This window comes from Myxocyprinus asiaticus, chromosome 11, assembly GCF_019703515.2.
Source record: "Myxocyprinus asiaticus isolate MX2 ecotype Aquarium Trade chromosome 11, UBuf_Myxa_2, whole genome shotgun sequence".
Lineage (NCBI taxonomy): Eukaryota > Metazoa > Chordata > Actinopteri > Cypriniformes > Catostomidae > Myxocyprinus > Myxocyprinus asiaticus.
Genome location: NC_059354.1, coordinates 31,681,525 through 31,825,703, shown reverse-complemented (window position 1 = coordinate 31,825,703; position 144,179 = coordinate 31,681,525). Strand labels below are relative to the sequence as shown.

The 144,179-nt window shown below is 39.3% G+C and overlaps 3 protein-coding genes and 1 pseudogene across 10 annotated transcripts; 2 read left to right on the top strand and 2 right to left on the bottom strand.

The window, feature by feature from the left end:
- Positions 1 to 46,766: 46,766 nt before the first annotated feature.
- LOC127447701 (TBC1 domain family member 4-like) lies at positions 46,767 to 90,673 on the bottom strand. Of its 7 annotated transcripts, XM_051709719.1 has the most exons (21): positions 90,231 to 90,673; positions 89,671 to 90,149; positions 81,747 to 82,358; positions 79,835 to 79,924; positions 78,956 to 79,060; positions 70,604 to 70,736; positions 70,424 to 70,515; positions 69,235 to 69,345; positions 68,152 to 68,271; positions 67,223 to 67,273; positions 66,933 to 66,962; positions 60,753 to 60,961; positions 58,035 to 58,186; positions 57,115 to 57,318; positions 54,896 to 55,057; positions 54,476 to 54,634; positions 53,065 to 53,309; positions 50,888 to 51,047; positions 50,519 to 50,688; positions 49,411 to 49,587; positions 46,767 to 48,400 (listed from the first exon to the last, which is right to left on the bottom strand). In XM_051709719.1, exons 2-21 carry the CDS (start codon positions 90,073 to 90,075, stop codon positions 48,170 to 48,172), a joined length of 3,618 nt encoding a protein of 1,205 aa, XP_051565679.1. In that variant the 5' UTR covers positions 90,076 to 90,149; positions 90,231 to 90,673; the 3' UTR covers positions 46,767 to 48,169. The 7 variants fall into 7 exon arrangements, with proteins under 7 accessions (XP_051565679.1, XP_051565678.1, XP_051565681.1 ...); XM_051709718.1 differs by having other exon boundaries at positions 89,671 to 90,673; XM_051709721.1 differs by having other exon boundaries at positions 60,753 to 60,958; positions 89,671 to 90,673.
- Positions 90,674 to 93,522: 2,849 nt separating this feature from the next.
- On the bottom strand, positions 93,523 to 93,796 carry LOC127447710 (COMM domain-containing protein 6-like; annotated as a pseudogene).
- Positions 93,797 to 95,899: 2,103 nt separating this feature from the next.
- On the top strand, positions 95,900 to 122,587 carry LOC127447702 (MORC family CW-type zinc finger protein 3-like). 2 transcript variants are annotated; one of them, XM_051709726.1, is made up of 19 exons: positions 95,900 to 95,983; positions 96,785 to 96,857; positions 111,061 to 111,193; positions 111,781 to 112,004; positions 112,292 to 112,448; positions 113,220 to 113,367; positions 113,529 to 113,660; positions 114,659 to 114,778; positions 114,858 to 114,955; positions 115,400 to 115,498; positions 115,601 to 115,729; positions 119,107 to 119,181; positions 119,352 to 119,394; positions 119,495 to 119,605; positions 119,713 to 119,773; positions 119,848 to 119,911; positions 120,025 to 121,171; positions 121,644 to 121,855; positions 121,977 to 122,587. In XM_051709726.1, the coding sequence occupies exons 1-19, from the start codon at positions 95,945 to 95,947 to the stop codon at positions 122,128 to 122,130; spliced, it is 3,219 nt and encodes a 1,072-aa protein (XP_051565686.1). In that variant the 5' UTR covers positions 95,900 to 95,944; the 3' UTR covers positions 122,131 to 122,587. The 2 variants fall into 2 exon arrangements, with proteins under 2 accessions (XP_051565686.1, XP_051565687.1); XM_051709727.1 differs by lacking the exons at positions 113,529 to 113,660; positions 114,659 to 114,778.
- A 2,906-nt stretch (positions 122,588 to 125,493) lies between these two features.
- On the top strand, positions 125,494 to 137,916 carry LOC127447704 (chromatin assembly factor 1 subunit B-like). Its single transcript, XM_051709731.1, has 14 exons — positions 125,494 to 125,611; positions 126,125 to 126,257; positions 126,351 to 126,483; positions 126,563 to 126,677; positions 126,792 to 126,895; positions 127,536 to 127,632; positions 127,845 to 127,929; positions 128,848 to 128,941; positions 129,091 to 129,160; positions 129,451 to 129,542; positions 129,638 to 129,797; positions 130,600 to 131,139; positions 134,228 to 134,316; positions 137,023 to 137,916. Exons 2-14 carry the CDS (start codon positions 126,132 to 126,134, stop codon positions 137,160 to 137,162), a joined length of 1,845 nt encoding a protein of 614 aa, XP_051565691.1. The 5' UTR covers positions 125,494 to 125,611; positions 126,125 to 126,131; the 3' UTR covers positions 137,163 to 137,916.
- The last annotated feature ends 6,263 nt before the right edge of the window (positions 137,917 to 144,179 follow it).

Genomic DNA, 144,179 nt, shown 5'->3' with positions numbered 1-144,179 from the left:
CTCCCACTGCAGAAATGGCAGAGAAGCACTGAAAGAAGCAGCTCAAGTGGAACAGCGTGGAACCGTGGTAAATGCACCAGTGGCGAAATGCAGATTTACAGCAGTACATATGTAAGACTGAAGATTCACACCCGCACCAACATCAGTGTTTCAATAACCCTTCACGGCAGGGTTCTATAAATGGTTAACGAACAATCCCACTGACACAAAATAGCTGTGAAAATACAAATGCTAGACCAAAAGAAAACCCCAATAGTCTGTGATAGATATTGCTGGAACGATCACGACTGTTCGCCGTGCCCACTGAATATGATTCTCTGACTCATTTTGCCCAGCGCTAATATTCAGAGCTAAGTCACTAGGAGATGCTCATAATTTCTCCCTCTCTGCATCAATGTGATTTTCTTTATCTGTCAAAGTGCAGCTTGCACATGGAATCTGCCCTCAGTACACAGCTGCTCCAGTGTGGGTAGAGAGTGGGCGAAGGTGCATGGCATCTGCCACAGTCCACCGCCCGAGGAGAAATAGCAACACTTCACATTCAAACTCACTTCTACCGCAGCCTTCACATCGTTAGGCACTGGATAGATTGAAAGTGAATACCATGTTTCAATGAATCATTTTCTTTGGCCAGGCTTTATTCTCCACCTTCGACATTTCCTTAAGGCACACATTCACAATGGTGAAGTGGAGGTGGATAATGGATCATAAAAGCTTCTACAGCATTTAGTTTGGATGAAATATTACATCTGCATTCATTGAGAAATTATATTTTTCAGATTTGTTTTTTATGATTGATTATTGCACTTTCCTATCAAGCCTCTTCAGACATTAAGTGAAATAGCTATCCCATCCTTTATTACAGTTACATATTAGAAATCAATATATAGGCTACTGTAGAAGATCATAGCTGAAATAAATAGCAGAAAATAATATTTTGCTTAACAACATTTTCTATGGCCCAGTAAAATGCTTCCAAAAATATATCGGTGATAAAGTGATCGACATTAAATGCTGCACCTATTTCTAGGTATTTTAAAAGGTCTCAAATTTCATTCTCTTGCAGAATTTTTAAAAGCTTCCTTTCTATTAATACATTTATTTTTATTAAAATTAGGAGGTCTTATGAGCTACAAACTGTCCCAATTTTAGTCTTTTTCATTAATTCATCAATTATGCTAAATTGCAATTAAGAATCAATATTTTTTTCTAAATGTACACAAAAATTCTATTGGTTTTTATTTACTGGATTGTTGTCAGTTGCAACATTTGCATAAAGGGACTTCATGTTTGCATCACTAGTGAATAATAAAGGTCAGGACTTGATGTTGCATGTTTTGATGTTCTTTTCTGACACAAATTAAAGGAATAGTTCACCCAAAAATAAGTTCATTATTCACTTACCCTGATGCCATCCTAGATGAGTATCTTTCTTCGGCAGAACACAAAAGAAGATTTTTAGAAGAAGATAGAGCTCTGTAAGATCCTTCTAATGCAAGTACATGGGTGCCAGCACTTTGACGGTCCAAAAGTCACATTTAGGTAGCATAAAAGTGATCCACGCGATTCCAGTCGATCAATGAATGTCTTCTGAAGCGAATCAATAGGTTTATGTAAGAAACAAGTCGATAATTAAAACGTTTTTAACTTTAAATCAGCACCTCCGTTCAGGGCTCTGATGCTGTTTGAAATGGTTGAACTCTTGTGTGACATTCGTTCCTCTGTTGTAAATAAGCACCGCTTCCGAATTCTCGCGCTTACGCGTAGCAGCTACATGATGCATCAACTGCTGGCAGGAAGTGCTTTTTAAAAGTTAATAACATTTTAATTATCGATTTATTTTTTACACAAACGTATCGATTTGCTTCAGAAGACATTCATTGATCAACTGGAGTCGTGTCTAAATGTGACTTTTGGACCATCAAAGTGCTGGCACCCGTTTAATTGCATTATAAGAACCTGACAGAGCTCTATCTTCTTCTAAAAATCTTTATTTTCGTTCTGCTGAGGAAAGAGTATAAGTGAATAATAAGAGAATTTTCATTTTTGGTTGAACTATTCCTTTAAATGTAATATTACGGCTAATGTAAAGGTAAATTAAATTATTATTGCTATATTTTGATCATGAGACAGTATTTAAAGTGAATCTTGAACATTCATGGTATATGGGTTGTCAAGATTACTTATCAGGACAAGTCAAATTGATATACAACAGCTGTTGTTTCAAAGCAGCTGTACATGGAACTATGGTATAACAGAAAATGAATGAATATGATGGCAATATTAGTTATTTATGTTTAAAGCTGTTAGTGGTTAAAATTAGTAAACTAAGTAAGCGTTGTGGGTCAATTGTTAAACAAAATGATTTTGTATGAACTGTTTTAGTGTTAAAGTCCTTGAAGTCATCCAGAAATACCTGAGGATATATACGTAGATGCATTGTCCTTTTGGCCGATGAAGGCTTTTGTTAGTGGTTAATAAATTTTCTTTGTAGTTCTTTTTTTTTTTTTTTAAGAGAGTGTTGTCCCTCTTTTGACCAAGTTGATATAGGTATCATTCAGTGAGGAGCATCGCAGTTTACTTATTTTTATAAGAATAAATAAACAAACACAACATGATCCCTCCATCTTTGAGGTTAAACTGAAATAATGAATGTAGTGAACACTCCTATCAATTTTACAGTCATCAACAAAGTTGTCTTGAATTAATTAAATGCACCATGTTTAGATTTACAAATATGAACCCTTAATTAAAATCCCAGTGACTCTTCAGTAAAGTTTTTTTTTATTTTTTTTATTAGGATACTCCCAGCAGTATCATACAATTTTCTGGCTTCCTCCTGCCAAAGCTCTCTCATAAACACACTTTCATTCTGACGTTCCGATATTCATATGAAAAATCTTCATTTACATCCGACAACTGTCAATTTACTCAAACCACAAGATTTATTGCCCCAATCCATGTGCAAGTCCTTGGCATCACAATAATCTGAGTTAGAACAAGTGTTCAAATAATGACATAGGAGATGTGTTGTAATGATTCAATATTCAAACAGAACAGCCGGAGATGTTTGCAACACAACATTCCATAAAATAAAACCTCAAACCTTTGCAGTCCAGTGTAATCCTTACAAATAATGGTGCTTACACACTAGAGAAAGCTCTGACAGAGCACTTCACTGATAGGAATGTGTAAGATGCTTTTTGAAATTGTGGAAAGAGCCGGGTTAGTTTGAAATCAATTGGGAATAGAGCAAATAAAATTTCCGAAAGCAACTGGAACCACCGGTCTGTAATTCGCATTGATCAACACATGCTTACGTCAGAGTGCATTGCTGCTAAAGAACATTTTCTCAACTTTTGGTCACATGTCAAAGCACAACTGGCAATTTTCCTGTACTTCCTGGCAACGTACCACCTCCAGTTAAATAAGTGTATTTGTAACATTCTCTGATGCAGCAGAAACTATATGTGTAGGTGGCCTATGAGGATTGTACTGTGATCCACCATCATGACAACACCAAACTAAGTTACTTTATTAGTATATCTATGTTAGGACAACATTTTGCAAAGGATCTGAAGACTGTAGATCAGGTCCAGTGTTATGTTTTTGTAACACTGAATATGTTTATTAAGACCGAATGAGAAGATTGGGTCTGAATCCTTGATTCTCAGGTGCACTACAATTATTGTTTATTGGCACTCAGTATGTTTTACCTTTCATTGCTTCAATGCCTGCCTCTATCATAGATTTCATGTTTACCTCTAATAAATATCAAGACAATAAATGCTTAAATAACTGGAAACACATTATTTACAATGGAGTTAATACTTGTAAAAAAATGTGTAATTACATATAAGCCTAATTATGTAAACTCCACAGGAGGTGCCTCAATAAATACATTTCAATGTACTTTAACAATAAAAATTGTAGTGTATATTCTGTATCCCCACAAGAACACAGTTTTAATTTAAATATATTGATGGAATAAATACTGGATGCACTGCTTAAATTTTTCAATCAGTTAATTAGACCCCAATTACTCTAAAGCTGTTTCTATAGTGATGGCGTGAGTTGAGAAACTAAATGATGGACTCAAGACAAACATTTCTGGATGTTGCTGCATTCCAGCAATTTACAGTATTTATATAATTAAATAAATAAAATTAGGAGAATACTGATTCGTTGAGCAAACCACCCTGCTGCCACTGATCATGCACAAAATTTCACTCAAAGAATGCCACTGGATAAATTGACTCCACACTTGTCAAGGCATCAATTATTCAGCGGCTGAGCCTTTCAGCACCACCATCATGTCTCTCTCATTTTATTTGGAGGAGAGAAGAGGCGAGCAATGCCGAGGCGAACCTGACGAAGTGCGGCGGAAAGTGGCAGAGACGCCTGTCTGATTGGAGCGAGAGGACTGCCCAAGTGTTCATTAAACCTCAAAAAAGTACATGCAGGCAAAGAGGACGATAACAAGACCCTTGAGCCACTCGTACCCGACACTCTCACACTTCTGGAAGCCAATAAATATTCTCCTGCTCTCCCTCTTGCACAAACAGGCATGTCAAATGCACCTAACGAGTCAGCAAAATATCCAATCCCTGTCCCTGCGGTGTGAGCCTGCTACTTTCATTTGTTCTATAATTTGGAACTCCTGCGAAGGATTAATAGACACAGAAACGTTGTTAGGGTTGAGAAACTTTCTTGTTATCCACCACTGACATCACCCACTAGCTGTTCCAAAACCTAGCGGGCAGCCTCACTATAGACACTATACATATAGATAGAAAACATATTGAATGCTGAAGTTGAATTTTCTAAAGTTTAAAATCTAAAAACTATTGTTTTCTCTGGCTGTCGTTCAGTCTCTCTGGCTGCAGCTTGCTAAATCGGCAGGTCCTTCTCAGACTCTATCTCGCACATGTTGGGTCTCACTCGGGTGGATTTGCTTTTGACAGTGGTTCAGAAAAAAATGTGAAAGTGAAAGTGAGTGAGCATTTTTGGGTGATGCGAAGAGATACGGCAGCTTGCTTGTATCTCTTGCACGCCCAGTTCACCACTTGTGGGTGAAGTCTCAGTTCCCTATCTGTCACTCACTCGATGTTGGGTCGATGTAGTGACACTAGGGGTCACTCTTGGGAGCCTGAAACACCTCTGGTCTTTGAAAAAAGGTCAATGAAAATTGTCGAGTGGTATTTGCATACCACTGCCCCGAACATTCGGGTATAAAAGGAGCTGGTATGCAACCACTCATTCAGATTTTCTCTTCGGAGCCGAACGGTCGATGTTCACTTCAGCAGCTTCTCTCCCCTCTGCACTGGTGCACTGCAGAGAATGTCCCTGGGCGCTTCGGCAGAAATAAAAGAGTATATTCTAAAAAAAGTGTATATTTCTCTAAAAGAGCGGCACACACGGAACGTCTTTTTAAAGACGCATCTTTTTAAAGATGCCTTTCCATTTGTGTGTTATTCCTGCAAGTCCACCAAGCCAAGGCACTAAAGGAACTGCACGAGGGTAGTTCCACCCCGGGATTGATGCAGGAGCTGCGCTTGGTGGCCGAATTCGCTCTCCGGGCGACGAAGGTCACGGCGCGGTCTCTCTGGCGGGCGATGTCCACCTTGGTGGTCCAGGAGCGCCACCTTTGGCTCAACCTGGTCTAGATGCGAGACGCCGACAAGGCACATCAACTGCCTCGAGTTGTTGGCAATTCTGCTCGCCCTGCAGAGGTTCCGGCCGTTGATTCAGGGCAAGAATGTGTTAGTTCAGACAGAAAACATGCCAATGGTGGCATACATCAACCGTCAAGGTGGTTTACGCTCCCGTTGTATGTCACAACTCGCCCGCCGTCTCCTCCTGCAGCAGACGTGCTGTCACGACAGGTTACCCTCAGGGGAGAGTGGAGACTCCACCTTCAAGTGGTCCAGCTGATTTGGAGTCGATTCGGGCAGGCACAGGTAGACCTGTTTGCTTCCCAAAAATCCTCCCACTACCCACTCTGGTACGCCCTGACCGAGGCACCTCTCGGTATAGACACGCTGGAACACAGCTGGCCCCCTGGACTACGCAAATATGCATTTCTCCCAGTGAGCATACTTGCACAGACCCTGTGCAAGGGTAGGTGCTCCGCATGTGTTGGTTCCCCATAGGTAACCCCATGCAATGTATATCTTCCGCTAATTCGTTTCCCTGTTGGTAAACTGCATCTTCCTTCCAGTCACCATGTTTGTAGAAACTCCTCCCCCATAGGGTAGGACCTACCATGGGACTTCTCCACATGACATACTTCCGACAAGGCTCGGCAAGACCATGTGACGTATTTCCACTCAAAATACCCCCCCCCCTCTGGGTGGGGTGTGGTCTCCGTGGTGTCTTCGCCTTGGGAGTGACACCCCCCCGACGTAGACCCGGTGGCCCCAGTCGGTTAACTCTTTTTTTGGGGAGAGAAAAAAAAAGAGAGGATAAGAGGCCACAACTGGGATAGCCTGTCTCTATCTTTTGGGCAGTCGACTTGTTCCCGAAGGGCCATTAAACACTCATAACAGCGTTGGGGGAGGTTACGCGTCGGTCTCGTGCTCTGGCTACGAGGCATACAGTGGTCTGCCCGTCACACACCGCCAGTTCACGTAACACAGTTCAGCCAGTTGTGGCGTTTCGTATATGGACCCCTAGTGTCACTACATCGACACAATGTCGAGTGAGTGACAGATAGGGAATGTCCTGGTTACTTGCGTAACCTCCGTTCTCTGATGGAGGGAACGAGACATTGTGTCCCTCCTGCCACAATGCTGGACTACCCGCTGAAATGGCCGGGACCTTGTCTCGGCTCCTCAGCACAAAACCTGAATGAGTGGTTGCATATCAGCTCCTTTTATACCCATATGTTCGGGGTTTTTTATTGGCCTTTTTTCAAAGACCAGAGGTGTTTCGGGCTCCCAAGAGTGACCCCTAGTGTCACTACATCGACACAACATCTCGTTCCCTCCATCAGGGAATGGAGGTTACGCAAGTAACCAGGACGTTCTCCGTACAGTCTACAATGTGCAGTTGAGTCAAGCGTGCACCTTCTGAAAATGTATATATACCATGTTTAGCCACAGAAAGTGGGGAAAACATATGTGAATTTTCGTCCATTGAACAAAGGTGCCTGGGTTGGTTCCTGGCAGGCATAACCATATGGAGTCTGTTAGGCTGAGTAGCCTCCCAGGAACAACTTGAGACACCTCCCATCGAGTGAAGTTTCAGGAATAAAAAAAAAAAAAAAAGACACGCAGACAATCCACGTCTTTGTGCGACTTTTGTAGCAGTCGTACTTTATATGCGTCGAATGCATCCAACTTTGAAAGGCTGAGTGCTCAAAGTGTGTGAGATGGAACAGCATGTGAAAAATACCCTAGCACAAAAATACATAGCACACAAGAACTTCGGGTAAAATATTCACATTGTTTACACTTAATTATTTTTATCTAAAATTTTCAGTATTGAATTAAATAAAAGTTTATTTATAATTGACATATCTCTCACCTCTTCTGCCAACTTCTTTTTTACTGTGATTGTCGCAATGCATTATAGGATTGCCATTGCCATGAAGGATACATGCAATGCTGCCTTGAATTTGGCAAAAGAATGTATCTTTGGAGGCAGCATAATTACTGTAAGTCATCCACCTTTTGGAACAGCCTTCATGTCAGGAGCGTGCTTATGATGCCTCCGTAGGCAGCTCACTAGTGTTTGGAACAGAGCAACTGCTGCAAATGGTTGTTCCTATACATTGCTGTGCTGGAACGCAAAATGTCTTGAATCACACTATGCCCTGAATTAAGGTGGAGTGAAGTCACCATGTTGCCTTAACTCTGGCAAGAAAACTCTACGGGGTGTGATATGAATAATTAAATTGTCCCCCGAGCCACTAATATGACTGCAGGGCTGTTGTCCAAACAGTTTGCCTCAGTGTTTGGGTGTACTCGACCTGGGGTATTCTTCAGAGCCCTCAGAAGAGCAGAGCAGCCACTGAAATTAAAGCTGTCTCACTGCGGTTAGTAAAATACTTGGACAATGAGAGCATGTGGTGGCCTTGACTCAAGGCAGTCTGGGTGAGCGATGGAACTGCCAAGCTCTGGAGGACAAAGAAGATGATCAGCAAGAAAACACACACTGACCTTTTTTAAATATAGGTGGAAGGATTTTGGAAAAACAATAAAATTGCTTCCACCAAACGCATTGATTTACTGAAGGTTGCGTTAACTAGGCAGCATTTTTGCTTGTTGTGTAACATGATTAATTATAAAGAATGTATATAAACAGAAGGCCATGATTGGTGAGCATGAATAGTGGCCCCATAAAGTACTTGGACACTTCTAGACAGTTAAAAACACTTGAATTTCATTGTGTAGATAGCAAAATATCAAACCAATGAAGTTTGAAGTATAAAATTATTGTTATTTGGTTTGATATTTTGTTATTTAATGCAATAGAATTCATGCATTCAAAAATGAACACAAAAGTATATTTTAGGTAGAATGTTAGGGACTGACAACCTCAATCACCATTAGGGATATGCAAGACAAGTATACTAGTCGACTAAACAGTACTGCTGCTGCTAGTCGGCACTGGTTGAATATTTTCTCCTCACTAAACTTTTCAACAATTTCTTTACACATTTACATTTTGCTTATGTTTTTATAAAGGCTACAATCAAATGAATGTCATGTTAATGTTACTTTTTTAAAATAACATAAACAATACAAATATTAAAATAGCAGAAATCGGGAGCGAATGTGTACAAAGCTCCTTTCATCTAAAATCTTGCATTTTTCTTCCCCCTTTCACTTGTGGCACATGCAGAAAAATGTCCTCTCGCAAGACGAGCAAAGCATGGGAATATATACACTTCAGTGGTGGTGGGGGGGGACGCTGATTTCCGAAACGTATGCAAGCCACTATTTATGCATGCATGCAACTTGCAACCATCTTTCACCAGAGCACACTGTCATGTTCATTTTACTCAACAAAAATGTATGATCTGACTGAGTTAGTAAATGGCTATTGTAGGCTAGGTATGCTGATTGTTTTTTATTTTTTTCAGTACCCTGTCATCAAAGAAGTGCTGACTGCTAAACTGGTTAAACTATCTTTTATTCTGTGACCAAATGTCATGCTTTAAGACAATGTATTATGTTTGCATTTCTCATAGCCCTATTTTTTTCTATTCTAGGTTTTTGTTTTTATCGTAACTTTTATTGGCTAACTTTCTTAATCAAAGAGCTGTCATATTTTGTAGAAGATAATAGGCAAATGCATATCGCAAAATGCATTCTACTTTGCATGTTAATTATTAGCAACAATGTGCTGACTGTTACAATAAGTTGGGCAACTTCTACTTGGTAAATTCCATTTAGAACAGACTATTAGGTTTGCTCTTCTTGATCCTGCACTGCCTATTCATTAAATTGTTTTCAGTAAATAGGCCTAAATTGGCTAATGTTGATTCAGTGAATGCTGTCACATTTTATAGGATAGCCTAATGTACAATGACAATAATGCAAGACAAGCACATTGCAAATATATGCCCCTTTTTCAGCAGCATTTTAGATTATATTTGTATACTGGAATAACAGCAAGTCTATCAAATAGATCGCATATTGACACAATGTGTTCTGACTGTTTTCTGAGGGTTTCTTACTTCTAGACTGGTCATCTAGTCAATTACAAAAATCTGTTTAAACGTCAGTGAAACTAGTCGTTGCGCACATCCCTAGTCACCATTCACTTTCTTTGCATCTTTTTTCCATACAATGAAAGTGAATGGTAACTGATGCTGACATTCTGCCTGCCATCTCCTTTTGTGTTCTGCAGAAGAAAGAAAGTAATATGAGTTTGGAATAACAAGAGGTTGAGTAAATGATGACAGTATTTATTTTTTGGTAAACTATCCATTTTAGTGTGGCATTAGTGTCTAAATACTTTGTGGACATGTTATCTCATGCAGTCATTTTATGACTACTAAACCACTGTGACATTAAATACAACTATGTTTTTTGTGTATTGTATATAATAATATAAAGGTTAGGTGATAAATTGACAAGCACGTGTAAGAACACAATACACATTGTGATGTCCAAATAGTTTTAGTCATCACATTGACATGATTTCAAATGTTATGAGAACAGCTGGCAGTCTCAGAGAATGTCTCTCGGTTATTTGGCTGCCATAAGACAGTCTGAAGTCTTTATTGGATTACATAACTCTTCTGACCTTCTGGCAAAGTTTAGAAGCTCAAGAAGTTCAAAAATACTATAAGCCCTCTGATTGGTGAGTAGATCTTAATCCCTGCCCACATTCCACAGTGCCTGCTCATTCTCAGAGAGCTTCCTATTTTTTCCTGGCTAACTGCACCATAAGCATATTCCAATATCAACATCACTACAATAAAACATTCAATTTCTGACTTACCTTACATGCTCTGAGGTTTCTGTTTATTTATAAATTAATTTCCTAAAGTTTTTCTTTCACCTTTTTTTCATGAATATGTTTGACTCATTTTAGGGGAAGGAATTTCAATAAAGTAGCCGACAAAACAAAGTCTGAAATCGATCTTGTTGTTTTAGCGTACCCAAATTTACTGGGAGCTTGAAATTCGTCTGTGTTGGAAAACAAAAGTCCCTCATATTTTCTGAGCTCTGCTGGCTCCTTGCAGAGAAGGGGATGGGTTTTATAAATCTCAGAGCCCATTTCCTTTTGAGTCCATAGGGGGGCCAGGCATCAGTGTAATTTGTGCCAAGACATTTGCATCGCTCGAGAACAGGGTACAGAGGCACAGATTTGGAACACTCCAGCATTAGGAATTTTGCGTAGTGCTGATTCCTATCAATGACCCACTTTAGTTCCCAAATGCTAATTTGTCCTTTGTTGCCACAAAGATGTTGTTTTTGTGTTACTGATTGTCAGAGGGGCCACTGGTTTTTAAGAGGAAAAAAGATAAAATAAGTATTTTGTCATAGTTTTCCACAGGTACTTCCATACCCTGTGCAAATGCACACAGCCTGAGGGATGTCTGCCTCTGATGTTCAGTAACAGATCATTAATGTAATATTACTGTAAAAGTGGAGAATTATTACATCACTTTGCTATCATATTATTAATTACATTTTTTGTCCTCTGTTCAAAAGAGTAAGGCATGGCTGTTCATTGGAGGTAACAGTTGCTAAGGCTTTGTGGTTAAAAAAAAAAAAAAAAAAAAAAAAAAAACACAGGTGATTTAGGGGAAATAGATTACAATCTCGCCTTATTTCACTTCATTTTTGACAGCATTTATTCATCTTTGTTAATGTTAGTTAATAAAAATACAGTTGAATATGTTGAAATTAACATTAAATAAGATTACTAAATGCTGTAAAAGTATTGTTCATTGTTAGTTTATGTTTACTAATATTGTTAACTAATGTTAAGAAATGGAAACTTATTGTAAAGTGTAACCAAAATATTAATGGTGCACCAATAGAGACCAAAGTTATTATTGTCTAAGATACTCTGGACTCTATAGATATGACTTGGGTCCCTACTTTTGTACATATGTGATTATTCTAGAGTTGCAACTAATGATTATTTTGATTTTCGAGTATTATTAAATTAACGTTTCAATCAATTAATCATTAAAAAAGTCCCATTTTATTTCCTGTATTTTGTTATTACATTTATTTATTTATTTATTTTAATGATTGTATGCTAAACCATGTATACAAAAAAGTTTTAAAGCTTTGAAGCTGCAGGACAATTTAAACCACTCAAACATAATTGACAACTGTCTTTATTCTATAAATGCCTTTATTCTATAAATATAAGAGACTAGTTAAGTTACTGTTCTTATAAAATGTTATTTCTTGCAATAAACTGTATGAAGGATTTCAATAACAGTAAAACCAAATTTGATACCCATCAACAAATGTTTATTAAACTGCAGTTTGTTGCAATGATTGTACTCCCTTTCTATGTTGAGATTTCACTGACAGGGATGCGTGTGCACGTACCTGCTCGCTCAGTGAAGTCTTTAAAATTTAACATTTGGCGATTATTTTCACTATCACATAACCTAACCCTGAATTTGATCAGTTTGTCTTTGCAGCAATAGATTTTTCTACCAGGTGAAAAATGTATTGTATTTTATGAATAATCAATTTTATCTAATTGCTTTAGAAGAAAACAGCACACCTCTCCACAATGTGCCACTCAATTTCAGGTATGATTATTTTCCATGGCACAAAATGAGTGACTTACTGGCAAAGTTAAAGGCCAGAAATATACTCTACGCAAGTACACAAATGCAGATGCGAATGCTTGGATAATGCATTGCAAGTGTGTGGTCCCGTTGTACATATTAACAGGATAGTTCACCCAAAAATGAAAATTCTCTCATAATTTACTCACCCTCATGCCGTCCAAGGTCTGTATGGCTGTCTTTCTTCAGCAGAACACAAACAAAGATTTTTGAATATTTCAGATCTGTAAGTCCATACAATGCAAATGAATGGGTGCCAACTTTATGAAGCTCCAAAAAGTACATATAGCCATCATAAAAATAATCCATATGATTCCACATGTCTAATTAATGACTTCTGAAGGGAAACACTAGGTTTGTGTAAGAAATATATCAATATTTAACAAATTTTTACAAAAAATGTTCACTTCCGGCCAGCTTGAGATTTGTACGTTGAAGAGGGTGGAGTTCAAAATGCCTCTCGCGTTACGTAAGCACCTAAGCCTCCTCTGCATAGAAATTCATATGTAGATTCCTTATTAGCAGTTGTTTCCATGGACCACAGTACTTTTTCGACACATAAGGAGTTTATGCAGCGGTCTGAGGAAGGAGCTCGGTCTGAGGCATCTCCTCCACTCACTCACTTGCATTCAAGCCGATTCAAACAGCTCTCCTTGTTCACCGTTCCAAGATGCCGACGCAGTTGGCATATTCAAACCAGCTGAATGAGGCGTCTATGTATGATTCTCTATGCTCCTCTGTTTTTTCATATTTCACCAGGGGTGTTGCCAGGGTGGGGCAAGGTAGCAGCGTTTTCGTCCTTCACCAAGGTGAAGTGGATATCGCTGAACCTGGGCGGACGCCTGGTAAACTGAATTGAATAGCGAGTCGGATGGTCCGGACCAGCCATCGCGACGGATTGGAAAGTGCAAGCCACGCATCCAAGTTCCGCACAAGGGGGACCAAAGGGACAACGTTGTCGACGTACCGGCAGGTGGGGCCTCGCAGCGGGGCAGAGCTCGAGGTGCCACGCAGTGCTGAGTCTAGGGACATCGAAGCACTTACCTGGCTCCTTGCGACCACCCCCGGACCAGCCTGGGACGGGGCAGGAAGAGGCCTGTCCTCGCAACCCGTGGAGACTGTCACATCGGGGGGCGGATATGTGCCACAGCTGGGCACGCAGGGGTGGGGAGACCACCGCTGGAGTGCCAGTTGTGCAAGGAAAAACCCATGGACGGTGGTTGTGATGATGACCATGCACACTGGGTATGTGACCCAGGGAAGGAGGAAACCGCTCTTTTGCTGAACTGCTGGGTACCGAAGCCGCTTGGGCATGCGGCGAAATCAAATAAAAAGGCAACAAAAGACTACTACCAGCTCCAGTGCAGTGGGTTTCACCGACCCTGGGTCGCCTGTCTCAGGGGCGCTTTGAAGACCTTCGTGGGTTCTTAGCAGCCGACCATGAGACGGGTGGCATCTGCTTCCTGCGGTGGGCTCCACGCCGGGGCCGGGCCGAAGGGGCGGGCTGCGGCGGAGCCGGTGCAGTCACTGCAGGGGGATGGCTTTGGTGACGAGCCGCGCCGGGGCAGGATATGCTGGATAGCCTCCGTCTGCTGCTTCACCCTCGAGAACTGCTGGGCAAAGTCCTCAACGGTGTCGCCGAATAGGCCAGCCTGGGAGATGGGGGCAGCAAGGAACCGTGTCTTGTCGGCCTCGCCCATCTCGACCAGGTTGAGCCAAAGGTGGCGCTCCTGGACCACTAATGTGGACATTGTCCACCCGAGAGACCGCTCTGTGACCTTCATTGCTCGGAGAGCGAGGTCGGTCGCTGAGCGCAGTTCCTGCATCAGATCTGGGGTGGAACTACCCTCATGCAGTTCTTTTAGCGCCTTGGCTTGGTGGACCTGCAGGAGAGCCATGGCGTGCAGGGCAGAGGCGGCTTGTCCAGCAGCGCTGTAGGCTTTGGCTGTCAGGGACGACGTGAACCTACAGGGCTTGGACGGGAGCTTTGAGTGTCTGCGCCAGGTGGTGGCGCTCTGCGGGCATAGGTGCACCACGAGTGCCTTATCCACCCTGGCCGCCCTGCCATCGTGGGTAGTGAGGGTGGGGGAACTGAGGAATCGGGCAGTAAAAGGTGCCTGCCACGATTTCGCCAGCTCCTCATGCACTTCCGGGAAGAAAGGCACTGGAGCGGGGCGTGGCTGCTTTGAGTGGCGCCGCGAGCCCAGGAGCCAATCATCGAGCCGCGAGGGTTCAGGGGAGAGCGGAGGGTTCCACTCTAGCCCGAAGCTCGCGGCCGCCCGGGAAAGCATGTCCGTCATCTCTGCATCAGCCTGTGACTGGGCAATCGACCCCGAAGGGGGGAGCCCAGCTGAGGCTTCTGCGTCCGACTGGACAAGCCCGCTCTCTGATGCTGCACTCGAGAGCTCATCAGCTTCGCAGGCTCTGAACAAGAGGTTGAACTCGCTGTGAGACGAGCCGGCGGACTCATCCAGAAACTCGGGGCAGACGAGCATGCTGGGGAATGGGAGGTCCACGGGGGGATACCCGGAGGAGGCAATCCCATTGGAGTCCCCAAATCGCCCCCAGTGCTAGCTGCGCTGGCCTCAAACCCATAGGTAGAAGGAATGAGGCGGGGAGCCGCTGGGGTGGCTTGCTTTCTGCAACATTGCCATGGTCATGTTCTCGCAGTGAGAATATGAACCATCCACGAACGCTGCCTCCGTGTGGGTCGCACCCAGACACGAAAGACAGCGATCATGACCGTCTGAAGTTGAGAGGTAACGACCACAACCAGGAATAACACACAATCGGAAAGGCATCTTTAAAAAGACGCGTCTTTAAAAAGACGTTCCGTGTGCCGCTCTTTTAGAGAAATATACTCTTTCAGAAAATATACTCTCTTTTTTTCTGCCGAAGTGCCCAGGGGCGTTTTCTGCAGTGCACCAGTGTAGAGGAGGGAGAAGCCACTGAAATGCGCCATCAGATCCAGCAGAGGTGAATGAACAGTCATGAGAATTCAGCTCAATGAGCATGACTGTTCGGCTCCGAAGAGAAAATCTGAATGAGTGGTTGCATACCAGCTCCTTTTATACCCGTACGTCCGGGGGAGTGGCATGCAAATACCACTCGCCGATTTTCATTGGCCTTTTATCAAAGACCAGAGGTGTTTCGGGCTCCCAAGAGTGACCCCTAGTGTCACTACATCGACACAACGTCAAGTGAGTGACAGATAGGGAACACTAATCACGACCACGAGAAAGCTACCCCATGTGACTCTACCCTCCCTAGCAACCGGGCCAATTTGGTTGCTTAGGAGACCTGGCTGGAGTCACTCAGCACGCCCTGGATTCGAACTCGCGACTAGTCAGCACCAATACTCGCTGAGTATATTGTAGAATGAATGCTTGCCAAATAAGAGCGATCTCTAATGAGTTGGGCTCAGGTGCATTCAATAAGGCAGAAAATCAGATCCAGATCAGGTTTCGTGATAATGTGGGAAATTGTGCTATATGAGTAACTTAACTTACACTTACATTTACACCAGCACATATAATCCACATGAAGCAGAACTGAAACTGGAGCTGGCAGGTCAAAAGATGCTAAACTAACGCTGAACTTCTACCTTATCTCCAGAAGTTGTTGGCTTGTTATTCGCTTGACATTCGGTTTCTCCTTCCCGCACTCTCTGGAGCTGACAATTTTACAATGATATCATTAGCACAATTAGGTTAAAGAATATATGATATATCATACAGGCATAAAACATTGAACTCAAATGGTCAACGCATGTTGTAGCTGGAGAATTATACCTAAAAATGCTCCGATGGGCTTTCATTAACTAGCAATTGTAAAATTCCACTTGGACACCAATGACGTTTTAGCACAGCGTGTGGACTTTTCAGACGAACTCTTATGAACCATAAGCGAATATTTAATAAATATTGAACTTAAATTAAACTTTACTGCACTAAATATTATTATGCAGTCATAATGCATTGATGTTTTGTTTAAATATTATTTGATTGGTCTATTTATTATGATGTGGGGTCACTGAACTCTCAGTGAGATGGAAAATGAGAATACCACTCTTACATTCTACCACTCCAATTTAGGGGGTCCACAGGGGGGCAAACAAGTACAATGTATGGTTGCCAACTCTTTGTGTGTAATTAGACGTAACCATAAATGGTCTGTGCTTTTCTTATACTAATCTTTAAAACTGTGGCACACGTGGGCAAGAATTTGCAAGCACAATTTTTCACAATTCAATCTTGTCTATTTTTATTTATTTTTTATTTTTATTTTTGCTTCTTAGATAGACATGCTCATGTGTGATTTTCTTCCCAGTGTGTGTTTTTGTGCGATTCTGTCAGTGTGTGACCTCCTAAGTCCTCGTGTCCTGCCACCACACCCCCCAGCTCTCAGTGCGTCTATTCCACCCTAGACAGGAGCCAAGTTGCCAGAGCTACACTACTCCCACCCATTAGCTGCAGGAATCCAACATAACCATGGTAACAAGTCTCTCACCCCAGGGGAGATGAGCAACAGAACTGAAAGACTCCATTCAATTTCCACATCCCCAGTCCACTAGGGCTGACAGCCTCTCATCGTCTGTGTTACAGTGGGTAGGGGTATGTGCTCATTAAAAAATATACACAAGTAGGCAGATACACACTCCCTTACATGCACTTCGCATTATCTCCAAATTAGATGCTATCCTTCCTTAACATTTGAATGCATGTATTGCATCTGCCCACTTAACCTGACAGAAGATAAACTGTGATTTAGGGCTGGATTTGTGTGCAAACTACCCCCATCATACATAGTCCATGAATGTAACCAATATTCAATATTTATCAATGACTATTCAGAGCACTGGAGGAGGGATCATGTCCCACAAAGTGTCTATGGTGGTTATGGTCATGGTAGTACATAATTTGTCTGTGTGGACCTCCTTTCCACCCTCAAGCTTTTGCTTTGGTGAGATTAATGGACTAAAAATCTGTGCTCCAAAAGACACTTGATCAATACTCTTATTCACCTTTGCAGCCCCTTCTTAATAATTCAGGTTTGTGTCCAAAGATTGCTGTGATGTACGGTGTCAATCACCAATTTATCATACAAACAGTAGATTCAATCACATTTATCAGTGTTATTTCAGTAATCAAACAAGCCTACAAATTGACAGAGAAGAATGAAATGTGGCCATCTAGTCTAAGCAGGTGCAATCAGCTCTGAAATACTGCGTTTTGAGTATTTAAATTCATTCATCAGTGTTGTAGTACTCAAGACTCAATTTTCATGGTCTTGGTCTTGTCATGGACATGAGCATTTGGACTCGGTCTTGACTTTGACTCAAACAGGTGTGGACTCAGACTTATCCCCGAGTCCAGCTGAGTCTCTTTTAAAAAAATGTCCTACCATAAAAGCTTTGACTTATCTGACAAATATTTCATGACTGACAATATCAGCAATAATGATGTGTCCCGTATTTCAGTCAGCTGCGCAGAATCAGAATCAGTGATGCCCGATTCATACATAAATCATTCTATTGAGTTGGTTCTTTTCAGCAAATTGGCCAAACAGTTTAGCAAAAAGGTCTGAATTGATTCGCTACTCAGTCCAATTTATTCCGACTGCTGTCTCACTGAAGAATTTGCAGCAGTATCTCACTCAGAAAACAGCATCGTGATTTTTCAGAAAATGGCAATTCACAAACCATTCATTAGATAAAGTGGATATTTAGTTACAGTCATTTGAAACAAAAGACTACTTTTTTGAGTATTAACTTTGAGTAATTCTGTTGGTGCTGTGTCATATTAATAAGGGGCTGTTCACACCAAATGTGCTATTGTGTCCATCCATGCTGTTTTTCAGTTGCTTTTCTATGTAAATGTGCTAAACGGACGTCTTTGATCGTTGTACCAGGCATTGCTGTGATTTTGGCATCTTGTGCAGGAATGCCACAATTTTTTGAAGTTCTTTGGTCAAGTTAAAACGAACATCAATTGTTAAAAACGTGTCTTGAGACATCTGTGTTCTGTTCTACTCAATCCATTTCACTGCATTTGTCTGAAGAACCTCTAAGTCTTTTAGAAATGCTTTAGCTATTAGATACATGAATACTACACATACTGAAGAAAATGTAAAAATACTTCTCTCAGTGTCATCAGAATTGAATGGTTTGGTGTTGTTTTTGCATAAAAAAACAAGGTTTCTGTGCGTACCCCGAGATGAAATCATGAAGACGGAGGTGAACGGAAATGTTTACTTGACTTACAATTAAAGGAACATTAGTGCAGCTGAGGTAATTGTAAACAAAATGAATGGAAATGTTTAGATTCATTTTGTGTAAACATTATCATATTGTATACATTATTGTTAGGATTTTAGGCACAGTAATACTGTATTTTGTATAGCAGAAATGTTTACTTGATTTGAATGGAATATAATAAAATAGAGAAACTGGTAGTTTGTATTGCCATGCAAAGCCACATAGGGGCTTTGCACCTTTGAGTTAAATGTTTGTTAACACTGACATTGTCATACAGTTGTTTTTACTTATCCAAGGATGTGGCATTTATTTCATTTTAATTCTCGACTGATAATATTTTTAACCAACAGAAGCAAATAATAAATTAGGTATATTTGATATAGGCTACCTGTATGAGCCTAGAGTAAATAGTTGTTTAAACTATACATTTAATACATTCATAAACAGTCTTGTCGCAGACTCTGCCTTTTCTGGTCTCGGACTCGACTCAACGCTGTTTACAACACTGTAATTCGTCATAGTCATTAGTTTTTGCACAAACATGCTTTCTTTCTATGTAAATTAGGATCATTATAGATTGCACTTTATTCACAAAAATCTGTGCTATTTGCATGGCATATTTAACATCAAGCTATTACTGCCTGAGAAAAATGTGGAATTTTTATTTAAAAGAGAAGTTTGTGTACATTTTCTATTGATCATGGCAGCAGTAATTAATCAGATGATTACCAAATGATGGAATAGGGTGTTATAACCTGGCATATATCAAGATGTGTGGTGTTAAGCACACTTTCAGAATGTTAAAGAAATTATTCAGGTATCTGGATCACAGAAGTGGAGTGATGCTGTACAGTCTGGGCAGAGTGAGCTAGATTGTGGTGGTCTGATGCATTCTCCACTACTGACACTCAGAACTGGCCTGCAGTTTCTGAATTGGGCTGTGCAAATTGTATTAAAGGTGCAATATGTAACAATTTCCATGTAATATTTGCCTTTTTTTTTTTTTTTTTGCCAATGTGTGAACAGCTTGTAACACAACTTAAACAATGAGCCCTTCCCAAACTTCCTAGGTTGCCTATTAAAGCCTGTAGACTGATTTTCATGCGAAAGGAGTGTGTTGGTTTTGCCGGGAAAATCCAAAGGATGTGATGTTTGTGCACGCTCCCGAGAGCCTTGCCTCAGTAATAGCTTCTCTTCCGCTATTCAACAGCGACAACAAATTGCAATACTTGGTAACGTTATCTTAGAGATGGAATCCAGCAAACGTCCGGCTCCCAGCACAACGCCGACTCAAAGTAAGCCAAAAAAAAAAAAAAAAAAACATTTATCTGCTGAGTCCCATAAGGCTAAGCAGAATTTTGATCGTGGTTGAGCGACAACTAGAGTGAACATCGGTAGGGCATTTGATTCCTGGAGGGACCTTCGTTTGGTTTTGGGGATCAAAACCAACCCTGAATTGGCGTTCTTCTTATTGGACAGGTAAGCTTACATAACTGCAAAGCATGTGAAATATAGTGCCATAAGGATTGATCTGTGTAATTTTAGTTAACTTGATCTTGCCTGCTAATGCTGACGAATTGCAAGCTACCTTGCTTCGTAACTTCAAATAATTTCAACGATCTTCTCTTTATACTAAAAGTCAAGTATACAGGATAAATTTAAGCAAATATGCTGGTTTCTTGATCGTAGTACAACATATGACATACAAAATGTACAATAGTGCAACATAGCGCAGTGCAACAGTAAACTGTTTGGTATAGTTCAGTAGTATGTAGCTGTATGTGTGTATCAGTATGCTATGTTAGCTGATAAGTAGTTTTAGTTTAGTCTCAAAGTTAGTAGTAAAACAATCGTAACTGTGTAATTTTAATTATGTTACCTCATCTGTCAGCATGATGCCAGTGAATCACGTTCAGTCTCTTTGTACGTTACGTCATTGTTTTGATGGATGCTTGCTCACTCACATGCCTCTGGAGTGTGTGCACGAGCGTGAGCACGAGCAACAGGTAGCTAGCTACAGTTCACTTAACGGCCACAGGTGTCATTAATAACAAGGTTTCTGAATCTTACATACTGCACTTTAAGCACAGATCTTGTGGCCGCATTTTTTTCGTTGCCTGATTTGCATAATTCCTTTAGTGAATTGGATGCTAAACCAGCACAGAGAGCAAATACAATTAAACAGAGCTTTTACTGGCTGCAATTCATTCAAAGTGAGTTCTCTTCTCAATTTATTTCTATTCGACCATACCAAAACGATCTGAAAATCTATGACTATTTAATTCATTTCATTTTAAAAAGACACATGCCTGTGCGCTACGCTACTTTTATGGCTCTATGAAGTAAAGCAGGAAGTTCAGCACTTGTTGCGCAAAGCACCAAAGTCTAATAAAAAACTTTTTTTTTTAAAGTAAAACATAGCAATATATCACAGTTTTGAATCACATAAAAACAGTAATATTATTGTATCGTGACCCAGATAACAATATAATATTGTAACACCAGGCCCCTGCTGATTCACACCCCTAAAACCAATCTTCTTTGGATAAATTTTTCTGTATAATCTATGGTTATTAATCCATAGTTTATGGTTATGCAGTTAGTCACCAAAATATCTAGATACCCCATCTTCTCCTTCATGCTATGATAGCATTGTGGCACCAGCTTCAAATATACCTCGATGAATCCGGGCTGATGAGCTCCAGGAAAGGTTAATGAAGCACAATGGGAAATCAGCCCTTCTCAACTAATGCTGTGAAGAGGCTGAAGGAGTTCTCTCTGGGTGGACTGGGAGAGAGCTGCTACAGGTTCTCTCCAATGAGCAATGAAGTAGCAGTGCCCACACTGCCTGAATCAAAGCCCAAAGCCCTCTATATCTTAGTAACTAAACTTTTACTTTAGGACAAACTAGTGAAATTAGGACTAGAAAAACATGGACTAGACTGAGGTTGTACCATTTTCCAAAACTCCCTTCTGGAAGACCAGCATACTGTAGCCGGTCACTAGCATATGTTGCCTTTTGGATGCCAGCACTGTTTGCTGGTGTGCTACTTAACTAGACTTCCTTGTAGGGCTGGGTATTAATACAAATTTCACATTTTTATTCTGATTCACAAGCTGTTGATTCGATTTGATTTGATTCTGATTCATTTGGGTGCATTGCTGTTATAATGTCCATTATACTGTATATGAAATACTGCCGCTCCCTATACGCATATTACGCTGTCTGTGTAGGGCACCAACTCCCTAGTGCGGTACCACCTTACCCTAGGAGGGCACCAGAAACTCCACCGGCTGCCCTTACACGTTATTCAAGGACATGGTAGCAGTCACGGAACACAGACTATCGCCTCACGCTTGCCCTGTGCCTCACAACTTTCGCACCGTCCTCACATTCCATCATCACAAGTACAAGTAAGAACTCAAGTGCAAGTAACAACAAGTGCTAAAAAAGTACTGTCTCTTTAAGAATAGCGGCAGTTCCACAAGCATTTGCTAGTAATAGCTGGTTTAAGCTGGTCTTATAAAATAGTCTAGCCTGGCCAAGATGGTCTGGCTCGTTTCCTAAAGTCCCAAAACCCCTTGAAAACCTGCCAAAAGGGGACCAACTAAGACCAGCAATGCATTTTTTTTTTTTTTTCATCAAGGCAGGCTGGGCCAGTATGGAAATTCATGCTGGTGTAAGATGGTCTTTTCAGAAGTTTGTAATGTTGTTAAGATTGTTGAGTGAAATGCTCTGATTGGCTGTTACTCTTTACAGACCTGTGTTTTGATTGCACACTATCAGGTTATTGATTTTATAACCTTTTTTTCTGAGAAGCACCATTCAAAGCCCCACAATGCACCTCTCAGTTGTCCCTGTTATAAATAGTGCTTGATGACACTGGCTCCTCCTTCAGACATAGGAAGTCACTGGTCCGAAGGGAGAGAGAGGGAGAGAGCTAGAGAAAGATAAAGAGAGGGAGGATAGAGCAAACACATGGGCTAGCCTGATGCCTGAAACCTAAGTGAGCCCAACCATTACGCCTCACTGCTTGCTCTAGTAATCTCATCTGGAGAGAATGAACTTCCTTTACATTTACATTGTATTCATACATCTTGCGGGTGTTTTTATTCAAAGCAATTTACAGTATACTCATGGTACACATTTTATGGTATATGTATTATTATGTGTATTATTATTATGTTTACTATTATAATTAGTTTTATTACGGTATATGTGCTCCCTGGTAATCAAACCCACAACTTCCTTTGCTCTACCAGTTGAGCTGCAGAAACACTATAACAACGCAGCTTCCAACCTCAATGACCTAATGGCCTCAGAGAACTCCTAAAGTGTAATATATGAGGTATTTGTGTGTGTATGAGAGAGAGGGCGTCACATAGAATATGACAAGAGTCACAAGAGGGTAGAGTTGGTGAGTTGTGGCCAGAATGTGCAGGGTGGAGGCTGTTTGTTATTAGTTAGAAGGGTGTGAGTCAGTGTTTTAAGATGTTGGTGAGTTGTGAAGTTAATCGAGGGTGTGCCGCCCATGCTTGCACTCCTTTAAACTGTTGATTACTAAGTAAAGCTCATGTATTTTTGTGTCCTCACAAACAATGTTGAACTTTGCTTTCCAACAGCCTGGACACTCAAAAGACTTGCTCACATCTGTGCACTTTAAAAACAAGTTTTTACACTTTTTCTCCCATGGCAAATTTAATTCCCAGATATGCAGTGATGAGCAACACTGTATCAACAGTGGCTGGGTCCACTTGGGCCCACTTGGACAGGAACAGAGTAGAAAAACAAATATTTGACGGCAGCCATTCGCCCATCCAAAGGCACATAAGAGCAGCCCCCAGTCAAATGTTTGCTTTGCTGGTGAAGAGTGCCTCCACTCATCACACTGATTTCACTGAGGTCATCACAGACGTCAGAAGAGTGTGGTTTAAGCCAGTTCTCTCTCTGCCCACCGCAACACCGCTGAGGATGTGTCTATGATGTCAGTGTAGCTTCACACCCATTACGCCCCTCATTGATAGCCCAAGTCCCCAGAGTTGACCTCCTCCCTCAAAAGGTTGTTACAACAAAGGTTTCTCAAAGAAAATGGAACTCTCTCTGTTATTGTCCATCTATGTAAACAATGAGTCTAATGATCTGATTTGGGGAAATGATAATTTGATTAAAATGGGAGTTGATAGAATATTCCATGTCTTCTAAAATTGTCTTGTGAGATCAGGTCACATTTGTCATGAGTTCTTACCTCAGCTAGAAAATTTTATTTTCATTAGGATGAAGTCATAAAGGTTATTGTTGATGTCAGTGTAAACAGCACGTGTTGCCAAGCCAACATGTATCAGACGTTTTGGTCCATAAACCAAAATGAGATTTATTACTGATAGAATTACTGTAATTTATTTTTGCACTACTTATAACCAGGCGCAGACATAATCTGCATATTCTGCACAGATTTTGAGTGGAAGTATGGAGAAAGGATTTACAGTAAATATGGTAAAATGAGCTAAACGAGTTAAGAGTACTACACACTTATTTGTAGCTAAAGCATAGTATAATAAATGAATGCACAAAGGATGGAAGATATGTACAAACTTCGGAATAATTGGCATTAAAATGGTTAATTCAAAATCTTAATTCCAATTCCATGTAGTTTAATACAGCGCAACAGTTTGGTTCCAGAAGTAAAAATTCCATTCATTTTTTTCCATATGGAGAATTGATTTTTAACAATAACTAACTCTTAAACAGCAAGTTTGTTTAAGACCACAACATGAGGTGGGATTATTATTTCTCCCTTTTGAGTGGTAACACAGGATGGATTTTAAGAAGTGTGCATGTGGTTCATCATCGGTGAGGATTCCCACGACATGTGTGTTTCCTGTCTGGGGTTTCGCCATGCGGAGGCCGCATTGGAGAGTTCGGATTGCCTGCAGTGTGATTTGAAGGACGTCAGGATGCTCTGCAAAAGGCTTGCCTCCTTTGGAAGCGATTCAGTCAAGCCGCGTGATCATGCTGTCCACGTGTCTGCCAGCGCTGTGTGACTTGTGGGAGGCCGGCGTGGATGCCGAGGAGATGGGAGCTGAGCAGCAGGCCAACCTTCGGTGCTCTCTGTCACTCTCCCTGGATTCAGCTCCACGTTTTCCCATGGAGTTTACACGCAGGCATTTGCGTCCTAGCCCAGAGGCCCGCACAGCGGTTTCCTTCGGCACTGAGGATGAAGAGGCCATGTCTATGGCCCCGGAGGATTCCGAGGATTTCGTTGGAGGCCAGGCTAAGGCTTGCCTCCAAGCGGTCGGATTTCCAGGCCCTCTGTAACTTATTCGGAGTTGCTGGAGGTTATTATACGTGCAGTAGAGAAACTGCACCTGGACTGGCCAGATGAAACGCAGTCGGAGGATCGTAAATCCATCTTGGATGACAGTTTTTTAGCGGGCTAATGCGCAACTACACCTCATAGGCCACTCCCTTTTTCCCCGGACCTCCATTGGGAGATTTTGAAGTCCTGGGATCAAACTTACTCGGCCAGGATTACAAACCAATCGGCCTCAGAGTTTTCTAATGTGTGTCAACCACAGATATACTTCTGTCCCGGCGATGGAGGAGACGCTGGCGGCCCATCTCTCTCCTTTTTCAGTGGCCACATGGAAGTCAAGGCCTACTCTTCCCTCGAAGCTGTGCAGGAAGACTTCGTCCTTGTTGAACAAGGCCTACCTGGCTTCAGGTCAAGCGGTTTCAGCTTTGCACACACTGGCAGTTTTGCAAGACTACCAAGCCCATTTTATGAGGGATTTAGATGAGGGAGCTGGGCTGGATGCTGAGGCCATCATGGAACTACACCGGCCTTCTGATTTGGCACTAAGAGCTACCAAACACACTGTTGGTCGGAATATGGCGGGCCTCGTGGTGGTGGAATACCATCTGTGACTTACGCTCACAGATATTCGTGACAAGGACAAGGCCTTCCTAATGAACGCCCCTGTGTCACAATCTGGTCTGATCGGTGATGCAGTCCAGACGGTGGTGGAAAAATTCTGTGCTGCAAAAAAGCAGACTGCCCCATTCCAGCAGATGCTTCCTTGCAGAGAGAATGAAAAGCCCACTGCAGCTCCGGTGTGCTCAAATTCGGCATCTTCGCAACATCCCACCAGAGAGCCACATAAGGCGCCGGACACTAATTTTGCACCCTCTCGGAGGGAATAGGGTCCTTGTGCATTCCCGCCATCACAGGCACGTCTGTGTAGGCATTTGGATGTTGGCTCAGCCCCTTTTAAATGGCATGTAGGACACCAGAAGCAAGCCTGATGGACTTGTGGTAAAACGAAGGGTGAGTCACCAGTCAGTGAACAAAACTGGACCGTACAAACATATCTGTTTCTCTCCTGTTTGCCCTTTGGACAGAATCAGGTTAGCCGTTGTACATGCCTCGAACGCCCGACATCCAGAATATGGTTCAGTTTCACCCTTCAGCTTGTGCTGGGCAGCAAACATTAAAAAACTGCATCCTGAATTCAGCCTCTGTCTCCACAACCAAAGGTCTCAAGACATGCATAACAGAATTTGATGTCCATCATGCACAAATGTACACAAAAAACAGTGAACATATGCACCACATGTTGTCCCCCCCTCCCTAAAGAATGCTGGTGTGGTTGTGGCAAACCAGTTTTCTCAAATAAACATACGCCCCAATGTTCACACACTCTTCCCCATTCAAAATACCAGGGACAATGTTTATTCTGTAGGTGTCTCTGCTGTAAATGCATTTCAGGGCGCTCGTAATTTTTGCCTGAATACAATAAAGGCAGAATCATTATTAAATCCCATTCAACCAGCCACAGTAGTAGAGGCGTGAAGGCCCCCCCTCCGCTGTGCCACTGGATGTGGGGTAGTCGCTAGAAGTAAGCCATGCACACCATCAAGTGGTTATATGTCGCACTACAGGCGAGAGCCATGCATTAATTCCTCTGTCTGCCCGTCTAGTGGCTAGGCAGCAGTTGCAGGGCATTTCAAACTAGGTACTTCGAACAATAAAGCATGGTTATGTTATTCAATTCAGACAGGCTCCGCCAGTATTCAATAGGATTGTTCCGACAGATGTTTCTGTTCAGGAAATTCACTCTCTCTTAGAAAAAGGGGCAATAGCTGCTTTGAGACATCACACAGGTCACATAAACTACAACACATAGAGACTGTATCACCTAGATATCACATAGAGAAAAAAAAAATAAGATAAACTTATAAAAGGTAGGGCTACTAAACATTAGATCTCTTTCAACCAAAACTCTAATTGTAAATGAAATTATTACAGATCATAGATTTGATGCACTCTGTTTGACTGAAAGGTGTTGCTACAATATACAGTAAAGTTTTCGGTGTTACTCAGAGGACAGGATATACAACCCCTGGCAAAAATGATGGAATCATCACATTTATAGGATCTTCACTCAGCTTTTTTACTTCATAGCAAATAAACAAATCACAGATATGAAACAAAACAATTTTTGTTTAATAACTGAACATTCTGGCTTCGTGAAACATCCCTCAAACAAATTAAATTATATTATTTTAATTAATGACATATTTTTTTCCAGATCAAATAGAGGAAAAAATTATGGAATCACTCAACATTGAGGAAAAAATTATGGAATCACCTTGTAATTTGCATTTCTAAAACAAATACTGGCACAAGTCTAAAAATGCAAATTAGTTTGCAGTTAAAAGAGAGTGCTTACAGACCTTAACAAGCTGTTGGACTTGGCTAAATGAAAGGAAACATGGCCCCAACAAGAGAGTTGTCAATTGAAACAATGGAAAGGATTATAAAACTCCTTCAAGAAGGAAATCTAACACAGAGTGTGGCAAAAGAAGTTGGTTGTTCCCAGTCAGATGTGTCTAAAATTTGGTGCAAGTATAAACAAAATGGGAAGGTTATAAAAGGAAAACATATGGGTAGACCAAGGAAGCCGTCAAAGCATCAGGATAGAAAACTCAAAGCAGTTTGCCTTGAAAATAGAAAATGCACAACAAAACAAATGAAAAACAAATGGGCGGAAACAGGAGTCAATATTTGTGACAGAACTGTAAGAAATCGGCTGAATTTAATGGGATTTACATATAGAAAAGCCAAATGAAAACCAGCACTAACACCTCAACAGAAGAAAACAAGGCTACACTGGGCTAAAGAGAAGCAATCATGGAGTGTGGATGATTGGATGAAAGTGATATTCAGTGATGATACACGACTCTGCATTGGCCAAGGTGATGATGCTGGAACTTTTGTCTGGTGCCATTCTAATGAAACATATAAAGATGACTGCCTGAAGAAAACAATCAAATTTACCCAGTCATTTATGATATTGGGTCACATGTCAGGTAAAGGACCAGGGGAGATGGCAATCATTACCTCAACAGTCAATGCATAGGTGTACGCTGAAATTTTGGACACTTTTCTCATTCCATCGATAGAAAATAGGTTTGGTGATGATGAAGTCATTTTTCAGTATGATAATGCATCTTGCCACAGAGCAAAGAATGTTAAAGCTTTTCTTCAGGAAAGGTATATCAACTCAATGACATGGTCAGCAAACAGTCCGGATCTTATTACAATTGAAAAAGTATGGTGGAAATTGAAAAAATTGGTTCATGACAAGGCTCCATTCCGCAAAGCTGATCTGTAAACCGCTATTAAAGCATCACTAAGTACAAGACACCACCCCCTCGCTCTGCAGAGAATCAACAAATGGCTAATGACCTGAATGTGTTTTACTGCATGTTTGAAAAGCCTAGTCTCACGCCCCTCCCCCGCTCTGATCTTCACTTCACACACACACCAACACCTCCTGGAACCCCCATCCTCCCCCTCCTGCTACTCAACCTGCACTTATGGTCTGTGAGGAGGATGTGTGCCGGGTCTTCAAGAAACAGAAGACTAGGAAAGCTTCAGGCCCAGATGGTGTTTCACCTGCCTGTCTGAAAGTCTGCACTGACCAACTGTCCCCCATCTTCACACAGATCTTCAATAGATCACTGGAACAGTGTGAAGTTCATGCTGCTTCAAACCTCCACCATCATTCCGGTCCCCCCCAAAAAAAACAAAATCACAGGACTTAATGACTACAGACCTATCACTCTCACATCTGTGGCCATGAAGTCATTTGAAAGACTGGTTTTGGCCTACCTGAAGGACATCACTGGACCCCTGCTAGACCCCCTTCAGTTTGCTTATCGGTCTGTGGATGATGCTGTCAACATGGGACTGCATTATATCCTGCAACACCTCGAAAGACCTGGGACTTATGCAAGGATCCTATTTGTGGACTTCAGTTCAGCCTTCAATACCATCATGCCTGATCTCTCAACCAAACTGACCCAGCTCTCCGTGCCCACCCCAATCTGTCGATGGATCACCAGCTTTCTGACAGATAGGTAGCAGCTAGTGAGACTGGGGAAACTCACATCTGGGGAAACTCACACCCTCACTATTAGCACTGGTGTTCCTCAGGGATGCATTCTCTCTCTACTGCTCTTCTCCCTGTACATGAATGACTGCACTGCAAAGGACCCCTCTGTCAAGCTCCTGAAGTTTGCAGATGACACCACAGTCATCAGCCTCATCAGCGATGGTGATGAGTCTGCATACAGATGGGAGGTTGAACAACTAACTGTCTGGTGCGGTCACAACAACCTTGAGCTGAACACGCACAAAACAGTGGTGATTATAGTGGACTTCAGGAGAAATCACCCAGCACTGTGGTAGCATTGGAGTAATTCAGGTTCCTGGGCTCTACCATCTCTCAGGACCTGAAGTGGGACACCCATATAGAGTCCATTGTGAAGAAGGCTCAGCAGAGTCTATACTTTTTTTGACAGCTGAGGAAGTTCCACCTGCCACAGGAGCTGCTGGCACAGTTCTACTCGGCCGTCATTGAGTCTGTCCTGTGTACATTTATAACTGTCTGGTTTGGAAACTACAACGGACAGTCAGGACTGCTGAGAGGATTATTGGTGCCCCCCTGCCCACCTTCCAAGACCTGTATGTCTCCAGAGTGAGGAAATGTGCAGGTAGAATCACTCTGGACCCCACACACCCTGCCCACTCCCTCTTTGAACTGTTGCCCTCTGGCCGGCGCTGCAGAGCACTGAGCACCAGGACATCCAGGCACAAAAACAGTTTTTACCCTCAGGCCATTTTCCACATGAACAATTAAACTGCCTTCAGGACTCCCCCATAGTGCAATAATTTAAATAAATATCTCAAGTACTGTACATACTATGTAAATTCACATATTTAATTCAATTACTGTACATACCCCTACCTTGCACATACATTACCACTTGCACATGTACATACACCATTCTATGTTATATGTTCTATTATTTGTATGTCTATTAATACTCTTGTTTTATATTCTGTCTCACTGTAATGTTCCGTGTGCACTTGTTTTCACTTGTGTAAGTGAGAACACTTGGCAATAAAGCTCATTTTGATTCAGAATAAAGCTCATTCTAGATTTAATTCTGTCATATGGAGTTGATTTTGATACTATATACATTCTGCCGCAGAGCGATGACATCTCAGATCATTACCTCATCTCTTGTAAACTGTGATCAGCTAATGTTACTCAATCTTCACCATGCTATTGTTCAGGAAGAACTATTCTTTCACCACTAAAGATAGCTTCACTAATAATCTTCCAGATTTATCTCATATACTCAGCAAGCTAAAAAGACTAGAAGAGCTTGAAGTAATAACAGAAAATATAAATACAGTCTTCTCCAACTCTCTTGATATTGTTGCCCCACTTCGATTAAAAAAAATTAAAGAAAAAAGCCCTGCACCATGGTACAATGATCACACTCATGCTCTCAAGAGAGCAGCTCGGAAAATGGAGCGCAAGTTGAAGAATAAAAAAATAGAGGTATTTTGCGGTGCATGGAAGGATAGTGTCTGTAGCTACAGACAGGCACTAAAAGCTGCCAGGTCAGCATATTTTAGCAAACTCAGAGAAAATAACCATAACAATCCTAGGTGTTTATTCAGTACTGTGGCTAAATTGGTTAGGAATAAAGCCTTGACTGAACCATATATTCCATCGCAGCACAATAGTAATGACTTTGTGAATTTCTTTACTGATAAAATTTAAATCATCAGAAATAAAATTGGAATTATGCAATCGTCTCTCAAGAGTACCTCAGAAAACAGTGTCTTACAATTTTCCTCACGAGAAACTTCGATCCTTCACTGTCATAGGTCATGAAGAGCTAACAAAACGTATCAAAACATCAAAAGCCACAACATGTATGTTAGATTCAGTACCAACTAAGCTCTTAAAACAGGTATTCCCTGTAATCTCAGAACCTCTCCTTAATATTATTAACTCCTCACTCTGTTCGGGATGCAGACACACTCACTCAGTTTAAGTCTAGACTAAAGACTCATCTATTTAGCCAGGTATACACCTAATTTATCCATCAACTCACAATTAGGCTGCTTAAGATAGGTCTGCCGGAACCAGAAACATTTATCATGATGTATAACGCTGCAAAAAACTGAATGGCATCTATGCTAATATTATTCTATTTGTTTCCCTGTCTCAACCTCGGGATTCATTTCCCGAGGTTACCAGAGCCAGCCAGATCCAGCTCCATTCCTGCTTGGTGTCGGACTCCACTACATGTCTCTGAGTGATGACGACTAAATGCAGCCAGTGCCAGCCAGACATCAAGCTATTACAATGGACTTCAGGTGATGAACTGATGCCAACTCCAACCATAAGACATGGGATACTTCATATGCCACTGCCTGAACCTTGGACTTAGGATAGTCATTAATCTTACAGTTCGTACAAAATTTTGTTTGAACACTGGCCCTTAACACTTACTTTGTTTACTAATTTTAAACCATGACTTACAATGCACACAAATAACTAATATTAGGCATTATATTCATGCTGTTTAGCCAGAGGGAACTGACCCCCACAGAGTGTCTGGTTTCTCCCAAGGTTATTTTTCTCCATTAACCAGCATCTTATGGAGTTTTGTGTTCCTTGCCACAGTTGCCTTCGGCTTGCTCACTGAAATTCTAAATAAAATTATTATTTCTTTTATTATTTCTTTTATTAATTATAACTCTGCTGCCATGTAAACGGACCCGCCTTCTGATGTCGGGCGTTCCATTGGGACAGGTGTATCATGCAAGGTGATAACCACAGACACCTCCTCCACGGGCTGGGGCACTGTACACAAAGGTTGTCCAGCCTATGGAGTCTGGACGGGCCAGCGGCAATATTGGCACATAAACTGGCTGGAGAAACTGAGGCTGGCACATCGCATTCTTCTGTAGGCACGGGACAATGTACTGTCTCTACGAGCCATACATCTTCTGGGCCGGTTGAACTTGGGGGCGGATCTCCTGTCCAAACAGGGTCTGACACCCAGAGAGTGGACATTACATCCTCAGATTATGGAACAAATCTGGAGAAGGTTCGGCAGCGCGGAAGTGGACCTGTTCGCTTCGAGCGAGACATCGCACTGTACCCTCTGGTTTTCCCTCTCACCCTTGGCACCACTGGGCATCCATGCGCTGGTGCATCAGTTGTGAGAGCACGTCTTTATGCATTTCCACCGATCAGTCTGCTACGCAGTTCTGCAGAGGGTTTGGGAAGATTGGGTTCGGCTTCTGTTAGTGGCATCGTATTGGTCATCTCAAGTATGGTTTTCGACTCTGGTCTCTCTCCTGGAAAAGGCGCCTTGGGAGATTACAGTCAGAGCAAGCATGTTGTCTCAGGCACGGGGCAGCATTTGTCACCCCCGGCCGGACTTGTGGAAGTTAAGGGTATGGCCCTTCAATGGGGCACTCTTTTAAATGATGGGTTATCCCCCGGTGTGGTTGATACCATTCTAAATGCTAGAGCTCCATCATTGAGGAGGCTATATCCGTTTAATAGGTGTATTTTTGCTTCTTGGTGTGCAGCACGAAGTGAAAATGGCTCCACCCCTCGAGCCTCTCATGGCTCCACCCCCCACGGACTTTGCCCTGTTCCCATGCCCCTCGCCCTTTCTCGCCACGCCCCATGCCTCAAGACACCCCCCCCCCCCAAGCTCCCTACAGAACTTTGGAACTTTGTAATGTTTTTTGTGTTTTGTTCTTGTGTTGGGGTGTCGGAAGCTGCCCCTTAGTGGGGGGGATATGTCATGTGATTTCATGTTTTCCCTCCATGTTCATGTGTCATGTTTTCATTGGTTTATTGTTTAATTAGCTTGTTATCAGTTCTGTTTGTTCATTGGTTTATGTTCCCCCATGTCCATGTATTTAAGCCTCATGTTTTCCATTGTGTCTTGGTCAAGTATTGAATGTAACTTTGTAGTCAAGCCATGTTAAGTCAGGTCTAGTCAAGTCGTTTATGTTTGTTTTGTTTAGTCATCACATTTGGATTACTGCACTTGTAAATAATCTGCACTTGGGTTCTCTACACTTCGTCTTCTTCATTGCCATTGCCAGCAGCCTTCGTTACACCAACAAAGTAAGCCATCTTTGAGGAAATATTGTGAAACCAGAAACCACTAGAGTGACTAGATCTTTAAGAGTCATCAGATAGTTGTTTTTTGACAACTCCTCATGTGAGACCTCAAAAAGTGAAGACAACCCATCAAGATTTGCAGTGTCTTCTGTCTCAGAGATAACAGAAACATTAACATTATCAGGTTCATAAGACTGTGCTACTGTACACTGGCATTGTCAGCACAATCACTCTCTGACTTCAGATGAGACACATCAGGATTTCCATTCTCAACAGAGCAGCTAGGCACATCTCAAGACTCTGATTTACCTGCATCAACAGTAGAAAAGGTGTCACTGAGAGAAACTTAATTTACCTAATCTTAATCCATTTTCTTTGCTTCGGATTGAGTGAATGCACAAGCAGAAAATAAGTCAGGACATTTTTTAGTGCATTCATCAAATTCATCAGATGTTTTTGCTACAGGAACAACTATAGGTGGAGTCACAACGTTACTCTTGCCCCAACCATTTCCCCCAGCTAAATCATAGCACAAAAAATAAACGTAACACCAGACACTGGGAGCATTGAACGAACACCAACCACAACATAACCAGACTCCAGCCCTGAGAAGAGATGGATTTGGTGCAAAGGCACTTACACAAACCCCATCTACAACCCCCTGACCATAACATGTGTTCCAGTGGCAGTTCCATCAGAAAAGGGCAAGACACCCTCCAACAAGAAAGACTATGCAGCCCCAGTATCCCAGAGTATGTGTACAGGCACAACATCCTCAGAACCATGCAAAGACACCATTCCCATAGCTAGGAAAGGTGCGTAGTCAGTTTGACAATTTAAGTGTTCCAGATCAGACTTACCATGAGCAGATGAATTCTGAATTTGTGAAAGACAGCTACTATCAGACCGTACTGCAGTAACTTCCTTCTTTTTAATAACAAGCCACTTAACTTTTGTTTGTAGTTAAAAAGTATTTAAATAATGATCTTTTCTGCACCAAAAGCGATCATGTTGCATTAGAACTTAATTTAACACCTGAATTCGTATGGAAGACGTTTATGCTGTCTGTCTGTGATTTTTGGAGCTTCAAAAGTCGGATCACCATCCACTTGCATTTTAAGGACCTACTGAGCTGAGATATTTTTCTATATTTCTTCAAATGTGTTCAGCAGAAGAGAGAAAGTCATACACATCCGGGATACAATGAGAGTGAGTAAATGATGAGAGATTTTTCATTTTTGAGTGAACTAACGCTTTAACACTCTTTTGTACACCCATCTTTACAGTAGTATCAGTGTCATCATAAAATACAATATACAATTTAAAAATATAAAATACAAAGTCATTGATAACACCTTTTAAAGTAACATTAGTTAAGGTTTTACTTGTAGTCTTGTGCATCTCATATTTAAATGTACCTATAAACGCCTGCCCCAGCAGTGTGGCCGGTGTCTGAATGTTTGCATCAGTATACCATTGCTCAGCTCTTTCAAATTTATTTTAGGCTCTGAGCGAAGAATGAAGAAGAACTTCACTCTCAGTATGACAGGGCCTTTAGGCAGCTTCCTAACTGAAATTAAACCTCATAAGCACACTCCTCATAGGTGGGAACTCTTTTTTTTTTTTATTGGTACTTTTCAGTACTGAATGAAATGTTGACTCTGTCCATAATCTTTACAGTGTTTTCTGGGATAACCTAATAATCCAGGAAGGACATATGCAATATTCCCTTAAAATTTGGCTGAATTGAACCATCTTAGAACTCAGCATAATGTTGCTGCCTACCTGCCATGATGCCTTAAAATAATGTATAGGTAGGCAGGTCTCCAAGTTTTAGAATAGAGACATGTACCGAGAATCATATCTGAGAGAAATGAATCTGAGCTGGGTTTAGATCATGAGTGATTAATGTTTTGATCTAGTTCCCATTAATTGACTACATTGACTTTACAATTTATGGAATTTTACCAAAATAAAACAAAAATTGTCCATTCTGTGGCCATTAAACTGTTGGCTTTGTCTTCAGAGAATAATAAGATACAAGCAAACGGCTAAAAGCAGCATTTTTTGGAGATTGGAGATGTGATACATGATGGCAAAGACAGCACTAGCTGGGAGGGGGGTGTAAGAGTTGAGCTATGCTAAGGATGTATGGCACCTCCCTCTATCTCATTGTCCCTCCTGGACCAAGCTGTGCTTTGTTCCTCTCCCAAAGGGGAAGGAGATTAATTCAGTGCTGGATCAGGTAAACCCAGTGATTTTCCCGGGGATGTTGCAGCTGGTCTTTTGGGATTAGCTGCACGCTTGCTCGGCAGCTGGGGGATGAAAGTGGAAGTGTGGCTTGCAAATGGCCTCCAGGCAGGAAAGGAGACTTGACAGTTACACTAGGACAAACACTGATTGCATTCAAAAATACATTGTCTGCTGTGATACATATCAAGGAGGATTTCTCTTTGTGTTGGAGCGTCTGTCTCCTACTTTTAAAAAGTACTGTGAAATATAGCACAGTAGTCCACAATTTTTAAATGGTGAGCAGCTATTCTCTATGTATATTAACAATGTATATCTCTCTGAACCAACAGGTCCATAGCTATATGAAAAGACTAGATATTTCATTACCATAGTCCAGTGGTTCTAAACTGGTTTTGTTGCAGGACCTAGATTTTACATTGGAATTGGAGTGATGAGCCTACATTTACTTATCATACAAAGTAAACAAAAATGTCATTTGTATCAAACATTGAAATGTATTACTATTTATTATGTGTATTAAGCCAATAATTCAACACACACACACTAATAATGCAAACTATGCTTATCCTCATTGCAATTGAACCTGTATTTAACCATTTATTTTACCTTCATCATTGGATAGCAGGACACTGGAGTCGGAGTAGATTGAATGAGGAAGGGGGACAGACTTGCTTTGCTCTCATGGCCAAATGCAGTACACCTGCAACTCCTTAGCACCAGCCCCCTGCAGCTGTCTGGAGCACACCTCTGTCACCTGGCCTCTGTATACATTTCCCAAACACAGCACTACCACTGAATCCTCAAATTATCAGACTGCAGCAGAGCCACCACTCTTATGTGTGGATTTAATATTTTAATACACATTAATTTAATGTAGACACATTCATCTTAATTGGGTATTAGGAGCAACATTTAGCCTTAAGATTTATTGTGAAAATGAGCCCTGGTCAAATATCCAAAAGTCAGGTTCATATCTTACAAGGCGTGATGACGTGATTCATTAGCTATCGCCTTTGTGACCATGAACAAAGCACTTAACTGATGGTAGCTCCAGGGACTCTCCCTGTAACTTAAAGGAATAGTTTACCCAAAAATGTAAAGTCTGTCATTATTTACATCATTTACTTGTTCCAAACTGTTATGACTTTATGACTTCTCGGTCCCCTTCAGCTTATCGAGGCCCCCTTCATCATATCACGGCCCACTTTGGCATATCGCAGCCCTATTTCGCTGCCAGCACACCTGGAAAAGTCCCGGTTCTCCCGATGGCCAGTCTGCCTATGTCAACAGTATAGTCCCGAGTGATGGTATTAATAAACAAGAGAGTGATCCACCAGACTGTCTGTACAGAATGAGTGTGTAATAGTAGCCAGCTGGTAGGTAGCTGTGCAGTGTGTAAACCTCACTCCCCTGGCCTCAAGAGGTGCAGTTGTGACTGACGCTAGAGGCTGTAGCCTTTAGCCTCCTCATTGGTGCACCCGCCTCCCATGCCGGAGATGCCGGATCAAATCCCACTCAGAGCGGGTCAAGCAGGACTGGTTACAGTGGTGCCGTAACCCAGATGAGAGTGAGGATTAGGGGGGTGAGTGTAATGGTAGCCAGCTGGTAGGTTGCTGTGCAGTGTGTAAACCTCACTCCCCTTAAACCTCACAGCCCCTAGCGACTGACGCTAGAGGCTGTAGCCTTTAGCCTATTCGTTAGCGTGCCCACCTCCCATGCCGGAGACACCGGTTCGAATCCCGCTCAGAGCGGGTCGAGCAGGACTGGTTACAAGTGCAAGTGGAAAGATAAAATGTCCAAAATAGAGGTCCCTGCTTGAGTCATGAAACAAACAGCTACTACCTGCAGCTCTCACGCATAAGCGACGCCACATAGAACACAACGACGTGGCAAAATTCATTTGAATTTGATACAAGAATGTCCATTATAGGGATGTGTGTATTATGAAATGGAAAAAAAAAAAAGATTAAAAGTAACAAAACAGAAGATAACAAACATATTCAGTGTAAAGCAACAGCATTTGGTAAACAAATTTTCAGTATACAGGATGATGGGTGTCAGTATAGATTCCAAAAGTAGTACTGGAATGGGACGAGTAAGAGTCAGCTAAAATCTTACTTAGTGCACCTTTAAAACGTTCCATAATCACCTGAACCAGAGAACCCAATCTGGGAATCTGTATACTCACACAAACTAGTCCCTCACAAAGTAGTTTGATGCCTAGCATTCCATCACCCTTTGACAGAAGCCACTATATTGTGCATCACTATGGATGGGAGGATGGATATGTTATTAAACAAAAAGCACTGATAAGGTTGTGCAGAGAGAGTGCTCTGTGCGGCAATCCCCCTCTGACTTCTACGCTCCATCCAGGCATTTCCCTTGGACAGGAAACACCCTCACCAGGGAACACGTACGGAAAGCTGCCTTTTGTTTAGAGAAAGTGTTAAGCACCGTGACAATGCTCCAAGAGTGGTATTTTTGCATTCTCTGGCCATCAAAAGGAGGTTTATCGAAACCAAGGGTGGGTAATGCACTGTCTCCATCTCTCAGCTGGTCTGACGTCTAGTCTAATGACTCGTTGTCCACTCCCTGCAGGAAAATTGGGCTTAACTTCCCATCTATCTTTAAAACTACATATCACCATTTTCTGTGCCAAAAATCATGATTCTTCTACATCTGGTTAATATAACTGTGAAAGGAATGACACTCTTTTGCATAAGCTTTGGGAATATATTAGGCAGCACACGATCAGCCAAGACTTAACAACACTTTTAATGCTACATGATATTAATGCGGAGACATATGAAATACATTAACACCAACAGTTTTAGCTGCTCTACGGAACTTTAGGCTTTCTATCGACATCTGTGGTTGAAACCTAAAATTGCAAGCAACTCGTGGAGGAACGTTTTATGTCAGTTGTGTTTCGACACTGCTCATCTGCGCAGATGAATCTTATGGTTTGAAGTTACCTGGACTTTGCCTGCAAAACCGGATCATAATGTGCTATTTTCACATTTATTGAATCTGCTAAAAGGGCAATAGAAAGTGATACAACAACTAGTGCATTTCTGTGATTAGTGTAAAAGAAATAAGAAAACATTGGCACACACACACTTAGGGAACCTCAAAACTGCAGCAATGTTATAAAATACTCAGAAGTCATGAATATTAAAGCAATATCACACAAGCAAGAGTGCTGTATGGCCCTACATCAGCACGGCTGTGAACTAGCCACAGGCAATCACAGCCGTGCTGATGTAGGGCCATACAACATGATTGCAAGTGTGATATTGATTTATATAACATTTCAAAGGACAGGTAAATACAAAAATGAGGAAAAACTAAGGACTGTCACTAAAAAAAATTAAAAAAAATAATAATTTGCGCACTTCTTTCTTACGCCACAGATCAGGATCTGCCGTTGCTAGTTCAAAAGATGCACTCAAGCCTCCATTACTTATTCAAAAATGTAAATTCAGAAATAGTAACAATGACTTGGGCTGTTTCTAATAAGTTATTGGAGAAACAAGGATATGTGTGAGTTTGAGAGAGAGAGAAAGAGAGCAAGCGACTGAGCTTGTGCGACTATCTGAGTCTGTCGCGACTCCCAAGCAGTAGTGTAGTGTTAGTCAGCTTGCTGAAGATAATGGGAACTCTGGTCAAATACATCCTATTTTCTCTTGTGTAAATATAGCCGTCCGAAGGGGGGTTTCCCATGAGTATTTTGCGGTAGCTGGTGCGCAAGAGCCATTACAAACCATTCTCTCCTCCACCATGTTGATTACATCTCACAATGCGGAAACTTCGGTAAAAGGTAAGTGCCTTGATTATGTTTTTGATTATTCCATCTGTTGTGTTTCTCAGCTGTGATAAGCCTTAATGCAGAAGCTGTTAGTTTAACTGTATTTCCCAGCAGTGATGCCTAATTTTAAGTCTGGTCAATTAGAAAAAGAACAGTACAACTCTGCAAACTCATTCATGTCTGTAGCAAAAACAATGCAGGGCAAATTACTTGCTGACGTTTAATACTTTGGGTTAGGGGTTTAGATCAAATCCCTATCCCCAAGTATAAGCAATAAGAAAAGTGATGCTCTCCTTAGCATGCACCAGCAACAAAAATTATTGATGGAGAGTGAGGTATAAAAACTCAATTTTAATGAAGTATGAAGGACTGACAGATCAGGCAAATCCAGTACATCTTGCAAAGATTATCATGAGACACTGTCAGCACACTACACTCAATTTCACTGGTGACCAAACAACCAAATTCATTAGATTAATTGCAAAAGCAGCAGTGGAACTCATCTGAAATGGATATGGAAACATAACAGTAATGATGAACAAGTTTTGGCACATTTAAGTATGACAAAATGTGATTATAATGTATTAATCAGAGCTGTGATCATTTGTTTTGTCTTTTTCTGTATAAAAATACAGTATCTTATTCCGTGATAACACTAAGCAAGAATACTAAATTGGATAAAGTAACCTTGTTCTTAATTTTGCATTTTTATTTTAAATCTTTTTGCCTGTATCCTTCCTACACACTCTCACTGTGAAATCGTAAGGATTCACACGACTTTTCTAAATTTGGCTAATTCATAAACATTCCTACGACTTTCACTACAGCCAATTACATCACTGGACATCGTTTCAATCTAATACGTGAAAATTACTTGCTTCTGTCACACACAACAGCTTCCTATCATGTTTATACACTCTACTGATCGGTTAGGTTTAGATAAGGGGTTCGGGTAAGGGCATTATATTAATAAGCGTGTCCTTGGGGTCACGTGACGCCATGCAAGGAGTGGACGTGTGAGCGATGGGCTCTGCACACTTTGCTGAATTTTCGATTATTTTCATGTTATAATCTGGTGAAATTTGATACACCCAGTTACACATTTGCCCTTTGTTGCAAAACATGGCAAAGAAGTCAAAATCCTCGGGCTCTGGAGACATTAAAAGACACTTATGTGTTCAGGATGAAAGCCCCGACAGGCCTACAGACCGGGGACTCGATTTGGATGGCGCAGCGGGAGAGGAGATCCAGCATCAGTTGTCCAACATGTCGGTGATGTTGACGAAGATTCTTGCTGACTTGGAGGATCTCGCTGTAATACGTCGATCGATTACGGCGATGGAAACAAAATTCTCTGAGTTAGCTACAAGAGTGACTGATGTTGAAAAACGAATCGATTTTCTGGAATCTTCGGAGAGGGGATTAACCGCTAATCCACCCGTGACCAAAGTTGATTTGGAACATCTCCTTGACACGATTGAAGATCTTGAGAATAGAAGCCGCAGGAATAACGTTCGAATTGTTGGAATTCCTGAGCATAAGGAGGGCAGAGATATGGTGAAATTCCTAGACGAGTTCTTCCCGAGTCTGCTCGACATAACAGGCCACAAGCTGGAAATCGAGCGAGCTCACAGAGCACCAGCTTGTAGATCTGCTGAGGGAGATAGGCCCTGATCGATTCTGGCCAGATTTCTGAGATCATCCGATAAAGATCTTGTGTTGTGCCAGGCGAGGAGCAAAGGGAAGCTTTCTTGGAAGAACCATAATATTTTCTTGTTCCCGGACTTTGCGAGTTCGACAAGAGAGAAACGCAATCGGTTCAAGGAATGCAAGAAACTCTTACATCAGAAAAAGATCTCGTTTGCTCTAATGTTTCCTGCCAAACTGAGAATAGAAACGAAGGTCGGTCGCAAAGTATTCACATGTCCAAATCTGGCAATGTCTTTCATAGAATCAATGACTGAGTAAACCATTGGATGTTTCTCATGTGAGTGGGCCTGACTCGCTGTACTAACTCGAGGAAGCTGGGCAACATTTTGGGTGTTTTGCGTTGGCTCCGCCGTGCGTCTGGAGCTTGTTTTGTGAATAACACTTTCCTTAAAGAAACTTTTGCATTTAAGTTCCCAGACAGATTGAGAGTGGACACTATGGATGACCGCAAAATATCTACATGCTCACACAAAGGATGTCTTTTATAAAGCTGACGGATTGTGTAAGTCATGGTATATACTTTTATGCAGCCTCTGAGTGAATTGACTTGATCATCTGGGGAACCGGGATGCCGGTTTTGTTTCTTTTTGTATTGGTTCCGCCTAGCGGCTGGAGCTTGTTCTATTGAATAACACTCCTTTGGAAAAGCTGTTGATTCATCTGTTCGTTCTTCGTGCTTATTCCTCCTGCTGGCTGTGGTTTGTTTTGTTGATTTTTTTTTTTTTACGAGACATTGGAATGATTACGTCATCCGTTGAACTCATAACAGCTGGCTCACTGAACATTCGTTTGTCTGTCCAAGGAATCTGATCGGTTTTATATCAGCTGGAATTTGTTTGGTGGAAGATCACACCTTTGAGACTTTGAGAATCTACACATTCTTTGTGTTCATTCTTCCTATTGACTGGGTTTATTTCACAAAGTATTTTCTGTTATGTATTTAAATTGAGCAATCCGATGGCAAAGTTGTCATGGGGACTCGAGGGCGTTCATGGACCTTTTGAGTTTAGAGGGATTGTCACCAGTTGGCGATGTCATGCGCTGGGTTAATGCGCACATTTTTCTTTTTTCTGTTTGTTTTGTTTGGGGGGATGTTCGGGGATTCATTGTTTCACTAATGAGGAATGTGGTCTTCATAATTTTGTTTTTGGCACACAATTTTTATTTTCTATTATATCAATATGTCAGTTGTTAATATGAGTGTACTATCTCTCTCCGCATGGAATGTGAATGGGTTGGGGCACCCCATAAAAAGAAGGAAGCTTATTTCTTTTCTTAAACGTAAGAAATATGATATTGTGTTTCTTCAAGAAACACATCTTTCCCCGCAGGAAGCTGAAAAATTTGGGAAGATATGGGGTGGACATGCTTTCTATTGTGCTGGCACAAGTAAGAGCAAGGGAGTCATTATATTGATTAATAAACATTTACAATTCAAATATATCAAACAGATTAAAGATAAATTAGGAAGAGTAATTATTGTTTTATCTGAAATTCAAGGGCAAAGGTTGATTTTGGCTAATATTTATGCACCTAACGCTGATGATCAGGGCTTTTTTATAGATCTTGAAGGGATGTTGCAAACTGCTGGCACCCCTCATGATATAATATTTGGAGGAGACTTCAATCTTTTGATGGATTCAGTCCTTGATCATAGTGAAGCAAAAGTGTGTAAGCCCCCTAGAACAACACTGACACTTCACAGGATGTGTAACAATCTTGGTCTTTTGGATATTTGGAGACTTTTGAACCCATCTGGTAGGGACTATACATTTTTTTCATCAGTCCATAAGATTTATTCTAGAATAGATTTTTTTTTTATATATATATCCAAATCCCTAATTTCATCTGTTGTTGACTGCTCAATTGGAAACATTTTAGTCTCAGATCATGCCCTGGTGAATTTAGAGGTGATGCCACATATAGGGAAAAAGAAATCATATAGTTGGCTCCTTAATGTATCCCTTCTGCAAAATCCTGATTTCCAACAAATGTTAAAGACTGAAATCAATGTTTATATGGAGACCAGCTGGTCCTCAATATCCTCTGTGGGCGTGGCTTGGGAGGCACTTAAAGCGGTTTTTAGGGGCCAGATCATAAAGTATGCCTCATTCTCAAAAAATCCAAAGCACGAGAACTCGTGGAGTTGGAAGGAAATATTAAAAGTGCAGAGGTAGAACTGAAGTGCCGTATGTCAGCTGATGGCCTCAGAGAATTGACCTGATTGAAATATAGATATAATACTATTTTGTCGCGGAAAGTGGAGTTTTGGTTATTCAGGGCAAGACAGTCATACTTTTGAGTCGGGTGACAAAGCAGAGAGAGTCTTTTTCTACCATTCCTTCAGTGAAATCTGCTGGTGGTGAAATATTTACCTCAGCCATTGATATTAATAATGCCTTTAAAGAGTTCTATATTGATCTTTATACTTCCATATCTTCGTCTACTGATGAAGATATTAGAAACTTTGTGGAACCATTAGATCTTCCTAAACTGATGATTGAGCAAAAAAACTCTCTTGATTCTGTGATAACCTTGGAGGAGCTTGACGAGGTAATTAAGTCCCTACCTACTAGCAAGGCTCTGGGGCCAGATGGTTTTGCCGCAGAATTCTTTAGATCCTATGCTACAGAACTGGCTCCACTTTTGTTAGAAGTTTATACTGAATCATTGAAGAATGGAAAGCTTCCTCCAACCATGACACAAGCCCGGATCAGTCTGATTCTTAAAAAGGACAAAGATCCAAGTGAGTGTAAAAGTTACCATCCAATTTCCCTAATCCAATTAGTTGTAAAAATATTGTCAAAAATTTTGGCTAATCGATTAAATTATGACATCTCATACATATAGATCAGGTGGGGTTTATTCGGGGCCGCAGCTCTTCTGATAACATCAGGCGTTTTATCAATATCATGTGGTCAGTAGCGAATGATCAATCTCCAATCGATGCCATTTCACTTGATGCTGAAAAGGCGTTTGATATGGTAGAATGGGATTATCTTTTTAAGATTTTGGAAATGTATGGGTTCGGGAGTAAATTTATTGGTTGGATTAGGTTACTTTATAGACACCCTGTAGCGACAGTACAAACAAATGGATTAATCTCAGATTATTTTACTTTGAATAGGTTGCCCTCTTTCCCCTTTATTGTTCTGTCTTGCCCTGGAACCGTTAGCAGCTGCGATAAGAAAGGAGGATGATTTTCCAGGGGTGGTGGCGGGAGGTGTGCCGCATAAGCTTCTGCTTTACGCAGATGATATTTTGTTATTTGTCTCTGAGCCTACTTGATCTTTGCCTTGCCTCCACAGAATTATTAATTCCTTTTCCAAGTTCTCAGGATACAAAGTCAATTGGGCTAAATCCGAAGCTTTGGCTTTGACAGCGTACTGCCCAGTAACGGCTTTTAAGCTGGGCGCCTTCTAGTGGCCCAAACAGGGCATTAAGTATTTGGGGATTTTATTCCCAGCAAATTTGTCTGATTTAGTTAGTGTTAATTTTGACCCTTTAATAAAAAGGTTTTCGAGCGATGTCAGCAGGTGGGCTTCATTACATTTATCGATGATTGGGAAGGTTAATGTTATTAAAATGAATTCTATTCCAAAATTTATCTACCTGCTACAATCTCACCCTGTAGATGTCCCCCTCTCTTATTTCAAGGAATTTGATAGCATAGCGAAGTCCTTCATTTGAAATATTAAATGTCCCAGATTGCATTTTAATAAGTTACATAGGCCGATAGCCAAAGGAGGGCTAGGCCTACCCAAGATTTTGTTTTATTACTATGCATTCAGTCTCAGACATTTGGCTCATTGGTCACTTCCACCTTCCAAAGGCCCCTCCCTGGTTTGTTATTGAACAGGCAGTTCTTGCCCCTATTTCGCCATTACAAAGCATCTCTATCAAACTAATCGGAAAAGTTAAGTTACACCCCGTTATTTCGCATTTACACTCGGTATGGACTAAAGTGTCCAGATTGTTTAAATTGGACACTTATTTAAATGCTGCCTCGGGCATATGGCAGAACCCAAGACTATGTATTGGCAAGTCTCCTTTCTGCTGGCCGGAGTGGATTGTGAGGGGGGTTGCTACACTCTGTGACCTATATGAAGGTGGTGTGTTGAGATCATTTGAAAACTTGGTCCAACATTTTGGGATCCCCAGACCTCAGTTTTATAGGTATATACAACTGCGCCACCTGCTTTGCACTATTTTTGGGAGTAGCACACATCCCCCTAAGGAGGCAGATGCTTTGGGAGAGGTGATTGCGGCTTTTGGAAAAGGTCATGAGGCATCAGTGTACTACTCCCTGTTAATTCAGAGTATGGGGGACGGAGCCTTAACTTCTCTCAAAAGAGTATGGGAGAAAGATTTCAACTTGGCATTGGAGGAAGGAGTGTGGGCTAAGATTCTTAAAAACGTTAAGTCTGCATCTAGTGATGCAAGGGTGCGTCTTATACAATTCAAAGTTTTGCATAGATTTTATTGGACCCCCTCTAGACTGTATAGGCTTGGTCTTAAAGACACACCCACCTGCTGGAGATGCCAATCGGAGGATGGAGACATGGCCCATGCTTTTTAGTGGTGTGTCGAGATCCAAAAATTCTGGTCGAAGGTTCAGAATTTTGTGTGCGACGTGGTGGGCACTCAGGTTTCATTTTGCCCCAGAATTTGTGTTCTGGGCGATGGGGCGGTCATCGATGTGGGGGATGGCCATATAGGGAACTGGGTTCTGACATGTGTGATGATCGCCAGGCAGGTTATTTTGAGGGGTTGGAGTTCAGCTGGTGCGCCCCCATATCCGGAGTGGTGCACGGAGGTGGGGAGGGTGGCAGCTTATGAGGAGGTGTCATCTAGAAGACGGGGTGGCTTGGATAAGTTTGTTCGGAAATGGGGCAGGTATTTGGAGTTTTTGGAGGGCTCTTGGGTGGGGTGTGGAGAGAGTAGTGTATTATACACTATTTTGTATAATACAACTTTGGACTTTTGCCATCTTACAGATTGTGATTCATTAAACTGACAAAAAACTAAACAAAACAAAAACAAAAAACAGGCAAGTTCTGATCAGTCCAGACAAAACATTTGAAGATAGAAAGCTTCTTAACCAACAAGTGTTCAAGTAGATATTCCTGCTTTAATTGCACTTTCACATGGTTAGATAAGTAACCAATACAGTTTGATTCATCTTCATATGTACAATCTGATTTGGCCACCATCTTTTAAACAGGTGGTTTAACTCAATGTCTCACCCATCATTTCCAGAAGCTGCTCTTGCACTGTTTGTAGAATTAGACTAGGACCAATTTAACTAGCATCAAATCAAATGTGTTATAAAATATTCATGAAAAAATAAAAAATTAAATGCACTGTAAAAACAATTTGCCAAAAGTTTTAGGATTACTATAGCATCATAAATTCAGACAGACTGTTACTGTTATAACAGGCTGAACACACTGCAAACATTATGTCCTAAATTAGTATTTTACATTTATTTAAGCATTAGGTGGAAACTTTTATCTTAAGCGACTTGCAGTTCATCCAAAGTATAATTTATTATTTATTAGTTTGTGTGCTACCTTGTGAATCAAACCCATAATTAGTATTTTTGTCTTGTTTTCCAGTAGAAATATCATTGGCAGATTTTTTTTTTGTTTAAATTTTTTTTTTTAGCCTAAAGTTCACTAAATTTTGTCATATTTCTCTGGAAACAAGAGAAGTTGACAAGATATTAAGTCTTGTTTCCAGAGAAATATGACAAATTTAGTGAACTTTAGGCTAAAAAAAAAAATTTAAACAAAAAAGAAATCTGCCAATGGGGTTTTTGTTTTTCTTGCTCCACTGGCAAACAGTTTTGTTGTTGTTGTTTGAAGCCTAATTTTCACAAAATTAGAATCTAAGAATGTTTAGATATTTTTATTGTAAAACAAGACAAAAATAATAGTTAAGAATTGTTTTTTTTTTTTTTTTTTTTTTTTTTTTGCAGCATGGCATAGCTAGCGCCATGCTCTTCCAATTGAACAACAGAAACTTAATTTTTGTCTTGTTTTCTAGTAAAAATATTTTAACATCCTTAACAAACTACATTTACATGAGAAGCAACACATTATAAAATATTAAGATTTATTTTCAGATAATATATCTTTAAATACATTTTAACTCAATTGGCAAATAGCTTTTTCTTGTTTTAAGCTTTAACCTTGCTGAATTTTATTCGATTTTGTATTAGATAGCGGACATTTTGCAACAATAAACTTAATTCATACATTTTTATAATCATGCAATTTTGCTTCTTAAGTACATTTATTTTTTAGTATGTCTAGATATTTTTACTAAAAAACAAGACAAAATTACTGATCAGTTGACTTCTTTGCACTGCAACTCTTCAAGACACAGGAATATTATGACATAAGCCGTGACCCCTAAACTCTTATATAACACTACAAACATATTTGTGTATATGTCAAGTGCAGTTTCTGGTGTGACACAAAAGACAAATTATAATTTGGAAGGAAAATCAAACAATGTTTTTTGTATGATTGGCAGAATTAAGGCAACCATTTGAAAGACGCATACATCTTTGCCATCTTTATGGTAAAGTATAATACACCGCATTCTTAGGCACACTTTTGCATTCCACCCAGAATACTGTGCAATAAGGAAGGTGACAGTGTAAAGACATGTTACTCTTCATGTCTTCAGACAGTGATATGTCTGAAGCCCATTTCGAAACAGGCGATCCAGAGCTCCAAATCGAGGAGTCTCGGCAGCAGGACCATTTGAAAAAAGGAAATCCAGCAGCAGATGGTGCACCTCCTGCACTTTAGGTGAAGCACTTTAAGCAAAAGACCGACCTGGTAAATATTTGGTTTCCTCAATTGAGTCAGTGTCCAACCCTTGTGGAGTGTTGGGTAAAAAGAACCTTCACAGTGAACAACTCTCTGGTTGTCCACGTGTAGTAGACATTAATGCATCAAGCCTTATACACCAACAAGTCATGCTGCTCTTTGGAAAGAAAATACTTTTGTATTGTTTTCAAGTACTCTGAACAATGTGGCAGCAAAGTGTCCTCTATTTCAAACATTCCCAACTCTCAAACAAAGGAAACGATTCAATTAGGCAATAAAGAGTGAAGCACTTTGGGGAAGTAAATGAGGAAGCAGCAGACATTCTTATTTGGGTGCGGTGATGCTTATCACTCTACACCTGGCCTACAAGCATGTAGTGAAATGTAAAAGGCATCAACCCTGTTGCACTGTCTTCTACATAAAGCTGTTGACTCAATCTCTCAGGATTCAAGCACCACAGTCAGGGGAGGGGGTTGTGCCCTTTCGTCAGAAATGTGCTGGTCAGTTCAAGGCTTTTTACTAGCTGCTTTGGCTTTTCTGTTAGTGCTGGACTTCAGTTGTGTCATCTCCACATCAGCCACGGCTTCCAGGGGCAAACTGCTACGCATGCGCTCGATGGTCTTCTGGTAGGAAGCTTTCTCCTGCTCAAGAGAACGGATCATGTGTTTCATCTTGCTCTCACGTGACAGGAAGCTTTCCACGCTGCTCTCCAAGGTCTGAACCTTCAAACGAGCCACCTATTAATAAAAAGCCAAACATGAGTATCGTGTAATGAACAGTGTCAGCAATGTACTTATTAACGGGAGAGGTTTTTCCACCATTTTCATTTGACACTTTTCATCAAACACACCTCATATTAGCAACAGATTCAACAAAACTTGCCTCTGAGATAGCTAATACAATTCCAGACGGCTACAGGTCATTAAAGTGTCTGTAGAGGCATTAAAACCATTGCTAGATAGAAATCAAATGTTAGAAAACAGATTTTTTTTAATTTTTTATTTCATATGAGGCATTTTTGCCTAAATACTAAAAACCATTTTAGTATTCTAGGGTAAACTGAGAGGTGTATCTGTAAAGATTTCAGGTTTCAGGCTGTATGACTTTTCTCAGGAGAGGGAAATGCAAATTTGTACTGTGCTGGCAATGAACGCATAAAACACTTCCCTGTTTTTCAAGCCACTACGTTATGTGTTTTGGTTTTGTGAGAAAATTCCACATTTTGCTTTCAATTTAATCATGTAGCATAGTGAAGAACTGGACAGAAAAGTGAAGAGACACAATGCAGGTTGAATTTGAACCTGTACCCTCTGAGCACAAGACTGTTTCATGCATTTACACGGTAACACTCTAAAATAAGGTTACATTTGTTAACATTAATGACGTTATTTAACATGAATGAATTTTACACCTTACTTATTAATCTTGGTTAATGCTATTTGGAACAAATACTAATACTTTTTTAATGTTAAGTTATATGTGCTTAAATTAGTTAATGCATTAAGAACTAACATGAACTAACAATGAACAATTATTTTTTTATAATTAACATTAAGATTAATAAATACTGTAAACATATATTGTTCATTGTTAGTTCATAATACCAAATGCATATACTAATGTTAATAAATGTTACATTATAAAGTGATATCATATGCACTACCCACTGTGCCACTGCTCTGATGAGAATATACAAAGTTTATCCAACAACAAATAATCTAAACAAATGTGAGGAGGCATCACTGACCTGCAGTTTCTCCAGTAAGTCCATGTTCTGTTTCTTGAGCTGGGCATTGGCTTTCTCCAACTTGTCTAGTCTATCAGATTCCTCTGATGGTGGAGGAGCATTTGCCAGCTCATCCTGCAGGACATGGTACTCCACCTCATATGCATGCAGCTGCTTTGAGATGTCCATCTCGATAGCCTGACAAACAATATTTCACACAGACAGTTATTATCAGCTAACAAGACACAGGTTTGTTTAGAGTTAAAGTTACAAGTTTTCCCAAATCAGATTACAACATAATGTGGGTGCACAGTGTAAACTGAACAGTAGACTGTTTACAATTGGTTGTTCTTCTACAAATTGTAAGCACAATTATGTGTCATGGACCTGAGCGGGAAACAGTGGAGGGTGACACTGATTCATGAATAAAAAGATGAAATAGTGGCAGTGTTCTCACTAGTGTGTACTTGCACGTACACGTTGCCTAGCAAAAAAAGATATCTAACTAAAAATAAATAAAAACTATTAATATATGCAATTTCTTCCACTCACTGAATTTTCAGGTTTTGTTCAACATCAACAATTAAAGGTTCTTTATTCTACACACCTATGGTTTTGAAAATCAAGACAAGTGGCAACATCTAGTGGTCAAATAAAGTGCATTCCAATCTAAGTGGGCTGTTTGGCCATTTTCAGAATGGAACACTAGCGTACTGCAACTGCACAGTATACACTGTGTGCAGCATTTGAATAAACAGCAAGTAAAACAGTATTTAGTATGCAACAAACATTTCTGAACAGTAGTTTGCTACATTGCTGTCACGTGACCTCACGTTGTTAAATTCAGACAGTGGCACTGAGTTCATCTCAGGAATCACATTTTTATTTTGCATTTTTAATCCAATTGTGTGTAAAAAAATATCTTAACTATCACTGGACAGATAATACAGTAATAATTTAGTAACAGCCAAACACAGAAATTATTTTTAATGATGAGTGTTTATACCTGTAACAATGTCAAAAATGTGTCAGTATTGCATTTGAAGTCTAAATTGTTCTGTGTATGTGTGTCAGTTGGATTCTTTTCTCACAAATCCCCACCTATTGGTTTATTCTGGTTTAAATTTACCTTGGTTATTGTCTCTTCCATTTGGCTGTGAGTGAGGGTGGGAATGGTAGATTTAAGGTAGTCCACAATGGTTTCAAAGCCGTCACACTCCAGTATCTCTCCCTCGTGGCTGCTCAGCAAACACAAGGCCACCTTAAAAATCACCTCTGTGCCTTGGACAAACAGGAGGTCTACCACACATGCACAGGAGAGTTAACAACAACACAATGGCCACAATAACTTATCAAAAACTTAACACAACAACTGACATGTATACTGTATGTGGATTTAAACACAGCCCCAGCCAAACACAACAAGATTTTGAGGTATATTTACTACATTCATTCTGGCCTGTTTTAGTGTTACGGAGTTAAGTAGGAAGTGAAATACCAAATATACGGGCAACAAAGCCGAGCGGGAACTGAGAGGCAAAGAGAGTGAGAAACCAGGGCGCGGCGTACAGGCTGGGGCAGATCTCGTGCTCCTCCAGGTGTGTGTACAGGTTACGGTGATAGTCGTGCAGCAGTCGGGACAGCTGGTACATCTGGATCTACACAGAGAGAACAGAAAGAGAAAACAGTCCTCACACTAGAGGAGTGAACTTTAAACAGGCTGAACGGGGACTAGCTAAGACAGTCTCTCTCTCTCTCTTTCTCAGAGGGATTAAACATTTGCATATCTGATGATGTATAACCACAGACAGCTGAGGAGGAAACACTAACTATGAACAGTGTGCAAGAGGTGGTGACAGTTGTGTTTGCATTTCACTTGTGTGAATGCGATTGTGTGTGTGGGACATTCCAATGAGGGGAGTTCAAGTTTATTAAGAATATGTTAAGGGAATATGCCCTCTTAAGTTTAGCATACCCTCTTAAGTATTGAGTTTAGCATGACCAGAACTATGATGTGATAATAAATTAATTTAAACATTTGCTGATTTAGTTGTTACAACACAAAATTGAAAGCCACTCAGGGTAAGATGACCACCTATGTGTGGCATGAAGCCCCTGGGGTAACCTTGTCCAGCTGTCATCTGATTTTTGGAGTATGATGTATAATGTACATCGATATTATTCATAACATCTTTTTTAAGTTTCATTAATGTAAAATCGTAAATCAAATAATATATTCAAAAGTCTGCAACCTTAATAATTAATTCTAATCTAATCTAATTACATTTAAAGGCACATTCTGGGTGCAATACATGTTAAGCTCATTTGACAGCATTTGTTGCATAATGTTGATTACCAAAAAATAAAAAATAAATAAATAATAATACATATATACATATATATATATATATATATATATACATATATATATACATATACATATATATATATATATATATATATATATATATATATATATATATATATATATATATATATTAAAAATAAATAATAAAAATTACAATTTGCCCCTCTTTTTAAAAAAAAAATAAATAAAAAATTGCAGTTACAGTGAGGTACTTACAATGGAAGTGATTAGGGCCAATCCGTAAAAAAAAAAAAAAAAAAAAAAAAAAAACTCAGTTTCAAAAGTATAGCCACAAGACTATACTGTGTAGTTACATAAAATTTTGCAACTTTGTTGCCATAACAATGTAACATCATAAGCCCTACAACCCTAAAATGACTATTTAAACAATATTACAGTTAAAATAATACACAAGTTTTAACAGAAGAATGAATGTAACTGCTTTTATTAAAACATTTCTGCCTTTAAACCCTCCAAATATTTGGCACCATTTACTTTCATTGTAAGTGCCTCACTGTTACCTCCATTTTTGCTTTCTTTAAAGAAAGAGAAAGACCAGAGGAAATTCATTTTTGTGGTAATCAACATTATACTACAAATGCTGTCAATTGAGCTTAATTTGTATTTAACCTGGAATATTCCAATAAAGAGATGTCTCTTTATATTTTAAACATTTCAAATGCATGAAGGTATACATTAACTAAAATTAAAGCACTTATTTTTGTTTGATATTATCTCTTAAAGGTGCACACCAAGTAACTTTATGTTTATGTTACCTTGCCAGTACGACAGTACTTTTGGACTTGGATATTGATACCTAACTGTTGTGGAAGTTTTCATCTACCGATGCAATTGCAGAAATTCCCTATTCACAACCATATTTGACGCCCATGATTAATTTGTTTAATAATTATAAAACTGGTCATGTGATCTCAGCATGGCAGATACTGAGAGGTGACCTACTCCATGTAAAATAAAACAGCTTTTTAAGGACACTAATATGACTGGAGACTTCATTTCCTTTGAGTGTACATCAATTTAAACAAACTTTTCTATTCATTTCTTTAGGTGTAAAACTTCAAGTGGGCCAATAATCTAATTTTTAATGGCACAGGGAACACAAAGTAATTCATAAAAATGTTAAGTTCTACCAATTAGGAAACGCTGTGCCTTTATCATTCTGTTAAACTTTACAAAAACTAGTCCTACAACATTTAACAATAGGCACATTAAGACAAGAAAACATACAATACCAGTTCCAAAAGAAAAACACGAGCTAATGAAAACACACTCTCACATACACACACCTGCAGAGAGATCATGTCGGGACAGTATTGCCGTCTGATGCCTAGGTCATACATGAGCAACTTGAGGGTGTCAAAAGCCTGTTCTTCACTCATATGCAACAGCAGCAAACCAGCTACAAAACTGATGCCCTGGCAGTAGCCCACCTCTGTGTCCAACAGGGAGTATGCCTTCAGTATATTATACAGAGACAGCTGCCCAGCACCAAGCTGAGTGCTGAAATACTGGTGTGTGGGGAACGTCCGGCCTGGGGAAAAAAATTATTTCATTGATGTGCTGCATCAAAAATATAGCAATATATCTTTAAAAAAAATGTTTTCATGTTTTTCTTTTAAACACATTTTTGCCTTTAAGAGCAAATAATCCCTAAATATGATATTTAAATATGGCAAGTCAACTATAAGCACTATACTAAGTACTATCTAGTGCAGAAACTATGGGTGGTTGGCAGTGATTTTATACTGTAATAATTCTTATTAGAAAGTACAGAAATAAGAGGATATTCACATCTTTTGTTACCACTAATATCTCCAGTTTATAAAGCGGCAATTCAAGTTACTCTTTGTAAAAAATAAAGTTATTAAGTTGGTCATAGTGGACTGATTGCTCCTTAAAAAGGCCAATGAGACATACAGTACAGTAAAATGCAAAAGTCTTAGGCACATTATAGATGTTTCACAAAAACATTTGTCTTAAGATGGTAATTTTGTATATTCCGTAAGAATGTGAATCACTAAAAAAGAGAGGAGAAAGGGAAAAGGACTTAAATATGTATCTGTTTCTCACCCACACCTATCATATCACTTCATAAGATATGGAAGTAACCACCAGAGTTGTCTGGAATACTTTTATGTTGCCCTTATATGGATTTTGAAGCTTCAAAATTTTGACACCCATTCACATTGTATGGACCTATAGAGCTGAAATATTCTTCTAAAAATCTCAGTTTGTGTTCAGCAGATGAAAAAAGTCATACACATCTGGGATGGCATGAGGGTGAGTAAATGATGAGAGAATTTTCATTTTTGGTTGAACTAACCCTTTAAGTCAGTCTGGGATTACATGAAGAGACAGAAGCAATTGAGATAGACTAAATACACAGAACTGTGGCAAGATCTCCAAGATGCTTGGAACAACATATCTGCCAACAACTTTGAAAAACTGTGCACAGTACTGTGCATATTTTTGAAAACATTCTTACTGTACAACATTTTTCAAAACTGCCAAAAACCTTTGCACAGAACTGTTTGTGTTTAGCAGACATTTTTATCCAAATCAATCTAACACTGCATTCTATGCATACATTTTATCACTATGTGTGTTCCCTGGGAATTGAACCCATGACCTTGGAGTTGCTAGTGCCTTGACATGAGCCAAAGCAACATGTGAAATATACTTGGGTTGGATACAGACCGAGATCGACCAGGATGGCGTGCTGCTGTGCTGTAAGCTGCTTGAGCAGATCCTGATAAGGCGTATCTGGAGGCTGCTGCCGCTGCGGCAGACGGTGACGCAGACGGTACTGCTGGGAGAGCAGGAGCCAAACCTCCCCTCGCCGACTTTTAGGGACACCTACAGCACAAACACGCACAGAGTAAACAGAATGAGGAAAATCATGTTAGTATTAGTGGTGGTTAGTGGATAGGAATTAAGATATGATTTCAATCAGTACATCAAAGATCAAAAACATCACAAGCAGGCTTTGATGTACAGTAATGGTCAGACGTAATTTAAACATATAACGATCAAAATTCAATGTTATTAACTCACACATATGATATTGTTAAATAAATCACTTCAGTTCAGACAGATGGGTTGTTTTTGAGTTTTTACCCTGGCAGACAGCATTGTGGATCTCATCCTTGTCCCACTGTATTTTAGTACGGCAGGGACTGCTCAACTTCCTGTCCCACAAGGCCTGCACCTCTTTTAAGCACTGACACAATTCCTGGTAGTCCAGCTTCATCTTACGGATGTGCAGTTCATCACGGCTGGCTGCGGGGTGAGAAAACAGACACACACTAAGCACTGCTCAGCTTTAATTTTTATTTATAATGACTAACGTTAGGACAGCTGAAAAATCTAAAATCATTTTTACATGCAAAGTGACATTCAGAGAGTCAAATGGATGAGCCAGAGGTATATTATTCCATGGTTTAAAATATGGCGTGTCCCCTTTAACCATACCAAATCATTAAAATGCATTTGTACCATGCCAAGGTAAAGCATACAAGAACATCTTAGCAGCTGAACAAGATAAAGATGCTCTGCTAGACTCTAGGCTGATGCAACGGTGCAAAAGATGTCCTCGACAGGATGCATTTTTATCCTAAAAGCTGACAAGACATTCAAGACACACCAATGCAAAGAAGATCATTTCTAAAGAGAGCTGAAGTTCACTTATTTCTTTATATTGCAGCAAGTTTTTCAGTGCTTGAGAACATCTTAAGCTCAGAGTACTTATCTGTGTCATGCTGGTTTGTAAACTACATTGAAGCCAAACTACATTGAAGCCAAGCTAGGTGGCTATATTATCTTACCTTCTGCTCAGATATATTTATTCAGTTTGGTCGACACCACAGCCCACAAACAGACAGAAAAAATAAAAAATAGAGGAAAAGAACAGATGAAGAGACTTAGATTTTTGGGGATAGTTCCAGACACCTTTCACTTTCATTGATTGGGAAAAAAAGATGCAATGAAACTGAATGGTGACTGAGATCAACATAGTGCTTAACATCTCCTTTTGTGTTCCACTGTAGGGGTTTGGAACAACATGAGGTTGAGTAAATACACTTCCATCAGAATTTCCATCTTGGGTGAACGATGCCTATGATATGATTTAACCAACAGAGGGCAATATTTCACAAAGTTTTGCTCTTCTGAAATAAACTTGAGCCAATACGCAACATTAACCTTTCATAATGTGTAAAAGAGCTGGAAAAACTGGTATTGAAGTATTTCTGAACAACCAGAGCCAGCTGTAGCCCAGAGGTCACTGAACATCATATCCAGACATTCCAATCTATATATAACTTTGTCCTAGTATGTAAAACAGAAGCAAAGGCACTTGCCTCTCTAAAAATAAGGCCAGGGCAGAAACAACAGTGTAATCAGAGAGACGGGAGGCAATAAACGCTTTCCTTTGACTGTTCCATGATCGCTTGACTAATACAGCATACTGTATTGAAAGAAATAGCTCATCCAAAAATCAAAAATCTGTCATTATTTCCTCTCCTCATGTCATTTTTAAAACCCATATGACTTTCTTTCTTACGTGGGACACAAAGGACATTTTGCAGAATCTATTTTCCACAAAACAAAAGCATATAGTGACCAAAAAAACCCAAAAAAAAAACACACAATAAAAGTACTCCATATGACTAGTGTTCTACATTTAAAAGTCTTTTCAATGCATACAATATAATTTTATTCGTTATTCAATGAAAATCTTCAAATTTTCACTAAAATTTAAAAACGAATCTCTTTTCACTAGCTTATAATCAATCCTAGATATATTGTGATGTTTAATGTACTTTGTATTTTATTTAGTCTTGAATAGCTATTTTTATACTGTATACTTTTATATTTTTATATTGTAATCATTGCTGTACAGCACATTGGTCAACTGCTGTTGTTTTTAATTGTGCTTTATAAATAATCTGACATTAACATTGAGTGACAAATCTTCGCCTCTGTCATAGCTCTCAAATCTCGTATTCAGAGCCTTCTTCAGAAGTCTTGGAATAGAGCACACACAAGTCATATGGATTACTTTTATGGTCCTTTTTGGAACTTGACTGCCTTCATTGTATTGGAAAGTGCTACATATATGACATTCTTCAAAAAACAAATTATGTTATGCTCAATGAAAGAAAGAAAATTCATACAGGTTTAAACGATATCTGGGTGAGTAAATGATGACAGAATTTTCATTTTTAGGTGAACTAAACCTTTACGTGGGCCATTACAGTAATGAGGGAATACAAAGAGAAGGGAGGTTGGATAATGACAGAGGAAGAACAAAGGGAGAAATGTGTAGAAACACCAACCCTCCAGGCGCTGATTCTCCTTCTCCATGTGGATGAGCAGAATCTGTTGGTGGATGGCTTTCTTCCACAGGGCCCTGTAGTCAGCTGAGGAGCGCCGGCCACTCTCTCCACCAAAGCCCTGCTCTGGGGACAGGGGGCTGGCATTAGGATCCTGGTCCAAAGACCGAGGAGACAGTGGCAGCAGCTCCCGGCTGTCCATGTGGTCTGAAAAACAGCAGACAGTGTTGAAGACTTATGTTCAGATGGAATGGAGAATGAAGTGGTTTTGTGGATGTTATATTGTGCATTTCCCTTACAAAATAAATAAATAAATAAATAAAATGCTGCGTCTGTACCATGATATACTAATACTATCATATGGTAATATAAAAGTACTTTGACATACAGTGGCCTCAAAAAGTATTTGGACACTTAAGCCACTTTTAGCCATTTTTCCACAATGTGACAACCAGAAAGTGTTCAAATACTAGTACATTTATAGTTTTAGCATAAAAAATGGAACAAACTTCACTTGAAAAGTATCCTTGTACTACCTTTGCTTAAAATAAATGGCTCTTGGTTTGGTATTTGAATGTCAAATACAATGACCACCACAATATGTGTGTGGCCACCACAATATGATTACCATATTCATATATCATGTTATGTTACATGATGCTCCATGCCATTTTTTATAGTAAGTGTCCATAAAACCATGATATTACTGCAGTTAGTTTCAGGGTGGGTTTTCTTCTTGAATCTCACTAAAAAAGCTCATTACCAGGAAGCAGAATTAGTACTGTGCTATTAAGCTTACAGAACAATGATTTATCCTGCAGTGTTTACTATAAATAAGACAGGTGGGAGGACAGGGTGTAATGTCACACCTGTATGCATGTTTTTTTCTGTGTGTACGTGCATGTGTGCACATATATACCCACCTACATTCTGCATAGATGCTGAGGGTTTGTTCATGGGTGACGCCACCCTCAGGAAAATCTTCTGACGCCAGGAAACTCTGCGTGGATGTACCACGGTTAAAGAATCAGTGCTACAAGCTGACAGAGACCTCTTCCTGCCCTCCCCATTACCACTAGAGACAAACAAAATAAAATGCACTCCTTCAAATAAGGTTTTTAGACATTATACATATTATGCCCTCAGTTTAGATGGACAAGCCTGTTTTAACCCCAGATATAAACTGATAATTACAACATGCATATAACATGTTCATTCAGTAATACATCTAATAAAAAGCTTGTAAGCAATTAAGAAGCAGTTTAAAGGGTCACAAGAGATGTTAATTGGTTGCATGCATAAACTGAAGAAAACACAGTTCACCTGTTTTGAGAAAAAGAGAAAGCGATTAGGCAGTGGTCGGAAGTAAATAAGAACTTCAGAATAAGGAACAGTCGAAAAATGCATACATGAACTATGGACACAGATCATATATTTTCAGGTCTTTTCACTATCTACCAATCAATGTGACAACACTGAACAAGACCCCTTTCTCCTGAATAAAGTGGCACATATTTCAAAGCAACAATGTTTTACAGTTTCTGAAGAAAATGTGAGTGGTGCTTGCCCATGCAAAGTTCACCGCCACAATGCAAAGGCTGGTTACAAGGGAATTTGCTATGCACTTACTAAGGTGCTCTGAACATTTTTAAGTGTAATGCTATGCAATTGATAGAGTGTTCTGGGTGGTTGCTTACTGACCCAAGTCAGAGCTAACCCACAATCTTCTATGATATTCTAGTCCCTTATGGCTGTGGTCCCTCATTTAATGCAAGTCAATGGCTGCGTCTGAAACCAGGAAATTGCTGCCTCCGGAGGCTGCATACAGAGATAGGAAGGGACCAAGGCACATCCAAATCCAGCTTCATCCGATCGATGTTTGAAAGCAGCATACGAAATCCTACAATCCTGTGCATGCGGATCCACAGTGTTTGAGCTGAAGAAAGAAAATGGTGGCCGAAGTGGCAGTTGCTAGCCAATTTGTGTATAAATGTACGTTTGGGTATTTATTATTTTTTCAACTTTTTCCAACTTTTATTTCATTTCAAGTGAGAAAGTAGTACAGTATGTGCGGGTTGGTTAGCAAGAAAGTAGTATAGTAGGGGTGGGTTGGTTAGCGAGAATGTAGTATTTTAGGAGCGGGTTGGTTAGCGAGAAAGTAGTATTGTAGGGACGGGTTGGTTAGCGAGAAAGTAGTATAATGGGGGGGGGGGGTTGGTTAGCGAGAAAGTAGTATTGTAGGGGCCGGTTGGTTAGCGAGAAGTAGTATAGTAGGGGCGGGTTGGTTAGCGAGAATGTAGTATTGTAGGGGCGGGTTGGTTAGCGAGAAAGTAGGTATTGTAGGGGCGGGTTGGTTAGCGAGAAATTAATATAGTGGGGCGGGTTGGTTAACGAGAAAGTTAAGACTCCCGCTGTCCGACAGGGAGGCCAGTGAGCTGAGGGAGCCCTGGTAAAATCTTTTCAGGAAAGTGGGGGTGTGGAAGAAAGAGGGGAGACTGAAGGAGGTCTCACTCTCAGAGACGTAGTGTGCTCTCAAAATACCAACAGGGCTGAGGGAGCCAAAACAAAAAAGGTCCACAAAAAATACGTTACTTTACAGAGGTCTAGACACTGCCGTGGAACCAAAATCTAGAACGCACGAGCGCTCCTGAGCAGGATGAAAGATTCTTCCATGCGAGTATTAGTTGTTCACTTTCCCATGAAACCGTGGGATTTTTCAAGATTTTGTTTAAAAGTAAAAACTCCCAAGATTATATGAGTTGTCAGAAAAGTAGTGCATTACAAATGTTATCTATATTTTGTTTTTTAATATTCAGTTCAAAAAGATAATTTCAAATACACAATATTCTTTAGTTATAGTAAAAATTTCAGTCTACAAAACTCAAAGTACAATACCCAACTATTTTCCTTTTCAGTTTATTCTCAACAACACCAACAAAAAACCTCTTTAAGAACTATAGCATCAAATAAGCATTATATCCACGTTAGTCAATTGTGGTTTTAGTAATTGTATAAATTGTTTGAATTAGTGTTAAACCAAAAATAAACACCAAAATGTATTGTTCTCTATTGACAATGTTAGAATGCATGCTCAATTCAGTAAATGCATGTTTTGAACTTTTTTGTGTGTTTTTTACGATTTTATGATTTCTTTCAGACCCCATGAAATCACTCGATGAATGCAGTGTTCTTTTCTGTGATGACATATTGAAACAGTAAGATTGGGTGGGACATATCAAAGGGCTTATCCTTTTTTTTTATTAGCAAATAAGCTTTAGTCAGTCATGAACCATGATTTGCTACTTGCTAATAGGTTGCAGATGTCATTAGGGGGAGGGAGCAAGATAAGTCATCAATATACTTTTGTTGACTTTAAGCAGCACACTAGCATATAGATGGCCTCAAAGCTTAAAAAAAAAAAAAAAAAAAAAAAAAAAAAAAAAAAACATTTAATGGAGTAAAAGCCACAAAACTCAGATTTTGATTTCATGGGGTCTTTTATAAACAAACAACCTTTTCTAACATAATAAGCTATTTTCAGCACATTAACTGGCCGTCTGTGCAGAGGCATCACATGACTGCTGAAAAACAGGAGGGAAGATATTTTTTCACAGAAGAGCATACAGAAAGTGATGCATTACCTGCTCTGTAGCAGCTCTGGGGCCAAAGACTGTTGCCTGTGCAGTGGAGCCTTACAGCCCTGGGACGAAACCTCAGTGAAGGAGATCTTCTTCTTGAGGGGCGGGTGGCTGAAGGTGTGTGCCCTGCGACGGAACTGCGGGGCATCTGGATCGTCCTCAGCGTAACTGGGTGGAGTCCCAGGTGGGGAATCACCAGGTGAGTCGCCCTGCTGGGTGAGCAGAGAATGAATTCAGAATAGATCAGTGATGAGATGGACCAATCAGGAAGCTGATGGTCATGTCCAGTGAGGGAAGTGGACAGGTTTGAAATTTGTGTGAGCAGAGGGAGAAAGAGCATTGTGCAGCCGTTGCTGGTTTCCTGGCCCTGCTGTGGACTGACTAACAGGAGAGCATGAGTTCAGGAACTGCTGTAGCAAAGGGACAGGAAGCAGAGTGAGGAAGAGAGCCAGAGAGAGACTCTTCCTAAAGCCTGCATGGTAAACACCAGCCAAAAACCTCCATTGTGCTGCAGTCCACCTCCAATGGCTCATGTGTGTCTGATGTGTCACAGGCCATTAACCTACAATAGATCTGGCGTCAAGTCAAGTTTTTGGTTTGTCTGAAACTTGAAGGTTGTGCTTGCATATCTCGCTAGATTGCTCACTACAGAAAATTTCTGTCTGGGATAGATTCCTTTGCTGGTGCCAAGTGTGGATCTGAATGTGGGTTTTGACTTGACTGTTGATAAACTGAGTTGAATGGATTACAAATGGGCTGTTTTTTAGTAGCAGTCTGCCGATAATGGATTTGTAGTAGCTGATGCTGGTATGTAGAGAGCAGGGTGGCCAATGGATGATACAATGTCTGTATATAGTGGAGACTGGGGCTAGTTGTCGCACTTTTTACTCCAGTGAATATTTCTCAGGTTAGGACCCAATTTTTTGTGTGTTTATCCCCTATATTGATGAAGCCACATCGTCTAAAAAGAGTCTGGGGCCAAATGAAATTTGAGTGCCCAATACATCCAACATAAACTCTGAACCTTCTACCAAAATTCTTGGATCTTAACCACCACCAAAAAACATGGGTTGTGTCTCCATCTTCTGATCAGCATGGCCAGCAGGTGGGTGTGTCTTTAAGACCAAGCCTATACAATCTAGAGGGGGTCCAATAGAATCGATGTAAAATCTTAAATTGCATAAGGCTCACCCTTGCATCTCTAGATGCAGACTTGACATTTTTTAGAATCCTAGCCCACACTCCCTCCTCCAATACCAAGTTTAAATCTTTCTCCCATAATCTCTTGACAGAAGTTAAAGCTCCGTCCCTCAGACTCTGAATTAGCAGGGAGTAATACTATAGAGATCAAGATATAATTCTTTAAAAGCATTATTAATATCGATGGCTGAGGTAAATATTTCACCACCAGCAGATTTCACTGAGGGAATGGTAGAAAAAGACTCTCTCTGTTTTATATATCTAGCCAGAAGTTTTCCTGCATTGTCCCCCGACTCAAAGTATAACTGCCTTGCCCTGAATAGCCCAAACTCCACCTTCCATGACAAAATAGTATTTTATCTGTATTTCAATTGGGTCAATTCTCTGAGGCCATCAGACGACATTCTGCGCTTCAGCTCTGCCTCTGCAATTTTAATATTCCCTTCCTACTCCACAAGTTCTTGTGCTTTGGATTTTTTGGTGAATGAGGTATACTGTATGATCTGGCCCCTAAGAACCGCCTTAAGTGCCTCCCAAGCCACGCCCACAAAGGATACTGAGGACCAGTTGGTCTCCATATAAACATTGATTTCAGCCTTTAACATTTGTTGGAATTCAGGATTTTGCAAAAGCGATACATTAAAGCACCAACTATATGATTTCCTTTTCTCCATATGTGGCAACACCTCTAAACTCACCAGGGCATGATCTGAGACTAAAATGTTTCCCATTGAGCAATCAACAACAGATGAAATGAGGGACTTAGATATATATATATATATATATATATAAATATATCTATTCTAGAATAAATCTTATGGACTGATGAAAAAAATTGATAGTCCCTACCAGATGGGTTCAAAAGTCTCCAAATATCTGTAAGACCAAGATTTTTACACATCCTGTGAAGCATCAATGTTGCTCTAGGGGGCTTACACACATTTGCTTCACTATCATCAAGGACTGAGTCCATCAAAAGATTAAAGACTCCTCCCAATATTATATCATGAGGGGTACCAGCAGCTTGCAACATCCCTTCAAGATCTATAAAAAAGCCCTGATCATTAACATAAGGTGCGTAAATATTAGCTAAAATAAGACTCTGCCCCTGAATTTCTGCTAAAACAATAATGACTCTTCCTAATTTATCTTTAATCTGTTTAAGACATTTGAATTGTAGATGCTTACTTATCAGTGTAATGAATCCCTTGCTCTTACTTGAGCAAGCACTAAAGAAAACATGTCCACCCCATATCTTCCCAAATTTTTCAGCTTCCTGAGGGGAAAGATGTGTTTCTTGAAGAAACACTATATCATATTTCTTACGCTTAAGAGAAATAACCTTCCTTTTTATGGGGTGCTCCAATCCATTTACATTCTATGTGGAGAGAGACAATCCACTCATATAAACATTTGACATTTTCATATAATAGAAAAAATAGATTGTGTCAAAAACAAAATTATAAAGACCACATTCCAACATTAGTGCAATAATCAAACCCCAAACTTCCCCCCGAACCAACTAACTAACAGAAAAAAGAAAAACATGCGTATTAACCCCGCGCAAGACAGTGCCAACTGGCGTCCATCCCTCTAAACTCAAACAGTCCATGTACGCCTACGAGAGCCCCCGCGACAGCTTTGCCGTCGGATTGCTCAAGTCCGGTGTTTCTATACAAATTTTGTGAGACAGAATTACACAACAAAAGATAATCTATAAAAACAAACTCCAGACAATAGGTGGAATAAACACAAATAATGTGTAGATTCATCCACATAACTGTCCCGAAGGTGTGTTCCTCCACAAAACAAACTCCAGCCACTAGGCAGAATCAGCAAAAAAAAAAAAAAAAAAAAAACCTGCTCCGTTTCCTCAGACAGTCAAGTGAATGTTCAGTGAGCCGGCCCATTTGGCTGCTAAATGAGTGCAACAAATTACCTAATCTCTCCAATGACTTGTAAGAAATACTCCACAAAACAAACTCGAGCCAATAGGAGGCATAAGCACAAAGAATGTGCAGATTCATCCACACAACTGTCCTGAAGGTGTGTTACTTCACAAAACAAACTCCAGCAGCAAGGCGGAACAGCACAAAAAGAAATGAAAAAGGCGCTCAGTTTCCTCGGACAGTCAAGTGAATGTTCAGTGAGTCGGTCCACTCGGCTGCAACATGAGTACCACAAAATAACTTACTCCATTGACTTTATGAAGGACATCGCTTTCTGGGGACATTAATATTTTACAGCCATCCTTAGCATCTATTCTCAATTTGGCCGGGAACATCAGTGCAAAAGCAACCTTCCGCTGATGTAAGAGTTTCTTGCATTCCTTGAATCGATCATGTTTCTCTCGTCGAATTCGCAAAATCTGGGAACAAGAAAATGCTGTGGTTCTTCCAAGAAAGCCTTCCTTTACTCCTCGCCTCGCGTAACACGAGATCTTTATCGGATGATCTCAGAAATTTGGCCAGAATTGATCAGGGCCTGTCTCCCTCAGCAGATCGCCAAGCCAGAACCCTGTGAGCTCGCTCGATTTCCAGCTTATGGCCTGTTATGTCGAGCAGACTCGGAATTTCAGACTCGGAATTTCACCATATCCTGACCTTCTTCGGCCTAAGGAATTGAAACAATATGGACGTTATTCTGCGGCTACGGTTCTCCAAGTCCTCCAACTTCTCCCAGACACACTCCAAATCCACCTTATTCACTAACGGATTAGCAGATAATTCCCTCTCCGATGACTCCAGATAATCAATCCGTTTCTCGACATCCCCACTCTTGTAACCATCTCAGTGAATTTTGTCTCCATGGCAGTGATCGATCGATGTATTACAGCAAGATCCTCCAAGTCAGCAATGACCTACGTCAGCATTGCCGACATGTTCAACATTTCTCGCCAAACTTCCCGCACTTCCCTGACCAAATCGGCTCCCTGGCTCATGGCCTGCTGCTCGGGGGTGTCAGCTTGAGCACGTAAGTGTCTTTTAATGTCTCCAGAGCCCGAGGATTTTGAATTCTTTGACATATTGTCATATTACCTAGAACAGTTATGGAACAGAGTGAATCGAATCTCACCGGTTTATGACATTAATATTAGTATTAAAATTAGCAAAGTATGCAGAGCTCCCGTTCACATGTCCGAACCACGCATTGCGTCCATGTTCCCCCCTGGCAGTGTACTTTAAAAATGTACTGTACTTTTCAGAACTCAAAACTTGCTCCTCAGTGCAAAAAGAGCATTTGTTGAAACCAAGCTGCCAAAAGGACTCGCTCTACTTCTTCCACATTATGATGTCACAGGATGCTTCTTAATCGGAAGGCTGTGGCTCTGTCCTTCTTAGACCAGTCCATCTGAGGCTGTAGGCTAGGTTCCTACATGTACTGTAAGTGCGCATGGCTACATCATAATGTTTTCCTCCTCCGGGGTCATGCCGCAAAGACTTTGAAGAGAGAACAAGCAGCTTCGAAGATGACAGATATGGAAATTGTGCTGATCCTCAACAAATTCTTAGTAGATATGGAGGAAGACACCAGGACAGTGCAATAGCACGCAGGATGACTCGTTTTCTGCAATTTTTTGTTAATAAATTGGGACATTTGCAAGGGATTATGGGTGATTGAAGGCCACGAATGATGTACTTGATGCATCCTCCAAAATATGGCGAACGAAGGCTGTGAAACGAGGCGGTCTTCCAAGGGTCCTCACAATTGAGATGGCCCTCGACAGTCCTTGATGACATGGCAGCTGAGATATCCAGCCTAACTAGGATGCAACCTTCTGATTCAGAAGACTGACACTGTGGTAGACATTTGCATCTGACCACCTCAACAACACATCAATGTCTAATTTACCTTATCACTTCAGTAGCCCTCCTTAGTGGCGGTGAGCAGTGAGATGGCAAGGAGAGAGCAGGTCAGTCAAGAGCCAAGAGCTAATCATAACAGTGGGCATATACAAGTCTTAAAGGAGCAGTAGCAAAAAAACCGAGCGTTTCCGACAGAGGGTTAAATGAGGGTGGAAAATGATGATGTTTTACAAATATATTACTATTTTTTTTGTGGAAAAACTTAACTAATATTATTAATGAACCTCGGGGAACATATTAAAATGATTTAAAAAACAAAAGGCAGTAATGACCTGTTTAAGTGTGTTTAATTTGGTATTTTTACTGGCAAGCAAGACAAAAATTCTGATTGAGAAAATATTTTTTTTCTTGTATTGTTTTTTCTTTATTTTTATTTTTTTATACAGCTAAAAGGAAAATGCATTAACAGCATCTTTCAAATGCCTTAATCTCTTTTAATCACAAAATTATGCCTTTTCAAGACAACCCATATAATTGCTCAAATCTATATGTGCCACACCCCAAAATGTATTGAGACTTGAGCTACACCAAAATGTGTCACTCCATTAAATAATGTATTTTGACACACTGGTTCTCAAATTTAGTGTAACATGTCCATAGTTAAAATGATTAACTACACCTGCGGTTACTCTGCTAGCACACCTGTTTGAACTTCAGAGAAACTCACTTCATACATCCACTTCAAAAGCACTTTGAAACCTGTTAGCTAAAAGAAACTGCAAAAATGGCTCAAAAAAGAGAAGTTAGTTCTGAGAAAAAGCCTAAAATAATTTTTTCTTGTTTTTTTTTTTTTTTTTTTGCAGATGCCTCTTGGTATGTTATTTTGTTAACTAATGCAATTAATTCATACATTTCTAAGTATATCTCTCAAGTATCCAAACACCTTTTGGGGCCACTGTTTTGTCAGACCTGATTGACAGTCCATTCAGAACAATGAGGAGAGCCATGAGCAAGCAATTGTGAGATTATGACAGGGTAGAGTTGCAGTTTGTTAGCACAAGAGGAGCAGTGACATGCTCACATTGAAAGTGACTCTGAGGCCATGTGAGCACCCTGTGGAAAGGAAGAGCCAAGTGATTTGTGTTCCACAGAGAAATGTCCAGAGGCCCATACTTACCAACACACACACCTCACATTTCACACCCCACTGAGAAAGTGAGAGAGGGGTGGACAGGGTCAATCAAAGCCCACAGCTCAGTTTAAATCAAACGACTCATGCTTATGCTGAAAAACATGTAACATATTATTACGTAACACTGGTATTATTTTCAGCATGGGGTGGTAACTGACAGCATAGAGACATGATTCTTGGCAGGGGGAGAGCAGGCGTTCTTAGAATGAGCTGCGGTTTAAGTGACAGATCCTGGTATTCACACGTGTTGTGTGCTGTACAAGGGGGATACTCACTCGGTCAAAGCTTCCCCTGCTGCCCAGATGCATACGCATTCGGTTGGCCCCCTGGGGAAGACAAAGTAAACAACAAAATTAAAATGAAAGGCTGCTCAAATATCAGGATTATCAATTGTGCACACTTTAAAGGAAGAGTTTTCCTACATTAGTTAATGCAAAAATGACAACTTTGTCATTGTATAGTCGGCCTCATGTTATTTCAAACCCTAATAACATGGAACATAAAAGAAGAAATTATAAAGACTTTTCATGCTGATATTGTTCATATGATGAAAGCATAGAGTGACCATGGTTGTCATGCTTCAAAAAAGGACAAAATAGCACCATAAAAGAAGACCATATGATTTGTGTGCTACGTTACAAGTATTTTAAACTCATACAATAGCATTTTTGTTTGTTTATTTATTTTTTTCACCCCAATTTGGCATGCCCAATTCCCAATGCGCTCTAAGTCCTCATAGTGGCGTAGTGACTCGCTTCAATCCGGGTGGCAGAGGATGAATCTCAGTTGCCTCCGTGTCTGAGACAGTCAGTCCGTGCATCTTATCACGTGGCTTGTTGAGCGTACTACTGTGGAGACGTAGCGCGTGTGGAGGCCCACGCAATTCTCCGCGGCATCCACAAACAACTCACCACGTGCCCCACCAAGAGCGAGAACCACACATTATAGCGACCACGAGGAGGTTACCCCATGTGACTCTACCCTCCCTAGCAACCGGACCAATTTGGTTGCTTAGGAGACCTGGCTGGAGTCACTCAGCACACCCTGGATTCGAACTCGCAACTCCAGGGGTGGTAGTCAGCGTCAATGCTCTCTGAGCTACCCCAGGCCCCAATCAAAGGCATTATTTATTGGGATGTGGTAAATGGGTCAATCCCCATTCAAAGACCAATAATACACAGGCAGATGACATACACACACACACCCGTGAGATGATGTTCTCCAGGGAGCTTGTCAGAGAACTCTTAGCTTTGTTCTTCAACATGTCCAGTTTGTTAAGGCCTGCACTGTTTTCAGAGGTCAAGGCACCGGAAGAAGAATTCTGCTTTAACACACAAGTATAAAAGCAGTGAATGAGTGAGAATTAAATGTGCTGTATTTCAGAGAAATCAGTAGAATGTCTGTTCTGCGATATGCACTTAAAGGAACATCGAGCTTAAAGGAAAAGTTCACCAAAAGAATTAAAAAAAGATTGTTTTTTCACCCTCATATTTTTTCAAACTCGTATGACTTAATTTCTTCTGTGGAACGCAATAGGTGAAATTCTGAAGAGTGTACTGATCATGCTTTTCCAAACAATTACCAAGAATGGGGATTAGAAAGCTTTCAAGCTTCAAAAAGGAGGCAAAAACACCATAAATTATCATAAATGGTGCATATGACTCATGCGCTCTATTCCAAGTCTTCTAAAGTCAAACAACAGCTCTGTATGGCGAACAGAATGAAATTTAAGTTACTCACTGAAAATCCTGACCTTCACTCTAGCTCTCCATTGTGCATTAAAGAGAGCTCAAAGCAATGTGCAATTTGTGAACAAAACATTCTTTTTGAGCCTGATCTTATCAATGAATCAGTTCAATGAACTCTAACCCTAACCCTAAGGTTCACAAACCAGACTGAAACTCAATGATATGGTCGCAGCGGTTCTTGAGTTAAAAGCTCACTTGAGGAAAGATTATCAGTCAATAACAACTTACATTTTTGTCTTTTTATCCTACAAAGCTATTGCATGATTTCAAAAAGGAAGACTTGAAATATAGCGCATGAGTTGTATGGACTAATTTTATGATACTTTCATGGTGCTTTTGTGATCTTTTTGATGCTTACAATCTCCAGTCACCATTTGTTGTAATTACATGAAAAAGAGCGACTACTACATTTTTCAAAATTTCTTAAATTCTGTTTGGAACAATATGAGGGTGAGTAAACGATGACAGAACTTCATTTTTGAACAAATGTTCCTCGAACTCACAGATTTTGTTTATGTGTGTTTGTGTGTTTATGCTACCCGTGGAGCTTCTCCTATATGAACGTGAGATTTCTGCTTGGTCTCACACAACTGTCGGAGATGAAGAATCACAAGCTCGTTTTCTTCCTGGTCTGATGTTGGCTTCATTTTCTAATGCATCAAAAAAATATAGGTTAAATACAAAATAAACTATTGAATTTGAATGATAAAGTGCTGTTCAAAAGTCCACTTCTGAAAATACTTCTATATATTTTTTTTTAATTCTTAATTTTTTCCAAATTAAATTTTTCAAATTTCATTATCAGTTATATTCATTATAATTTCATTATATCTTTAATCTTTATTTAAAAAAAAAAAAAAATTTAATTATTTCTCATTGAAGGGATAGTTCACCCAAAAAGAAAATTCTCTCATGATTTACTCACCCTCATGCCATCCCAGATGTGTATGACTTTCTTTCTTCTGCAGAACACAAATTAAGATTTTTAGAAGGATATTTCAGCTCTGTAGGTCCTCACAATGCAAGAGAATGGGTGGCACATTTTGAAACTCAAAAATCCACATAGAGGGAGCATAAAAGTAACCAATATGACTCGAGTGGTTAAATCTATGTGTTCAGACACAATATGATAGGTGTGGGTGAGAAACAGATCAATATTTAAGTAATTTTTTTCATAAATTCTCCTCCCTGCCAATTAGAGGGCGATATGCAAGAAGGATATGAATCGCAAAAACAGAAGGAGATAAGAAAGTGAAAGTAAAGTGGAAACTGACTGACCAAGGAAGAGAATTTATAGTAAAAAATGACTTTTTTTATCTGTTTCTCACCCACACCTTTCAAATCACTTAAGAATATATGGATTTAACCACCAGAGTAGTCTGGAGTACTTTTATGTTGCCCTTATGTGGATTTTGGAGCTTCAAATAAGTGAATGGCACCCATTCACCTATATTGTATGGACTTAAAGAGCTGTGAAATACTTCTAAAAAATTTCGATTGTGTTTAGCAGAAGATAGAAAGTCATTCACATCTGGGTTGGCATGAGGATGAGTAAATGAGAGAATTTTAATTTTGGGGTGAACCAACCCTTTAATTTTACAGATTTTTAAAATCCTACAATTTTGTATATTTGCAGGTTTAAATTATAATTTTTGGAACCATAGAAATCTGCATAATTTGGAAGGCACTGTATACAATATTTAGTTAATTTGCTCCTAAAGTGCCTACCTGCACACTCTCGAAAACATTGACCTGCTCGTTGTCACTCAGTTGGGACAGGTACTTCTGAATTGCTAGTTTTGCCCTGGGAGGATACAAGCCTGGGACATTGAGAAAGAAACAGACTTGAATGTAAAACTGGGGTGAGTACAGTACACTGAGTGAGCTGCAGGAAGCTGGTGGCTGTACCTTCAATCCTCTCGCACAGTTTGTGTAGGTCGTGCATTGGACAAGCCTCGCACAGTTTGATTTGGTTCTTAGAGCTCTGTAGTGTTGCTGCCGTGCTGAAGGCTTGTTTCAGGGTGAGCATCACTTCATCCACCTAAGAAAAGAATTTTCAGACAAACAAACAATGTTGGGACTCAAAAAAAAAAAAAAAAAAAAAAAATCACTTTAGTGTTTACTTGATCTGTAAATTTGTCTAAAACTATTACATTTCTTGGCAGATGAACTTCTGGTTACATGTTTTTTAAATGATTCCTGTGGGTTAAGATCGCTCCATTTAAAAATGTTTTTTTTTTTATGGATTGTTACACCATGTCCCTTTTTATCCTTGTGCACGCCATGCAGAAGATACTGGGTTTACTGACTTTACATGGTCATTACATGAGTTGAAAGATTGGAATACGTTCGGGAATGGCATGCTACCCATACTACTCCTGCCATATCTGTCTATGGCAGAAATAGTATGAGTAGCATGGTAGTATGCCATTCCGCACTCGGCCACTTACGGTAACTATGAAGATGATACAATGGCAGCTGTGCATTTGGATATGTTGCAACTGCTTCAGGTTTTTCAAGCATTTATTTTGCCACTGTCAAACATGAAGGACAGCGATGGGATTCCCTCATATTTAAGTTTTTTTGCAGAAATAATAAAAAAATTGCAAGCTACCGCAAATAATGCAGATTGGTTGAATTTGAAAGAATTCTTGCGATCGCAAAATCCTGGAGGGACTGGTTATTTCTCTCCTGTATGGCAGGGGATGAAACGTAACACAGAGTCTCCTGACCCAAAAGTAACGAAGATATTACATTTCTTACAAGGAGGGGCATAGCAGTCATTTTAAAAGTGTATGGTGTTGGGGACAGCTGTCAGTAGGTGGCTTGCACAACACTTACAGTGCAGTATTAATATATTACAATTTATATTAATATATACATATTATTTACTTTTAATATTTGTAGTATTTTGAAGTATTGCAAAATAATTGCAAAATTAGCTGCGAAAATAAAGGGCATCTTGTGGAGCACTTGCTTCTGTTTCACTCGACAATACAAGACTGAGTACAAGCTGGTCCTGAATTAATAATTTAATCAATTACAATAATGAAAACTGTGCATGTGCACAATTTTATTTTTAACTCTGTGCTTGTGCATTGTGGGATTTAAATGTATCCGAGTGACTCAAGTGTTTTGACTATGTTCATCAAAATTAGTTCAGATCCATTTAATGATTCAGTGACCATTTCTGGTGATGCCAGAAGGTGGTGACAAACGAGTGTCATGTGTGAAATGAGTTAGTCACTGAATCAACGATCAAAAGAAAATTGTAATCCTTTAAAATTTGTATGTCTACAGACCTACAAAGAGAAATTAATAGAGGTTTTAAGCATTATAAGAACAAAGCAAATCTATCATTTCCCTACAGTTTGTGAGCTGCTGAGAATGACTTAAATAGTCTTATAATAATTATGAGTTTCAATAACATCTGTACGTTTTCATGAATAAAAAAGCCTGGTCACCCACATCCCCCACGGCTGCTACTCCCTTGCTTAAAAGACCAACACTTTGCACAGATGACATACATGACCAGTAGACCCATGTATTAGTACAAAGAACAATAGAACTCTTCACAGAAAAACATTAAATACAATCAATAAATACAGAACATTTACAATTAGGAGTAATTTACAATGAGCTAGACATATGGGAAAGTGGTACCCACATCTTACTCTTAGTGGTACTGTTGTGCAAGTTGCACATCTGCAAATATTGGAGTGATGCAGGCTTTACATTGTGAGGTTGCAGCAAGTTCTCTTGTGCAAAAGACAGGCAGAATACATATGGATTGTAGAGGCAAGAGATGTGCATATAAAAAAGTGTATATATATATGTATTAAGTAGTAATGTATAGACAGTATACACAAGCACATTTGGAAATATTATGAAATTGTATAAATATATATATATATACAGTGGTGTGAAAAAGTGTTTGCCCCCTTCCTGATTTCTTATTTTTTTGCATGTTTGTCACACTTAGATGTTTCAGATCATCAAACAAGTTTAAATATTAGTCAAAGATAACACAAGTAAACACAAAATGCATTTTTTAAATGAAGGTTGTTATTATTAAGGGAAAACAAAATCCAAACCTACATGGCCCTGTGTGAAAAAGTGATTGCCCCCTAAACCTAATAACTGGTTGGGCCACCCTTAGCAGCAACAACTGCAATCAAGCGTTTGCGATAACTTGCAATGAGTCTTTTACAGCGCTGTGGAGGAATTTTGGCCCACTCAACTTTGCAGAATTGTTGTAATTCAGCCACATTGGAGGGTTTTCGAGCATGAACTGCCTTTTTAAGGTCATGCCACAGCATCGCAATAGGATTCAGGTCAGGACTTTGACTAGGCCACTCCAAAGTCTTCATTTTGTTTTTCTTCAGCCATTCAGAGGTGGACTAGCTGGTGTGTTTTGGATCATTGTCCTGCTGCAGAACCCAAGTTCGCTTCAGCTTGAGGTCACGAACAGATGGCCGGACATTCTCCTTCAGGATTTTTTGGTAGACAGCAGAATTCATGGTTCCATTTATCACAGCAAGTCTTCCAGGTCCTGAAGCAGCAAAACAGCCCCAGACCATCACACTACCACCACCATAATATACTGTTGGTATGATGTTCTTTTTCTGAAATGCGGTGTTACTTTTACGCCAGATGTAATGGGACACACACCTTCCAAAAAGTTCAACTTTTGTCTCGTCAGTCCACAGAGTATTTTCCCAAAAGTCTTGGGGATCATCAAGATGTTTTCTGGCAAAAATGAGACAAGCCTTAATGTTCTTTTTGCTCAGCAGTGGTTTTCGTCTTGGAACTCTGCCATGCAGGCCATTTTTGCCCAGTCTCTTTCTTATGGTGGAGTCATGAACACTGACCTTAACTGAGGCAAGTGAGGCCTGCAGTTCTTTGGATGTTGTTGTGGGGTCTTTTGTGACCTCTTGGATGAGTTGTCGCTGCGCTCTTGGGGTAATTTTGTTCGGCCGGCCACTCCTGGGAAGGTTCACCACTGTTCCGTGTTTTCACCATTTGTGGATAATGGCTCTCACTGTGGTTCTCTGGAGTCCCAAAGCTTTAGAAATGGCTTTATAACCTTTTCCAGACTGATAGATCTCAATTACTTTCTTTCTCATTTGTTCCTGAATTTCTTTGGATCTCGGCATGATGTCTAGCTTTTGAAGATCTTTTGGTCTACTTCACTTTGTCAGGCAGGTCCTATTTAAGCGATTTCTTGTTTGAGAACAGGTGTGGCAGTAATCAGGCCTGGGTGTGGCTAGAGAAATTGAACTCAGGTGTGATAAACCACAGTTAAGTTATGTTTTAACAGGTGGGGCAAACACTTTTTCACACAGGGCCATGTAGGTTTGGATTTTGTTTTCCCTTAATAATAACAACCTTCATTTAAAAACTGCATTTTGTGTTTACTTGTGTTATCTTTGACTAATATTTAAACTTGTTTGATGATCTGAAACATTTAAATGTGACAAACATGCAAAAAAATAAGAAATCAGGAAGGGGGCAAACACTTTTTCACACCACTGTATATATATATATATATATATATATATATATATATATATATATATATATATATATATATATATATATTTATACCACGGGTCTGCTGAATGCTTGATTCTGATTGGTTTACGAACGTTCTAAGGTGTGCAATTCTTTTTTCAAGTAAACGCACAGCTATGAAGTAGTTCCAGGTCTTGACCGCATAACGGTCCATCACTTCACCAAATTATAGCAGTTATTTAGTTATTTCAAAGAGCCCTACAGGCTACCACAACAAAATAACCAATTAAAACAAAGACATTGGTTAAAGTAAATCGGTTAAGAACATCAAACAATGTCTAAAATATCCTACATTTATTTCAATTTCGGTTAAAAAAGAGCCCTCGCACTCCCTCGTCTCCCCCGCACTTACACACGCTAACACACACGCACACGCACACACGCACACATTGAGGCTGTGTCTCGTTTGGAAGGATGTGTCCTCCGGAGGTCACTGTCAGCCACATACGTCATCGAGGTTGTCTCGTTTCAGAAAAGCGAGTAGGACACTTCGAATGCGACCTTCTTTCATGGGAATTCAGAGGATGCATGAGGTGTATCCTTCGTGGGCACTCATAACCCACAATTCTTTGCTTCAACAGAAATGTAAAAAAAAATGACGCCAATTTTCCCATAAATATGATGTTCAAACGCAAGGAATGTTAATTCCCAAGTTGAAGTACCTCAGTAGATGGGTGCAGAGTATATAATATGTATAATTATATTAATATATAATTAAAATAAAGTATTAGACTAAAAGAACACCTGTAAAATATATTATACTTTACATCATTATAACTCTCCAAAAATGTACCTCATACATTCCCTTCCAGAGGGACTTTGTTCCCTTCTCACTCAAAGCGCTCGTGCTTGTTAAAGAGTGACATGCTGTCATAGCAACCATGTTACATTCCGATTCCGTTTGTCCTACGAAGGCAGTCTCATTTAAACAAGGCTTGTTTAAAGAAGGACACTCGGTATACTGCAGCCTTCAAAGGACGTGTCCTACCTAGCATGCAGCCTTCCAAACGAGACACTCTGAAACTCGAGTCGCGACCAACAAATAGAGCCGCACCCCCGCAACTTGATCAATACAACAATTTCTATTATCCAAAATAACTTTTAATGTTTCAATGTATTTCGCCCTAATCAGCCTGCTCCCCCTCCCCCTCTCTCACACAGACTCCCACACACGTGGACACACATTATATGCATTACACACTCTCTTAAGGTCCAAACATACTCGTGAGAGAAAAACAGAGTCGTCATGTCAGCGCACTCCTGCATCTCAGTGGGGATGAAAAAAGTTACGTTTACAACGGGAATATGGCGACACACATCTTGCCGATTTTGAAGCGATGTTACTTCTGACGAGAGCTGCAACAAAAAAAGGTAATCCCAAAAGCGAGATCTCTCATTTTCTGAGTTTCTCTCTTTCAATCCCTCAAATACAAACTCACACACAAACTCCAACACACGCAAAAATGCACTACCTCATTACTTCAGTCCTTGAGTAAAGCCTCGCTATCCTCCGTTGCTAGTTCTAAAGTAACGTTTTCGAATTAGCAACGAAGGCTCGGACTGTATTAAAGCAAGACGCTTAATTCATGGCGAAATAAAGTAGTTCCTCTCATAAGAGCGTTTTAGGGACTAAAACCAGAACATTTCTTGAGATAAAACCATGAACGATGTCTTAAGGTGTGGTAACCGTGGTATAATTGGAATAATTGACTCCGGCCCGTTAAATTGTTGAAAAATATTGCACACCCGAGGTGTAACGGTCAATCAGATTGACGTCATTACCACCTCGGGTGTGCATTATTTTTCAACAATTCAATGGTCCCTCATCAATCATTCCACTCCTATAAATAGTAAATCCAGAGAAACTGATAATTTTGCAGTGGTCTCTTAATTATTTCCAGAGTTATATCCAAATGTTTATGTGTATATATATATTTGTGACGAGGAGGGCGTGTCCGGGCCGTGAGGATGTACGCCCGGTGCTGAGTTGCCTAATCAGCGGGAGATAAGTGAAGAGCTGGGGACACCAGAGTGAGAGAGAGAGAGAGAGACACGCAGCTGCTCTGTGTGTTTTATGTTGCTGTGTTTACAGTTTGATGTTGTGTTGTAATTAAAGTTCACTGAATGTGGATTCTGTTCCTGCATCCTCCTTTCCCGAACTGTTACACTGGTGCCAAGAAGGAAGGGCACGCTGTCCGGGAGAACTCGCCGGAACTCGCCAGGGGGTGGAGGAGTGGCTGAGGACAGCCAGGGGGCGGAGGAGCGGCTGAGGACTGGGTGGGTGCCCGCGGGAGCCGAAGAAGAGTGTTTTCTTTCCTCCCTCTCTCTCTCTCTCTCTCTCTCTCTCTCTCTCTCTCAGACTCTCCCGCTTGATCTTTCTCTCAGATTCTCAGGAGGCAGGGAAGACCATCGTGTGGCGGAACGGCCGGAAGGGCAGCGTCTCCCCTCCAGAGATGGGGGGGGAGTGATGGCCTGAATCAATGGTGGTGGAGTGTGATGAGGAGGAGGGCATGGCTGGGCCGTGAGGATGCATGCCTTGCACTGAGTTGCCTAATCAGTGGGAGGGAGAAAAGGGAAGAGCCGGGGACGCCAGAGAGAGAGAGATAGAGAGAGAATGAATTCAATTTGCTAGGGAGCATAAAGATTGGCCTGTGGAGCAATAGAAAAAGGTCATGTGGTCTGATGAGTCCAGATTTGCCCTATTCCAAAGCGATGGGCACATCAGGGTAAGAAGGGAAGCGCATGAAGCGATGTACCCATCATCCATAGTGCCCAGTGTACAAGCCTCTGGCGGCAGTTTTATGATCTGGGGTTGCTTCAATTGGTCAGGTCTACTCTCAGCAACGTTATGCGGCAATAAAATGAAGTCAGCTGACGAGAATGCCAAAATTCATCAGGCTCAAATTGTGAAAGAGTGGTTCAGGTAGCATGAGGAATCATTTTAACACCACCACCACAGAGTCCTGACTTTAACCCCATTTAAAGTGTTTAGGATGTGCCGGAGAAGACTTTACGGAGTTGTTCGACTCTCCCATCATCACTATAAGATCTCAGCCAAAAATGTATGCAACTCTGGATGGAAATAAAATTGTGACATTGCATAAGGTTGTCGAAACAATGCCATGACGAATGAGTGCCGTAATCAAAGCTAAAGGCTGTCCAATGAAATATTAGAATATGCAACTTTTTTTTGGCCAGGCATTGTATGTAAATTAGGCTCATTGTAAGTTGTGCTTCATTCACATAAATTGTCCGGCGCAATTTACATCTCGCTATAACAGCCAAATGAAACAAGGCAGTAAACTAAATTTAGTTTAAAAGAGATGTTTGTGTACATTTATTATCAATTATTTCAGCAGTAATTCATCAAATAATGATCAATTGATGGAGAAGAGCGATAACCTGTCAAGTATCCAGATGTGCGGTGCAGTTGAGCACACTTTCGACATGTTAAAGAGATGACACGTGTGTCTAGATCACAATAGTGGATTAATGCTGTTCAGTCCTGGCAAAGTGTGTCATATCAAGGTGGTCAGCTGCGTCCTCCGCTGTATAGCACTCAGAATAGGCCTGCAAGAACAGTATTGCGTGTGCAATTTGCATTCATCGTAGATTTTGCTAGCGTGTTTGTGCTGTTGCCTGATCTGCATAATTCCTTTAGTGAATGGGGTGCTAAACCAGCACAGAGAGAGCGTGCTAATAAATAGTGCATTTACCGGGCACAATTCAACCTTATTGAGTATCCGTGGTTTTCCGAAAATAAATACTTTTAAGTTGTTTAATGATTTCCGCAACGTATTTAACGTTTTTAGAATTTAACCACTTTTTAAGCACCTCTTAGTAAAAAAATGCTATTTTCAAGGTTTTCAAGGTCTTAAATTAAAAAAAGCCAAATTCAAGTACTTCAAGCACTTCATGCACCTTGTACGAACCCTGTCTAATGGAACCTTAGACATTATTTGTTTATTGTGTGCAAAAACACTTGTCTAATCCTATTCATCCTCAGTGTGGCATTAAAGGGATAATTCACCCAAAAATGAAAATTCTCTCATTATTTACTCACCCTTATGATATCCCAGGTGTGTTTGACTTTATTTCTTCAGAACACATTTGAAGAAAAATTTCTTAGCTCAGTAGGTCCTTAAAATGCAAGTGAATGGCGATTTCTCTTTTGAAGGTCCAAAAATCACAGACAGTCAGCATAAACGTCAACAATATTTCAGTACTTTTTAACTATAATCCAATGCTTTAGGATAGGGTGGAGTCCAAGCATGATTTAGTGTTTAAAAAAAGTACTTAAATATTGAACTTTTTTGCACCAAAAGCGATCGTGTCACTTGAAGACACTAATTTAACAGCTGGTGTCGTATGGATGAAGTTTATGCTGACTGTCTGTGATTTTTGGACCGTCAAACAAGAAATTGCCATTCACTTGCATTTTAAGAACCTACTGAGCTAAGACATTTTTCTATTTTTCTTCAAATGTGTTCTGGTGAAAAAAGAAAGTCATTCACACCTGGGATATCATAAGGGTGAGTAAATAATTAGAGAATTTTCATTTTTGGGTGAACCATCCCTTTAAATGGGTAGGCACATGATAGTCAAGGCCATTCTTTCCACTGTACCTTATGATAAATAATTGTTGTGTGTGGTGAGAACAGGTGATGCAGGCCACTCAGGACTCACCAAAGACTCACTAGCGCACTGGAACACATAACACACATACTGGCTTGAGCCCGACTCTTCCACATCACGACAAATAAAGCCAAAGTGATCTGTCTGTTTAACTCCCTGTGGGCATAAAGAAAAGTGGTCAATGAATTTAAATAACTTTATAGTGTCTTGCAATAACTGCATTTAATAACTGCAATGTCACACAACTTAGAGTAACATAAAAATTCACTTTGTAAAATGGAAAGCTCTAGTTCTGAAATCTGGTTGGATAAGCAATGTTCAAAACTGATACACTTGTGACTGAACATCTATAATAATACACAAAGTTGCTATGATGCTTGGCAACTGTAAACTGCCAAATAATGTAGATCATTAACCTAAATGTAGGCTGAGGGATAGTTTTGGCGATTATTATTGGTAATAAATCTAATGTTTTTTACGAAGATAATAATCCACTCGAGGCTGCATGTTAGTGTAGTTTTAACATGGTTAAAATAACTGATGCTTTGCATTGTCTAAAAGCACCTCATGCTAAATTCATGGTAAATCAGGCTTTGAGTGGCTTATTATTATTGTATTCATTTTATTGCTGTTGTATACAGATCACAATATACATGTGAAAAACATGCACATTTCCGTACTTTACAAACTGTATATAAGATAGTGTTTGAAAGGTTTTCTTTTGTTTGTTTTTGTTTTTAAATGTCAAAATACTTAAAATATCTGAATCTGTTTATCAAAACAAATCTGGTCTGGTACAAGACATCACGTTGCTATGAGCATGAGCTGCTTTGAAAAGCATTATGTGACATATGGTGACATTAAAGATGTGGAATTGGATTATTCCTTACACCTAACCAACCTACAGGACTACACTTGGCACACACAGACCTGTGAACAGGATGAGATGTCCTTAAAATTCTTCTCCAGAACCACAGTTTTGCTGTCAGGACTGATGAGATTCACTTCAAACCGACCAACCTGCACAACAGAGAAGTTTCATTGCACATTTTGCTTATGGAGAAGGAAGCAGCAGAAAAAAAAAAAAGATAATTATCTCATGACTCAGGCCAGGGTTGTTTTTGAGAGCTGCATTTGCATCAAAACAACCATAACTTATATTACCAAGGTCACAAAGGCAGCAAGTTATTTCTTAAACAAATGTCCTTAGCAACAGCTCTCCTTGAAAACGGTTTAAAGGAAAATGCCCCATGCCTGACTGCATGACTTTCATGCATGCTAATTACTAAGATTTAGTGTTTGTTTGTTTTTTTGCATGCATAGGCCTGCTTTCCCCATTAAAGGTGCACTCAGTAACTTTTTGCTCATTAAAATATTTTCTTCTAAAGAAATGAATAGCAACTCAAACATATTGTATGTATAAAAATCATGAGCACTCACATTAGATGAAGACTTCAGTCATACTAGTAACCTTATAAAAGCTGTTTTATTCTACATGGGGGTCCCATGATTGGGGCAGCCATGTTAGGATCACATGACCAGCTGAATACTATCTGTTTAATCCCAGAGACCGCCCTGTTAGTGGACACTTTTCACACAAGTTAATTATGGCTGACTGTGAATAGTGAATTTCTACAATGGGATCAGTAAATGAAAACAGTTGTGTTTTAATAATGCTGCATCCACACCACTAGTTGTCAGTTAGAGTCCAAAATGACATACTTAAATTACTGAGTGCAACTTTAAAGGTCATTTTAAAAGTTGTACATATAAAGAAATTAAAAGTACTTTTGGCAAATATGTTTAAAATCATGTACACTCAAATGAGATATCTGTAGCCTAATAAAAGTTTTATTTTAAATAACATGATCACACAAATTTTACTCACTTTATCTCGGCTACCACCCTATTATGGGACACTTCTTGCAGAATAAAAGAATCATAGCTGACAGTGAACACAATTTTACACTGTAAGTAACTGAAAACTGCTTTTGTGTGAGGCAGCATCCACACCACTAGGTGTCAGTATGTTCAAGGTGTCAGTAAGTTCAAGACAACATACTGGCAAGCCCGACATAATTTCTTTTTTACTGAGGGCACCTTCAAATTAATGAGATCACAGCATGAAACCGAAAGCATGTGTATCCACATGTAGGACCTGGAAGTAAATGTCTGCAGTCCCGTGGTACACGATTAGATTTCTTGTGCCATGGGATTAAATTTCCGAGTTGAAGGTGGGAGCGGGCAGTACTTCTATAAGTTGTGGGCAGGAGTGGGCAGTCAAATAATAGCCAATAAAAATGTGTTGTGGATATCTTTTTTAAATTATTCTATTAATGAATGCAAAAAACAATAATTATTATTTTATTTTACTATTAATTTATTTTTTATAACAATAAACTGAAAATACAACTTAAATTCTCCAATCCTTTTTTAAAGCAGGCTATACAGGAATTCAGTGGGGCTTTAGGAGAATAGCAGAGCAAAGCATAGGCACCCTGTGTCATCAAAGGACGTGAAACTGGGTCCAATGGGAAAATGGTCAATTTAGTGTTAAGAAACCAACCTCAGCCAAGTCAGATGGGCATCATTTTCACACAACATCTGATAAAAGCAATAACAGAAAAATAAAATGTTCTTTGTGTAAATTTGGCTATTTGTATGGCTTTTGCTCTATGTGAACAAAAAAAATGCGGGAACAGGAGCAGTCGGAAGAAAATCATTGCGACATAGAGCGGGTTAACATAGATCAAAATTTAGCGGGAAAAGGTGGGTGCAGGATAGAAACTTGCAGGAACAGGATGGAAAAAACAGTCCTACGCAAAACAGCAGAACAGCGTACCTGGAACAGCATTGTACGATTTTTGTCGGCATCTGACGGCTGCACGTTATTGGGTGCGCTAGCATGTCTCCTACGAGTCGACCCCTTGCCTGCTGCCTCTCTGGACCTTTTCTGCAGGTTACTAGCCAGGCTATTACAGCGTGTACGGAATTCCTGCTCCCCGAACCCTGAATCCTCCAAGATGCATTCAGGAAAGGCCCCTCGAAGGCTACCCACACTGGAAGCGCTCATCAAGTCCAGTTTCCCATTGCCCACCTCATGCAGCTCCTCCTCAATCAAGCTGGGCTTGGGTTGGGGTTCGTCAACTTCAGAGAGGGAGGAACTCAGAGGGTCGTCCCCCAAGATGAAATCCACAGGGGTCTCGGTAGAGCTACGCTGGCCATTAAGGAGTCGCAGGCGTTTGCGTTCAATCTCATGCTGACGGAATTTGTCGAAACAGTCGTCGATCAGTGTGGAGGGGGCTTTCTTGCAGTTGACTGTCACTTTTCCACAGTAAAGCACCTCAAACTTCTGAGAGTTGTAGAAAGACTCGTCAGTCTCTTGCTTGGGCTTGCTTTCCTCTTTAAGAGCAGCCTTGGACACCTGTCTAATGCTGCTTATAACCTCAGGCACCTGGGGAAGAGGGTAAGGTCATCAATAGAAATACTAAATGAGCACTGTAGGGCAAACAAGGACACGGCTTCCATTTAAAAACACTCAGTTATTATGTTAAACTTTTGCAGGGAGAAATGAAGGTTGCATAACTAACTAGGTTTAGCCCCTGAGGAGAAATTTAGGAGCCAATAACACAAAAACCAAGCGAACAGACATGAGAAAAGAAATGGCTAAGCAACCTGAGCGTACATTAAAGAGGCCAAATTGATAGAATTCAGAGAGGCCTACACTCTGCTGCTTTATACTACATTACAGACCATTTTGAATGAAACCTGACCAGCTATGAAAGGCAGATCTATAATTATATATAAAAGAACATTTATCTGAACATTAGCAGGACATTTTTTGAAACTAGGTAGTTATGTGTTCAAAACTGGTATATTAGCTGGTTCATAAAGTATGATATGCCTGATAAATCATGACTAAAAAGCTTAAGGCAACGATGACTGAAAAACTAAATGCTTCAGTTGCAGAAATCTTGCTCCATTGTCTCGTATGGAGAATTTCTGCCACATTACTCTGGATCAAGTGTGTACGGGGTTATGGAAAGGATAAGAAAAAACGATTTACATTAGCAAGACATGACTTGTTGAGAAAAAGTAAAAAAGTCTGGTGACAGAACTGGTTCAGGTGCCAACAAGACTAAAAGGTCTTCTTACAAAATGGAGGGGGAAGACTGAAAAGAAGGGCCACAGACATTAAACAGACACCAGTCCAGTTCAGACTAGACTGGAAGAGCACACCTGACTGGCTTGTTCTACTTTACTACCATAAGCCATCTGTGAGACTCAATTCTGAGCTCATAGTAAATCCCTGGAGCTATGACCAAGGATCATAACAACAACAAACACAAGTAAAGAAAAAAAAGAATGTTACTCTAACAAGATTCTGTTACAGCAAATCTGCGGTTTCAGTTTTATCAAGGTGATATTTCATCTCTGACACACCACTCTCTGTGATATATTAGCACAGCGGCTTTCAACCTTGGCATCGCACAGAGATGCAGACGGCATTTCGGAAGACTTCTATGAACTACTGTATATATTATTCATGGTGTATTTCTGCATAATTTCAGACCTATATTAAAAATATACAGCTTTGAGATTAAAATGTTACATAAAATGTAACATGCTACAACATGATTCAAACACAAAGGTGAACTCAAATCAGCTAACAAGTCTGCATGTTCTATGCATGCCTGGATACATTTTAGTTGTCTGCTAAATTTAAATACACAGAAGTGTCACTGAGCGCCCTCTGCTAGTAACACTAGCACTTATTTGTGCAGAACAGGATTCAGTGCACATTATTTTGAAACCTAAACCATGCGGTGCAGTCAAAAAAGTTTTAGAACCCCTGCATTAGCATTTTGTACAGTGCACAGAGTAAAAAGCAGTGGCGTGAGAAAGAATTCAGTCAATGTTTAAAAAGTATGCCAGGAACGAAAGCCTTGTAATGGCCACGGAGTGCTGGCAGCATAAAAATATGACGTGTCATAGCAAGGTCAAATGAGTTACTTGTTCAAGACAGTAATAGAGAATAAGCCAAAAATAACCCCAGGCTGTGCACACTTCTCTATCTTTTCCAAAGATAAGCATGGGTCTGTTTGACCAATGTGCTGAAACCCATGAAAACATTCAGAGAGGCAAACATCTGACATACAGATTTCCCTAGCCACTGACAAAAAGATAAATAAATATTTGATCGCAAAACAATCATCTTTCTACATGGGCTCTTGAGCAGATGTTGTGCCCGTTGCTTTTATATGTGGTGCCTGCTAAAGTAGTATCACTATTGTTATTGCTCATACTTTGGGATGAACAAACCCCTAACCCTTAGAATTAAACTCTGGTCCCCAGAGAGGAATGATCCCTCAAATTAGTTGTTTTGACTTGGACCAGCAAGCAACCATCTATCTCACTAGTAACCATCGAGAACACCCTAGCGAACGCATAGCAATGCCCTGGCAACAACATTGTGCTGTCACCTTTTGCACGGGTAAGCACTGGTTTATAGCAGTTTATACTTGGAATAGTGCAATTATTGCAGAAATTCCATGAGGGAGCCAGGACTAAAAATACAGAAAACAAAGACTGCCATGGTGTACTGCACGTTGCCGGTTTGTTTAATGCAAACATGTCATTTAAAACCCAAGGCTAACTGGTGGAAAATCACAGTGCAGCCGGGAGAAAAGGCTCCTTGAGATTAGGAAGGAAAGCAAACACAATCGTTCATGCAACCTCCTCTCCTGAATAGGGCTGACTTTGTGCAAACAGCAGAAAGGCTGTGGCTGCTTGTTTACAACTGACTAAATTTCCCTGGAATACTAACAGATATCCAACAAGTTTCTAACCTCCTAGTTTAACCAGCCTAAATAGTCAGCAAAAGGTACTTTAAAATGCACAGTAACACTCCAGCGTGAAATCCAGGATGTTTTTCAGCATTGTTCTGTGGTCATATGGCGACTGTACAGGTACAAAAAAAACAAAAACAAGCTACTGCCCAAAACATTACAACTTTGACGACCTTGCCAGAGAGTGTTTAAATGGTTATGAATTATTCAGTTGCAAAGTGATGCCAGACACCCATTCAGTCTAATAAATTATTTGCACTGAAACAAACACATAAGAAGGAAAGTAGACTCGTGGATGAGGGTGTAAATTACAAACACTTATAGTGGATTTTCATTTAATATTAGTGCCTCCCTCCTGCACATTTGTTGGTAGAAAGTAGAAAGCTCCATGTTGTTGCATTAGATGACAAAACATGAAACCCAAGTCATACCTTGAAAAACACGATACTAGACTTTTACTTTGAACTTAACTTTTTTTTAGCCATTTTTCCTATTATGTTTAACATCACTGAGTGCATTTACATGCATTGGGAACTGGGCATGCCAAATTGGGGAGAAAATCCCCCCCAAAAATAAGCTGATTTTTGGGAGTTATCAGAGTGTTGGTGTGCATGTAATTGGGCTCACTGTCATTTTTTGTGGATGTATAATATCTGTTCCCCTCACATTCACACAGGTGCCCTAGCAGAGTAACCCCAGCTGTTATTCGTCACATTACCTATGTACATGTTCCACTTTCCACAAGTTTTGTCTTCATTTTGAACATTTGTTTTTTAATAATTAAAACTTATTTTAAAATTTTAAAATTGTGCTTGTGCTATCTATCTTTCAAATAAATGCCACTTGGGTTGTATGTTGTAATCTCAGGCAATGACACTCAAACATTTTTAAGTGTGGCTTCAGTGTTCAAATACATTTTGTGGCCTATGTATGACTGAAGCTTTGTAAAAGTCACAGAGTGGAAACCAGAGATCTGATACCAACTGAGCACAATTAAATCTCTTTGAAATAGGCATCACAGCAGTGGGAATGTGGGATGCTAAATTGTTTAAACTGATTATTTTACACCTGTTCTCTCAGGAAACTTAACACAGAGAGCTGTGCTGAAAAGTTCCTTCTTTTCACTAAAATCTGGAAAAAAGCAGACAAGGTGAACCAGAGACAACACTTTTGTGTTTCATTTAGGAAATCTGTCTTAAAATCTGTATAATTATTTTTTCTAATTCTTTACAAGCACAACGAATGATCAATGAACAATTAGTTCTGAGTTAGATTTTAATAAATTAGTTGGTGTTTTATGGGTGAAGCCAATTGTGTACGCATGCTTTTTAAAGTTTTGCTGAAAAAGTAGAAAACAACTGGAGACTAATTGGAAGATTTTGCATTCTTGTTGATATAGTTTCACCACCATCCTGAGCTCATGAGAGGGATGATGTAAGCTCATTGGTAAGGTCACGCGTCACGTGGAGGAGGAGTCAGGAAGTGCATCATTGTTTACGTTGGTTTTTTGTATTATTATTATTTGGAATTTTTTATTTTATTTTTTTATTGTTTTGGACTGTTTTGGTTTGTGAACGGCACAAGTTTCTCTTGTAAACAATGACGTGCTTCCTGACTCCTCCTCCACGTGACACGTGACCTTACCAATGAGCTTACGTCATCCCTCTCATAAGCTCACATCACAGAGATGTACAGAAGCAAACATTTGTAGTTAAAAAGTATATAAGTATTGTTTTGTTTCTAAAAATAATCAATCGTTTGCATTCAGAAGAACTTTATTTGTCGACTGGAGTCGTGTGGATTATTTTGATGCACCCTAAATATGCATTTTGGACCGTCAAAAAATGGAGGACATTCACTTGCATTGTTTAGAGGAGGAAGCCTGAAATGAAATCCTAAAAGTCTTAAATTCTGTTTTGATGAAGAAAGAAACTCAGATACATCTTGGATGGCCTGAGGGAGAGTAAATTATCAGCAAATTCACTTTTGGGTGAACTATTCCTTTAACAAGGCTTCATTCAGTGTCTGGGATGCACATAAGCGGTTTTGTGCTGCTCTTATTGGAGCATTTCGTGTTTCATACTTTTCTTAATTTGGTTGTATTGTGGGATAAGAGGTTATAGTTATATTAGTTATTTAATAGTTGAATATCTGTTAGTTATGCAGTTATATAGCTGTGCTTAGCATCCATGTGTGCTTCTGTAACATCTGATTGGGTAACATGGGCATATAATGCAGCCTAATTATACATGGGTTCCTTAACACTGACTAGTCAACTAATAGCTCAGACAATGCACAGACTGGTCGATTAGTAGTTTTAAATTGGTAGTTTTACACATCCCTACCAAATTCTGTATTACAGGGTGAAACAAATGTCATTTTGCACCCTGGTGCAAATAGTGTCAGATACTATTTGCACCCATATTTAAATAGTAGCATACAGTATGGGCATCACTGCAGTGCGTTTATTGTGTTTATTTAGAGTCCTAAAGACACTACATTAACCTCTACCCCTAAACCTAACCTTAGAAAAAAATAACCTTGGTTTTACTACAGTACCCATGGTTTCATGCGGGAACGAGTGCGATTGACAGATCAAACCCTTTTCTGCACTCCTCAACATTCGCTGTGACCAAATCACTGCGATAAAATTAAATTTATATTAATTTTTATATATTATTTTAAGTAGTATTAAAGGAAATATTGAGAGTGGAAACAGGAAATCAAATGGGAAAAAGAGTGGGACAAAAGGTGGATTCGAACCACAGTCACTAGGACAACAGTACATATTCACACACTGCCTTTGCACCACATGCCACTGCAGCTACACCTATTTGTTAGTTTATCGTATATTTTACACTGGGGTGCAAATAGACACTCCGTTAAATATTTAGGTTAACTACCCTTTTAAATGACACATTATAATTTTGGTCATCCTCTCTTAAGTATCACTTGGCTCTCTCTACATAATGGCATGGCATGAATCAGTGTGCCAGAAAGTAATGGGTGCTATGGGTGCTAATTATGTGTGCCAGAAAGACCAACTACAATGTATTCAGGACAGCTGGACAAGGTGGAACACTGTACCATATTCTGAAACTCTAACTTAGAGGTCACTCCTTTAAACACATGTGGGTTATATCCTGTGCAACATTGCTTTTGCTTCATACTTTAATGCTCCAAGCCTCAAAACAAATAGCCTCATTGTATTTTGCAGAAACAATTAACAAAATGCATCTGTGGGACCTCAACCATTTCCTTAGTCCAGCGTAGCTTTTTCCTTTCAGATAATAGCTGACAACAACATCAAATATTGCATCTTATGTTTTTCTTCCATTTCTATTAGTACCATCAGACTGAGTGCATGCTTTAGAGTGCACATAGTATATCATTATGAAGGGATGTATAACCTTACTTTGTTGCCCTTGCACTTGGTGGGCTATTCTATATTGAAGTGCAATATAAATAACAAACCGGTGGGTTCCCCCACATCATAAAAAGTTGCAGAATGTCCCTCCACCTGGCATCTGGAAAACTTTGGTTGAGCTACATTAGGACTAGGATATATTCATGCCAAAACACCAGCGTTATCAAGCTCTGAACACTAAAATGGTAGATATAGTGTACGGTACCAGTTGGAAATAAGTAGCCATCTTAAGGCGTGAGTGAAGACACATTCCTTTTAGTCTATCTAGCACGTGGTGCTATCCAGCAAGTTTTTCTGGCATTACACAAGACGCCATTGTGCATATGTTGCCTCTGGAGCTCCAAATGCACTTTTAGCACACCCAAAATTAGGAAGACATTCAAGACAAACTTTCCCTACCTTACATACACTGTTTGCTGGAGTCCACTTACATTTACCTTTGAGAATGGCACAGAAACTAATGCACATTCCACTTCAGCAAAGTGCAAATAATGTGGCAAATGCAAACGTATTCAGGAGCTTGACAATTTGGTGATGTAAAAAAAAATTCTTTATGCGTATACATTACATGATTCATGTTGTGTATAATCACAGGGAAATAAAACAGCACTGAAATGCACAGAGAAACAAAGAATTATGCTTGCAAATTATGCCAAGTGCCTTCACTTCCTGGTATATTTCTGTCCATATAGCCATGAGCAAAGCAACAAAGTGCCTCAAATACAGCTCTATAGCAGACTAACGTTAGGGTTACATTACAACTAATGTCTAATCAATATGATGAAACCGTAAACATAGATGTTGCTGCAGTGCATCATACTGTTGTTTTAAGGCATCAGATCAGTGAGCTCTGGGAGATGGGTGGAGGATTTTTACATTCTTAGTGAGCATTGTCTAGCAAATCTGATTATTCCTTTCTCAGTGTGTCAGGAGAGATCTGACCAACCTTTAAATGATGCCCTGTAAATCGAATTCCTCTGGCACAACAGTGCCCTACATACTGGCATTTGTCCAACTGACAAAGACCTGCGGACCAGACGTCATTGAACACTGTGAATTATAACTATCTCTGGGTGTAAAACACGAGGGAAGTGACATAGGAATGGAGTAGATTTTGCAATTGTATGAACACATGCATATGTGCAATGTACCCCATCATGTGAACATCTAAAAATAGTAAAGAATAAAATGAACAATAATTTTGTAATGACAGAAAATTCATATACACTTTTAAACTAGCATGGCATATTTAAAATATATATTTTATGTAGGCTACAAAGCATATTTCAGTTACTAAATGTGCCCAGCAACAGGGATGCTGTAGCCTAGTGGTTAAACAATCTGAGCTCGCAACAAATAGGTTGAAGGTTCAAACTCCCAAATGGGTTAATGCATAAACTATCACCATTTATTTTTTCCTTGGTCAAGACACTTAACCTCAAGTTATTCCCAATATTAAGTGGGGGGAAACATGACAGTAGCGTACATACCTGGTTTGGATCACATGCCTTGAACACATGGCATGCCATCTCAGACTCAGGGTTCTCAGGTTGACTTCTGATAAGGTAGGCAAAATATGAGAGGTCATTACTATTGTGGATGAACCTAGATATAAACTGTGCTTTATGCTCGAATATTAACACAGACGAGTTGCGGCTACTTGCAGGCACGCATCGGATCAGAGGAGGTGAGAGGCACAGCTGCACTTCTCTGGCCTGTGCGGGACCAGACTCGTTCTTCTCACTTTTCCTCCGGATCTCAGCTACCAGCCAAGGCAGCATGGGCAGAGTGGTCCGTCTGTCCAGAGATGACCAGCCCATGTACCAGAGTCCAAGTTTCTTCTCTGCATTTGGATTAGTATCATTATTATTCCCTTTGCCATCCTGTCCCTCCATCTCTCCAAAGGCTCCGGGGACAAAGACTTCAGATACAGTGCTGTTTTATGCAAGCAACCTTTATTCCTCTATGCCTAAATAAATACAATCGTCAGTATTATGTAAAAACAGCTCTCAAATATCTCCTCGCGCTGTATGTTACAAGTAACACTCACTCTTTATTGAAAAGTGCGCGAGGATCATGCGACTTTGGACAGCATAAATACAATAATAATGGGTTTTAAGATGCAGCGAAGGTTTTAGTGTTTATTCCAAGGACAGAGATCATTGTTTAGCGAAAAAAACATCCATTCAAAGGGTCTGATGGCTTGAATAATCCATAAATTAAGTTAACCGTGTCGCGTGAGAGTGTACACACAACAGCGGCTTGAAGGAAGCGCGTGCAAGATCTCTGCTCTCCCAAAACCTCGGACGGGCGGCACTGCGGACAAACGCCTCCTGCATGAAGTTGCGATACAGCTGAAGTCCTTCAAAGTCGTCTCACGTCACTTTTAGGTCGCTGTTGTGTCATTTACAGCGTTGTAGGACAGAGCGCTGTTGTTCCAGGAGGAGTGGCCGTAGCAGCCATATGAGAAGCGTTCACTTGAGCTCCTGAGCGTACTCGTTTGTGTGTGCGCGCAAGTATGGATCTCTGGCTCCCCTTTGTCTTCAGGAAACACACGGCACTGACCAAGTTTAGGAGAGCCATTTAAAGGTGCACTCAGTGATTTTTTTCCTCATTAAAAAACTTTTACTCCAAAATAAATTAATTGTAATTTTGAAACACATGTATAAAATTAAGGGCACCCACTTGAGATGAAAACTCCAGTCATAAGTAGTAACCTTATAAAAGCTGTTTTATTCTACATGCAGAGGGTCCCTTCATGAGGGCTGCCATGTTAAGATCACATGACTAGTTGAAAACTACTCCCTTAATCGAAGTAACCGCCCTGTTATTGGACACTTTTACTCATGGATTAAATTAATCATGGCTGACTGTGAACTGTGAATTTCAACAATAGCATCTATAACTGAAAACTATTGTGTTTGAATGATGCTGCATCCACACCACTAGGTGTCAGTTTAAGTCCATGATAACACAAACAAAAAGTTACAGAGTGCAACTTCAAAGCTGAAGTATGTAATTTTTGCATTACTAGTGCCACCAAACGGAAAACAGTTTTCTGAATACGCCTAAGCCTTAAGCATAAGGGACAACTTGGCATATTTAGCATTTACAGATGAAAAGAGCCGTCCCACTCACAGTTCTCCATCGTTCTTTTAAATCCAGTGTTTTGAACGTAACGTCTCCTCAGATTCAGGTATTATGGGATAGAAAAGTGTCCAGCAGATCCGCACTTCAGAATCTCGGCAGCAGTAATAGTAGGTCATCTGGGTATTTGTCCCTTACTGTTATGAATACTGAGGATTTGGACATTCTAATTCATTGGCATGCTGTCTTTGGCATATATAGTAGGGAAGTATGGATATTCGGACGCAGTGTTTGCTTTTGACCACAGTAAAATTGAATTACCTTTATTTTTCCCTCGCATTGTTAAACACTTTAGAGCAGTAAACATATAGTTTACAGAATATTGCATATACAGGAAATACATAGGTAGGATGAAAGGGTGGATAAAAGATTCCCTTTCTTGCATGCTTTGCTTGTGTTTCACATAGCCTAATCAGTAGCATGTAGCCATACTTCCATAAATCTAGAGCAGCTATGTTAGAGGGAGACCAATATAAATCAACGAACACTCAAATTTGCACTCAGTCTAGAGACTTTACTGAGAGCAAAGCATTCTTCACAGTTCTAATAACAGTTAAATTGAGTGAGGCCCAGGGTGTGTTCAGATACCAGTAAAATATATATGTGACAATTTTGAGCCATTCATTTTATATTATTATGATTAAATTTATAGAATAATGATAGCGCAATAAGAATATTTAGCGCTGTTACATAATTATAATTTGTATGTGCAACGGCGTAAATTCAATACACTTTACATAGGCTACGTGCTGGCACGTTTTGTTAGTTTGGTAAATACATGAACCGTTCTTTCGAACAAAAACCCCAGAATTTGCTCAACAGCGCCCTCTGCTGCCTTTCAAAGCTATATATTGTGCTGTACTAACTTTAGAATGATCAATTTAATGACTTATTTTTTGTATCATACATTTTTAGAAATTTATGTTATAATTTCACACATTTAATTTAAATTTTTAAGCAATACTTTTTATTGAATTTATTGTCATGGCATTTCTATCACACAAATTCCTGTTAAGAACCCCATTTTTAATTGAATTGCTGAATTTATCAAGTTTAGAGCAATAAGGCCAAATGAGGACCCAATAAAGAATTTAGATATTTTTCAGTAACAACAATGGATACTGCTGAGCTATTTGTTGAGTTGATTATATTACAAATTTTTTATTTTATTTTTCTGCTCTGGGTCTGCTCTTGTAATAAGATGCTTTATATACATTAAGAAGCTCCACTCCCAAAAATTTCAAAAAAAAAAAAAGAAAAAAAGCACTGAGGTCATTAATAAAAATCTGTCAATGATAAATGTACGTTTTTGACAATCCAGAGTGGTAAAAACAAAAACAAAACAAAAAACACAGGAAATCTAACATTATTTGTTTTAATAATAAAACAAAAATTGTCGCCTTTTAGCTTCTGTAACAGGGTGAAATCGGTTATCAGACTTCTTTATTATTCACTGCTCATAGTATTAATGCAATATGGTAAACAAGAATAATAATAATGTGTTAGATTAGTGCAAAGTGGAGTCAGTTGTTCAAGCAATATTCCGGGTTCAATGCAAGTTAAGCTCAATCAACAGCATTTGTGGCATAATACTGATTATCACAAAAAATTATTTTGACTTGTCCATCCTTTTCTTTAAAAAAAGCAAAAATCTGGGTTACAGTGAGGCATTTACAATGGAAGTGAATGGAGGCCAACTCTTGAACATTAAAATACTCACTGTTTCAAAAGTTTAGCCACAAGACACAAACAATATGCATGTAAACACTATTTTAGTGTGATAAAGCACTTACTATCCTTTTCTGTTTAAAATTATAGCCAGTTTTACAACTTTGTTGCCATGTTGACGATGTTATGTCAAAAAACCCTAAAACGACTGTAAAATTTACAATTTAAACAACTTTACAGCTCAAATAATACATGAGTTTTAACAGAAGAATTAATGAAAGTGCTTTTATAAAATTATAAGCTTCACATTTCTGGCTTTAAACCCTCCAAAAATTGGCCACATTCACTTAAGTGCCTCATTGTTTTTTTTTAAGAAAAGGAGGGATGGTCGAGTCAAAATACAATTTTGTGGTAATCAACTTTATGTCACAAATGCTGTCAACTGAGCTTAACTTGTACTGAACCCGGAATATTCCTTTAAGGAATGTTCACAATCATTGCTGCAAAAACAACATGGAGAAAACATATTAAACAGTCTATAAAACAGAGGCTATTTCTTTGAAATGTCTGTTGTAGTTCTGGGGGACAAAATAACAGACAGAGAATTATTAATGACAGTAGTTCACACACTCCAGATGGTTTGAAATTAAATTTGTGAAATGCATACTAACAAATGTAGAACTGCTGAAATGTCAGCTCAAAAGATTTATGAGATATCTCCCCTGAAGGGTCTGCCATTTTCAGCTAAACAGAGATGAATGGGGAGTTGAGGGATCGGCAGGTATCAGAGCTCACTGCCATTCCAATCTTCCAATGCATATCTACATGCTAAGAATGAAGGAGATTTATTGTCAAAACATAGTTCAACCTCAACCTAAGAATTCATAATAGTGGTGGACCAATTCTGGTTTTTCATTGAATACTAATATCTAGAGAGCAAGGAGCAAGCACCCCCAGATCATCACCGATCCTCCACCAAATTTCACAGTGGGTGCGAGACACTATGGCTTAGAGGCCTCTCCAGGTCTCCGTCTAACCATTAGATGACCAGGTGGAGGATCGGTGATGATCTGGGGGTGCCTCAGCAAGGCTGGAATTGGGTAGATTCATCTTTGTGAAGGATGCATGAATCAAGCCACGTACAAGGTTATCCTGGAAGCAAACTTATTTCCTTCTGCTCTGACAATGTTCCCCAACTCTGAGGATTGTTTTTTTTTCCCAGCAGGACAATGCTCCATGCCACACAAGGTGTGGATGGAGGACCACCGGATCAAGACCCTGTCATGGCCAGCCCAATCTCCAGACCTGAACCCCACTGAAAACCTCTGGAATGTGATCAAGAGGAAGATGGATGGCCACAAGCCATCAAACAAAGTCGAGGTGCTTGAATTTTTGCACCAGTGGTGGCATTAAGTCACCCAACGGCAATGTGAAAGACTGGTAGAGAGCATGGCAAGACACATGAAAGCTGTGATTGAAAATCAGTGTTTATTCCACCAAATATTGATTTCTGAACTCTTCCTAAGTTAAAACATTAGTATTGTGTTGTTTAAAAATTAATATGTACTTGTTTTCTTGCATTATTTGAGGTCTGAAAACACTGCATCTTTTTTATTATTTTGACCAGTTGTCATTTTCTGCAAATAAATGCTCTAAATTACAATATTATTTGGAATTTGGAAGAAATGTTGTCAGTACTTTATAGAATAAAACAAAAATGTTCATTTTAATCAAACACATACCTATAAATAGTAAATCCAGAGAAAAGAATAATTTTGCAGTGGTCTATTAATTTTTCCAGAGCTGTATTTATTGAAGGTGAATTTTGACTGTCTTGCCTGTTTCTTTAAATTTGCATGCATGCAGAAAGAAATGCAACATAGCAAAATAACTCCATTATTAACATCTCGGTCTATGAAACTTTTATATGCATTCAACAGTATGTTAGAGAAACAAGTTTTAGAAGTGTTGTTTTAAACATCGATAGATTACATTGGCCCTGTTCTGTTAATAATTTACTCCTTAAGCCACATCTGAAACTACGCACTTCCTGACCGGAAGTAATCAATTCTAGACGGACTTTCAAAATAATAGTTCGACTGCCAGTCGCGTGCGGAATTAAAATGGCCTTTTAGTGTTATAAAGAAATAATTCAACGAAACAATCCTGCAGTTAAATCTACGAGGTTATTCAGTGTGCATACAGGAGCGTGATCAGATGTAAAGAAGTAAATTTCTTATTAAGCGCATCACATTTTAAAGAAACATGATTTATGGTTTTTATATACAGTATAAATCAAATCAGTTCATTAATTCTGAATGGTCAGCAATATCTTTATGTGTACAGATTTCATGAAGGTCATGTTCTGGTGTGTTCTTAAATTTACCTCATCAATAATTATGTATATTTATTTACATTTAAAACTAGTGTTAAAACGAGTCCTCACAATAATTGATCAAAACATACTAATTCTACACAAAGAATGTGGATAGAAAGGTTTAAAGTCACAAATAAAGATTTAGTCCAAAGGTTTACCCATGGACCATGGTTGGTGTGGTAGTGGCGTAGTGGGCTAAAGCACATAACTGGTAATCAGAAGGTTGCTGGTTCAACCCCCACAGCCATTCACCATTGTGTCCTTGAGCAAGGCACTTAACTCCAGGTTGCTCCAGGGGGATTGTCCCTGCACTGTAAGACGCTTTGGATAAAAGCGTCTGCCAAATGCGTAAATGTAAATTTAGTTAAAGAATTAAAATTAATGCAAAAAGTATGTAAAATAAATTTACAAACAAATAATTCAAATGAATTAAATCTTAACTTTTACATTTTAGGTGCACTATTTAATCCTTTTTATGATCCTTTATTTTGAATATCACATCTAGGCTGTCTGGTCACCTCCCCGGATGTTTGGAAGATTTGGATGACTGCGGGGCGTTCATCATAATAAGGATGGCGGTTCAAATGCAGAGTGGAATCCCGCTCAGTGCGGTATGTATGTTTTGTACACTTTTTATTACAACTCGAAATGTGTAATTAACGCATGGAAGCAGGCACAATGATTCAATGCATGTTAATAGATGACATATTGAAAAAGTTACATAATGGTTGTCCGCACTGTTATCATTATCAATGACAGGTTAATAGGTAATATTGTATGTCATCTGAAAATATCCACGTTTGTTCATAACAATGAACAGTAAATAGTTTCGCAAGTGTGGGGAAAAAATGGTAACGTGATCATGTTATGGAATGCTTGTGATATGATTTGTGAAACTGCGACGTTGTGTCCTGACATCAATTCTCATTAATGGAGCTTAACTTTCAGTTTCGTTTCTGCGTTGAAAGGATTTAAGGCTGCGGTCACAGTGTGATGTATGTAATCTATGAATTTATCAGTTATAGTCATGCAAAGCAGCACGACACTGTCTATATCACGGTTAAGGGGTGTAAATCACTGGAAGAATCACTGTAACCTTCGGCCTCTTTCTTTTGTTAAACGTTTATTAACGTTCAGTAAATATCTATTATTATTTTATTTCTTTTAATCCCGAGCTATCCGTTTTATAATGTAAACTATACTGTGTTCTTAACGATAAACACGATCAAAGTTGATTTAAAGGTTGAAAAGAATTCCAAAGTTGAAATTCATAAATCTAAATAGAATTTAGAGTCTTTCAAAACACCAGGTTAAGTATACATGCGGTTTTTGAAGTTAGCCAAAATGGGAGAGATGGCCCTATAGTTTCCATACTGCTGTAACCGTTGCCCTGTATCTTTTCCTTTGTTTAGCTTAATCCAAAGTACCTTCACACCAACTCTACTAGCCACACCTGGCCCTTCAGTGCCATAGCAGAGCTAATAGGTGAGTCATATTTATTCTGCAGCGAATATTTGAAATGTTCCTTTAATTGATAACTTGCTATGGATATACATCCTAATTTCACACCTGAAACTTGTTCTTGCCAGTATTTCCAATGCCTGATGCAATTTGAAGAGTTATGAATTAATTTCAAAAACTATGGGAATTTAAAGCTTTCAGAAAGTAATTTGGTTCTTAAACAGTGCCATCTGCAGAGACCTCCTTTGAAGTGAAGTGATTCTTTGTTCCATGTTTGTCTAACCCTCAGAATTAAGCTTTGTTTACACCGCACACAAATCCGATTTGGTTTTCAAATCGATCTTTAGGTACAGACTGTCTGTTCTGTCATTTTGCAATAGATAAATACTTATATTCATACATACATATTATATATTATACTTATATATACTTCAACAACATTATTTTAGAATAAAATATAGCATATAATACCAATGCCATGCTATTATTATTATTATCATAATGATAATTTTACATCATTCAAATGGAGGCTAAAAAGTAGACAAGCACAGAAGAGAAGCTTCTTATTCAACAAGAAGCATTTCTGAGGATGTACTGAATTATGGTGACACACATGACAATTCATCTGTAGTCCCAATGTTATTGAAACCTGAAATGGTCTGAGATCATATGCAGTGTTCACATAGACGACTCTGTCCATGCAAGTTGTTCCCTGATGTCTAACAGAGAAGAAATGGTGAGAACTTGCCATTCGCACATTCCGCGAGACACGCTTGCGCTGCGTCTTTTTGTCTAATGTTCAAGTTCAAGTTTTATTGGTCACATACATAACCATACACAGTACGACATGTAGTGAAATTCTTGGTACGACTTTTCTCCCCACAGTTTAGGATAAAATTTTTTATATATATATAGATATAAATATAGATATAGAGATATAGATATAGATAGATAGATAAGGAGTAGAAATAGAAGTAAAAAACACAATTAAAAAACACAATTTACAACACAATAAAATAGGAGAAAGAAGAAATATATACTGTTTATTCATTTATTGTCTTTTGTCAGTCCTTGACATCTTACAGGTCGCCCACCACAATGGCGGGTAGATGAGCAAAATTACCCACCACTGTGTATGAAACACCTGCATTTGGCATTTAATTTTACACATCATGCATACACTTTGTCCAAAACCGCTGGTTTGTTCACTAATTCACTTTTCACTACAGGAGTGAGAGTAGTCGAATAATACGGCAAATGTCAAAAATAGATTAATGGATGAGGTAAAATTGATGGATGAGATAAGGATAGCTGATAAGTGGGCATGTCTGACAGGATGTATTTGGTAGATGTGTTTGGCTGATAGTTGATGACAATTGGTTACAGGATGTGTGTTTGTGACTGATACTGACCGTTAGAATGTGTGTTTGTGGCTGATAATTGATTATTTTTTTCTCTATAAAATTAACAATGTAATGATTTTTTAAACATTATGACTAGATTGCTTAACACAACATCCCATATCATAACCTCTTCTACAAAAGTAAGGTTTAAACAAATACTTAATTAGATATAAACACTTTTAATTCTACTAAGTTTCAATGAATATGGATAAACAAACGTACTTACACCAGTCATTTAACTAACAGCCGTATCTAAAACTATGTTTTTAAAGTTTATCCATCTCATTATTTTTAATTAAATATTTCACATTTATTCTTTTATTCTGAATCATAATACACTATTTAAAGTTACACGATTTAAAGCTTAATTTGCAGTGTATTCTAAATATTTTTATTTATCTCCCACTAACAAAACATTTCATTTTGAAATGTTGTACATTTGTAATTTTTTTAGAATGACAAAGTTACCATAGAATCTTATGGACTCTATTTTCGTGAGCACGCAATGTGCAGTGCTACGCGCAACAACCGTGCGCAACGTCTTATCCAATTTTTGTGAGAGCGCTAGTTCTAATCGCAATTTTTGTGCCAGCGCAAGTGGCAGTGGGTGGGAATATGCGTGCAAATTGTGTGTGTATTGTTTGTAAATGAATTGGCGAAAAGCGCAATTTGCTATTTTCCTGAGAAATAGGTAATTGCGCTAAGGTGTTTGAAAACCATGTCTTATGTCAGCGCAAAGTATAAACTCTTTCTTACATTTCCACCAGCAGGTGGTAACAAAGTTCAAGTCCAAACTTAGAGTGCAAAAATAGTGGAACAACAAATTATGTTCCTGATAATCAGAGCAGTTTTTTGCCTTATATGGAAAAAAAAAACATGACATTTTTTTCAACTATCTATAGGTCACGGTTTATTTTTCAGTTATTATTGTTATGTTTAAATGTGCAATTGTATTTACGATCTAATTTGCAATGGTATTTTTCAACCTGTTATAGAGTGATTTTTAAGTAACTGCAAAATAAAGTGGAAGAAGTTGTAGAAAGTAAAATGTTTTGTATTGGTATGATTTTTTGACCACTTTGTTATTTTGATTATATTTTCATTTTGTTTGAAGTATAATTTCAATTTAGAATCCACAAATGCATGTAATTTTTTTATTCTACTAATTTATTTCAGTCCATTTACACTACCAGCTTCTTATGAATGTGCTGTCTTTGTTTATATCGTTGGTGCTTGACAGGGAATGGACTATATAATAGGATGCAGACGGTGGAATAACCAGAGAAAACCTCAGAATTAAATTGCACTTAATCCAGGACATTTGCGCGTTGCGCAGGACATTTCGCCAAACCTACTTGCACTTAGACTTAGTGCATGCTTACACGAAAATACCAAAACTTCATGGCCATGCCCATATACTTTGCACTTATGACTTCTGGCATAGCGCTGCGCTTAACGCTAGTGCTCTTAAAATAGGGCCCTGCGTCTTTCTATAGTGCAAGTCACTAGACAAATGCATCAACATAAACAGTTGAGTTTAGTTGCATTAATTAATTTAAATTGTAAAAGATGTGTGTTGTTAAATTCTTTTCGCCTTCTTGCCAAGCTCTTCAATCAAAAGAGGTGCAGGACAGAGTTGATGTTGATGTAATTTTTAGGGTAAGACTTAATACATTCTCTGACTTAAACATTTCTATTAATGAATTGATTAAATTGACATTTTGACATAAATGGATTAGACACAGTTTATGTTTTAAATTGTTAGAAAAAAAACATGCCCTCATAAAGGTAAAAAAATGCCCCTGAAAATCAAGTATAGGGGACAAATATTGACCATAAATGTATAAGTTAATTTCTGACACTGGGTCACTACTGAAATAAAGTGATTTAATTGTGAGGAAACTTATTAAGCCATTATTGTCTATAAGAAAACCATTCTACCATTTTACTGGTATCATTGTTAAGTTGGGGACTTGGTGTGCAGAAAACATTTAAATTGAAGTCATCTATATGATTGCTTTACTCTGAAACAAGAATGTAGTCATATGATGTTACTTTAATGTTGTAATATTTGGAATAGTTTACTGATTCAGGGTCCCCATGGTCATAGAAAACCTGGAAATATATTGGAATTTTAAAATTGTGATTTCAAGGCCTGGAAAAATAATTCAAATTAATAAAAATTCTTTTTTCATAGTGAAATATGGAATAATTTCTAGCTCTGAAATATTTTATTGACACATTGTACTCTTGTACTAGCATTGCATTCCAAGTAGTCTGTATGTTCACATATTGAATGTGTTTTTTTTCAAGTTACTTTTGGTGGAATAAAAAATCTTAAATAGTTTGCCTTTTTTTCTCTCGCTTAAGACACATTAGGGGAAGTATTTAAAGAATACTATAAATGCATTTTTTATTTTTTTTTAAATGCAGAATTGAATCGTTAATCGAATCAAATTTCATTGTGGATCGAATCGAATTGAATCGATTTCAGATTGAATCGAATCTAAAACCTGTGAATCATGAATCTAATTGATTCGCGTTCAACCCAAAGATTCACACCGCTAATAGATACATTACTTATGTAAATTTAGTACACAGAGTACAGGTGGATAAAATATTAGAGAAATAATAAAAATGTTCAAGCTATTTCCAAGGCATAAAGAAGGCACATCCTTTCTATGAACATTCAGATATTTCATTGTATTGTTGTATGACAACCCTCCTGTTTTTAAAAGTCATTCTAATAAAATTATACATGTACAACATTTCAAAATAAAAGTCAATATTTTGTTTGCAACCATAGATGAAAATTGGAAAGGCCAAAAAAATGTCAATGTCAATACTTCCTTTGACATCAATATCTTGTCCCTCGCTGTCAGAAACAGAAATACAGATGAGGAAATAATATTTATAAAACAGATTCAAGTACTGAGAAGAGAACAGAGATTATACACCAGTTGTTCTTTTCTGTAAGTTTTAAATAAGCTTCGATCAAGTTTTAGGTTTAGTGTGGGGAGGTCTCTGTATTATCTTAAAGTTTCGCAACCAGAAGACTTTAAGGTGGGTGGGTGGGTCTGAGGTTAGTGGGCGAGAGAGAATGTACATTGAAAATATTAAAAATATACTACAAATTAAGCTTAAATCGTGAATTTTTAAATAGTGTATTATGATTCAAAATAAAAGAATAAATGTGAAATATTTAATTAAACATAATGAGACATATAAACTTTAAAAACATAGTTTTAGATACGGCTGTTAGTTAAATGACCGGTGTAAGTACGTTTGTTTATCCATATTCGTTTAAACCTTGTTTAAATCTTACTTTTGTAGAAGTGGTTATGATATGGGATGTTGTATTAAACATCCTAGTCATAGTGTTTAAAAAATCATTACATTGTTAATTTTCTAGAGTGAGCTAGTCAGAGAGGGATTTAAAAAGATTGTTTAAAATATTTCATTTAATCTTCACATTATTTCAGTTGAATGCAAAACTGAATCATCTTTAAATAGTGCACACATTATGATTTATAATAAGACTGTTATAATATGATTTATAATAAGACTATTAATAATATGATTTACATCTAATTTGCTTTAGTCTTACTTTTGTAGTAGTCAGCAAAGTTTTGTTTAGCATTCAAGGTGTCAATTACGACCATCAGAAGAACCAAAACCCCCTCATGTCCAGAAGAGGAAATAGCTGTTGAAGAGGTAAACTGCTTACTCAATAAGTTACTAGAATTTCTTGAAAGAAACAAAAATGTTTAATTATCATCAACATAGTACAATTTACAAATCATTTTAAAATAAAATATTCCAAAATTATTTTGAAATAATTCTCAATTATTAAATTGATAATCATGTTTAAATAGTGTACAGTACATGTTATGATTCAGAATAAAATAATACATTTAAATTTTTAATTAACCATATTGAGGTCTTAAAAAATTTAAAACATGATAGTTTGTTAAATGAAAGGTGTAAGTGTGTTAATTTTATACTTAGTAGAATTAAACTTATTTAAATTTAATTAAACATTTTTTTACATGTATTTTGTATTTCTTGATTCTGTGTGATACAGATTGTTTGATAAGGTTAGGCTAAACTTTATTGTCCCTTTATTGTGGGAAAAAAAAATTTTTGGACTCAGCTGCTGCAACAACATATATATGCCATACACAACAACAACTGTCACAGTTATTCACCATTCTGTTCTGTGGACTCTTATTTTGATAAGGTTTTTGTGTCATCCTTAGTTTCCCCTGGACTACACTTCCCATAATGCACTGCCCACATCACTGCCATCTGTTCCCAATCCTCCTCACCTGTTCTCCGTTCCCTTATCAGCACCTTTGTGTAAAAATATCTTCCAGTTTTATTCATTCCTTGTCAGTTCTTGTATTGTCACGTTGTATTGTTACGTTATGTTGTTAAAGTGTTATTTAGTTGGTTATTGATGTTTAGCATTATACTTTGTTCCACTCCAGCATTTGTTCCACTCCAGCGAGTTTCCTCGACCGTCCCAGAGCCAATGCCTGTAGCCTCGACCATCCCCGTAACCACACTCCCTGCTGGCCGGAAGAGGAGAAGGAAACGGACACCTCTCCTGTCTCTGTCCGTGCTCACGACAACGGAGGTCGTTCCCCAGACTCTGCCCATGCTCACGACCACGGAGGTCATTCCCTAGACTCTGCCCATGCTCACGACCACGGAGGTCGATCCCCAGTCTCTGTCTTTATTTTCTACCACGGGAGTCACTTCCCAGTCATCCACGGCTCTTAGCCCCAAGCCTCCCACAGACTCTTCCCTCGATCCTCCCAAGACTCCGCCTTCCATGGCCTCATCCCTCGAACCTTCCACGGCCTCATCCCTCGAGCCCTCCACGGCCTCGTCCCTCGATCTTCCCTGACTCCGCCTCCCATGGATCCACCCCTCTAGCCTCTCCCGGCTCTGCCTTCCACGGCTTCGCCCCTCGAGCCTCTCGCGGCTCTGCCTTCCACGGCTTCGCCCCTCGAGCCTCTCCCGGCTCTGCCTTCCACGGCTTCGCCCCTCGAGCCTCTCCCGGCTCTGCCTTCCACGGCTTCGCCCCTCGAGTCTCTCGTGGCTCTGCCTTCCACGGCTTCGCCCCTCGAGCCTCTCGCGGCTCTGCCTTCCACGGCTTCGCCCCTCGAGCCTCTCCCGGCTCTGCCTTCCACGGCTTCGCCCCTCGAGCCTCTCCCGGCTCTGCCTTCCACGGCTTCGCCCCTCGAGCCTCTCCCGGCTCTGCCTTCCACGGCTTCGCCCCTCGAGTCTCTCGTGGCTCTGCCTTCCACGGCTTCGCCCCTCGAGCCTCTCGCGGCTCTGCCTTCCACGGCTTCGCCCCTCGAGCCTCTCCCGGCTCTGCCTTCCACGGCTTCGCCCCTCGAGCCTCTCACGGCTCTGCCTTCCACGGCTCTGCTTTTCATGGCTCCGCCGGCCTTTGTCAACCCTCTCCCGGCTCCGCCTGCCTTCGTCAACCCTTCCTTATCTCCGCCCTCTGTGTCTCCTACTGCTCCGCCCTCAATCCCTGGATCTCCCCCTCCTACGGCTCTGCCCATTCCACCACGCTCTCCACTACCTGTGTTTCAGAACCCTAATCCTCCTGTGGCTCTGCCAGCTCCTCCGGTTCCTCCCCTTGAGACCCAAATTCTTCATCCTCCTGTGGCTCCGTCTCTGGACCCATCTCCGGCTCCGCCATCGAGACCTCAAGTCCCTGCTCTGTGGCCGCCTCCCAGGCCTCCTGACCCAGTCCCTGCTCTGTGGCCACCTCCCAGGCCTCCTGACCCAGTCCCTGCTCTGTGGCCACCTCCCAGGCCTCCTGACCCAGTCCCTGCTCTGTGGCCTCCTGACCCAGTCCCTGCTCTGTGGCCGCCTCCCAGGCCTCCTAACCCAGTCCCTGCTCTGTGGCCTCCTGACCCAGTCCCTGTCCTGCGGCCGCCTCCCAGGCCTCCTGACCCAGTCCCTGTCCTGCGGCGGCCTCCCAGGTCTCCTGACCCAGTCCTGTGGCCGCCCCCCAGGCCCGCGGATCCATTCCCAGCCCTGAAGCCGGCTCCCGGATCTATTCCCAGGCCTACTGTTTGTCTTCCTTGGATCCTTCCTCACCTTCTGCGTCACCCTACCCTCCTCATCCGTCTTTGGGGCACCAGGAGTCGCTCTTTAAAAGTGGGGAATGTCACAGTTATTCACCGTTCTGTTCTGTGGACTCTTATTTCGATATGGTTTTTGTATCATCCTTAGTTTCCCCTGGACTACACTTCCCATAATGCACTGCCATCTGTTCCCAATCCTCCTCACCTGTTCTCCATTCCCCTTATCAGCACCTTTGTGTATAAATACCCTCCAGTTTTATTCATTCCTTGTCAGTTCTTGTATTGTCACGTTGTATTGTTATGTTATGTTGTTAAAGTGTTATTTAGTTGGTTATTGATGTTTAGCATTATACTTTGTTCCACTCCAGCATTTGTTCCACTCCAGCGAGTTTCCTCGACCGTCCCAGAGCCAATGCCTGTAGCCTTGACCGTCCCAGAGCCAATGCCTGTAGCCTCGACCATCCCCGTAACCACGTTGTATTGTTACGTTGTGGTGTTAAAGTGTTATTTAGTTGGTTATTGATGTTTAGCATTATACTTTGTTCCACTCCAGCGAGTTTCCTCGACTGATTCTATGTATTTCTTCCACTCCAGCATCTACTATTAAAAAATTGAAACAAACGTTGCTCCTGCGTCTCATCTCTTCCATTCCTAGAACCAATGTTACAACAACATCCAAGTAACATAAAAACATTTGCTTTGTGCAATATACATACACACAAAAAAAACATCTTTCACCTGTATGCCTTGTAATGCTCTATTGTCTACTGTTTAAGATATTAATTGATACTGGCACAAAAGATTTTTTAGAGCGATTGCTTTTACACAGGGACCCTTTAACGTCTCCCTGATGGTAGAACCTGATATTCATTGTGGAGAACATGGTTCGGATCAGCCACTATTTTCTGTGCTCTCTCAAAAATCTGCTCGTAGAGCAGGGGTGTGTAAAACTCCCATGATTTTCATTGCTGTTTTTACTAAACGAGAAAGCTGAGATTTCAACTGAACTGAAAGGTTACCATACCACGCTTGGATCCTCATGCTTACAAGGCTACCCAAGATTGCTTGATAAAATAAAGACATGATTTTTTTATTCACGCCAAAAGTCCTCAATATGGGCTTTTCAGGTGAATACACTGTCTATAAAAACACCTAAATATTTATAAGAACAGACTTGTTTAATGGGGGTGTCATGGATAATTACAGGTCTGTGATCCCCTACTCCCCTATGATCGAATATGATTTCCTCTTTTCCTTATATTTAAAAAAAGTTGATTGGTATCACACCACTTCACAAAGCCGTTATTTCAGAGTGGTAGGTACATGTTTCCTCTTCTCTATGCAACTGAATTAGGAAAGCAGTACTTTATAATGTATTTTTTCCTCATTTCAATTGTATATAGAGTAATAAGAACAGGAGAAGTCACACAACCCTGGAGAGCACCTTTATTCATAGATTTGGGGTCAGACAATGTTTTGTTTATCCTCAAATACCAAGTACGAATAGTTAAAATTGAGAAAACCATTTGATGATAAAAGGATTAACACTCACAGGGCTCGACATTAAGGATTGTCATGTGCTTGTCCTCCGGACAAGTAAATTGGTCATTCACTTGTCCGAGTAAAAAAGTTACTTGTCCGGAGAGAACAAAGGACATTTAAGTTACATGTTGTATATTTTTGTAAAATAATGACTGATGCCCAAACTAATAGTGTACCTATGCAATCAATTCAATTATCTGTGATAGAAATGTAAACTGCACTGGGTAGGGGAGGAGGCTATTGTCATATGATAAATATTTTACGTATGGTAGTCAAATAAAGAAAAGCCTTCATTGCCATAATTTACAGCAGGGATGCCCATAGTTCTATGGAATGAGATCTACTTTTTCATCATGGTTCTGCAGCAAGATCTACCATGTACAATAAAGGCTATACATTATCACAATACCAATAGTTCAGTAGTCGGTGGTGAAATTTGATGATTCTCAATACCAGCTTCAGTACCACAACAAATGATAACGCTAACTAATTTGTTAATTATGGAAGAATGGTTTCAAGTTCTTAAGTAATTATTCAAGACTAGTTAACAGTCAGTAATAAAATAACAAGTATTCAAGTTAACATTCAGAATGAAATGCAACATAAAACTACTACTGGTCTTTACTGTATGATTATAATACATTAATACTTTTTAAAGCTACTAAAGTTATGCAGTCAAGAGCAGTGAGTGTTTTCTCATTTTCTTGTTATGGTTGTTTGGTTATTATAATGACACACTACACTAGACGGCAGCAGGTCTATTAGTTTACGCTTTTTTCTCCGTTGTTTACGTTCACTTTAGACATCTCTCTGTGTTTACATGAATACCTCACCAAGACGGGCATTTTGGCGGAATTTTGAAATGTATTTGACCGTTCAGGCACGCATTAGCACGAGCATTTTCAGAACACGCGCATGTTCAGCACACACACATACGCCACCTGTCAATCAAACAGGGCGCAGGTGTTACTAGATCGCTTGCAGATTATAAAATTACGTGCTCTGGATTACTTTCAACAGCAGAATAATGGTTATTTGTTTTGTTATTGACGTTTTAATCAGTCTGCTTGTCCGGTCAGGCAAGTAAAATTCTCTTTCACTTGCCCCTTCAAAAATCCACTTGTCAGAGCCTGGGTAGCTCAGCAAGTAAAGATGCTGACTACCACCCCTGGAGTTGCAAGTTTGAATCCAGGGCATGCTGAGTGACTCCAGTCAGGCTTCCTAAGCAACCAGTTGGCCCAGTTGCTAGGGTGGGTAGAGTCACGTTGGGTTTTCCTCCACGTGGTCGCTATAATGTGGTTCTTGCTCTCGGTGTGGTGCATGGTGAGTTGTGTGTGGATGCCATGGAGAATAGCGTGAGCCTCCACACACACTAGTTGTGCATGGATGCCACGGAGAATAGCGTGAGCCTCCACACACGCTAGGTCTCCGTGGTAATGAGCTCAACAAGCCACGTGATAAGATGCGCGGATTGATGGTCTCAGACACGTAGGCAACTGAGATTCGTCCTCCACCATCCGGATTGAGGCGAGTCACTACGCCACCACAAGGACCTAGAGCACATTGGGAATTGGGCATGCCAAATTGGGGAGAAAAGGGGAGGGAAATAAATGTAATTCCACTTGTCACGGACAAGCGTTAAAGTCGAGCCCTGACTCATGTTTATAAGTTTCTCCAGCAGTAAGTATGGTTGAATAGAGTTAAAAGCTGAACTAAAATCAACAGAAAGAAGACGTGCAAAGGCTTTAGAGATCTCTAGATGCTTAAGAGTCAGGTGAGCAACAGTGTTAATAGCAACAGTCCCTTTCTCTTCCCTATACGCAAACTGAAATGGGTCTAACAATGAAGTTTTCAGCTTTGACACAATTAATTTCTCCAAGCATTTAATTACAGTAGAAGTTAGAGCGATTCATCTGTAATCATTGATGCCAATGGGGCAGGGTATTTTCGGGAGGGGTGTGATGACTGTCTTTTCCATAATGTAAGAACTGCATGAGAGTCCAGTGACAGCTAGTAAATAGGACACCAGGCTGGAGTTAGCTCCTCTGCACAAGGCCGCAGCAGACGAGCAGAGATACCATCGGGACCGGTCGACTTAGTAGTACATACTTGATGGAACAATGATGTAATTTTCTGCAGGTCCACAATTAGTCTGGTCTCCAAGTCACAGATAATAGTTTGTAACACCACATTACATTTCTTAGCAAAATCTGCATTGTCAAATCGAAGTTAAAATGCATTTAATTCATTCTAAAATCATCAGTAATAATGATGAACTTTCTATTAGAGTCCATGGTAACTATTGTTTTCATAGAGTCCCACAGTTTTTTAGTATTCATGGTAGCAAAATTATGTTCATTAGTGTCCTTTTTAGTGCTTTCTGGCCACAGTAGCAGTTTATTAAGTTCCTTATGGACCACCTTTAACTTGATCATTATTTCTAAAGGCTGCTTTTTTCTTGTTAATGTAGTTCTTCTCTTGTTTTGTTATATGAGGTTTATTGTTTGGATATATAATAATGTCCTTTTTGGTAACCACATTATCCACACAGAAGTGAAGGCTACCCAAGATTGTATAGTCGGTTATTGTCTCTGTTGACCCATTCACGTCATGGAAAATTGTCTAATTTGTGCACATAAAGCATCCTTTTTAAAACCTCTGTGCCAACCTCCTCCCTCACAGTCTTGACAAGTGGCTTGTTGCTTTTTAGCACAGTCTTGTATGAACGGGAGCTTCCGGTGAGTGCTGCAGCAGATTTTGAATACAGTCTGAGATGCAGAAAGCAGCCTTAGGTGGCTTCCCATTGGGAGGAACATACACCACACAAACTATAATATTTCCAAATTCCCTCAGGAGATAAAAAGACCTCAGGCTTAAACAGAGCAGTTTGATGTCAGGGTCACAAAACATTTCTCTCACTGTGTACTGTGTGCACCATCTGTTACTCATGTACACACAGACATCTCCTCCCCTGGCCTTCCCTGATGATTCGTCTCTGTCCGCATGAACGATAAAGAAGTCTTCCACCTCAACAAGAGAGTTGGGAATGTCCTAATGGAGCCAGGTGTCCGTAAACAACCTTAGACTCGAGTACTGGTATTCAAAACATGCCTTGGTGCTGAGGCGGAGTTAGTCCATCTTGGTATTGAGCGACCTCACATTGCTTAATATGATGGAAGGCAGAGCAGGCCTGTTGTCCCTCTGTTGAAGGCGCTGCATCACTCCTCCTCATCTACCTCTCCTCTGCTGTCATCGATCTTTCAGTGCAGTCGGCAGGTCTGTAACTGGAGCAGATTACTCAGGCCAAAGTGAAAGTAAAACCTTTCTCGAGTATGTAATGCGCATCTCTCCTCTCCGCAAGGTTGCATGGTATGTTATTAAGAGTTCCCAAATAAAAAATGTCAAAAGGAGAGCTTGTACAAAAGTCATAATGTGTGGCACAAATCTTCTTCCGTGAAAAACAAGGGTGGATCGTTGGATAAACGCTCATCATCATCATCATCAACCCTAGTTTAGATCTTGACAAAATGTGTTGTTTTATCAAACTCGAATTCAATACCGCTTTCATGGGATATGGGGAGCTCAGGCCGCACAATGTTCGATGTTGACTTTGCCAGACTTGATCCATTCTTTCGCTTTGGGGTAAAAGTCAGCTTCTCTGACATCTCTACCTGAGCCTGCACGGGAGAAACAGCCATAGTCATCAATGTTCAGAATATTTTCTGAATGTGTTGACTTATTTACATTCAGTAAAAGACACACCTTTTAAACACCTCCAGCTGAATTATAGCTATCATTCAAACACGTCCGCCAACGGTCAAACCAGTGGTCAGCCACATCCAAATGGTCAAAATGTATCAGACAAACACACAGCCTAACGGTAAAAAAATTATCATCCACAAACACATCCTAACCATCAAAAAATTATTAGCCACAAACACACATCCTAACGGTCAACGGTCAAACTTCATCAGTCACAAACACACATCCTGTAACCAACGGTCATCAACTATAAGCCAAACACATCTACCAAATACATTTGGTCAGACACGCCTACATATCAGCTATCCTTATCTCATCCGTTAATCTATTTTTGACATTTGCCGTATTATATGACTACTATTGAGTGAAAATAAGTGTATTCGGACACAGCTCCAGACAAAATTTTGCACTTTGCAGAAATACCCATTAGAGGCGGATCGATATATCAGTTTTACTGATTAATTGGCACTGATTGGTAGCGGCTTGTTTCTGGGGTAGCGTGCAAAGAAAAATGTGACTAAAAGAAAATGTTCCCCGTCGGCACATACATTGTCTTTACAACTTCATATTTTGTCAATAAAAAAAAAAAAATAAAAAAAATTATTCCTCATTAAACCTCATCTGGGGAAATATATACAGTATATGTATAGGGGTGTTCTCTCAGATGAGGCCAGTAAGACAGTGCCTCCTCAAAAAAAAATGTATAAGAAAATATTTGACAAAAAATTAATTTCACATGCCTAAAGACAGCTAGCCAAGAAGTTTGTTTACTATATTTAGTTTCCACCAGGGTGAAGCAAGGCAAAAAAAGATTATTATGTTTCCATGGTCAAAAAAGTAACCTTGAGGTTGTTAGTTGTCTGCACTGAAAGTATAGTACTGTATAATAGACTATTTATATATTTCTTCAGTGATATTTTAAGGCTACCTAGACATCAACTCAGTCACTAGACTAAATCTGTTTAATGTGACAATATTCTGAATAGTGATAGACCGTTATATCGGCTAGGCCGAGTGATCGGTCGATATATGGCCATTTTGCAATTATCGGCATCAACTGATAACCCTGTTTGCTTGGCCAATTAACAGAAGTGTTAACTTTCACCTGTGTCAGTTCCATGATCAATCAATAGATTTGTCAATGGTTGTTCAACATTTTCATCTTTTCAAAGTTTTTTCTTTTCAAGTTTATGCAAATTTCAGTAAATATTGCATAAAATTTGTGTTTGTTGGGATTTAGACATCTTGTTTACATCTGAATTGCTGTTGTTAAATTGTAATATGTTTATCAGCATTTATATTATCGGTCATTGGCCATCCTGCTCTCTAGATATCAGTATCAGCATCAGCCAATTAAAAACCCATATTGGTCAACCACTAATTTTTTATATATTTTTTACTGGCTCTTAGACAATGCATACGACCCAGATGTGAATGCCAAAAAATTCTGGATTGACAAGACAGTTATCAGAGGTCAAGACTGTCTTACTTTCATGGATAATGGAGCAGGATTGGATTATGACAAGATGTACAAGATGCTCAGGTGGGTCACAGTGTATCAGTATTATTCAAATATTTGTTAACAGAAAATATGTGCTCCAAATTTCAGATTTCTATTAATTAGCCAGAGAGGCACTGTTATTGAGTGTGTTCACATGCACAGTCTTACTTTGATTATGAATAACATCCCGAAAATAAGTAAGGTCTTGTAAACATCTTAAACAGTGTTCCTTCATCAAGGAAAGTCATTAATGCTTTAAGCAAAACACGGACAGACCACCTGGATTATCGCCGAGTGCCCTGATTTCACTCTGCATGTAAAAACCTCTACCGGCGTTCTGGCAGATAATTCAATGTGCACATGTGTGTTTATGTTTTGATGTTTAAACTGGAGAAAGACCTGGCAATTTCAAAACTGGGAAACATCCACTACATGGATATACACATGTATAAGTATATATGGTATATGGTTTATATAATTAGCTGATTTTTCTCAGTTTCAATGTGTACTTGAACATGTAAATGCACTCAGTGACTGATGCCAATAATTTAAGAATGCCACATAAATTGACCTGGCTTAAATTGGTTTACCACTACTATAGTTGCTGTATGTCTCTCTCTCCCTCTCAGTTTTGGCTTCAGTGATAAGAAGGCTAAAAATGGCCATGTCCCTGTGGGCCTCTATGGCAATGGATTTAAATCTGGCTCCATGCGTTTGGGAAAGGACGCCATTGTGCTCTCTAAGAAGGAGGAGTCCATGTGTGTGGGCCTGCTGTCCCAGACGTACCTTCATAAGATTCAAGCAGAGAACGTCATTGTGCCCATTGTCTCATTCAAACATATTGGACAGTCATATATCCTTACCTGCCAAAAGAGGAGAGAAGAAGGCATAGATATTTGGATTAAAAAGGAAAGAATAGAACATCTGGCATGGAAATAGGGACTACAAGCATACAAGTGAATATATAACACAGTAGGAGTTATATTCTTATCTAAAGCTATGATTGCTTTATTGTCTGCCTACATTTGATTCATTTAATGACATTTGAATGCAAACTCTTATGGTCTTATCAGTTTCACCCTTTGGTATGAAAATTGATTTTAAGCATTTGACAACTTGATCCTTGACCTTTCCTCTCACTCCGTCCTGAGTCACAGCACGCTGCAAGCCTCCAAGACATCTTGCGCTACTCTCTGTTCCAGACGGAGGCAGAGCTACTCTCAGAGCTCAATGCCATCAATGCACACTATTCCTCTGGCTCCACAGGAACACGAATCATCATCTGGAACCTCCGCAAGTAAGAATTCTGCCCAAGTATAGAATGGGGAATGCAGGAAACAATGAAACAGATAGGCTACATTCACACAGCAGCAGTTTTAGAGTTCTAAATATGGGTATGTACCCATACTGTTCGATTATAAATGAGAGTGACAACCACATTCTATTACAAGAACAAGTCCCTTAAATTTTCAGGAATCAAACCCACATTTTGTGAGTGAGTCCAGTAAACCTGTGCTGTGTGAACAGAACTGCACTGGAGAATTACCGTAGTCATCTGTCACATCATGTTGTGCACAAATGCTCGTTTTGTGTGAGCAATTGTTCATGTGGGATTCTGGTGACTCACAGAGAATGAGATATGAGCTGTGTGTCATCCGAAGGTTTTAGATCCAGTGGCTGTCTTCCATCAGAGCTCACATCTGCTTTGTGGTCTGGGTGTGACCTAAATATCCACACATTTAAAAATCAGTCAAAGCTTCTCTTCATATAATTGGCTGATGTACATAATCACAACTGAGCATTATGATTTTTTTGTGGATGCAGTAATATAGACCCTGAGATTACAATCTCTGCCTTTAAACAATATCTCTTGACTCCATGACCTGAATTGTCACATTAGTGAAACTCTTAAAATGTACATTGCTGGGGGACCCACAAGAGCAAGATTGAGAAACACAGAGTTAAAGTGTTTGCAAATACAGTTAGATGTACTAAAGCTCATTGATTACAAAAAGAGGAAGTGGAATAAATAGATTGCATGAGGAATTTTTTTTTTCTTCTGCTACAGAGCATTGACAGACAAATCCGAGTTTGACTTTGAGGTAGACCGTTATGACATCCGGATTCCAGCTGATGTGTATGAAAGTGAAAAGCAGACATACAAGCAATCCTGCCACACATTGCAGTCAAGCCCAGAGAGTGACTTTTCCCTTAGGGTGAGTACTTGGACTCTTATATCCATATCAAGTAGGTCTAACAGATTATAGTTCACATTACTGTATTGACATGCATGTATATGATGATATACTTTACTGTTATCTCTCACATTTTGGACATAAATAAATTAGTAATGTGTAATCATGTTGTCGTCTTCCAGGCATATTGTAGCATCCTGTACTTGAAGCCCAGAATGCAGATTATCATTCGTGGACAAAAAGTGAAAACCCAGCTGATTTCTAAAAGCCTGGCACACGTTATGAAGGATAAATACAAACCCAAATTTCTTAATGTATCCAAACAATCACAAACGAGCAAGCTTTCATTCCCAAAGAAAGCCTTAAGGTGCGTTCACATTTACCTTTGCATGGCTGAATTCCACAGGCGAAGAAAGCGAGTGTGAAACTACTTGTCAAGCAGCTTTTTTATGCTGCTCTGTACTCATTGGGAGAGTGAAGTTCTAAAGAAACTTCTAAAATGATATGTTCATCCATTGCAAATATTTGGTATTTGCTACAATATGTATGAAGCACTGCCCACACAGAGGTCACTACCAAACCAAGCTACTTCCTATTGGTCAACAAAGTGAATTTGCATGTTCACCAAACTTGAACCCCATGCAAAATTGGTGTAGGTAAATTATTTACCATCGGAAGTCCATCAGGCAAAATTCCTGATCTTGCTAATTCCCTTTAAGGTAACTGCATTTCACCCATGGAATTTTATCTTGCAGATGTAAATGTGACCGCACCTGTACATTTAACTGATAACTATTTTTGGTAAATGAATGAGAGGCAGTATTTTTTGTTTTTGAAAACAAAGGACTATTTTGTCAAAAGGCTTTTATCATGTGAGTTTATCCTACAAAAAATTGTAATGGATGAGAAAATGAGTTGAAAAGATGTAAACAGCTCTGTCATCAAACACACGTATCTGAGGATCATTACATTTATTTGAGTGTTGGGATTGTTTATAGGTGAAAAATCTGAAAAAGGATGCACCTCCAAATCCAGGTGCTTAAATCCAGGTCTTTAAAAAATGTATCAATAAAAACTAGCATCAAAGTGGGCACACTGTTGCTCCCAAATCAATTAAATGAGCTAACCCAGAGATAACCGAATGTGACGTTTCGAGCTATATGCTCTTCATCAGACTGGTGAAGAGCATGTAGCTTGAAATGTCACGTTCGTTTATCTCTTGGTGAGCTCATTAAATTGATGTTTATGTTTATAGTCAACCTAGTCAATGATTATATACATTCTGACCTTTCCTTAAGTTCTTTCGTCTCAGAAAGAAAGCATCTTAATCACATTTGGCTACAATACCAAGAGCAAAGAACATTACGGAGTCATGATGTACCACAAAAACAGGCTCATCAAAGCCTATGAGCGTGTCGGATGTCAACACCGGGTAAATGCTTTATTAATTTTTGCCTAAACAGCTCCCTTTACTACTTTCTTTAAATGTGAAACCTATGCTTTTGCAATAGGCAAATAACAAAGGAGTGGGAGTCATTGCAGTGATTGAGTGCAACTTCCTCAAGCCAACACACAACAAGCGGGACTTTGACAACACAGAAGAGTACAGGTGAGTTTTATACACCATTATTTACAGGACTATACCTATATGTATATATGTGTGTGGTCATATACAGTAAATATGTGCAAGTGTCCAACAAGTATTTGCATTAAAAGTGTAAACTAATTATGAATATCTTATTTAGTGTAAGTTCATTTGCTATTCGACATTTGATATTTGATGAGGCAGGCAGAGTTACAAATAATTCAGGTAATTACAAGAGTTGTCCCAAAACTTGTTCGGTACTAAAAATAGTAGTGGATGTTTCGCTATATGATGAAAAAATGAATCCACATCCAGGGACATTTCAGGGAATTTCAATATTAAAAACCTTTATTAGAGGGGCTTACTTCTTAAAAAAATATTTCAGGATCGAATTTGTAAAACAGAGAAATCTATATGTATACTTTGTTTAACTGTCTACTGTATGTTGTTTTTTGTTTGTCCACACAGAAAAACTATGCAAACTTTGGGTGTGAAGCTGGAAGATTATTGGAACGCTGTCCGCCATAAAAAAGGTTTTAACAGCACAGTACCTGTGGAGGATATCCCGTTAGTATACACTCACACTAAATGAAACCATTTAGAGTTGCTTTTAGCCAGTTTATTCACCACATTCCCATATAAAAGCCTTGCTCCTTGTTCAATGTGAAGGAAACGTCCTGATCAGAACTGGGTTCAGTGTGATGATTGTCTGAAGTGGCGGAAACTCCCAGATGGCATTGACACCAGTAAGCTCCCTGAAAAATGGTTCTGTCGACTGAATCCAGACCCCCAGTACAGGTTTGTTAAATCTAAGTTTTCATTGTTTGGCTTTTAAATTGTGTTTTAGACATCCAACAGGACTCGAGCAGCAAAAGGTCCTCAAGAATCATAGAATTATTTTATAGATGTGTTAACACAGTGAATGCAGCAAGTTTTACCCAAACTGCAGTTTGGTAAAAGAACACACTGATTTATAAACACCTCAATAGTCTTATTATTCATCTAACTGCATGTATATAATTTATGTATAGCACAATATAAGACCTTGAAACAAGGGCAGCGGAGAGAAAGTCATAATTTATAAAATAATAGAAATAATGTGTGGTAATGAATTTCAGTGTACATGAGCAACAATTGATAACAAGAAATATAGGCAAAATTCACCATTCTGAATCCAAAATATGTCATATTAAATGATTCATGTAGATCCTAAGTTTTACTATTGAGAGGGAAGGTCTATCCAATTTCTTAATGAGGTTACAAGCGCCTTATTTTTTTACTTAAAGGGATAGTTCACCCAAAAATCAAAGTTCTCTCATTATTTACTCCAACTTCCCAGTTGTTTATGACTTTCTTCTGCAGAAGATTTTTATAAGAATATTTCAGCTCTGCAGGTCCATTCAATGCAAGTGAATGGTGGCTGAACTCTGAAGCTCCAAAAAGCACAAAAAGGCAGCATAAAAGTAATCCATATGACTCCAGTGTTTAAAAAAATCCATATCTTCAGAAGCGATATGATAGGTGTGGGTGAGAAACAATCAATATTTAAGTCATTTGTTTTTTGCTATAAATCTACACTTTCACCAGCCCTCCTGTGCACGTTCACGAGAGGACCAAGTTCTTCTTCTGCATTTTTGCTGATTCGCATTCTGGTGGCGATTTGCATGAAGAATGTGAATCGGTTAAAACAGAAGAAGAACTCGGTCCTCTCGTGAACGTGCATAGGAGGGCTGGTGAAAGTAGATTTATAGTAAATAAGGACTGAAATATTGATCTGTTTCTCACCCACACCTAACATATCGCTTCAGAAGACATGGATTTAACCATTGGAGTTGTACTGATTACTTTTATGCTGCCTTTTTGTGCTTTTTGGAGCGTCAAATGAGAAGGGATATTAGCATTTAGTGGTATGGCATCTTATGTTTCGATGCCTCTGAGACATGCCGTTGGAAGTTGTGGCACGTCCGGTGGCATAAACAAAGCCAATAGCATTGGAGTGCAGGCTGTGAAGGAGCATATCATTGGTTTGACACACCGAACGAATACACCTCATTGCCCCTTTCGATTCGTGAACAAGCACGGACCAGCATCTGTTGACAAACTGAATGCAGAGGAGGTGTTTGATGATTAAACACTCTGCTGAAATCTCTTAGTGCAGAATTTAATTAAGTCTTTATCAATGGTTTAATGACTCACTCAAAACATATAAAAGATGTTAATTTGTTGCCATCTACTTGCATAAATGTGTGATTTACAAAAATGGTTAATGATGAATAAGTGAACAAATCTGAACTAATTTTATATATATATATATATATATATATATATATATATATATACCTTAATTTTACCAGGTTAGTCTCTTGAGATTAAAATCTCTTTTGAACAAATTCAAAAATCTCAAGTCACGAGTTAATGACATAAAGAGAAACACCATCTGGAGTTAATTCACTCCACTAAAGATCGACCATGTGACATTTATTGTGATAAAATGTGACATTTATTGTGATAATAATTCTTTTGCAGTGTTTGAAATAACTTTAGAAGTTATATAGAAGTTATCTATAGAAGTTGCAAAAGTATTGATTTTCTTTAATAGACATTTTATTTTTTATTTTTTGTTAATAAATGGAAAATTTAAAAATATATATTATTTGAATGGTTCGTCAAACAGGCTCAGTTATTTTTTGAACTTTGAAAATGTGTTTATTATGATGTAAGAAAATTACAATATTCTGAATGAATATGGGTGTGCAGTTAAAGAATGAAGGGCATGCAGTTAAAGATAGGGCAGCGTCTAATTCAGTGTCAAGGCCAAGGGTGTAGCCAGGAAATTACTTTTGGGTTGGCCTCAGTAAAAATGGATGGGCCCAGTTTTTGCCCAATTTTTTATTTTTTATTTTTTGTTAAATTTTCCTTAACAACAGTGAAGCGCCACATTCAAACAGTTCTTTCACACTTTCAGAAATCAGAATTTATGACTTTTTTTTTTTTACTATTTTATAAATATATATTTGAAGTCAAAGAATAATCTCTAATATTCTGGGTGGGCCTAGGTCTAATTTGGGTGGGCCTAGGCCCTTGGCTACACCACTGGTCAAGATGGCTAACATCATTTACACCAGCCTTTGGCATTTGGGGAAATTGCATGCAGATGTGAAGTTGTGTGAAAATTTCATGTGTGTGCTTGCGCAATCGTGTGCTTGACTCAAGCAGTGTGTGCTAAAATAAGAAAATATACGACAAAGTTGCACAGTAAAAGTAGACTCCAGAATGTCAGACTGTCAGAAGTGGTGCTTTCACGGTAGAATCTGCGCGCATGTGTCTGTTAGGAGTTGAGCGCTTTGCTAATCGCTTAATAACAATAAGATAAAGTTAAACTACAGATAAGCAGAATGCTAGTGATCTCCCCCGGCTGGGCTCAATGAACTTGAATCGATCGAAGTAACAGCAGTGTGGGAAAAGACAGATTTACATTAATTTCGTCGAAAGGGGAGTATTTTTTATGGTAACCCTTTACAATAAGGTTCCATTTGTTAACATGAACTAACAATGGACATTTTTAAGCTTTTATTAATCTTTGTTGATGTTAATTTCAACATATACTAAAAAAAAAAATGTAAATCAAAAGCTGTATTTGCTAATGCACTATGAACTAACAATGAACAATTGTATTTTTATTAACTAACATTTACAAAAATTAATAAATGCTGTAAAATTATATTGTTAAGTGTTCATGATACCTAATGCATTAATTAATGGTAACGAATGGAACCTTATTGTAAATTGTTACCATTTGTATCTTTGTGGATCCACAAAACTTAACATCAGGAGAACTGTGTTGTTTCATGATCTGGATTGGTAACTCAACAGTGGCTGTCTGTCTTTAATGTATTACAGTATTTTTCAATTTGTCAGAATTATAAGGTTACATTTTTGACACTTTAATCTTATTCTTCTCTAAAAAAATAAAAATCCTAGTATCCTTCAGCCATCCTGTGACTGTCTTTGTGAAATTTTACCCCATATGTGTTTGCATCCCTAAGAATAGAAGTAATGTCTCACAGTACAAAAATGAATTTCAGTGCCTTTTAGGAATGAATTATATTAAGAAACATGCAGTTATATATAAAGATGTCTGTCTTCGTTAGAATGATTGTTCTGTCTGCATTCAGGCAATGTGAAACCCCAGAGGAAGCCGAAGATTCTGAAGATGAATCATCAGCCTACCTGAAAACATACAAACAGCAGTGAGCTGAAGAATTTGTTTTAGCAATTAATTGATTTTGGCATTAAAAATTACCTATTGGTTTACTTAAGATGTTACTGAGGTCAGCCGGTTATTTATTACAAAATAAAACTTATACACAAGATGCCAAGAGGTGAAATAGTTTGACACTGCTGCTCTTTGTGTTCACAGTGAAAGAAGCCTAAAAAAACAACAGGAACAGAAAAGAATGCAGGTAATTTGATCTTTTTGTATCCAGCAGTTATTGCATTTGTGTTGTGTACCCACTTCTTCCTCTCATTTGTATCATAAATGGTGATGTCTCTCTGGATTAGATGGAAGAAACCATGTTGAGGCAGAAACAGCAGAGAAATGAAGCGTTGACTCAAGAGAATCAAGTTCTGAGAAAACAACAGGAAGACCTTGTGCGTCAACTCCAGCAATCAGTAGGTTTTCATTGTGCCTAGTTAACCAAAGATGATCCGTTCCTAAAAAAACAGAACAGTCTTAAAATGTATTTTTTATGTCTCATTCTACCACTTTGATTTACAAGGCCCCTTCCTCACCTATAGCAGACGAGAACCCCGTCAGTTCCAGGCCCCTCCCACAATCAGGTGAGGCCCGGTGTTGTAAGTGTTTGTTTTTGCTATGAAGCCTAAATTGCTTTTAATAATTTATATTTCTGCAGCCTCTAGCACCTTGGACAGTATGCCAGTCATTTCAAATGTAGTCTCCCTCTCCACTCCTAAAAGGTACATCATTCTATTTTTATTCTGTTTTTCTCCTTTTTGTACAGTATGTTTTTCTTTTCATTCCACTTTATTCGCTTTTTGCATACAACATGATTTGAACCTTACTCTTACAGGACTAAGAGAAGTCTAGTACTGAATCACAACCAAGCTGTAAAGAGAGCAAGAACAAGTAATGGCTATTATAGCAACACACCAGACAGCCCATCAACATCCACAGCTGCGTCAGGTGCCTTAAACTCAATGATGGGGATCCCTGACAATAATGGCCATGTTAATGAAAAGGATGTAGAGGACAATGACGATGATGACATTGTTATTGATGAGACCAACAGCACACCTAGACCCCCCACCTTTGACCTCGCTAAGGTAAAGTCAGAAGGAAGGAAAATTGATGGTGTACTAGGATTATATATGGAGTGCAGTGATCAAGCTTCCATAGAAACACCTGCAACTGAAGGTACCAAAAAAGCAACAATGGACACATCAACTTCAAATGGTCAAGCCAGCATAACAACCCAGACAGAATGTAGTGTGATCGTAAAAGAGGAGGAAGAACTGCAGAGGAGAAAAGGAGAAGGGGAGATCAGAGGAGAGGAGACGGAGAATAATGCAACAAGGATGGAACAGAGTCCCACTGAGGTGGAATGCAGGAAAGATGAAGATACAGACTTGGACGAGTTGATCAGAGACTCTATGGACATTGAGAGATGTCCTAGTGCAGATAGACAGAGCAGGCCAAAATCAGCTTTAGAAGACAAGGAAGATAGCTCACTTTTCTCTGGTATAGACATAAACAATATCTCCACCCTGGAGGCCCAGAAACAGCAAGACAACCTTTTAGATCTCCTGGAGACCACAGCCCAGGAGCGAGATGCATTCAAGGGCCACACTCAATTTCTAACCCTTCAGCTGGAGCAGAAAGAAAGCAAATTACTGGAACTCACAGTAAAGAAAGAGAATGCTCATCAAAGTACCCAGACTGATCAATTAGAGGAACGGGACTATAAAACACTTTTTCTTAAAACTACAGAGCAGGTTGAAGTACTCAGAAGAGAAAGGGATGAGCTGAAGCAGAAAGAAGAGCAGTTGCTACAGATGAAATCAGAGAAAGTAGCAGCCGACCATGCATTTTGTGGCAGTATAAAATCTCAGGGTGAGGGGCAGAGTCACGGTGTGGATGATGAAATGGCTTTGCAAGTAGATTTTCTCCTGAGAGAATTGGATCAACGCAACACAGAATGTGATGAATTAAAAAGTAAGGTGAGTGTCTGATATTTTGGCTCCAGACTCTCCATTTTCCTACAAATAATAAGAAATGTAACTACTACCTGCTAAAAAAAGACCAGCTAAAACCTGCATGAATCCTCAAAGAAAGATTAACTACTAGTAAACTAGTAAAAAAAAAATCTTGTCTAATCTTTCTTCTATGCTAGCTTCTATACTACTTCAGCCACTTTGAGAACTTGGCAGTTCGTTACTACAGATATTGTTGACTTTTGTATGACAAATTGCTTCTGTTCCTCATTTGTCAGTCTCTTTGGATAAGAGCGTATGCGAAAATGTAAATATAGTTCAAACAAAACCCAGCATATGCTGGTGCAAGTGGCCTGATGGCCATTAATTAATCGTCAGGAAATCAGAAAATGAGACTTGATGCTGTCTGTTTGACCATGTCTTGCACTGTTTTTCCCGTTTCATTTTTCAATACCTACACACTCTTTCATACTCAAAGCTGAATAACTTGGAGCAGGAGAGAGTTTGCTGCGAGCAGTTACAGAAAGAAATTGAAGAACTGAGGAGAGAAAGAGAAGCGTGGAGGAATAGAAAAGTAGAGAATGGAAGTTGCAGCTCAGAGCAAGCTGCAAGCTATCAGAATCGGATCACAGAGAGTAAAGAGACCGAGGAAATACCAGTGGGAGGAGAGAACATGGTAACGCTGTTAAAGTAAGAGCCTAGTTTATTTGTTTCAAAGACTATCAGTGAAAAGGTTACATTTCTGTACGTGCTCATCTGGAGTCAAATGTTAATGTACACGAGCATGATTATATACCCTCTTTGTCCTCAGGTTAAGAGAGCTGAGATTCAGTGTTGCACGTCTCTTGGTCACATTTGTTCCCGCCCTGGACCCTGAACAGGTCAACTATGACTGTGATGTCATAGATGAGATCCTTAACCAGGTTATAGAGGATATTTCCCCCCATAAGTCTACTTCCACTTAAAGACATTTCCATTTCAAGATACCAAAGAGTTCAGCCTGTGTTCATTTTTTGATAAGGCAAAATGTTCATGTTGTATTTTACTTCAAATTACTATTAAGATAAGTTTTATTTAATGTTGTGATAGTTACTAAACAACTTAAAAACAATCAATATCTTCTGTGTATGGAGACAAGAGTGTACTGCTGAGGCAGCTGTGAACACACTGACCCAGTTTAACACAAACGTCTTTTCTTAATTTTTTCACTTTTTTTGCAATGTTTATATATTCATTCATGTTTTATTCTTTTATGTTTACTGAATTTTATTGGAATTGAAAGTTCACAAATAAGATTCAAGTTCAGATTTTAAAAAAAATCATATACATTTTACTATCAAAATACACGTTAAGCTGCAATTACATGTTAACAGTCCATTTTTCAGTTTGCTATTGTACATATTGCCTTTGTGTGTGGGGGGGGGGGGGAGCATTGAATATAAAATAAAATGTTTATTTGTTTATTAAAAAAAAAAGTGCTTGTTTTTTCTTGTTCACTTGAGAAATGGGAAACCTGAAAATTTTCCAAACCATAAACATTATATTATAATATTTTATATATTAATAATATCAATAAATTATAAATATATATAATTTATTTATATAATCATGAACAGTTAAATTTGCCCCATTGAGCAATAATTATGTGCAATTCACAGTCAAGTCTTTTTATATTTATCCAACACATCCAACCTCTTATGCCATTACATTCCCTTGCACTGTATATGACAGATTTTTATTTAGATTTGCACTACATGTGTATGTATGTATGTGTGTGTCTGTGTGTGTATATGTGTATATATGTATGTATGTATGTATGTATGTATGTGTGTTTGTGTGTGTGTGTGTGTGTGTATATATATATACAGGTGCATCTCAATAAATTAGAATGTCGTGGAAAAGTTCATTTATTTCAGTAATTCAACTCAAATTGTGAAACTCGTGTATTAAATAAATTCAATGCACACAGACTGAAGTAGTTTAAGTCTTTGGTTCTTTTAATTGTGATGATTTTGGCTCACATTTAACAAAAACCCACCAATTCACTATCTCAAAAAATTAGAATATGGTGACATGCCAATCAGCTAATCAACTCAAAACACCTGCAAAGGTTTCCTGAGCCTTCAAAATGGTCTCTCAGTTTGGTTCACTAGGCTACACAATCATGGGGAAGACTGCTGATCTGACAGTTGTCCAGAAGACAATCATTGACACCCTTCACAAGGAGGGTAAGCCACAAACATTCATTGCCAAAGAAGCTGGCTGTTCACAGAGTGCTGTATCCAAGCATGTAAACAGAAAGTTGAGTGGAAGGAAAAAGTGTGGAAGAAAAAGATGCACAACCAACCGAGAGAACCGCAGCCTTATGAGGATTGCCAAGCAAAATTGATTCAAGAATTTGGGTGAACTTCACAAGGAATGGACTGAGGCTGGGGTCAAGGCATCAAGAGCCACCACACACAGACATGTCAAGGAATTTGGCTACAGTTGTCGTATTCCTCTTGTTAAGCCACTCCTGAACCACAGACAACGTCAGAGGCATCCTACCTGGGCTAAGGAGAAGAAGAACTGGACTGTTGCCCAGTGTTCCAAAGTCCTCTTTCAGATGAGAGCAAGTTTTGTATTTCATTTGGAAACCAAGGTCCTAGAGTCTGGAGGAAGGGTGGAGAAGCTCATAGCCCAAGTTGCTTGAAGTCCAGTGTTAAGTTTCCACAGTCTGTGATGATTTGGGGTGCAATGTCATCTGCTGGTGTTGGTCCATTGTGTTTTTTGAAAACCAAAGTCACTGCACCCTTTTACCAAGAAATTTTGGAGCACTTCATGCTTCCTTCTGCTGACCAGCTTTTTAAAGATGCTGATTTCATTTTCCAGCAGGATTTGGCACTTGCCCACACTGCCAAAAGCACCAAAAGTTGGTTAAATGACCATGGTGTTGGTGTGCTTGACTGGCCAGCAAACTCACCAGACCTGAACCCCATAGAGAATCTATGGGGTATTGTCAAGAGGAAAATGAGAAACAAGAGACCAAAAAATGCAGATGAGCTGAAGGCCACTGTCAAAGAAACCTGGGCTTCCATACCACCTCAGCAGTGCCACAAACTGATCACCTCCATGCCACGCCGAATTGAGGCAGTAATTAAAGCAAAAGGAGCCCCTACCAAGTATTGAGTACATATACAGTAAATGAACATACTTTCCAGAAGGCCAACAATTCACTAAAAATGTTTTTTTTTATTGGTCTTATGATGTATTCTAATTTTCTGAGATAGTGAATTGGTGGGTTTTTGTTAAATGTGAGCCAAAATCATCACAATTAAAAGAACCAAAGACTTAAACTACTTCAGTCTGTGTGCATTGAATTTATTTAATACACGAGTTTCACAATTTGAGTTGAATTACTGAAATAAATGAACTTTTCCACGACATTCTAATTTATTGAGATGCACCTGTATATATATATATAGTCTTATTGTGTATTCTATATATACTTTATTTTCTATTCAATTTTTTTTTAATTATTAGTATTATCTATCTCTTGTTGCTGTTTTATATTGTTGTGCACTGTCACCAAGACAAATTCCTTGTATGTGTAAGCATGTGTATGGCAATAAAGCTGATTCTGATATATATATATTATTAATTATTATTATATATATTACTAAAAAAGTAATATATAGTAAAAGTAAAATATAATTTTAAAGGAGCAATATGAAACATTGACATCAAGCGTTTAAAATGGGTACTGCAGTCTAAAATCAAATTATTGGAGAGAGTTGTCTCCCCTGCCCCCTCCTCAGACTCGAAGCTCATGCGGGTTGCCAGGTTGAGGACACGCAACGAGCAAACTGACAATGGCAAGCGACGAGCCCTACACTGTAATTTGACAAAACACAAACAGAAATTCCGTCCTGGAACAGACATTTCAAAGTAGAATATACTGGCTGGAGCATTGTTTTCGGAGAAGCCAGTATTTCAGCTTAGCATGATTCCTAAATCTCTAATGACATATTATGATCATTTATGATTTAGATATATTACATATCGCACCTTTAAAATATAATTGTTTTCCACCGTGATGGATGGAGAGACACATAGACTTAAAGACTTTAAGAGCAAAACTCAACGTCAATGTTGTATTAAGTAAAATAAACCATAATGTAAATAAGCATGTATACAATTTTTTTAATGCGGTTTTTAATACAGTTTGGTGTTGGCATCCCTGAACATTTAACTTAGGTGTGTGTGTGTGTGTGTGTGTGTGTGTGTGTGTGTGTGAAAATTCAACTCGTCTCATTTGTGGTGTATGATCTGGCAACCCCCAAAACCGGAAGCGCTCGGTCTCAGAAAGCAGCGCGGGAAAAGCGTCTGTTTGGGTGAAAGCTGGAGTGACGCACGGAGGTTCTGTGTTGAGCAATTGTTACAACTGTAGCAGCTTAAATTGTCAAGGTAAAAGGAATGTTTTTCAATTTTGCTTTGGGAGAGTTATCTTTTTCTCGTTATGACATTATTGCTATTGCATTTTATCTTTTCTTTAAGAACTTGTAATGGTGAGTGTGTCTTGTCAATACTGTAATATTAGTGTATAATGCAGATTAATCGTCTCACTGATGTCGTTGTGTTTCACTGTTTATACAGAGATTATTAATGGATTTCAACAGTTGTGTCATTATGTCTATTAGTTGCGGACATTTCAGTGTTGTTTACTGCAGTGTGTATAAACGTAACGTTTCATATCAATGTATACTAACCACAGGATATTTAGTTACGGAGCATCCATGTATTGCTTTTGTGAAGTTAATTGATTCCCTTTTATTTCTTTCTCACCTTTCAGTTTGCATGTTTTATTCTATCCAACCATTCTCTCTTTTAAATTACATTCCTTCCCTCTCTCTCTACTCCTATATTATCTTTATATATCATCATTCATTGTTGCTTTCTGTTTGTATCCTTGTCCGGCAGTGTCAGGATGAAGGTGGTAACCTGTGAGATTGCCTGGCATAATAAAGAGCCAGTATATAGTATAGATTTCCAGCAGAACGGGGAGGGGAGGATACAGCGCCTGGCTACAGCTGGGGTGGACACCACAGTACGGGTGAGAGCTTTAATATTCCACAGGTATCAAAGTTAACACTTATAACATATTGCAAACCACAAATGTCCTAAAATGAGAGTTACTCTTTTCCAGATGTGGCGTGTAGATAAAGGTCCTGATGGGAAGGCGGTTGTTGAGTTTTTGTCAAACTTGGCACGACATACTAAAGCAGTGAATGTGGTACGTTTCTCACCCACTGCGGAACTCCTGGCTTCTGGAGGGGATGGTAAGTTTAGGCACAGTCAAATCGTGGCTTAGAGCGGGGGTTTAAAGATGATTTGAGTTTAATTTATGCTTTTCTCAAGATGCGGCTATCTTGCTTTGGAAACTGAATGACAATAAAGAGCCTGAACAAGCCTTTCAGGAAGATGAAGATGCTCAACTCAATAAAGAGAGCTGGAATGTAGTGAAGACTCTGAGGTCTGCTTTTATCTCCCTTTTACTTTCTTTCACTGCCCGCTTTCTTTATTTGCAAAGTCATTTACTTTATTAGAAAGGAATGTGAAAGTTCATATTGTCATATGTGTATATTAGAGGACACATTGAGGACGTTTATGATATCTCATGGACCGGTGATGGGAATTTCATGGTTTCCGGCTCTGTGGACAACACTGCCATCATGTGGGATGTCAACAAAGGTATAAAACCTGAAACGGGACCAAATAAGAACTTGCATCTATGTTTTTGCTTTTGTAGAAGTACGAAATGTCTTAAGTATGACAATGAGGAGGGTGGGGGCTTGGTAGCTCGCGAGTATTGACGCTGACTACCACCCCTGGAGTCACGAGTTCGAATCCAGGGCGTAATGAGTGACTCCAGCCAAGTCTCCTAAGCAACCAAATTGTCGCGGTTGCTAGGTAGGGTAGAGTCACATGGGGTAACCTCCTCGTGGTCGCTATAATGTGAGGTTCCTGCTCTCGGGGCGCGTGGTGAGGTGTGCGTGGATGCCGCAGAGAATAGCGTGAAGCCTCCACACGTGCTACGTCTCCGCGGTAACGCGCTCAACAAGCCACGAGATAAGATGTGCGAATTGATGGTCTCAGACACAGAGGCAACTGAGATTCGTCCTCCGCCACCCGGATTGAGGCGAGTCACTACACCACCACGAGGACTTAGAGCGCATTGGGAATTGGGCATTCCAAATTGGGGAGAAAATCACACACACACACACACAAAAAAAAGTATGACAATGAGAAGCCTTGTGATCCTAGTTTTTTAGGAAGCAGTGACTAACATTTTGCAGTGTACTTGCTGAATTGTGTGCCCTTGTGTTTCCAGGTCAAAAGATGTGCATCTTTAATGATCATAAGAGTTATGTGCAGGGAGTGGCATGGGACCCACTTGGACAGTACATTAGCACGCTAAGCTGTGACAGGTGAGATGTGATTAAAAGGCTTAATTTCAAGCAACACCCTCCGATTTTATACTGTAAATCTGTGGTTTGAATAATTCATTCAGATTATCATAGACCGAACACTTGTGAAGAGCAATTTGGGGTAAAAATTAAAATTGTGTCCTCGTTATTGCAGCCCCTGTGGAGTTTTACATGGTTCTGCATAATGACGACATGTCAAATCTGTGTCTTAGGGTGATGCGTGTGTACAGTGCTCACAACAGGAAAAAAGCTTACAGTGTGAGTAAGATGACATCAGCCACTGGTGGAGATGGAGAGGTCTGTGTCACAGGGATCTTTGGCAATCTTTTCATGAATGATATTGTTTGATATAGTTCATTTGCCATCATATGTTTATATTGGCCACACTGCTATCCAGATATTGGTATAGGTTGGACCTTTTTCCCACTTCCGGGTTTTGGAATGCGGAGGTAAATTATTGCAGGGTAAACTTTGATAACGGTAAATGGGGAAACCATGGCAAATAATTTTTGCTAACCCATTTGCTCCAACATCAAAAGAAACTCTCAGCAGCTGGATTAGAAACCACATCGCATCTGTGGTAACTTGTTTGGTTTTTTGTTTTACTAACTCCAGGGACATACAGTACAAAATATAATGTTATAAATCTACAGTAAATAAAAAAAAAATAAATGCAAATATAAAAAAGTTTGTTGGATTTACACTGCTAAATAAGGCGGGCACACTTTATCACAGTCTGTAAAAAGGGTCCATTGGCCTTTGAAAAGCACACCTACAGTAGCCTACACCTAAAATATATTGGTCGATCGCTAAGCTGAAACAACAGTTTGAAACTTGATTCTATCTGTATTCTGATGCCTAACGTTGTTAACTAATATATACCTCTAATGTATGAAATAATATGTTTGGTGGTTCATTGAACTTGAATGGAGTGCAAACGTAATGAAGTGGTTTTGGTTAGTTACTTGCAATGCTTGCATTCTTTGTTTTGCTCTTCAGTTGTTATCAAGAGCTGATAGCAGTATGATGATATATTGAGTTGTGACGTATCTCATAATATATGTAACATCAAGTACCCATGGTGTGTATTTTTCATTGGTTAGTTAGAACATGAAGTAGAAATCTAGAGAATGTGAAGCCTCATTCCATGGTGTTTAGCTTTGGTAATGGAATAACTTCAGCATCTGACCACAAGGTTCATGAATTTTTGTACAGGTGAAGAACTATAGAATGTTTCATGATGACGGCATGAGATCATTCTTCAGACGTCTCACCTTCACGCCAGATGGGTCATTCCTCCTTGCACCAGGTACTCACTTTTACACATATAAATAGTTCTTCTGCGAGACCTATTTTTATTCGATCAGTTGGAGCTGGATTATGTGTTTCTTTATTTTTGGTCTTGTGTTGATCTTCTTGTAGTTCATAAGGGATTTATTTTATTTATTTATATTTTAGCTGGGTGTGTTGAGGCTGGAGAGAATGTCACAAACACCACATATGTATTTTCCAGGAGAAGCTTTAAGAGGTTTGTGTTTTGTTGGATTGCTTTTATTTCGCTTTAAAGCTTGATCTTTAGAAGTGAGTTTCATTGTTCTACATCATCATTGGGTATAACATGTTTGGTAATTCACCAAAGAGGATCCTTTTTTAATACATGCTGACCTATGGATAGTAATTGTAATTTAAATTTAAATTCTGATTCCTCTTATTTTTCTTTTCAATATCCTTAAAGATTCCATTAAAATCATTTTGACTTTTCAAGCCGTTGGATTTGTATTGTGATTTTTAGTGGTTTCTGTTGTGTTTGTATGTCAGGCCCATCGCTCATCTGCCCTGTCCATCTAAAGCAACCCTGGCTGTGCGCTGCTGCCCAGTCTTCTATGAACTCAGGACCATGAAAGCTGAAGGTGCACTTAATATCCTTCCAACCATTGCTCCACTAAAAATGAATGTAGTTTTACATTAAATGAAACTCAGTGCTCTCCTTCTCTATATCCTGCAGACGGTTCACTGAAGCCAGTGTCAAATACTTTCAATTTGCCGTATCGACTGGTGTTCGCAATTGCATCAGAAGACTCAGTATTCTTTTATGACACACAACAAAAACTACCATTTGGATATGTGTCAAACATTCACTACCACACACTGAGTGATCTCAGCTGGTAAGACACACACACACACACACACACACACACACACACACACACACACACACACACAATGGGTTGTACAGACTAGTTGTCTGGTTCTACCTCTGTTCAATGAGTTGAGTGCAATGCATTGTTGACCAGTTGTGGAAAATGATTTCAGTTGTGTTTGTTCTGCATGACAACAACTTAATTCCTCTGTTCACAAACTTTGTCTAGGTGTAGTTGCATGTCATTTGTTTTGTATGAAATCTGTAAAAGAGAAAAATATATTTGGAATTAAGGTGTGAAATGGAGCACTTTGGGTATACGAAGCAAGTTATACAACCACGTATTCCAGTCTTCTGAATAATATGACTACTTTTGTAGTGTTCATATACTAACCATAATTCCTGACACCGCTCTGAAGCTCCTCCATCTAAGTCCTGTCCAGAGGCTGACAGAAAATATACGCGCATAGGACTTATTTGCACAAATCGTGACAATACTGGCAGCATTAATGGAGATAAGCATGGTTCAGTTTCATACCTGCATCAAATTAGCTGCCTAATAGCTGTCAGATCAGCTTTGGACTTGCCGATATAGCAAATGAATGAATTGACGTTATCCACTATCCAGTTGGATGATGCAACGGGAGTGATAAGTGCCAATGGGGGGAATTTGGCCAGGACACTAGACTGCTGCTGCAGCATAGCATGTGAGGAGTAATTTCCATAAAGTAAACTCTCATTCACCGGCTAGTTTGGACAACTACTAACGCAAATAACTTTATACTGACTTGGTCTAAAAGCACAAACCTTCTTGTACTGTTATGCAGGTCTCGTGATGGCTCCTTTTTGGCAGTGTCGTCAACAGATGGCTACTGTTCCTTCGTGTCATTTGAGGAGGGGGAGCTCGGCACTCCGTTAAAGGAGAGACCTCCAATGGAGATGGTGACCCCAGCCTCCACCAATGAGAAAAAGGGCAAGAGAACTTCAGCCAATGGCAGGACCGCTTCCCCAGTGCCCCGCCAGGCCAACACACCTGCTGCACAGGAAAAGGAGAAAGAGGCATCTGCTGGCCCTGCATCTTCAAAGACCCCCAGCATATCTGGTCCAGAAGAAAAAAACACACTGCAAGGGTTGAAAACAAAACCTCAACCCAGACGGATCACACTCAACACCTTGGAGGGCTGGGGCAAACCCAGCATCCCCAAATCACCAGCAGCTGCCCCCAATACAGCCCCTAACACCCCCAAATCTGCTCCCTCCACACCTTCCTCCAGCAAACTGCCCCTCACACCCAATACAGCCCCCAGCACTCCGCTTGGGCCCTTCAACTCCAGAAGTACCACAACTCCAAAGGGACCTACTCCCAGGTAGGTGGGCACAACTGTCTTATGATGTAACGGTGTCCTAACGAGGCGACAAGTACGCTAATATGAAAGCAAAATGCTGCACATTGTGACACAACCACAGCCAAGCAGAAAATATCTGATATTTAATGTCCGCTTATGCTGAGCAGCAGAATTTTGACCAATGAGATTTCACTGTGAGTGGGGCTACTCAGCGTGATGCCACAAGCAACCAATAAAATATCAAGTTGCTTGTGGTATTCATGGCTGGTTAGGACAAAACTCTTTTAGTGAGCAAATTCTGCACCACTAGAGGCGCCAAACAGAATGGCTAAATTATTGACCGTTTTCCAATAAGTTTCAAAGACTCCCACCCCAAACTCATGTATTTTGTTGAATAACTGTCTTTTGTCTGGCTCATGTGGATTGCAACTCCGTTTGGTGAAGGGATTCCACACTTTGAGTTTAAAAATAAAGTCAAATATATTTTAAGGATTGTTTCTTGTCCTTATTAGAGACTTTAAAATTCCTTGCATGATATTTAAGAGTTTGCAGGTCATTCGTACACTAGACTTGCCACAGAATCATAATTTTCACGCGTGGTGTTCACGTTCAAACTGACTAACACCGGTATTACCGCTGGTTGGACGCTTAGTGTTACTATGGGGTCATTTTCGTTAAGCAATATCCTACACAATAACGCAAGGCAGCTTTATTTCAAACTTTTTTTATTTAACAAAAAATTCAAATGAAACTGAAAAAAATGAAGTGCAATTAAAATGGATGTTGTTCAACTTTTTTGAAAGATGGCTTTTCAGCAGTTGTGAAGGGCAACATCACTTTGGCAACGAACCTACTTCATCCGTGCATTCTCTCCATCATGGACTACCATGATTTGTTGTCCGGGCAAATACATCACTTGTTGTGGGTTTAATGTTGGTGTTTTATTACCTTTCATCCCAGGATCCAGTTTAGCTGCTTGGGAAGGGTAATTACTTTGAATGTGTGTGAATACATTTGTTTTGTTCCCTCCTAGGGCTGGGCAATATGCAAGAAACATGTTCACAATATTTTTTTTTAAATATCACAATATCCAATTACATTGTCAACCCTCCGGCTGAGGGATCTGTGAATATTCTTGCTTTGGTGATTATGCATTGAAAAATAAATTCATATATTTAAAAGACATTTCTAAATTCAAATTGCAAATTAAGTGGTTAAAAAAAAAAAAATCATATATAACCACCTTTCCATTTACCATCATGCAAGTATCGTTTATGACAACAAATTACTAATACAAATTAAGATCTAAAAACAAGTATAAATGTAATAATAAATGTATAAATAATTATAATGATGATGATAATCACTGAAATATAAATCATGGTGAATGTGTTTTTGTATTATTTTATGATTTAATCACAGATGTATAGGCTATATATAAAGTGACCCTGCAGAGTTGCGCTCACAACGAACTGCTCTGTGGGAATAAAGTGAACTGAACTCGGAGCACCTAATGAGCCGAGATAGTCTGAGGTCATTTGCAGCATTCTCATAGAAAAAAATTTCAGAAGACTGAAACAAAGAAAGAGTGAGAACCCTTTACATACGCGTGTTCCACGAGACTGCACGCCTCCGAACAAACAGCGCGTCAGACATGCGCATAGATGGCTTTTTTGTCATCTGTTCTTAAAAATATAATAAAGTGTGTTTCTTCAAGCGCGTGTATGTGTTTATCAGCATTTCTTGTGTCATTCCGAATCAGAGACGTCTTTCAGTTAGCCACCATGCACATTATATTTGCTACCTGCAATTAAACGTCTTCTGTCAGTGCGCATACTTTGCTGCCTGTGTAATTTGATACGTTGGTAAAGAACATCTGGCTTTCAATGTGTTATTTAGGTTAACTTATCATGGGTCGCAAACTCTTCATTAGGCAACTATTCTTTATTTAAGGCTATTCTATTTGTTAGGCTATTGTATTGATATTGGAAGTTCCATTCATAATGTTTCCCCCTTTTACCAGGTATAAAATTTCACACTGGTGTTGTTCCTTGTACCGAGTAAAGCCGGTAACACCGTACACCGTGGCAACCCTATCGTACACAGACTCTTTTAGAGCATGTGGGTTGTTTGTGTCCTGTTTTCATCACTGGCTTGTATTTTGTTGGACATTACATTCCTATTTGGAGAGTCACTTTTAGTTTAACTTACAATACACAAATTTTACATGCAGCCCCCTAGAACAACTTTGGATTTAGTACCTTGAAAGTTCAATGACAGAACCGAATTGATCAGTCTAACTCTTAATCTTAAGGCCAAAGTATACTTCGCTCATCCGCGTTGCAGATCACTCCGTGCACAGTATGCGTGACGTAAATTTTGTCATAATCCAGTCCACGTGGCCTGATCGCGCTGGCCGGATATTCTTGACTCGCAGATGCGGTCATTGTCTGTGTGCATCATTGGCGCATGCGCCAGCCGTTGACTCTACTAAAAGAGTATCACAAAGAAGTTATAGTGGGCATGCGTCAAACGTATTCGCTCGCGGTCAGAAGAGTATGCTCCCAAAGGCAACGTGGTCGACCAGGCGCAAGCCGGTCCGGAACACGTAAAAACGAAGATACCTGGGCCAACGTGTAAGTCGCTCGATAACCAGTGATGAGACGATAACCAATGGTGAGATCGCTCTGGCCGACTGGAGCGCCAATAATGAGGTCTCCGCAAGTCATCAATACACCAGCCACCAGATTTCCCCACCCCCGTCAACGACTGTGATCTTACTTAGGCCACCAAATGTGCGTGTCTTTGGAAAGAGGGGGTGTGGCTAATTCAGCTGCTGGTCAGGTGGAAGTTCAAGAACCGCTAAAATCGCTCTCAGCACCTTTAATCAACCATTCATGTATTATGACCTTTGAGATTATAAATCTGAAATCTGATTTTATCCAAATAAATTTGAGTCTGTGTAGAGAAGACTGTTGACAAACACAAGAATAAGGACTTGCTGGTGATGATCTTTTGGAATTTTTGCCCATATAGCAGCATGTTAATGAGTTAATGTTGGAAATCAGATGTCTTCTTTATAAAGATCATATTAATACTTCTCTTTCAGACGAATCTCACTGACTCCTGTTGTGTCCAGATCCCCCGCTCCCTCTCATGGCTTTGTTACTCCATCGTCCACCGAGAAAGCCAAACATGGTTAGTAGAGTCATTTATTGCTTTTTTTGTATAGCAAGTTCTGTATCCTCCTTATATAACCATTTAAAATGAATGACATTTTTAAAAATGAAAAAAGTTATTGATTTCAGAAAAGCAAGTTTTTCCCATATCTCATTTTCAGTTGCCTAAAATACCTTAATTGATCCATATTTTGAGAGAAAATGGAAGACCATGAAATTTTGAAAGACCTTATCTATAATGGGTTGGCTTTTTCCAGTGTTCATCACCATAGTATCGTACCCTACATGGCTAACCCAGAACCCCTCTACCAAGGGGGTTCCTTCAAGGTTCAAGAACCATGGTCCTATAGACATTCTCTGGGTGATATACGATGAGGAGACGAGGCTGTTTTTGTTTTTTGAATGGATTTCATTGGAGGAGATGCTTCAGTGTACTGAATAAACTGCTTTTGTGAGGAAACAGCTCATCACTTAATGATTTGACCACCTGTCTGCTAATCTTCAACATGTTTTACACTAAACAATCTTTTTGGAGTAAACTGTATGTGGGGTTTACTAAGATAAAATTGCTGTTTTAAAAGTGAAGTCATGGACGATTTACAAGAAAAAAAAAAATACAAGCTTTTAAAATGAGTAAGCCTGTATGTTCTTGTGAGCCTGTACAAATTTTGCTTCATTTTTATCACATTCAGAATTTGTTTCCAACTGTCCTCAAGTTCTCGCAGCAGCCGTGGTGTAAATGTCTTTGATTTATTCAGAATTTTACAGTGATCCCTTGGCCTATGTACAGGTGCATCTCAATAAATTAGAATGTCGTGGAAAAGTTCATTAATTTCAGTAATTCAACTCAAATTGTGAAACTTGTGTATTAAATAAATTCAATGCACACATACTGAAGTAGTTTAAGTCTTTGGTTCTTTTAATTGTGATGATTTTGGCTCACATTTAACAAAAACCCACCAATTCACTATCTCAAAAAATTAGAATACATCATAAGACCAATAAAAAAAACATTTTTAGTGAATTGTTGGCCTTCTGGAAAGTATGTTCATTTACTGTATATGTACTCAGTACTTGGTAGGGGCTCATTTTGCTTTAATTACTGCCTCAATTCGGCGTGGCATGGAGGTGATCAGTTTGTGGCACTGCTGAGGTGGTATGGAAGCCCAGGTTTCTTTGACAGTGGCCTTCAGCTCATCTGCATTTTTTGGTCTCTTGTTTCTCATTTTCCTCTTGACAATACCCCATAGATTCTCTATGGGGTTCTGGTCTGGTGAGTTTGCTGGCCAGTCAAGCACACCAAGACCATGGTCATTTAACCAACTTTTGGTGCTTTTGGCAGTGTGGGCAGGTGCCAAATCCTGCTGGAAAATGAAATCAGCATCTTTAAAAAGCTGGTCAGCAGAAGGAAGCATGAAGTGATCCAAAATTCCTTGGTAAACGGGTGCAGTGACTTTGGTTTTCAAAAAACACAATGGACCAACACCAGCAGATGACATTGCACCCCAAATCATCACAGACTGTGGAAACTTAACACTGGACTTCAAGCAACTTGGGCTATGAGCTTCTCCACCCTTCCTCCAGATTCTAGGACCTTGGTTTCCAAATGAAATACAAAACTTGCTCTCATCTGAAAAGAGGACTTTGGAACACTGGGCAACAGTCCAGTTCTTCTTCTCCTTAGCCCAGGTAAGACGCCTCTGATGTTGTCTTTGGTTCAGGAGTGGCTTAACAAGAGGAATACGACAACTGCAGCCAAATTCCTTGACATGTCTGTGTGTGGTGGCTCTTGATTCCTTGACCCCAGCCTCAGTCCATTCCTTGTGAAGTTCACCCAAATTCTTGAATCGATTTTGCTTGACAATCCTCATAAGGCTGTGGTTCTCTCGGTTGGTTGTGCATCTTTTTCTTCCACACTTTTTCCTTCCACTCAACTTTCTGTTAACATGCTTGGATACAGCACTCTGTGAACAGCCAGCTTCTTTGGCAATGAATGTTTGTGGCTTACCCTCCTTGTGAAGGGTGTCAATGATTGTCTTCTGGACAACTGTCAGATCAGCAGTCTTCCCCATGATTGTGTAGCCTAGTGAACCAAACTGAGAGACCATTTTGAAGGCTCAGGAAACCTTTGCAGGTGTTTTGAGTTGATTAGCTGATTGGCATGTCACCATATTCTAATTTTTTGAGATAGTGAATTGGTGGGTTTTTGTTAAATGTGAGCCAAAATCATCACAATTAAAAGAACCAAAGACTTAAACAACTTCAGTCTGTGTGCATTGAATTTATTTAATACACGAGTTTCACAATTTGAGCTGAATTACTGAAATAAATGAACTTTTCCACGACATTCTAATTTATTGAGATGCACCTGTATATGCACTTTAATTTTTCATATTTTTATAACAATCTCTTGTGCTGTTTAAATGTATTTCAATTCTTCATATTTTCATTTTGATCAGCCTTCAGCAGGGAAACCGTGCTGACTCTCACGAGAAGTGAATTTCTCACACTCTTTCTCCATGTTTTACGCGAGTGTCACTCATATATGTGCACTCACTCATGATCTAATCTTATCCTCAGAGTTGAAAGAGAAGGTTTATATTGAGTGGTGTAGTACCATTTAAACTGGGTTTGATTGAAAGAGTTACAGGAATGATGAGTTGACAAAACCTGAGTTTTGTGGTAAACGCTATGTCATTCGTAAATATCTTGTTTGTCATCACAGAAAGACCTTCTCCCCCCGGTGACCCAGCATGCAAACCTCCTGAATCCAAGAGGTCCAAGACTGATGTTCCCAATAACTCTACCCAGAGCAATGAACACAAAGTGACCACAGAACCCAGCGTCAAACCCCAGCAACCTTAGACATTGAACATGGTTCATTGTGCCTTAAAGCACTCACATCCGCAGAGATTAAGTACAACCATTAAATTAGTAACTTAAAACATCTGATCCCAAGCTGCACATGTGAATACAAGGACATATGGAGTCAGGCATGGACTTGCATACTGTTTCTTAAACTCATGTTTACTTCTTGATTTTCAGTGTTTTTCCGTGAGTAAAAGAAATGCATGAAATTCCCCAAACAGCCTGCTTCTCCATGGTTCAATTTTATATTAATTTTGTTTAAGCTTATGGACCTTACAATTGTATTATTACTGTCAGTTTCAGTTTTGTTAATGAAAAGCTGTTAAGAATGGGGAAATGGTTCTTGAACTAGTTTTTCTTGACTTTGAAGTACAAAATGTTCAGATAAATTGATGTGGTTGCATTGTAAAGAGTTGCTTAAACATTTTGTGATGTTCTTAAGATCTAAATGAGTTGCCTGGGTCTGGGTTCTTCTCTAGCATATTTTATCAACTTATGATGTCAATTTAATTGCATTCATAATATTTTAATGTAGTTTTTTGGTAGATCATGATTAATTTCATAGCATATTGTGATAAAATGAAAATGCAAAGGTTGTTTTGATAATTAACAGTATTGCCAGGATTTTAATGAGCTCTCTCACATTAAGGGAAATATATGAACCTGGTCTGCAAATATGTATTTATTTGGCTGATTCTTACACTAATTTCCCTTTAATCATAAATATTTGGTTACAGTCTTGCAGAGTACCATTAGTTATTCAAAACTAACCTGAGGCCACGTCCATACTAATACTTGTAATTTTGAAACCTCCATTTTCAGTTTACTGATGTCATCGTTTTCAAGTATGTGGTTATGGATGCTGTTTCTTCTGCTCTAATGTGGATGAAAGGCGTAAACGTAGCAAATAATTTTTTGCCGAAATCATATTAGAGTTGCCATGGCCTTAAAGTGCTGCATTATCTAAAATCTTGTGCAGCTAGTTTGGAGTTCTTATACTTAAAATTAGAATAGATAATCAATTAAGTTGTGGTAATTTCACTCAGTTTTGGTGTGCCTTAGAATGTGATTTAAATATTAATTCCCCTTGACATTACTCTTTTAAAACATGTGCCAACACTGCTAGATTCAAAATGTTTGGGGGTTTTTAATTTTTTTGAGTGGAAGATCAATGTAGAATTGTCTAAAAATGGCTATATATATCACTGCATCACATCAACATAATGTAGTAAGTATTCTTGGGCTTTGTGCTAACAATATTTTTTCTGACACAAAAATATACATATTATATATATATATATATATATATAAAAAAACATGTTTTTTCACAAAGGAGTTTACATGCCCAATTTCAGTACAATTATAGTGAAAATTATATTATTTTTAACCCCTTAAAGTGGTGATGAATGAGGACATGCCATCAGAAACAAAGTAATGAAGCTCTTCTGAATTACAACAGGGATTGCTGAATAATGTGAAAGCTGTTAATTATATCAGGAATAAGTCATGGGGACAGCACACAAACTGCACTATTTCCTGAGAGTGATGCATTTTATCTACAGATGTACTATAGTTTGAATAAGTCATGTTCTTTAAGCAGTTTATCCACTCATAACTGATGGAAACAGTAAATGTAGCACAAAATATTGTAAAAGCAGCTATTTTTACAGTGCTTTACAGGTTACAGCTGTAAAAACATGGCCTCTTCTAATGCTTTTCTGCCTCACTGGCTCTGAAAAAGGTAATAGGGTACATTCTTGGGAGCATCCATGGGAGCATCAAAGATAAATATGAGCTGGTGTTTTATTGAGCATAGTGGTATTAAAGGCTGAGAGATGTCTACAACAGGTGACTTAGTGTGAATGTGAGCTCCTAAACCTTAACAGGCACACTAGAAGAGCATTTAAATCATGAAATACTGTTTTATTCTGAATAAGATGTTCAAAGAACCATGTCGTGATTAGTCGAGTCATTCTGGACCTTATAATATAAAGAGGCATGGAGTGTATTATATATTGCTTTTCATAATACGTACTGTGTTGTTACCAGTGTGCAAGCTAAAGTTGACAAGGAAAAGCTATTTTTATTTTATTTTTTATTAAAATTCAGTTTTTACCCACGATGGTAAAGGCCCATTACACTAGTCTACAAAGAATATAATGTTTCACGTAATCTTTAAGAAATAATTCTAATGTGCTAATTTGGTACTCAAGAAACCAGGGATGTGATCATGCATTTAGATTTTCTTTCTAATCAAGAAGGGCACTACAGCGTTTATTTTAATAGAAATTAAATTTTGTAACATTATAAATGTCTTTACTGTAATTCTTGATTAATTTCATGCATCCTTGGTGAACAGAATCATACTTTTATTTTTTTCAAGACAAATGCTCACTGTTTTAATGTGTAAAGTTTTATACACGTCACATGGCCAGATGTATGTACTTGCTAAACATTTATTTTTAAAACCTTGAGCATTAATGGGCATTTGCTGCTAAAACAGCTCCCACACCTTTGGAAAGGCTTTCCACTAGATTATGGAACACAGCTGTGGAATTTGCTCCCATTCAGACACAAGAGCATCAGTGAGCTCAGGCACTGATGTTGAGCGATAGGGTCTGGCTCACAGTATTCTAATTCATCCCACTGCATTATGGACTTCACTTTTTGCACAGGGGCATTGCCATGCTGAAACAGAAAAGGACTCTCCCCAAATTGTTGCAATAGTGTTGTATTCTAGAGTATTGCTTCCAACTTTGTGGCAACAATATTGTTGGATGCCATAGACATTATGAAGATTTGTCTTTACTGGAATTAAGGGGCCTAGCCCAAACCATGTAAATAAAAAAGCCCCAGGCCATTATTCCTCCTTTTCCACAATGCATACTGGCTCATACTGTTTTCCTGGCATCTGCCTATTCTTCCATCAGACTGCCAGAAGGTGAAGTGTAATTCATCTCTCTACAGAATCCTAAATCCTAGCTTTAAACTTTAAGTTCATTTGTACTCAAAATGTTTTCTAATCTTAGTATGTGTTGTGGTTGTATTTATTTACAGGCACATCTTTTAAATCGTTACACAAATTATCACTGCATCTTAAGTTTGCCGTAACGAAGCCACAGTCTTTAAAATTAAAAACCTCATTATGAAAAACACTTCATTTAAAATCAGTTTTTGTGTAAGATTGTTAGTGTGTAAGCATGTTTTGAAGAAATTTCAGTAAAGGAATTCTTTGTAAGAGAACACAAATTAATGTTAAATTAAGTAATTTGATTTTTTATTTATTATTTATATAATTTGTATATTCTTTGTGTTTATATTTTGCAGCACTTTTATGTGAGGTTTCAGAATATACTGGGAATGTTAATGTTAAAATGTCAGACTGTGCTGTAATCACATAGAATGATTCATGAAAGCTATTGTTGTTTGTGTTATGAATTTTCCTTTCTAGTAATTCTACACTGATTACAATCAATAACCTTTACCTACATTTACATTTATTCATTTAGCAAATGCTTTTATCCAAAGCAACTTTTCCAACAATTCCAACAAATGAGGAATATACAAAAGTGATTCGTTCTAAGGAGGCAATAACATGAGAAGTGCTGCAATACAATGTTTTAAATTGCTCAAAGAAGAACAAGTAAGGAAGGTAAGAGACAGTGATAAAAGAATAGAGTGAGAAACTTTTTTTTAGGAAGAAAGAAGACAGTGCATTAGTAGGATTGGGTCAAGCGCTCACGAAAGAGATGTGTCTTTAGATGTTTCTTGAAAGTAATTAGAGAATCAGCTGCTTGGGTGTAGTTCAGAAGGTCATTCCACTAGCGAGGAACGGCGGAAGTGAAAGTCTAAGAAAGCAATTTTTCACCTCTGTGAGATGGCACCACGAGGCGCCATTTACCCACCGATCGCAAGCTTTATCACCACCGCGTTCTTTATCAATTGCAGAGGTTTGACTGTACATAAGTCCTGACAGAAGAGCATTGCAGTAGTCCAGTGTACATATGACAAGAGCTTAGACAAGAAGTTGTGTAGCCTGCTCAGATAGGAAAGGTCTGATCATCCTAACGTTTGTGCAGTGCAAATCTGCATGATAGGGCTGTTTTTGTGATGTGGTCCGTGAAGTTCAACTGATCATCAAACAATACCCCAATATTTCTTGCTGACCTGGATGGTGTAATCGTTGATGAGTCTAGCTGAATGGTGAAGTTATATTGTTTATCTGGGCTCGCTGGAACAACAAGAAGTTCTGTCTTTGCTAGGCTGAGTTGGAGGTGGTGTTCTTTCATCCAGCCCAAGATGTCTACCAGGCAGGCCGAGATCCATACAGCTACCATAGGATCAAAAGGTTTGATTTGAGAGGTAGAGTTATGTGTCATCAGCATAACAATGATAGGAAAAGCCATGTGCCTAAATGACAGATCCCAGTTTCGTCTTGTAATATATGGAGAAGAGTAGGGGCCCAAGCACTGAACACTGAGGTGACATGGACACCGCTCTCCTCCAAGCCACCCTTAAGGATCTACCTGTGAGGTAGGACTCTAACCAGTGGAGTGTGGTTCCTGTTATGCCAATTGTCAAGAGGGAGAAAAGGAGGATCTGGTGGTAAACCATACTGAAAGCAACAGACAGATCCAGCAGAATGAGAACATATGAGTTCGAAGTTTCTCTCGCCAGACTCAGAGCTTCAGTAACGGACAGCAAGGCAGTCTCAGTGGAGTGTCCTCTTTTAAAGCCAGACTGGTTGCTGTCTAGCAGGTTGTTCTGAGAGAGAAAAGAGGAGACCTGGCTGAACATGACTCATTCAAGTGTTTTTGCTGTGAAAGGGAGGAGAGAGTCTGTAATTTTCTAAATGTACAGGGTTTATTGTGGGTTTCTTAAGTAGTGGGGTCACTTGAACCTGCTTAAAGGGATAGTTCATAGTCATACTCACCCTCATGCCCTCCCAGTTAGGGGCAGTGGTTCTGGGTTTCTGATCAGAAGGTTGGGGGTTCAAGCCCCAGCACTGCCAATATGCCACTGTTGGGCCCTTGAGCAAGGCCCTTAACCCTATCCCCTCCAGGGGCACCATATCATGGCTGACCCTGCACTCTGACCCCAGCTTAGCTGTGATATGTGAAAAAAAGAATTTTACTGTATATGTGTGATAAATAAATACAATTATAATAATTATAATTAGACATGTATGACTTTCTTCTGCAGAACACAAATAAAGATTTAAAGAATATTTCTGCTCTGTTGGTCCTCACAATGCAAGTGAATGGTGACAAGAACTTTGAAGGCACAAAAGGCAGTATAAAAGTAATCCATTTGACTCCAGTGGTTAAATCTTCTGAAGCAATATGATAGGTGCGGGTGAGAAACAGATCAATATTTAAGTTCTTTTTTTAACTGTAAATCTACATTTTCACTTCCACCTTCTGGTGTGGAAATGACTTTCACATTCAGCCACCTACTGGCTGAGGCTTGTCAAACGTGCAGATTGATTGTAAAAAAAGGGCTTAAATATTGATTTGTTTCTCACCCACACCTATCATATTGCTTCAGGAGATATGGATTAAACCACCAAAGTCTTATGGATTACTTTTTTGTCTCCTTTATGTCTTTTTTGGAACTTGTGAGTTCTGGTCACTATTCACTTGAATTGTGAGGACCAACAAGCTGAGATATTCTTCTAAAAACCTTCATTTGTGTTCTGCACAAGAAAGAAAGACATATACATCTGGGATGTCATGAGGGTGAGAAAATGATAAGAGAAGTTTAATTTTTTGGGTGAACTATCCCTTTAAATGTAGTAGGTATGGTGAGGAGGGAAGAGTTAATAATGTGTGTGAGTGCAGGTAGGAGATGGGTGAAGAATAGGATCGAGGGGACAGGTAGTAGGGCTGGAGAGAAGTTTAGAGACCTCAGGCCTCAGAGGTGTACCTCTCCAAGTACTGTTTATTTGTCTGTAAAGGTATCTGTTGAGGTCATAAAATGTCAGAAAGTTCATTTGTTTACAACTGGATTTTTTCATAATCATTCTCATTAATAGAAGACATTTCAACATCATCATTGATGTGACCACTTGGGTGAGTGAATTAATGAATTATGTATTTTATTATAAAAACTAAATTTTAATGATGATTGAATTCAACATAACTTTTTGCTATATCAATATTTTCTTCAAGAGATGAGGAGTTAATACTCTAGAAACAGAGACAAATTTCAAGTTTGTTACAGAGGAACTGTCACACCACTGAAATCAGTTCTCGTAAAATATTACAATATATTGTAAATGGGGGTAGGTGGTTTTAGTGGAACCACAGATGGGCCACCTTTGAGAGCAATATTGATGTTGAACTGAATTTCTCTGTTATTTTTTCATTGCTCTGTATCTGCAAAAATATCCACTCTATATAAAGATGAGAAGAAACCTTTCAACTGAATCAAATTACCTGACTGTAAAATTCCCTTCACTGTCAACAATACCATTTCTCAAAATGTAACACACACTTGCAGATATTATGTGAAATAGGAAGTTTCATTGCGCTGGAAAATAAACTGAATAATGCAACTGAGTTTTGTGTAAATGAAGCACTGATGCAAGACTGCATGACCATTGCTCATTGTTCTTTTTTTTCTTCTTTTTTTTTTACAAAAAACATAAGCAAGACACTTGATTGTTGCCATGGCATCATTGCTTTCTTCTGGAGACAATGATGAGACTCAAAGATTTGAGTCTACTCTTTGATCTATGTTTTGAAAAGGCGTAAGTCTGTAAGCATGGACACAATACAAAAAGAAATGTTAAATACTGACTAACACAAATGTGTTGTTTACCTGCCCAATACAATATTTTAATTGTGTTACAATAATGTTTGCAATTGAAAATGTGGGGTGCATTCAGTATAAATAAATAAATAAATAAATTAAAAAGTTCCCTCCAGAATAATCCTAGTTCGATGTACTAGTGAGAACAACACCAGCACTGCATTTGACAATACAGGCTACATTTGTCTGAGCAGTTTTCCT

Excerpts from the sequence above, each read along its gene's own strand:
- LOC127447701 (XM_051709718.1), bottom strand. The coding sequence starts at position 90,075 with ATGGAGGGACAGGATGGCAAAGGGAATAATAATGATACTAATCCAAAT. Across the intron at positions 68,272-69,234 it reads ATATAGGAGAAGCTCCACGG|CAGAATTCTTCTTCCGGTGC; the intron begins GTAGCATAAACA and ends TGTGTGTTAAAG. Across the intron at positions 51,048-53,064 it reads CCGACATGATCTCTCTGCAG|ATCCAGATGTACCAGCTGTC; the intron begins GTGTGTGTATGT and ends CTCTCTGTGTAG.
- LOC127447702 (XM_051709726.1), top strand. The coding sequence starts at position 95,945 with ATGGCGGTTCAAATGCAGAGTGGAATCCCGCTCAGTGCG. Across the intron at positions 96,858-111,060 it reads TGCCATAGCAGAGCTAATAG|ACAATGCATACGACCCAGAT; the intron begins GTGAGTCATATT and ends ACTGGCTCTTAG. Across the intron at positions 119,774-119,847 it reads CAGGCCCCTCCCACAATCAG|CCTCTAGCACCTTGGACAGT; the intron begins GTGAGGCCCGGT and ends ATATTTCTGCAG.
- LOC127447704 (XM_051709731.1), top strand. The coding sequence starts at position 126,132 with ATGAAGGTGGTAACCTGTGAGATTGCCTGGCATAATAAAGAGCCAGTA. Across the intron at positions 129,798-130,599 it reads ACACTGAGTGATCTCAGCTG|GTCTCGTGATGGCTCCTTTT; the intron begins GTAAGACACACA and ends ACTGTTATGCAG. Across the intron at positions 131,140-134,227 it reads CCAAAGGGACCTACTCCCAG|ACGAATCTCACTGACTCCTG; the intron begins GTAGGTGGGCAC and ends CTTCTCTTTCAG.